General features: G+C 43.2%; 8 protein-coding genes and 4 pseudogenes across 12 annotated transcripts in view; 10 read left to right on the top strand and 2 right to left on the bottom strand.

Moving 5' to 3' along the window:
* waplb (WAPL cohesin release factor b) overlaps positions 1-13465 on the top strand; it is a 13926-nt gene extending 461 nt beyond the window's left edge. The window contains exons 2-20 of the mRNA XM_087783914.1: positions 1054-1546; positions 1692-2397; positions 5420-5763; positions 5835-5959; positions 8199-8294; positions 8368-8511; positions 8574-8710; positions 8782-8893; positions 8999-9238; positions 9571-9682; positions 9755-9852; positions 9957-10033; positions 11201-11337; positions 11408-11523; positions 11595-11768; positions 11891-12107; positions 12167-12255; positions 12332-12427; positions 12501-13465. Of these exons, the coding sequence (XP_087640040.1) occupies positions 1075-1546; positions 1692-2397; positions 5420-5763; positions 5835-5959; positions 8199-8294; positions 8368-8511; positions 8574-8710; positions 8782-8893; positions 8999-9238; positions 9571-9682; positions 9755-9852; positions 9957-10033; positions 11201-11337; positions 11408-11523; positions 11595-11768; positions 11891-12107; positions 12167-12255; positions 12332-12427; positions 12501-12566 (3558 nt within the window). The 5' untranslated portion in view covers positions 1054-1074 and the 3' untranslated portion in view covers positions 12567-13465. The remainder of the gene's footprint in view (positions 1-1053; positions 1547-1691; positions 2398-5419; positions 5764-5834; positions 5960-8198; positions 8295-8367; positions 8512-8573; positions 8711-8781; positions 8894-8998; positions 9239-9570; positions 9683-9754; positions 9853-9956; positions 10034-11200; positions 11338-11407; positions 11524-11594; positions 11769-11890; positions 12108-12166; positions 12256-12331; positions 12428-12500) is intronic.
* Positions 13466-14165: 700 nt separating this feature from the next.
* On the bottom strand, positions 14166-14693 carry atoh1c (atonal bHLH transcription factor 1c). Its single transcript, XM_087782779.1, has one exon. The coding sequence runs from the start codon at positions 14691-14693 to the stop codon at positions 14166-14168; it is 528 nt and encodes a 175-aa protein (XP_087638905.1).
* Positions 14694-25127: 10434 nt separating this feature from the next.
* On the top strand, positions 25128-28274 carry LOC148085830 (stonustoxin subunit beta-like; annotated as a pseudogene). Its single transcript, XR_015710446.1, has 4 exons — positions 25128-25230; positions 25627-25727; positions 25918-27373; positions 27472-28274. The product of XR_015710446.1 is annotated as a stonustoxin subunit beta-like (transcript).
* Positions 28275-30996: 2722 nt separating this feature from the next.
* LOC148085829 (neoverrucotoxin subunit alpha-like) lies at positions 30997-33661 on the top strand. Its single transcript, XM_087782778.1, has 3 exons — positions 30997-31093; positions 31285-32757; positions 32856-33661. Exons 1-3 carry the CDS (start codon positions 30997-30999, stop codon positions 33392-33394), a joined length of 2109 nt encoding a protein of 702 aa, XP_087638904.1. The 3' UTR covers positions 33395-33661.
* A 10137-nt stretch (positions 33662-43798) lies between these two features.
* LOC148085828 (stonustoxin subunit beta-like) lies at positions 43799-46679 on the top strand. Its single transcript, XM_087783911.1, has 4 exons — positions 43799-43858; positions 44207-44307; positions 44498-45970; positions 46069-46679. Exons 1-4 carry the CDS (start codon positions 43851-43853, stop codon positions 46617-46619), a joined length of 2133 nt encoding a protein of 710 aa, XP_087640037.1. The 5' UTR covers positions 43799-43850; the 3' UTR covers positions 46620-46679.
* A 2884-nt stretch (positions 46680-49563) lies between these two features.
* On the top strand, positions 49564-51948 carry LOC148085827 (stonustoxin subunit beta-like). The gene is made up of 3 exons (XM_087783913.1): positions 49564-49690; positions 49827-51299; positions 51398-51948. The coding sequence occupies exons 1-3, from the start codon at positions 49594-49596 to the stop codon at positions 51946-51948; spliced, it is 2121 nt and encodes a 706-aa protein (XP_087640039.1). The 5' UTR covers positions 49564-49593.
* Positions 51949-53694: 1746 nt separating this feature from the next.
* Positions 53695-56374, top strand: LOC148085826 (stonustoxin subunit beta-like). Its single transcript, XM_087783910.1, has 3 exons — positions 53695-53795; positions 53986-55458; positions 55557-56374. Exons 1-3 carry the CDS (start codon positions 53699-53701, stop codon positions 56105-56107), a joined length of 2121 nt encoding a protein of 706 aa, XP_087640036.1. The 5' UTR covers positions 53695-53698; the 3' UTR covers positions 56108-56374.
* A 7511-nt stretch (positions 56375-63885) lies between these two features.
* Positions 63886-67010, top strand: LOC148085825 (neoverrucotoxin subunit alpha-like; annotated as a pseudogene). Its single transcript, XR_015710516.1, has 4 exons — positions 63886-63956; positions 64347-64447; positions 64638-66094; positions 66193-67010. The product of XR_015710516.1 is annotated as a neoverrucotoxin subunit alpha-like (transcript).
* Positions 67011-75743: 8733 nt separating this feature from the next.
* Positions 75744-78794, top strand: LOC148085824 (stonustoxin subunit beta-like; annotated as a pseudogene). Its single transcript, XR_015710445.1, has 4 exons — positions 75744-75781; positions 76172-76272; positions 76463-77935; positions 78034-78794. The product of XR_015710445.1 is annotated as a stonustoxin subunit beta-like (transcript).
* Positions 78795-80413: 1619 nt separating this feature from the next.
* On the bottom strand, positions 80414-81597 carry LOC148085823 (uncharacterized; annotated as a pseudogene).
* An 8502-nt stretch (positions 81598-90099) lies between these two features.
* Positions 90100-92578, top strand: LOC148085822 (stonustoxin subunit beta-like). The gene is made up of 3 exons (XM_087783912.1): positions 90100-90223; positions 90414-91886; positions 91985-92578. Exons 1-3 carry the CDS (start codon positions 90127-90129, stop codon positions 92533-92535), a joined length of 2121 nt encoding a protein of 706 aa, XP_087640038.1. The 5' UTR covers positions 90100-90126; the 3' UTR covers positions 92536-92578.
* Positions 92579-93381: 803 nt separating this feature from the next.
* LOC148085821 (glutamate receptor ionotropic, delta-1-like) lies at positions 93382-128864 on the top strand. Of its 2 annotated transcripts, XM_087783908.1 has the most exons (18): positions 93383-93723; positions 99933-100088; positions 117275-117559; positions 119016-119221; positions 119330-119383; positions 120747-120920; positions 121023-121184; positions 121606-121725; positions 122980-123081; positions 123817-123939; positions 124019-124093; positions 124307-124646; positions 124765-124903; positions 125345-125540; positions 125665-125831; positions 125951-126191; positions 126893-126998; positions 128039-128864. In XM_087783908.1, exons 1-18 carry the CDS (start codon positions 93648-93650, stop codon positions 128455-128457), a joined length of 3141 nt encoding a protein of 1046 aa, XP_087640034.1. In that variant the 5' UTR covers positions 93383-93647; the 3' UTR covers positions 128458-128864. The 2 variants fall into 2 exon arrangements, with proteins under 2 accessions (XP_087640035.1, XP_087640034.1); XM_087783909.1 differs by lacking the exon at positions 126893-126998 and having other exon boundaries at positions 93382-93723.
* Positions 128865-143068: the final 14204 nt, after the last annotated feature.

Raw genomic sequence — 143068 nt, 5'->3', positions numbered from 1 at the left:
TGATGTTTGGAAATTAAAAACATTTCGTATAGCTTCACGTATTGCACTGAACTATCCACTAGATCCTCCTTTACGTTTAGAATTAACGACATAATAACTCGGCAGTGTTGGGTTAGCTAGCTGTTAGCTCTGTTTTGACAATAAAGCTTAAAAAAAACAGATTGCTACAAATATAACTTCATTGTTAATTGTATCACAGTGTTATCTATGTATAGTTGAGCTCCAAAGTCATTCAAATGTCTGAATGAATGCACTTTAGTTTTTTATTCCCTTCGTGACGGTCATATTTCGTGGTAAACGATGTGTAACATCTTATTGTCTTATTACGTGTCATAATAACTCGATCCGCTGAAGCTTTATAAAAATGATGGATTGAATGTTGCTAACATGATCATTGTAAACGATAACAGTTTAAATTGTGAGAACATTAAGGGATGAAACAACTGAACTGATCTTTGTTTCTAACAGTTAAACCTTTCACTATATACCTCATATATCACAACCAAAGCTTAAAAGAAAATATCAAAATAAATAAACGGAAATCTGAAAAGTGTGGCGAATTAGTAATAATAATAAAAGGGCAATGAAAGAAGAATGTGGACTGATTTGTTCATATTATGTAGGAATGATTTTTTTAAAATTTGAATGCCCGTATTCACTGGAATATTAAACTACATCCGTAAAATGAGTTTGTGTTATCAAGGAAAACAAATGTATCATCACCTGTTAAACCACTTTATTCATGTAGATAGCGATGGCTAAAAGCGAACCAGCCAACCTTGGAAGAGGATAAAAGGATTTGGTGACATATATTTAACTTTGTTTTTAACATATATCCTTCTTATTCTTTAAGGTGATTGCATCATACTATGACTCCTTTATTTGCAGATAACTATACTGTGAGTGTGTGGTATAAATGGTGATAGTTATTTTAAGTCCATCGTTTGGCGATGAAAAGTTTAATTGTAGTTTTATGAAGTGTAAATACATAAAAACATTTTGTGGGTCAAGTCTGCTGATTCTGAGTGTCTGACCATGGTCTTCCTGTTCCAGAGAAATGACCCAGAGGCAACAATGACGTCCAGATTCGGTAAAACCTACAGCCGTAAAGGGGGCGAGGGCACATCCAAGTTTGACGAAGTCCTGTCCTCGAAGAGAGGCACCCTTAGCACCAAATGGGGAGCCACCACCTACAAAGCCAAGGTGGGCTCTAAGAGGGCTGGCGCACCCAAAAATGACTCGCTCCTTGAGGTTTGCAAGAGGCCACAGACCAGCGACGATGGAGCCGACGACCCTTTCGGGTTTGACAGTGATGAGGAATCAAAGCCTGTGTCTTCACGCGCCAAGTCCTCCGCTGCCAAGCCGGCAGAGCCTCCGCAGGCTGAGAGGCCGACAATGTGTGTAGATACAGGGAGTAAGTTCAATCAGCAGAGGGGACTTGGCAATTCAGGGTCCAGAGAGGGACCTTCATGGCTAGATGGTAACCACAAGCAGTCTTGGCTTCTGGAAGACACCAGTCGATTCTTCAACAATCCTGCCAAAACAGGTGCTAACCCCAACTTTTGTGTGTTTGTGTGCATGCGTGTTCCCCTAATAGTTAACATTTCCATGTGTCAAATCATGTGTATGCCACTTTTCTTTATAAAAGCTGCTTTAAATGAGTTGAATGTAACTGTTGTGGTCCTGAACAGGTTTGTCTCAGAGTTCCACTGCACTCTCTCAGAACCAACACAGCTACTCCTGGTACCAGAATGCCTCTGAGAGCGACAAAAAGCCATTGGCCCAGACCACCACCCTGAAGACCGGGTCCAAAGCGGAGTCCACCTATGACTCCTGGGATGCCATTATGGCTTTTCGTCCACCCTCTCCTGACCAGGAGCCCCGCAACCCTGCGCCCACGCTCTCCTGGGTTTCAGCTAGTGTTGGATCTAACAGCTGGGACCGGGTAGTAACCCAAACTCCAAAGCCCCCTTCCCCTACACTGCTGCACACCCCTAGTGAGATTAAGGACTTCAACAATGACCTGGACTTCATGGAGACATCTGACTTTTCCCAGATGTCTTCGTCTGCCTCACTTGTAAGGAACTCAAACTGTCGGACTTACCGGAGGCCCAACAAGCAGAGCAAGTCCTCCGACTCTTGCAGCCTCTCCAGTTTAGCAAACAGTGTTGATCCGTTTGTCTCAGGCAGTAATAACACAACAGAAGGCAGAACCAGGGACATTACCGTTCTACATCCGTCATCCATGTCCATGTTCAATGTCACCATTCAAGGAAGAAGTTCAACAGAGTTCAGCAATGAAAGCACTCCCTCCAGTGTCGGAAGCGGGGCAGGTTCTGGTGCTTCGTTGGAACAAGGGTGGCAGCGGAAGAAGGGAGAACAGAACCAGGAACAGAGGTAAGAATTTGATCCAAACTTTTTTTAAAGGATTTTGGGGGGAACCCAGCTACATTATTAACCTAAGATTTCACACAGAACAAACTGTCACTATCAAATTAGTCATTTGGTTCTGGCTGTTCCAATTCACAACCACAATCACCTTGTTGCTAAGTTAAAGTTCCACTGCATATAATTGTTGTTTGTTGACTGATAAATCGTGATGTTTTTCTTATCATTCCACTGGTTGTAACTAGATTCGCGGCTCAGTAGGTTTAACCACAGTGGCGTTCATTCCAAATCATGAGATTATTTTAAGTATCTTTTCGCTCCACTTTTGATAATCTTGGACATCCATGTGCAGTTTAATATATTGTGTAATAATGTTGGCGTTCCAACATTTTCCGCTTCACCAATATGAAAATTGTTCAACTTCAAATCATTGCTGCACGTAGTTTAATATTTTGATCCTACAGAGACTTTATTATAAGTAAGTAAGTAATATTTATTTATATAGCGCTTTTCCATACCAGGGTCACAAAGCGCTTTAACAATCAAAACAATACTCAAAAAAGAATATACTTTAAAGATCAAGATAATACTGAGAACAACACAGGAGTTCCAGAAAATTATAATTGGAATACTATTTTCCCTCCCAGTCAGATACTAATCTCTTGTCTTATAATCTATAAATGATGATATTAACCTTTAGACATTATGACTAAACATGCCACAGAACTGTAACCCCAGACCTGCACCAAAAGTGGTCGTGGTTTGTGGCATATGTGCGCCTAGCGTTGTGGTGACTCGCACCAAAAGCAATTTTCAGTACTGAGTGTGGTAAGTTTGCGCACGTCATTAGTTCACTTCATCAGTTGCCAGTGTTGAAAAACACAACATGAGATTTTGTGGTGGCAGTACAGAGTACAGTAGAACTTTGCATTTATATAGTTTGTGATTTCACTTTAATGCACATACATTTACAACTTTATTGAGGATCACAGAAATTATGTTTAAGTTGGTCCAGCTGTTTGGGAAAATAAACCAATAGGCCACTTTCTCTGTCAAAAGGTTAACTGATCCGGTCCAATAGCTAAATTATTTAATTGGGTCCAGCATGGCTGATATGCCGTTTTTAAGATGTCTGGATTTAATTGATGAAATGTTGTGAAAAAGTGAAGCAAGACTGTCATTGTGGAGGGATGTGTTGGTGCACGCCTGCTATAAAGGGATTTCACCTCTTCAAATAATTCAGACTAATCAATGAATTCTTAGTGAAATGTCAATCCCAGCAAAAGCAATATAATTGAAACTACAAGCACGATTAACAACCTTTTGCAAAGTGAAGGCACAGCACTAACAAGTCTGATAATTATATTGGCTGCTTCAACAGTTGGACTATACTGGAGAGTATATAATTATAGTAGATGAACTATATTGATGTGGTTTATTTATTTGTTTTGTAAGACCGAAAAAAAAATGTAGATTAACATTGTACTATGCAGCCTGAAGTCCCACTGAAACTTGACACAACTTCTGACCTTAAACAAAGCTCCTGGTACAAAGTGAATGTAGAAAATGAAAGATCACTCTGCTTGAGCGAAGAAACTCTGGTTACGCTTTCTATGAAGGCTTCACATATAATGCATTATGCTAGCATTAATGACCCATCATGATACATTTGTGAAACAATCATCAAAACAAATGAATCTTCTCTAAAGCCTTACAATTGCATAAAAAAGTCTTAAACAATGACTGGTTCCATTGAGCTAGTAGTAGGATTATAAGGCAAATGGTGCTTTCTAGTGGCCTTTGAGAATGAAGACACTGTATATCAAACTCTCTTGTTTTATCTCAAACTGACAGGCCAAATAAAATGTAGTTTATTGCCTGCTTGTTATATCCGACTGATGTGGTTAGTACGACTGTAATCGCACCAACATGACACTTGTACAGCTTAAGCCTTTTAGGTGATAAGAGTCACCACTCTTTATGTCGCTACAAGACCGAACATGGTGCTTAATGTTTCAGAGTATTCTCTTATCTCAGCTAAATGAACATTCAGACATCTGCTGCTTGTAATTGGTGTTTAGCTTTTTATCGGAGATTCCAGACGTGAACTTTAGGATATGTAATGGTCTGTGCATTTCTCGCCCCTCATGTTTGGTAACTCCAGTGAGATTATATGATTATAATTATTATTGAGGTCGATGCTATATTTTAATGTTGTAATATGGTTACCCCTGACCAGTAATGTGAGCTTTGCAACAATATTCATTACCTAACTAATAAAATCTAATCATGAAAAACCAACAAGTTGATACTGGACTATATTAAATGGAGATATGGCTTATCCCTCCATCCTTTCACATCATCAGATCAGAGCGTTTTGTGGAAGCACTTGTGTGTGGTTCCTTCCAACTGACTCACAAAAGCATATTATGCTAAAAGTGTGATATTAAACTGATTGAAAATGTAAGGTATGGTTTAATAATTATTTTCTAGCTTGTATAAATTTCTTAACTTTACTTGCTACTTCTGCAATTTTTTTTTTTTTTTTAAGTATACATATCAACTTGTGAATACGGTGGTCTGTTGGTAGATCCTAACCTGGCAACAGTTTTGGACCAAAAAATAGATTACTGTATATTTGCATGAAAGAAAAACACAATCTGTGAAACCAGCACTCGATTTGCTCATATGCATTGCATTCATATAAGCAAGTCGGCACGGCACACACAACTTTATGTTTGAAGCCGAGAATGTAATGCCTCTTCTAGTTTCAAAGCAACAAACTTATGAAAGATGTCTGGTTTAGTCTGAATCGGGTTGCCATGAAAACCTGACTAACCGAGATGGGCCTTCACGCATGTGTTTAGGATTGCACAGGTTTCCTGGATTGTCTCGTGACAGGCTTTGATTCCACATGCCGTCTTATCAGCTGAATCTGGACCATAACATCCTGTTTCTCCTTGAAAGTGTTTGTTATTTTTCTAAAGCAAGGTTTTATATTGACTGAAACTGAATTTTTGTCGTCCACCAGGTCCTGCGAGAGTCAGTCGAAGAAGACCAGTAAACTAGACCTGTTTGGGTTCGACGAGTCCGACACTTTAAGCAACACTGAGGGGAACTCGGACGGGGCCTCCACCTACAAGATCAAGTATTTTGGCTTTGACGACGCAAACGATGAGGCCGCTAAAGCAGGTGAACAGCTGAAGGACGGGCGCTGCAAACAGAGGAGGAAAGACCGGATGGCAGCAGCTGCCATGGAAATGCAGGCTGAAGATGCTGCTCAGCCAGTGGATACTGTCCAGAGGATACAGGACTCTGAACCGCCCAGACTAAAGGAGACCAAGAACTCCGTGGCGAGGGAAGAGACAATAGCAGGTACGAGGCAAATGAAATCATGACATTGCAACATCTTCTCTGCTTCTGCTGATCACTGCTCCCTTCCACAGATGTCCTGGACTTCTCAGAAGAGGGTCTCATGGTTTTGGCTGGATGCACCTCAAGGCCACCACCTAGCAAGCCGCTTGCGAAGAATCCTGACACATTCAGGAGGATCTTTAGCGCCCACAAGAAGGTCAGTAGACGGTCTGTGTTTGTGCTTTACTGTGCATGTGTGACTCATCATTTTAGATTAACTTAGGATTGACCAACGTGCTCCTCAGTCCCTCGTTGGAGCACAAATGTCTCGTCCATTCATCAGCCCATTGATCCGCTAACTGCCCTGCAGCCTTTTGTAGTCCAATCGATGACACAAAGTGGGTGTGATATCTGTGTTTCTTCTCTCTGTAGAATTAGCTGTTCCACTTGTAGCTTGGTTAAAGGAGAGGCTTTAATGGCAATGCAGCGTTTTCTTTCCTACTACAGGCAGTGGAGTGCCACCAGCAGGGGGCAATAGTGCCACACATTTGTTCCACAGTTTGAGGCCCACGTTTGTCATTAGTCCATCCATGTTACCCAAAGTAATTTGAACCTCTGGGATCTCAGCTTTGCCAATACACACTCACACACATACACAGACACACACTCATAACTACGTTTATGTTTCTCAATCTTTGCATAATTGTTTCTCCGCGTTCCATAACAAAACCCTGGGCACTGGTCCAGTTTCAGTTTGTTTGTATCGTGCTCACTGACGGATAATTGCGGTTTTGTCAGCACAATATGCCAATGCATCCGATTTCCTCTCACACAAGCGGTCCTTCCTCGCAGCGGAATAATTTGTCTCTTGCCACCTCGTATCTACTTTTGCCTCCCGCTCGTCTCGTTAATAAACGTGCTGTCTGTGTCGACTCCCCAGCTGTGGGTGGACCCAGTTTATTATAAAAGCAATAACCCCCACCCGCAGTTGTTGAAACAGAAATGCAATTACAGTAAGTGTGCTGGGAGATATCAGACGAGAAGGGACGACTCTGGACCAGATTGTGGACGACAAGTTTCTGAGGAGATTTGGGAACTCATTGGTGTTATCGCCAAGATTAAGATTCAGTCTGACTTGACTCAAAACTTTTGTTTCTTAACTTGAATATTCATGATTATTAGGCGCTTACAAAAAAATATTGTATACAATTAAATATCGCAAAAATGTTTTTTATCCTAGATGCAATTTTGGTACTCAACAGCACTTTATCATTTTTTTTAAGTATGTATTCAAATGTGTATAAAATGAGCTAATTCGATTTTCTATTCACAATTAACATGCAAATATTATTTTCATTTTAGTGTTGCAATTAAACTTTCAGCTGCTGGATGGATTACATCCTACACAGCTAAAGGAACATTACTGGGGACGAGAGTATACCCCCGACTCCAGCAGCATTTCAATAAACTTAAGTAGCTACAGCTACGCTAGAGTCAAGTACTACAAATATTTCCTTGTTTCTACAGTATCGCAATATATCAATGTATATTGTATTGTTATTGTATTGCTAGTTTCTTGCCAATACTCCTCCCACTTGATTAGGTCGTAGTGACTATCTTTTAAGAAGGGCCACTTCCCTTTTTTCCCCCCAACCATCTATACATTCATCCATCTTTTTTTGACTCTGAAAATGCAGCCGAACAAGTTCTGAGCAAAGTATTAATTCCATTTTGCTTTTAGTGGACTTCCCACAATGCCCTGCACAAGCAAAAAGTATGTTTATTGGCTGAGCACCATCGTCTCTCATTTCAATCCGCCCCACACTGCGTAGCTGTTGGGGGACAGAGCTGCTGTCCATCTGTGGTTTTCAATAAACATAAGGGACTTTATATCGGACTCGTCCAAGAAATCTCCTTTTGTTTTTGATGATAAATCCTGCTGTGATTCTCCCCGAACCTTTTTAAGCCCCTACCCCCAGAATCACATCCTCTTTTGTCTCTCATTATTATTGCTGTGGTAACCACCAACCACAGGTTTGGCAAAGCACACAGCAGACAAGTGATGAACCGAGGATGAGCGCGTGTGTGTGTGCATGACCCTAGGAAACCCGAGACCATATTTTTGAATCATAAAGCTGATGAGAATTTGGCAAAAACAACCTTTTGGCTGATTTAGTACCAATGAAACCTTTGATGCTAATTATCCGGAGAGGAGATTGTTGAGGTGTTTGCTGAGCTGGCAGCTACGGTAACCTGCCGTTAGTGGACCTTTTGAAGCAAGTTCACATAGATTTTATAATGTCAACAATGTTAGCAGTGACAGTACTTGACTTGCTTTTCCATCAGTGGTTTGTCAGCAACTGAGATGTAATGAATTGTATGAATAGGTGAGCCATACAACAAGTCATTAGGTGTGTATGTGATGAGCTAAAAGTGATGGTGTGTTTTCTTGACAGTCTCCCACCAAAGCTGTGTACAATGCTAGACACTGGACGCTTGTCGCTGAAGAGGAGACACCAACACCCGTTTCCTCTGGATCTCAGACGGTCCCGGTAAAGACGCACCTTCGTTGTTCCAAGCAAGTCGGCGATGGAGCTGGGTTTTTAAATCCATTTTTCTCCGCAGGAGTTGGCGTCAGCAGGAGGATCTACTGAAGCACCTGCTGAGAAAAACAAGGACGATGGCTTGTTCAAGGCTCCGCCCCCTCCTCCACAGGTCACTAAGGTCGACAATGCCCCCATTCTCAAGTGTCCCAAAAAACGAAAAGAGGTGCGAGTTCATATCCTTTCTTTCCGACACTGAAAACCACTAACCTACGTCTGGTGTCTCAGCTGTACACGGTTGTCCGACAAGTGAAGGACTTCAATGACGTCGTGGAGATCGGAGAGAACCAGGAGTTCACAGACGACTTTGAGTATCTAGCTACGGGTTTGAAGAGTGGACAGCCACTGAACACTCGCTGCTTGAGGTGAGACTCCAAGGCCTGGCTTGATGAGTCTTAATGACTCGGTCCCTAAAAAACATTTTCTTCTTGTCCAGTGTTATCAGTCTGGCCACGCGTTGTGCCATGCCCAGCTTCAGGATGCACCTCCGTGCCCGAGGGAAAGTCGCACAAGTCTTTAAAACGCTTAATGATGCCCCACAACACCAGGTGTGATTTTGAAATCAATCATGAGACGATCAGCACAAGGAAGAAATGCCTCATGTTTATTAATCCGCCTACCATGACGCCTCTATGACGATCTTTCCAACTCAGAACCTGGCCATGTGCACCGCCTCCCTCATGTACATCCTGAGCCGGGACCGGCTGAACATGGACCTGGACCGGGCCTGCTTAGACTTGATGATACGCCTCCTGGAGCTGGACCTGGATCAGAACAGCGCGGCGGTGACGGACTCTCAGCTGAGCGCACGAGAGATCGCCAAGATGAAGGAGAAGATCCGAAAACTCTGCGACACAGTGCACAACAAACACTTGGACCTGCAGAACATCACGGTGAGATAAAACACCAACAAAGCAAATTCCTTTCCTTCAACATCGCTTTTTTATTTTTGGACGTCTCTGTGTAATTGTAGACTTGTATAAGCTTTTGTCCCCTCTTCTTTTCTTTAACACTGGCATCTTTATATATCAACATGAACATGAATCCACTTTGATTTGGGCAAATTGTCCGGCTTGCCCCCCTTGCCTGCAGTTTGACATATGCGGTGAAGGTTCTGGGTCCAGAGGAGTTCACTCTGTTTATGACATTCTGGAAGACAAAATGAAGGGACTGTAATTGTGTGAGGTTAAAAATGTAAAGATGTTGTTTTCCATCCCTCCTTCAGACGGGTCACTTGGCCATGGAGACGTTATTATCCTTGACCTCCAAGCGAGCAGGAGACTGGTTTAAGGAGGAGCTGCGCCTACTGGGAGGCCTTGACCACATCGTGGACAAAGGTCAGACCAGCTTCTTCTTCAGACGACTCAAAATGTTGTGTGAGATTTGACATGGATTGTGTATCTGTTCAGTGAAAGAGTGCGTGGACAGCCTGGAGCGGGCAGGCAGTGAGGAGAAGCTGGTGTCGTCCCTGTGGGGAGCTGAGAGATGCTTGAGGGTTCTGGAGAGCGTAAGTCTGAGGATGATGTTCTCTGTGCTGGATCGTGTTACATGGCAACATGTATATATATTTTTTCTTCCTTGGATGAATAAAGACAATAATATTTTAAACAGGTGACTGTCCACAACCCAGAGAACCAGGGCTATTTGATCGCCTACAAGGACTCTTCCCTTATTGTGTCGTGTGCAAAGTGAGTCAATGCCCTTTCGTGGTTCTTCTCATTTTAAAGCTAAAGTCTCAGGCGGTCCTCATTGTTTATGTGTGCATGTGGTTATTCTCAATATTGAATCTTTTGACTTCCTGCTGTCAGTCACAGCAATGACATTTGACCCCACGCTACAGCTGAACACGGAGAGATAGAGATCATTCTGTCCACCGTGAAAGTGATCCACACTCGTCTCTCTATGTCACTTCAGTGTGGGTCCTTCAGTGTAGATCTCAAGCGGGGCGCTCGGACAGTCGGAGGAAGAAATAATATTCATGTCATTAGGGGAAAAAAATTAAGATTTAACTGGAAAAAAATTTAATTGATTTCCCTCTGAGTGCAGGACTTGGTCGTAGTAAACCTGATTATTAGATTTATTCAGCTCCGGGGCGACCAGACCATCGCCCCGGCAGACGAGGACAGATCAACAAAGAATGGCTGTGTTACAGAGCCACACCAACCTCAGTCTGAACCTCCAGCTGTTCTCTGATAACTGGATTAACCTCTGGAACCAACGGGTTAATTTTGTGTTGTACGGCCACACACACACACACACACACCCACACAAACTTGCTGACAGAATGGGGTCCAAATTAAGGTTTTCACCACCTGTCTTTTACACTTTTCTCTTTTTATACTCGAGAATTGAGACATTTGTTTGAATTGACAAACTTAACATTGATAATGAAATGCCATCCCTCTCTCAGTCACGGTGACCTGAACAGCTCACATAATGCTTTGCCGCCCAGGCATACAATCACCGCTGTCGATCACTTTTGACAAAGCAACATGCATAAAATTTAAAAGCAGTATTGTAGCAACCAAAAAGTATGATGGGAGTTCACTGCTTTGTTGACACCGTCTAGGGTAAAGTGGTGCCTCCCCTTAAGTGCTGTGGTTGTGTTGAAGTTTACCTGCTGTTTGAATAATTCATCTTGTTGAATCAGTGTGAACAATGACAAGGAGCTTTGCAAGTCCTGACTCAGGCTTGCTACAATATATTTAAACCTGCAGTAATGTGACGGTGTATTTTAGGGTTAGAGTTGGTAGATTTGTTTAGAAACAAGCCACAGTGGTCCTCAGTTGACATGTCCGTATAATTGGGAACTGTGACACAATTGTCTTGATCTGACTCCACTACGTCTTCCCCAGAGCCCTGAAGGCGTGTGTGGAGATGATCCAACGTTACAGCACGCAGAGGAACCCAGATCGCGTTGTGGTTGGTCAAGCGTTGGAGAACAGCATGAGGGCCATCATCATGGTCCTGGTCAACCTGACGCATGACAATGGTCAGTGCGGACACACGCCTACAAGCACGTCAGCAAAAGTGAAGACAACTTTGTGTTGACGATTTTTCAGAGTGGGGCAGCACCAAGACGGGAGAGCAGCCGGACATGATCCTGACGGCCCTCCAATGCGTGTTCAGAGTCCCCATGCACTTCCCGGCCGAGAAGAGGTTCGACATCCGCATCCTGGTGAGTGTCCGGTGCGACGGCGCGATCCTCATGTCCTGAGAAGTCTTGACGACGCATTGAATCGTGTCCAGGGTCTCGGTCTGCTGATCAATCTGGTGGAGTACAGCGCCAGGAACAAGTACTTTTTGATGGAGATGGAGATAGAGGAGAGTCAGGGTCCCTGTGACGCCACCATCCTGCCCGGCCCACAGAACCATGACACGGTCGAAACCGGGACACTCACTGCCATTTCAGCACTTGTTCAGGTCTGGTCTTTTGTAACCCTTTTTTGTAGGATGGAAACTAGTTAGTCTTAGTTAGAATTGTTGGTTAAAAAAAAAAGAAAAGATTTGCAGTTTGAGGATAACGTGTACTTGTGTGTCTTCAGTTGTTTCTCCAGCGGGAGCGAGCTGCTATCATCGCGGAGGCACAGACTGATGACCTCATTAAGGAGCCACCCAAACCTGCACTGGATCAGAGCGGTGAGTGGCAGGAGACGGGCGGAGAGATCCAGTGGGTGGCCAAAGACGTCTCTGAAAAACCCCAAGAGGAGCCCAAGAAGCCGGAGAAGGAGGAGGAACACGAGGAGCTGGACCTGAACAAAGGTACGTCATCATGGGCTGGTGTTTGTTTGTCGGCACTCATGACCATGCTTGTATTGCAGCTCTGCAGCACGCAGGGAAGCACATGGAGGACAGCATGGTCGCGTCCTATACGGCACTGCTGCTGGGCAGCCTCGTCCAGGGAAGCCCGGTGAGTCCAGAGATACGAAGGCTTTGCTTCCTTCCGGCCCCCCTCAGCTCTAACTCGCTTGTGTTCTGTCCTGCAGGGGATCGTGAAGATCGTCAGAGACAACCTCCCCAATGGAGATTTCTCCCTCATGACGGAGATGCTGGTGAAGTTCCTCAATTTCATGAACCTGACGGTGAGTTTGGCTTCCCCGGTCCAGGACCAGAACAATATCACCTACTGACCTTTAACCTTTGGTGTTCCCACAGTGCGACATCGGCACAGCCGGACAGAAGTCCATTTCCCGAGTCATTGAATACCTGGAGCACTGCTAAAACACACATACACACACACTCTAATTAGAACATTTGCCTGCAGAATCTAAATGAATTTTCAAAGTGTTTCCTCCTCACGTTGACTCCAGAGGCTCGAGACCGAACTTGCGCGTCTAATCACCTCTTGTAAGAGAGTGATGATGCCCTGCTGTGTCATCGAGTGTCTGGGTGATTCTCAGTTGGAAACATGAAGACACAAACGGAGGGTTTACTGAACAGTGACCCCTGACCTCTACCATCTCTTTTGGGGAAAAAGACACGTGATAGATCCCAGTTTTAACATGACACCATTTGGGAAGTTTTAGCTGACAATTTTTAACATGAAATAAACAGTAGAAACGACAGAACCAGGCTTGCTTAAGATAAAAAAAAGTATTTCAATCTAAAATATATGTTAAAGTTAAAAGTATGCTTTTTCCAAAAAAAATTACAAAAAAACATTTTGAAAATGTATTTATTTTCCTCATTTCAAACGATTAACGTGAACATGCAGATGTTTTCTTTCCTTATTCAGAAGCCAAAATTATGTGGAGGTTTATTGTTGAATATAAAAAATCTGCTTCTTAAAGTTTCTGCAAAACAAACACTCACATACACACACATTGTCAACGTTTACAGCTTTATCCAACGTTTAGCTTGATTGGACGAGTTTTTGTACAGAGTAGTTGTAAATATATTTGAATCTGATTTTTGCGGAGGAGGGGCCGTCGAGTCGGGGGGTCAGTGGAGTCGAGTTGACAGTTAGACAAGTACGCTTTTTCTGAATCTATTTTTCATTTTCTAAGCTGCCCGGAGTTTGTCAGACAGAAACTGGTGATCCTGCAGAGATGCTTTGTACGTTTATGTCTTTGTTACATGTAAATACTTTTAAAATAATAAAAGTTGATACTTTGACTAAATATTTCACTTCCTTTTTTTTATTGGCTCGCCCGTCGCTGGTACAGAATCATTTGTATGTCACAATTCAATTCAATTCAAGTAGAAGAACTCACATTTCTCCGATCCTTAAAACTCTTCACTGGCTTCCAGTTTCTTTCAGGATCAACTTTAAAATTCTGGTTCTTACTTTATGAGCTATTCATGGTCAGGCTCCTCCTTACATCACTGATCTGATCCAGCCTTACACCCCAGCTCGGGCTCTGAGGTCTGTGGATCAGAATCTACTTATGGTTCCTCGCACACGGTTCAGGACCAGAGGAGAGAAATCTTTTCAGGCTGTTACTCCTAAGCTTTGGAACGATCTTCCTCTCTCTCTGTGTTTGATGATATACTGACTCCTTCAAGAAACATCTTAAGACGTTTCTATTTGTTCAGGCTTTTCCTTGATTTTCTGGAACTCCTGTTGTATTATCAGTTTTATCTTGCCCTTTAAAGTATATACTTTATTGAGTATTGTTTTGATTCTTTAAGCGCTTTGTGACCCTGGTCTAGAAAAGCGCTATACAAATAAGAATTACTTACTTACTTACATACAAGAGAGAATAAGTGGCCAAAAGGTTAAAAAGAAAAATAATACCTTTACATGAAAATATTTTTTATTTTAAATAAAACTTCATTTGACAAAGCAGTTAAACGTGGTAAAAGTTCTGGGTAAAGTCATCACTTGATTCCGCTTTTCCTCCGCGCCTCCTGATTGGACCCCCGTTGGTCCTCCGGGTCCTCAGACGCTCCATCCTCTGAGGAGTCAGAGTCTACAGGTGTTTCCAGAATCTCACTCAGCGTGGCGATGTAAATGAGCGCCATCTGTAAGGTCTCTGACTTGGACAGCTTCTTGTCGCTCTCCAGGTTCGGGATGACGCTCCTAAGCCGGTCGAAGGCCACGTTCAGGCCCAGCATCCGCCTCCGCTCCCGGGCGTTCGCCGCGAGTCTCCGCCGCCGCTGCGCCCGATCCAGCGCGCTCTGGTCCGGGCGCAGGAAGTGAAGCTCGTCCTTGGATCCGGGTCCAAGCCGGACTTCCACGATGGCACACGCCGGGTCGCTGCCGCCCAGGGAGGACTCACTCCGGTGCCGGTCCCGCTGCAGCAGAGCGTGGAAGTCCTCGTGGAGAAGCGGCGGGTTGACCCGGTCCAGGACCGAGTCCCGGCCCACTGTGATGAAGGACGTGAAGAGGGTTCTGCGAGGAGACATGTGGTCCTCTGGAGAGAAAGAAAAAAAAATTAAGTTTTCGACCCCGGAGAGGAGGATTTAAGCCCGAGGGTCCTCGAGGGGGCGTGGACTGGGTCGTGTGCGGGACCGAGAGCGGAGCCAGATCCTCCTGCAAGAAGGTCCATTATCCAAGTTCATCAAAAGAGGATTAGACGCGTCTCGGTGATCCCCAGGCGGGAGAGAAAGCAGCCCTCACTGCAGGGGGTCCGTGGTTCGACTCCCGCGACACAAATGAGGATTTGTGAACCGGATCAAAGATTTATAACTGGATCTAATTCTGGATCACTTGAGCCTTGATAATTTACACATCAACCATGGATTAAAAGTGTAGGACAACTTTAGTTTAACTTAATAATAATGTACTGATATTTTAGGTCCATGCTTTACAAAGTGAAGTATTGTTTAAAGATAAAAGAGACTAGTAACTTGTTTGCCCATTAGAGCATTAGGAAAAAAAAAGTGTAAATTGTATTTTTTTAAATACTTTTTTTTTTAAGTCTGTGGTTCTGACTCGCTGACTTCCTGCTGCTCAGTTCATTTGAATTTAATTAAAGTCGATGACAGGAGCTGGAACTGTCACTTCCTGCTGATGTGCCAGAAGTTTGCCGGTCCAGGTTCTTGACAAAAAAAAAACAAACCTCGGCGCGGCCGACAAAGCTTGTCATTTGACCCGCGAGACCCCGAAGACCCTCACCGACGCACTCGGGTCTTGGCTCGTGAGCACGTGGGGAGGTTCGGGCTGGTGGCCCCGCTGCACTTCATTAAACCCAATGAAACGCCTTGTTGGTGCCGGCAGAGCGACACGGGCCGTCGATCAAACCCCAGCGGGGGGATCCCGAGGAGACCCACAATCTGAGCGTCTGTATCTCAACACTGTGGAGGGGGGCCCCTGATGTCGTCACGTGACCCAATGCGCTTTACAAATGCTTCTGAGTAAACGACCGGTGCACCCGATTACCACTCACTGAAAATAAATAAATAAAAAGTTGGGTTTTAAACCTCAATCTAAATTAATAAAAAAAAAATCATCTCATCACACTCAAACTAATTTAATACAATTATTTGCAAAAACGTACCAATATGGAATTAATTAAACACAAATTTTCCAGCTTTAACTTTAGCCCTGACCTGGGCAAAGTGCGTCCCTTTGACTGTATTTATGCGGCCCTCATAAAGTCAAAGTATGATCATGTATAAATGGTTCTAATGCATTAACAAATGTATTTTGTATTTATTATTCATTTACATTTTCACACTTATTTACTCCCCCCCCCCTTTCTTGTGTGTATTTTTTGTGTATATATTAATCCCTCAAAACATTTGTTTTAAGTTAGTTGAAGAAATGTTTTGAAAAAAAAAACCTCGTATATACAAGAATAAAATTGCAGCTTCTTTAGCTTAATAAATGTCACGGCCATAATGACAAATGTCCCTTTTTGAGGGATTTTCTCGTCTTTCTTTTTGCTTGACGGCCCCTAACAACATTCACAGATTGAATGTGGCCCTTGAAGATTTATAATTGTCCACCCCTGCTTTAGACTCTTGACACTCCAAGACGCTCTTCTCATTTGTGTTAAAGTGGAACAAACATTTTTAAACATAATAGATATTTTAAAAAATACATTTTGATGTTTTTATCTGAAGGTTGGTCCGTGAATGTGATGCCGACACAGCTTGTGTACCCCTTTAACTGGGGGGCTTCATTTGGGAACCCCTTTGCAATCGGAAAGTAAAACTTTAAAGATGCTTGAATTTGACATTGTTGTCAAACCTATATGACAACAAGATGTGCTTGCATGTCGACCAACAGACGTAAACGTAAGACACGTTTTTATGGGAAAGGCTACGACAGAAAGTATAAAAATAAATAAATAAAAATTGCCAGCTCAGAATTATGCTTCAAGTTAAACTTCCGAGACAAAATGTCATCTGTGGAACGCTTTAAAAAAAACACAAGTTTTTTTTTATTTTTTTTTAAGGGAAACAAGGGTCGTCACGCTCCCCCTCATTAAACTCAATCAAACGCCTCGTTGTCGAGATCAAACCGTTCGCTCGGGCGGAACCAGCAGACCTCCAGAGTTCTCCTGCGTGATTTATGATGTGTAACATGGTCTCCGGATGTTGTTTCATCAACGTTATGATTTTCCATTACGGTTACAAAACACCCAGCAGGCAGCGCTGAGAGCGTTGACTTCAACCATCCTTCACAGGTGAACATTATTTTCATTGACTCCAATAACCGCTGCTCGGTGACGGTGAGCGTCTTGAGGACCTCAAAAGCATCGATGATGGAATGAAGTCCCACACGGACAAATCACAGTGTAATTGCTCCAGCAGGGGGCATCGACCTCTCACGGGTTGTGTGTTCACTCCTGCGTGCTTTCTCTATTGTTGTGTGTGTTTGTGTCTCTGGATCAAAGTGGGTTGTGAAGCGTCTCTTGAACTTCTGCCGAAACATTGTGTGTTCTCTCTCCATTATATCTCAGCTCTTTGATTGGCTGTTCAAGTGGTCCAGTTGGTCAGCACGTGTTTGCTTCATTAGAACTGAAACCTTCTTCACTTGGACCTCCTCACTTCTGATTCCTTTACATTTCGCTTTTTTTAATCGACCGATGCAGACCTTTGAGGAATCAAATATATTTTTAATTGCAAATATCTCCTCATGTAAATAACACGGGTGACAGATCTGTGCTGCAGTCAACAGTTGTGTGATATGCAGTAGAAAGCAAAAAATATTTTTTTCCAACTAGCCACAGCAATTTTTCATAAAAAATAAATCTAAATTAAAATAAGAACAAGAACAAAGAGAAATAAAGAGAAAGACCAAGATGATACAATCTAAGTCTAAAGATAAAGAAAATAACAAACTAACATTTGTTTTGCATCTGGGAAGGAGCATTCGTGCACTACACCTGCTTCTCTGCTCACTGATGACAGTGTTCAGAGGATGACTGTCATCATCCATGATGGACAGTAGTTTGTTCAATGATCTCCTCTCAGCAACTGTCACCAGTGAGTCCAGCTTCATTCCAACCACAGAACCGGCCTTTCTGATCAATCTGTCCAACCTGTTGACACTCCTCTTGGACACATTCCCACCACAATACACCACAGCATAGAGCAGGACAATACATGCTGCAAATAACATTATTCAAAGGTAACAATATAAAAAGAAAGAAAATGATTTAAATTACTTACTTACTTAATTACTAACATTGTAATTCGTATATCTAAATATACGTTTTATTTAATTACAGATAAGATATTGTAAATTTAACAAAATTGAATATGCAGTTACATTTTTGAGGGGCCAAAGAAGTTCTGAATTAATCTTAAATTATTTCATGTTATATTTATTTTATTTTATTTTTATTTAAAAAATAAAAAAATATATATTTAGAGTTGAACTAATAATATAAAAAAGTTAAAAAGAATGTTTTACTGTCAGAAACATTTCCACAGTTTAATGGTGTCACTATGAACTCGCGGGGGCCACACTTTAATCTAATGAAATATAAAGGTGGACCCAATACAAAAAAACATTTCTTCTGACACGTGTTCACTCCAGTGCTTTTTAAACGTGTGAGTTTTAAGAGTAATTGCGCAACTTTACTTTCATTTGTGAATGCTTATGTGTTATCTATCCGTCTCTGGCTGTTATCGATCGTCGTTGCCTCGTGTGCGCGCGCACGTGCATGCGAGCCGCTGTTAGTTGCAGCTCAGAGATCAATAACATTATTAAACGATGTCCGCCTGCAGGTCATGCTCGCGTCAGTGTAAAAATCTATGATACCGATCCTTGTTACCCTGACAACAGCACTGCCCCAAAACCTGCTCGATCGCAACAGAAACTGGGATTTAGTTGAAAAACACGGGTTGCATTTAATTCATTATTTCATGTTTTCTGAAGTTTCCATGGCAACGTTAACCTGCCTCAAGCTTCACTTTCTTGATGATGCAACGTCGATTCCAGAACCCTTTTTATTCAACCTTTTCTGCGTTAGAAAAAACCTTATTTTAAATTGAAGCTTGTGAATATGTAAGAAGAAATATTTCACTGTCCTTTAATAATCTGGGATTTGTTTAAAATACATGTGACCTAAATTGATATATTGTTCTATACTTATAATAGTATTTTCTATTCCTTACTGCTCTCTAGATATGATTGTATGTTTTTTGTTATAGGACATTTATACTCTGATGTTGTCATCAAGTATATAATGACCATAAATTCACTATGGAGAAAATAGCTTTTACATCAGATTTTCTTTCAAACAAAAAACAAAAAAAACAGTACTTTTTAAAAAAATCTTATTAAATTGATTTTATGACTTGATTTTATACTTTTCGCTCGAATTTTTGCTTGATGGCCCCTTAAATCTGCCACTGTAAAGTGTGTCCCCTGAGGAAATTAAATTGATCGCCTCTGTTTTCCTAGGTTTCATTTATTCAACTAATATTGTTCACTAGGGGGCAGTCTTTCCCTTGAGATCCGGATTCGCGTCGCCAACGTCACCCGTGCAGTTGTTTGAGTGACAGCTGCCTGCGACTTGACCTCTGTATGCGATATTAAATGTTTTTACGACAAGTATAAATCCATATTTTTTTAGTAAACAAACCCCCACCAATCACGAATAAGGGAGTGTTTTGCAACCATATTGAACCTGCCCAATTACTGATACAAAACCCTTCCAGATCAACAAGCAAGGGTCCTTAACATGAAATTAAACCACTTAAAACAAACTGGTTTCAAACATTTTGGTAAGCTCTCCAAAGGCTTCTTTTTTTTGTCTCTCTGCAACATTCTGTGCCGCAAGTCTTTCACCTGCCTCCCCATTTTTTTGTGCGTCCATTGAACAGCTGTGAAAACAGAAGTTGAATTCCCTCTCGTCACACACCAGTTTCTCCGCTCCACTCCGAAGAGATTCTACGTTAAATTATTGATAAAAACATTTCCACTCCCCCGATGCAGAGACACAACTCTCAGAGGGATTTTCTGTTCCGCATCACGGCCGACACAGTCAGCAACACAGACAGAATCTTCAAGGCTCGTTTCTACGCCGGACCATCTTTTTGCTCAACAGCTTCGGTGCCAACTGGACCGCTGACACATCATGGTGTGGACCACTGCCATCATATTAGCACCTCTTGATACATGATTAAGTTGTGGTGCCGGTTATTAGCAAACAAGACAGTGGCGTTTAATTCGGTGTCAGCGTGCCTCCAAACTTCCAAACAGTTTGTGTGCCGACTGCAGGAGCTGTGAGTCCTGCTTGTGGTGCCTGCAGCGCTGTGGGTTCCTGTTCAGCTAATGAGTCCTGAGCAGTGGTGTCAGTGCTGATCAGGTGGAGCAGCAGTAGACGGCCCAGGAGCCGGGACTTTGGAGGGTCAGGTGAGAAAAGTGGTTTAGAACTCATCGATCCAGTCTCCCACACCGAGAGTCACAAACACAATGAAAGAATGAGAATAATCCCCTTCAATCTTCATCAACCACCTACTGTCTGACCTTGACCAGGGGCCAAATGGGCGAGAGACACATGAAGAATGCAATAGGAGTGAGATCTTAGGTCACATGCTTGCCTCAAGTTTCAACTAGACAAGGATGCCATGTTTGTGAATGGTTACTGAGCAACGAAAACACTGTTTATGTTGTGTTTAAACACAACAGCACTTCTACCTACTCTGTAAAAAAAAACACTTAATGTACACCTATGTTGCATCATAAACCAATGAGGATGTAGTTGTTTATCCACACATTAATATCTGTTGGACAGTCTGCCAGTGTTGAGCCACACACATACAAGGTGGAACAGCGCAGAGCTAGACTGAAGGGTTCATGAATTTTTTATCAGCCCTTTTTCCCATTATTGCTCTTTTTAAAAATGAGCATTTTTTTGGTAAAAATCCAACCCTCCCGACTCACTTACATTCGTTTCAAATGTCTAAGTCTTCCTCTCCAAGATGCAGTAAGTCTCTCATCATGACCATGTTCTGAAGTAATTACTTTATAAAGTTCTCCCCCGTTTGAAATCTCAGCGAACGAGAGGTTACGAGAGCGAAGTCCATTATGACGTAATAATGACAGCACTCCTCCTCCAGCCAGCTGTAATTACGCCCTGCTTTGTTTATACAACGAGTCCCTTAGAGGTGGAGATGTACAGGATTAATGACACACGGTGACCTCAATCTTTTGATTGACCAATCACAGCAGAGTGGGTGTGGTTATGATACACACAGTAAGAAGCACATTTTCGAATGTTATTAATGCAATGAAATACAATCGAAAACAACTTCTGAATTTAAGCCTTAGAGTCAGTGACTCTCTGACATCCAAACAAAACATTCTCCAATAGAAAAAAAAACACGTGCAACTTCAATTCAGCTTGTTGTACAAACGGTTGCTGAGGAGACTCGTTGCTAACAACATCTTGCAACAGGGATGATGAAATAACTGCACACAGCTAGAGGGAGTGTGTAACTAAAACTTCACCGCTGAGTGACCGGTCGTGACCAGTACCAGCTGATGGCCAGGAGGTGAGAATACTGACTGCAGCATATTTTGAAGATTTTTTAGGAAAGTGAGACACAGTTATGCAACTTCTTAAGAAAAGAGAAGAGGATCTGCTGCTGAGGTCATTGAGGGAAGTTAATGCTATATATTATGTGTGTGGGGGTGCATTTGTGTGCGTGAGTGTGTAAATGTGTGCAGGTGTTTTTGTGCATATGTATGTGCAGGCAGCATGTGTTTGTGTGTGTTTTTATGTAGATGTGTTTGTTTCTATGCGTTAACTTTACCCAAAATTTGTGGAAAAATAGACTGTACAGTGAGCTATGGCGAGGAAAAACTTCCTTTTAGAAGGCAGAAACCTCAAGCGGAACCAGACTCATTGTTGACGGCCTGCCGCTTTGACCGGCTGGGAGGAAGGATGGGGGGGTAGACAGATGGATAAGGAGAGGAGTGAGGGAAATTATAGTGAGAAAAAAAAGAGGAGAGTGTAGGAGAGTCCATGGAGGTGCTGGAGAGAAATCGGGATCTGATGACGTGGTGAAGATCCTGGATCAGCAGCAGCTCTGGAGGTGGAGCCCTGGGGCTCCGGGAGAGAAATAAAAAGGTGTGGGTTTAAACTGCACAGGTGATGAATGTAATGCAGAAAAGAAGGATATACAGAGCTCGGTGTCTAAAACTCCTCCAGCATTCTCAGCCTATAGCAGCTAAGATAAACAGTTTTGTTAGTTATAGCAGCTAAAGATAAACAGTTAAGTTAGTTATAGGCTTTATCGAAAAGTAAGGTTTTAAGATTGTTTTTAAACATAGAGAGGGTGTCTGCCCTCCGGACTGAAGCCGGTAGTTTGTTCCACAGCAGAGGGGCTTGAAAACTGAAGGCCCTGGCTCCGAATCTACATTTAGAGATTTGTGGTATAACTAATAGATCAGAGTTTAAGGATCGTAAGGTCCTTGAGGGTTGGTAAGTTTGGATTAAATCTTTAATGTATGTTGGTGCTAGACCATGTAAGGCTTTATAGGTTAGGAGAAGGATTTTAAATTGTATTCTACGTAAATTCTACAGGAAGCCAATGTAGGGAAGACAGTACAGGGGAAATGTGTTCGCGCCTCTTAGTCTTAGTCAGGACACGAGCTGCAGAGTTCTGAATGAGCTGAAGAGTTCTGAGAGACTTTTTAGAACATCCTGAGAGAAGAGAGTTACAATAGTCCAGCCTGGAGGTTACAAAAGCATGGATGAGCTTCTCAGCAGCATCTAAAGGAAGGAAGTGCCTGATTTTTGAAATGTTACGAAGGTGGAAGTAAGCAGTCCGTGAGATTTGTTTTATGTGTGAGTTAAATGACAAGTCCTCGTCAAAGCATACACCCAGATTCTTTACAGTGGTGCTAGTAGCAGGAGCAAGTCCATTTTGTAAAGCTAGATCATTAGTTAATGATTGTCTGAGATGTTGCGGACCAACTAGTAAAACCTCAGTCTTTTCCGAGTTCACTAGGAGGAAGTTTTTGGTCATCCAGGACTTGATATCTGTAATACAGGACTGTAGTTGTGTTAGCTGATTTCTTTCATCTGGCTTCATGGACAAGTAAAGTTGGGTGTCATCAGCATAACAGTGAAAGTTTATAGAGTGTCTTCTAATCAAGTCCCCTAGTGGGAGCATATAGATTGTGAATAGTATTGGACCAAGAACAGATCCTTGTGGGACACCATAGCTGACCTTAGTGTGTGTCGATGAGAGGTGGTTGACATGTACATAATGCGTTCTATCCGACAGGTAAGATTTAAACCAGTTAAGAGCAGTTCCACGAATGCCTATATGGTTTTCTAGCCTCTGTAGAAGGATTTGGTGGTCAACAGTGTCAAATGCAGCACTGAGATCTAGAAGAACAAGAACTGAAACATGGCCCTGATCAGAGGCCATCAGTAGGTCGTTACTTACTTTTACCAGGGCGGTCTCTGTGCTGTGGTGTTCCCTAAAACCAGACTGAAACACCTCAAATTGATCATTGTCCTGGAGATAATCACAGAGCTGACTTGTTACCACTTTCTCCAGAAGTTTTGAAATGAAGACAAGATTAGAGATAGGCCTATAGTTAGTGAGGACCTCTGGATCAAGAGTGGGTTTTTTAAGCAGAGGTTTAATTACTGCAACTTTAAAAATCTGAGGCACATAGCCTGATGTCATTGACAAGTTAATAATGTTCAGTATGAAAGTGCTAAGTAAGGGGAACAGTTCTTTAAGTAGCCATGTGGGAATAGGATCGAGAAGACATGTTGTGGACTTTGAGGAGGAAACAACCTGGGACAGCTGTCGAGGACTCACTGGTAGAAAGGAGTCAAAATATGTATCAGTCATAGTGTCTGTGTCCGGTGAGGCTGCACTGGTTGTATTAGAAGAATCTAGGAGGTCTTGAATCTTTCCTCTGATAGTTACAATTTTTTCATTAAAAAAGTTCATGAAGTCACTGCTGCTGAGATGAGGAGGGATGGACTGCTCAATGGACTGATGGCTCCGTGTCAGCCTGGCTACATTGCTGAATAAGAACTTGGGGTTATTCTTATTTGCTTCTATAAGTGATGAGTAGTAGCTGGCTCTGGCTTTCCGAAGAGATGCCTTGTATATTTTTAACTTATCCTGCCAGTCCTGGTAGAATTCATTATGTTTTGATGAACGCCATTTCTTCTCTAGTCATCTAGAATCCTGTTTTAATTTACGTGTTTCCTGAGTATACCAGGGAGCAAGACTACTTCTGTTAACAGTCTTTTGAGTTAGTGGTGCGATTAAGTCAAGCGTATTATGCAACGTGTCTGTAAAACTGCCCACAAAGTTATCAATGTCGGGGTGACTATGGGTAGAGTTTCTTGACACACTGAGGCTAGGCATTTTACTGAGCACTGAGGGAATTGTTTCCATAAACTTGGTAACGGCACTTTCAGACAGACATCTTTTGAGAGTGCTCCTGCTCTGTAGACTTGGGTCTTTTAAAATGAAATCAAAGGTTATTAATTGATGGTCAGAAAGAACAAGCTTTACAATCGGACACACTTTCTTCCGGCGACTTTACAGGTCAATAGTCCCGGGAGAAAAGGTCCTGATCTGTAGAAACATTGCTATATTTAAGGCAAATTTCTGGTCCGGGGGGTCGTCTCTTTCCGCCCAAATGGTTCTTTCAAGTTCCCTGTGTCCGGATCCCCCGTAGAGAAGACATCCTGATTTATTTTCTTGTAATCTTATCATTCAAATGTTCTCGGGTGGGGGTTTCCGTCTTTTAACCCCCTTTTCCGGATGTGTCTTGCTTTGTTCTTTGATCTACGATTTAAGGTATGATTGGCAGATAAACAGATGTTTTAGATAAAGGTAACCGGTGTCGTATCTCTAATTCTGTTTCAAGCTTTTCTTGTAACAGTGTATAAGTCTGGAGTGAAATGTTGATTGTGAATGTGTATTCAAACGTTTAAGCTCTTAGATCAAGCGAGTAATTTATACTTTATATTTTGATTGTCTTTTAGCATTAATTTAAGTATGGCGTATACGTATAGTGTATAATAATTTTAATCTAACAATACTTTAATGGGAACTGCGAGGTGACAATTTATGTTGGGGTATCCTGACCGTAGTGAAGACCTGCCTTAGTATCAATAAGATTTTTTTTTAAAAGGGTAAAGATGTGCTATGTTGGAATCAAAAGTTAATAATTACTTGATGACATTGTGAAAAACTCCATGGATCATTCGTTCAAATACAAGGAAGTTATTCTGTGGTTTAGGGAATGATTTGGAGGGTTACCACAGTAATCATTAAATTCCAGTGTAGCAACATTGCACTTATCTGGAACACTTCACGTTCACGTTTCAGGACTGTTCATCAGTTTATTATCTACTGTAGGTTGGTTGCACCATAAACATAGGGGTGGCCTTTTTCCACTGAACAACACTTTGTGAGGTGAATGGTATAAATAAGCAGCAACTTTCTGAGTTACCACCAGTTTTCTTCAAGATCACCTACACAACATGAACAGGTTTGTGTGTATATGTCATGTCAATCTCCTCCGATTGTCCATTCTTTGTGTTGCTCTTGGTTTACATTTGATATCTTTCAAACATTTTTAAGTGTATGTGAAAGTATCTCTCGGTAACTCTCTTGAATTGTGTTCAATCTGTTTGTTACGTGATTGTTTCTGTGAATTATTTTTTCAAGTTGTTCCTATGTCTGTGTTATCTTAAATCAGATGGTTTGTGTGTGTTTCTGGGGTGTAATGAGTCAGAGTGTATTTTTTATGAATATGTTTATGCCATCCACCTGTGTGTATCATTTTGTGTGTTTTGAATATAATTTTTTTTCAGACTGATTTGTGTGTGCGCATATCTCAGATTTAATTTTATATAAATCTGTTTTTTTCTTCTATTCATGACAGCATCATGGCTTCTTCAGACACTGCAATGAAGGTGGCTGCAATGGGACGACCTTTCACCTTAGGGATGTTGTACGACGCCCGGACTGAACAGGTGGTGCCAGGTGAGAACACAAAAGGAATCACTGAGCAATTAATGAAAGTAAAATAAAGCGTCAGAATAAGCATTGCTGATAAATGAATTACAAGAAATGAAGGCGACAAACATACAAACACATCATGAATCCTGAGATAACAAATGAGTTAATAATGCATCTCTGCACCAAACTCAGTGTGAGCTCATGTCTTCACCAGGTTTGTCACTGTGGGATCCACAAGTCCTGGATACGAACACCGTGGAGACTGGAGAACCCAGCAGCCAGTTCCAAGTCCTGGCTTCAGACTCTCTTGAGTCCAAGACCTCCATGTTGGACGTTAATGCGTCTTTGAAGGCCAGTTTTCTTGGAAGTCTCATTGAAGTCAGTGGCTCTGCCAAATACCTGAATGATTACAAGAAGCTTAAGAATCAATGCAGGGCCACATTCCAGTACCAGGCAGTTGTCCTTGACCTCTTTGGGGCCGCTGGATGAAAACCAGCAGAAAATCATTGATATGAACCTCGCAACACATGTGGTCACTGGCATTGTTTACGGCGCCAACGCCTTCTTTGCCTTTGACAGCGAGAAGTTGGAGTCCAGCTCGGTCCAGAACATCCAAGGTCAGATCAAAGCAGTGATAAAAAAGATCCCTTCATTTGATGTTGAGGGTGAAGTTAAAATTGATCTGACAGAGGAGGAGAAGAATTTGACCAACAAGTTCTCCTGCACCTTCTACGGTGACGTTCTTCTGGAGAGCAACCCTGCCACATTTGAAGAAGCTGTGAAGACCTACGTGAACCTTCCTAAGTTGCTGAGAGCAAGCAAAGATAGCGTCGCTCCATTGAAGGTGTGGATGCTGCCTCTCGTCACCCTGTACCCCAAAGCTCCTGAGGTTCCAAAGAATATCAGCATTCAGTTGGCAAGGAAAGCAGAAGAGGTTATTGAAGATCTGAAGAAGTTCCAGATTAACTGCAATGAGGCTCAGTCGGAGCTTGTCTCCAAGACCTTCCCTGATCTTGGCCGCTTGCTGTTCAGATTCAATAACCTCTGTGGCTACTACGTTAAGTTTCTTCAGCGCTCTCTGTCGACCAAACTCCCCTTGATCCGTGTAGGTTCAGAAGAGGAAAAGGAGTTGATAGATCTCTTCCAGAAAAGAGACACATCACCTTTCAGTCAAGTGAAACTGAGTCAGTGGATGGACAACAAAGTCAGAGAAGTGACAGTGATGCAGTCCATCGCTGATATGATGACTGACACCAACGTGAAGCTTATAGAGAGTCAGTCAGAGTTGGACAAAGAGATTCTTGAGGCTAATGTCCATGACGCCCTCTGCTATGTCTTCACCTCCCTGGAGATTGATGACCCATGTCTGGAAGAAATGGCAAAGTACCTGGATTCAGCTGAGCCTACAGCTCAGAATGATGTGCCGTGGTACTTCTCCCCCACCGTGCTCTCCAGCATGCGGGTAAAAGCCAACAATTTCCGTGACTTAGCTGCAGCTCTGAGGGACAGCAGAGGTGTGAAGTTCTTCATGACTGCCTTGCCAAATAGCAAATACGAGGGCGCCACCATCTACCACTACCAGAGTGGTACTCTGGTGTCTGACGACTTCTCCAGACCTCCACCTCCTGACCACCCAGAGAAGGTCACAAACAAACAGGAGCTGATTTGGTGTGAGTAGTCTCTTTGTGTTTTGGATGACCCTTTTATAAAGGTGGTTTTCATGAGCCTTCACGAAAAACTAACATTATCAACCATTTCTTCTTACCAGACGCTGATGGTGACCTGACCTTCGATCTGAACACAGCCAACAATTCCATAAGTTTGTCCGACGACCATAAGAAAGACACACATGGAGAAGATCAGTCGTACCTGGATCTTCCAGAGCGCTTTGACCCGGCGCAACAGGTGATTTGCTCCAAAGGGATGACTGGTCGCTGCTACTGGGAGGTGGAGTGGCGTGACGGTGTTGAGGATGATATCGCTGTAGGGGTTGCTTACAAGAGGATTGACAGGAAAACTGACCACACTAGCTGGTTGGGAAACAGTCCTTACTCCTGGTGTTTTGGGAAAGTTACTGCTCGTGCTGTGTCATTCACAGGCCACGATAGCTATTGGACTGAAACACAACTTCCATCCACTGGCCTCAACCGATTGGGTGTGTTTCTGGACTGGCCATGTGGTACTCTGAGCTTCTACAAGGCCTCCACCACTCAGCTGACTCACTTGCACACTTTCTCAGGCAGCTTCATATCTCCAGTTTACCCAGGGTGCTACCTGAAAAATAAGCAGAACTTCATTCACTTCTGCCCAATTGAGTGAGTCAGCACCGTTAGCTAGCTACCCTGCTACCTAGCTAAGAGTGCTGTGCTTTTAAGCAAAATATAGAAGTTCTGATCTTTTGCAATAATTATCCGATTAGCTTTCCGTCAGACGTTTGAAGAGTCTGCTGGCTTATTGGCCAATTGATGTTGATCAGTTGATTAAACAACATTGAACATTTAATGAAGTACAATTTATCTCTTTGATTTGTTTGGAACTCCAGTGCAATGCAATAAAAACCATTATAATTCACTTTCTACTGTTTCCCTCTTTCTATACAACACATTCAAACACACATGACCACTCAAGATGTGTTAGTAAAACATATTATTAAAATTAAAAATTAAAATTATTAAAAAAGCAAAGGTGTGCTATGTTGGAATCAAAAGTTAATAATTACTTGATGACATTGTGAAAAACTCCATGGATCATCAGTTCAAATACAAGGAAGTTGTTCTGTGGTTTCGGGAATGATTTGGAGCAGGGGTGCCCACACTTTTTCGGTTTGCGAGCTACTTTTATAATGATCAAGTCCACAAGATCTACCTTCATCAAATTTGCGCAACCTAGCAAAGTAAGAACATACTTTACTCAGATGATTTGCACTGAATGAAGTGAATGGACTAATAATCAGTCATGATGGAAGGATGTGTGGATTTAATTATCTTCATATAAATACTGACTTACATAAATAACTAGATTCAAATAGTGCAGTCCGTGAGGAGCATATTTCCTCATAAGAAGATACTTTTCCTCTGAGAGTAACTTCCAAAAATGTCCACGAGACCCAGTCTTAAGCTCAGTGTCAGCCTGTGTTAAATCTCATCCTCCACAGCAGACAAGTGTAGGACTCATATGTACTAAGAATTGCATTGATTTCCAACTAAAAATGGTAATTCATTCGATCCCAAATGGTGCACAAAACAGTTTATATTTGTTAATTTTAAAAATGTCTGACATGAATCACACTTGTAAATGAGTTCAGATGTTGGTGTAAATGTTTATATTTTACATACACGCTTATTAACAAGAATACTGCATTTACAGAGGCGACCAGTGGATTATTTCAATTTTAAAACATCTTTATATGAAGTTTAACGAGAATAAAACTGTTAATCAGTAACTTCACATCATCATCGCTTTGTCTGATCGTCTCTGACCGTCCTTAGAATTTGTGGCTCACCTGCAAACAACTGTTTAACGTGTTTGGGACATCCAAACAAAACATTCTCCAATAGAAAAAAAAACACGTGCAACTTCAATTCAGCTTGTTGTACAAACGGTTGCTGAGGAGACACGTTTCTAACAACACCTTGCAACAGGTACACCTACGTGTATAGCTTAGATTTCCACAACAAGCGTTTTATTTCATGAAATAACTGCATGCACACAGCTAGAGGGAGTGTGTAACTAAAACTTCACCGCTGAGTGACCGGTCGTGACCAGTACCAGCTGATGGCCAGGAGGTGAGAATACTGACTGCAGCATATTTTAAAGATTCTTTAAAAAGTTAGACACAGTTATGCAACTTCTTAAGAAAAGAGTAGAGGATCTGCTGCTGAGGTCATTGAGGGAAGTTAATGCTATATAATACACACCCAAACCTCACTGACACCCATCACTCCAGCATCTACACCAAACGTCTACACAACTTTTGTAAGTTTCTTATCAGTTTTTTATTCCGTCTGATATTTCTGGTCCGTGTGGTTGTCTTCTAAATTACCCTGTATGTCAGTGCTTTCTTTTTGTCAATGTTTTAGTGTTTGTTTCTGAAGAGCAAAATGTGTGTTTGTGTCTATTTAATTCATGTGCCCGTTTGTCTATCATTGTGAGACTCTCTTTGTGTTCATGAGTGCATTGGTTCTCGTGGGTTTTTCGGCATATGTTTGTGCGGTAGTATGGTTTTATTTTTACACCCAAATATTGTGTGATAAAACGATCAAAGCACGGAGTCGCTTCCGTCGCTCCAACACGACGTCACATCCATCCCAGGTCTTATATTTCGCTTCGTGGAGAGAGATGAACAATCAAGAGTGTGTCACTGGTTGTTTTTTCGCCGCTCCAAGTAAAACAAAATACAAGCTTTACGATCGCGACCGGACACACTTTGTCCCGGCGACTGTACTGGCGATTTTCCCGTCCGGGAGGCCGTCTCTTTCCGGCCAAATGGACCTTTCAAGTTCCATGTGTCCCGATCCCCCATTGAGAGACTTCCTAATTTGTTTTCTTGTAATCTAATCATTCAAATGTTCTCGGGTGGGGGTTTCCGTCTTTTAACCCCCTTTCCTTGTGTGTCTTGCTTCGTTCTTTGTTCTACGATTTAAGGTGTGATTTGCAGATAAACAGATGTTTTAAATTACCGGTGTCGTATCTCTAATTCTGATCCAAGCTTGCCTTGAACTAGTGTGAATCAGTCTGGAGTGAAATGTTGATTGTGAGTGTGTAGTCACGTACCCGCTCTTAGATCAAGCGAGTAATTTATACTTTATATTTTGATTATCTTTTAGCATTCATTTAAGTATGGCGTATTAGTATAGTATATAATAATTTTAATCTAACAGTGAGGTGATTTTAAATGCTCCAACATCATTCTCTACAGTTTCTAAAAATCACAGATTTCCACAAAAGAAAAATCAATAAAACACATCGACAATAATTTATAACTGTATAATTCACTTTGTTTATTTTTCAAGACACAACATTTCTTATAATAGTCTGGTTCTAAATCAATGTCCCTGGGTGTTGGATTAAAATCATGTGTTCCAGAAGTCAAGGAAAATAAATGTTCAGGAAAATGTCACTTGAATTTTCAGCAAAACCTTTTACATCTGAAAGTTTCAGCTGCTCTTGAAACCAATACACAACTCAACAAATAAAGGTGTGTGTTTATATGTGTATACATTATGTGTGAGTGCATGTGTTTGGTGTTTATGTGCATGTTTATCCTGTGTGTAACACTTGTTCTTTCAGCATCATGGCTTCTTCAGACACTGCAATGAAGGTGGCTGCAATGGGACGACCTTTCACCTTAGGGATGTTGTACGACGCCCGGACTGAACAGGTGGTGCCAGGTGAGAACACAAAAAAAAATTACTGAGCAATGGCTGAAAGTAAAATAAGGCGTCAGAAGAAGCATTGCTGATAATTGAATTACAAGAAATGAAGGCGACAAACATACAAACACATCAGGAATCCTGAGATAACAAATGAGTTAATAATGCATCTCTGCACCAAACTCAGTGTGAGCTCATGTCTTCACCAGGTTCGTCACTGTGGGATCCACAAGTCCTGGATACGAACACCGTGGAGACTGGAGAACCCAGCAGCCAGTTCCAAGTCCTGGCTTCAGACTCTCTTGAGTCCAAGACCTCCATGTTGGACGTTAATGCGTCTTTGAAGGCCAGTTTTCTTGGAGGTCTCATTGAAGTCAGTGGCTCTGCCAAATACCTGAGTGATTACAAGAAGCTTAGGAATCAATGCAGGGCCACATTCCAGTACCAGGGCTCCACTGTCTTCAGGCAGTTGTCCTTGACCTCTTTGGGGCCGCTGGATGAAAACCAGCAGAAAATCATTGATATGAACCTCGCTACACATGTTGTCATTGGCATTGTTTACGGCGCCAACGCCTTCTTTGCCTTTGACAGCGAGAAGTTGGAGTCCAGTTCGGTCCAGAACATCCAGGGTCAGATCAATGCAGTGATGAAAAAGATCCCTTTATTTGATGTTGAGGGTGAAGTTAAAATTGATCTGACAGAGGAGGAGAAGAATTTGACCAACAAGTTCTCCTGCACCTTCTACGGTGACGTTCTTCTGGAGAGCAACCCTGCCACATTTGAAGAAGCTGTGAAGACCTACGTGAACCTTCCTAAGTTGCTGAGAGCAAGCAAAGATAGCGTCGCTCCATTGAAGGTGTGGATGCTGCCTCTCGTCACCCTGTACCCCAAAGCTCCTGAGGTTCCAAAGAACATCAGCATTCAGTTAGCAAGGAGAGCAGAAGAGGTTATTGAAGATCTGAAGAAGTTCCAGATTAACTGCAATGAGGCTCAGTCAGAGCTTGTCTCCAAGACCTTCCCTGATCTTGGCCGCTTGCTGTTAAGATTCAATAACCTCTGTGGCTACTACGTTGAGTTTCTTCAGCGCTCTCTTTCGACCAAACTCCCCTTGATCCGTGTAGGTTCAGAAGAGGAAAAGGAGTTGATTGATCTCTTCCAGAAAAGAGAAACATCACCTTTCAGTCAAGTGAAACTGAGTCTGTGGATGGACAACAAAGTCCGAGAAGTAACAGTGATGCAGTCCATCGCTGATATGATGGCTGACACCAACGTGAAGTTTGTACAGAGTCAGTCAGAGTTGGACAAAGAGATTCTTGAGGCTAATGTCCATGACGCCCTCTGCTATGTCTTCACCTCCCTGGAGATTGATGACCCATGTCTGGAAGAAATGGCAAAGTACCTGGATTCAGCTGAGCTTACAGCTCAGAATGATGTGCCGTGGAACTTCTCCCCCACCGTGCTCTCCAGCATGCGGGAGAAAGCCAACAATTTCCGTGACTTAGCTGCAGCTCTAAGGGACAGCAGAGGTGTGAAGTTCCTCATGACTGCCTTGCCAAATAGCAAATACGAGGGCGCCACAATCTACCACTACCAGAGTGGTACTCTGGTGTCTGACGACTTCTCCAGGCCTCCACCTCCTGACCACCCAGAGAAGGTCACAAACAAACAGGAGCTGATTTGGTGTGAGTAGTCTCTTTGTGTTTTGGATGACCCTTTTATAAAGGTGGTTCTCATGAGCCTTCACGAAAAACTAACATTATCAACCATTTCTTCTTACCAGACGCTGATGGTGACCTGACCTTCGATCTGAACACAGCCAACAATTCCATAAGTTTGTCTGACGACCGTAAGAAAGCCACACATGGAGAAGATCAGTCGTACCCGGATCTTCCAGAGCGCTTTGACCTGGTGCCACAAGTGATTTGCTCCAAAGGGATGACTGGTCGCTGCTACTGGGAGGTGGAGTGGAGTGACGGTGTTGAGGATGATATCGCTGTAGGGGTTGCTTACAAGAGGATTGACCGCACTAGCTGGTTAGGAAACAGTCCTTACTCCTGGTGCTTTGGGAAAGTTACTGCTCGTGCTGTGTCATTCACAGGCCACGATAGCTATTGGACTGAAACACAACTTCCATCCACTGGCCTCAACCGATTGGGTGTGTTTCTGGACTGGCCAGGTGGTACTCTGAGCTTCTACAAGGCCTCCACCACTGAGCTGACTCACTTGTACACTTTCTCAGGCAGCTTCATAGCTCCAGTTTACCCAGGGTGCTACCTGAAAAATAAGCGGGGCTTCATTCACTTCTGCCCATGTGAGTGAGTCAGCACCGTTAGCTAGCTACCCTGCTACCTACCTTACAGTGCTGTTCTTTTAAGCAAAATATAGAATTTGTGATCTTTTGCAATAATTATCCGATTAGCTTTCCGTCAGACGTTTGAAGTGTCTGCTGGCTTATTGGCCAATTGATGTTGATTGTGATGTCATTGATCAGTTGATTAAACAACATTGAACATATAATGAAGTAGAATTTATCTCTTTGATTTGTTTGGAACTCAAGTGCAATGCAATAAAAAACATTATAATTCACTTTCTACTCTTTCCTTCTTTCTATACAACACATTCAAACACACATGACCACTGAAGATGTGTTAGTAAAACATATTATTAAAATTAAAAATAAAATTATTAAAAAAGCAAAGGTGTGCTACTTTGGAATCAAAAGTTAATAACTTGATGACATTGTGAAAAAACTCCATGGATCATCAGTGCAAATACAAGGAAGTTGTTCTGTGGTTTCGGGAATGATTTGGAGCAGGGGTGCCCACACTTTTTCGGTTTGCGAGCTACTTTTATAATGATCAAGTCCACAAGATCTACCTTCATCAAATTTGCGCAACGTAGCAAAGTAAGAACATACTTTACTCAGATGATTTGCACTGAATGAAGTGAATGGACTAATAATCAGTCACGATGGAAGGATGTGTGGATTTAATTATCTTCATATAAATACTGACTAACATAAATAACTAGATTCAAATAGTGCAGTCCGTGAGGAGCATATTTCCTCATAAGAAGATACTTTTCCTCTGAGAGTAACTTCCAAAAATGTCCACGAGACCCAGTCTTAAGCTCAGTGTCAGCCTGTGTTAAATCTCATCCTCCACTGCAGACAACTGTAGGACTCATATGTACTAAGAATTGCATTGATTTCCAACTAAAAATGGTAATTCATTCGATCCCAAATGGTGCACAAAACAGTTTATATTTGTTAATTTTAAAAATGTCTGACATGAATCACACTTGTAAATGAGTTCAGATGTTGGTGTAAATGTTTATATTTTACATACACGCTTATTAACAAGAATACTGCATTTACAGAGGCGACCAGTGGATTATTTCAATTTTAAAACATCTTTATATGAAGTTTAACGAGAATAAAACTGTTAATCAGTAACTTCACATCATCATCGCTTTGTCTGATCGTCTCTGAGCGTCCTTAGAATTTGTGGTTCACCTGCAAACTACTGTTTAGCGTGTTTGGGTTTGAGCGTATTCTAATTATATTTGTGAGATAAAGGTAATTTACAAATAGTCATCATGTGATGGTGTATCAATACAAGTGTGTTTTAAGGATGTATCCTCGATCACATGATCATATGAGGAAAACCGGCGTTTGTTGCTTTCATTGGAACCTGCAGCTTCACTTTGATGGAACTGACGTGATGTTTGTGTGACTCTCGTAGAGAAGAACCTGAAGCGATCAAACGCGCATTATTTTGTTCGATATATTATAAAAAAAAAAAAAGCTTATAATTGTATATTGTTTTTCTGAATTGCGTAAAATTACTGTCGGGAAGTCCGCACATTTTGCTCTTTTTTTTCTCGATTCATATGAACTTTGACGTGCGTTCACTGGAAGAGGCGAGAGCTCAGATTGGCTGCTGTATATGTCAATCAAATTTTTAACCAATCGGTGCAATAACCATTCGATTGACATGCACAGCACTAAATCTAAGCTCTGTTCACTATTTTCTTCTATCATGTTTTATTAAATCAGCCGATCTACTAGAGACAGCTTCGCGATCGACGTATTGGAACCCCTGATTTGGAGGGTTACCACAGTAATCATTAAATTCCAGTGTAGCAACATTGCATTTATCTGGAACACATAACTTTAAAACTTCTATTCCGGCGACTTCATTTGTATCCCAACCTTAATTATTATTGTCATCGCTTTCACAATCCTGAATCATGGGCATTGGCATCACCAACTTCACCATCAGCTTGACCGCCAATGGTAAGTAAGCAAGTAAGTAATTTTTATTTGTATGGCGCTTTTCCAGACCAGGGTCACAAAGCCATTAAAGTAGTGAGTTCTTCATAAGATTGGTAAAAGGCGATCCCAGGTTCAGGTTCTGGCGTGGAGAGAGATTCTTATTCTCTATCTGAGTACAAGTAGAACCTTGAGGTACAATACATTGATGACACATCTGTACATCTGAGTCCCATTGTGTGTCTGTGTAAGATTAAGATCAAAGAACAACACAATATTTTTGATAAACAGGCTGTTCTCCTTCATATTGGTGCTCCCCCCAACCGCTTCGCTATTGGTTTACCCTGAGGCACCTCCTCATCTCTCAGAAAGCCTAATGAACTCGCCCCCCTGGGGGAGGGGGACACACACATGTTTTCTGTTTTGTCTGCCTAGGTCCTGATCACGCGATTGCTGATTGTGGGGCCTGCCGTGCGCTTCCCGTGGAGGTCCGACGGAGACGGGAAGCGTACGAGGCCTGTCGACGCACGCAGCGTCCTGGCCCGACTACGATGAGGAGGACGACTGGCGGTGTTATGAGGCTGATCTGAGGCCGTAGATGTCGAAGCGGGCGGGGGAACCGGGCTGATCCCTCGCTACCCGCTTGACGTCCTTCCGCGCATCTTCACTGCCGCCGCAAATCGCATGGAGGTCGAGCTCCCCCCAGCACCTCCACTCGCGGCACCCTGGTTTACATGCGGAGTGAAGGTCGGGCGGAATGAGGCGCGCAGGCCTGCGGTTCCGGGGGATTGTTTGTCTGCCTCTCCCATGTCTGCGGGGCCTCCCGTAGGAGCCTATGGACCCTACTGCCTTGTGGACGGGGTGGACTAGCGGCATGATGCGGATGCGGTATGTGCTGCCCTCGACCCAGGAACTCGGCTCTGGCCAAGCCGCCCTGTAGCTCTGCCTAGACCTGAAGACAGGTTGACGGCTATGTTGTTCAACAGAACCTATATGGGGGGGACGCAGGTGGTCTCCCTCGCAAACAACATGGCTCTCCTGTGCGGTGCGCTCGACAGGCTCACCGTGGACCGAAACGACCTTGGACCTTCTGAGATGGAGGAAGTCAAGAACTCGGTGGCTGCGCTCCTCAGGATGTCGCAGGCGTATGCGATCCTGGGAGGGAGACTCCGCGACACTGGACAGCTGGGCCACCGGCATCTGTGGCTAGACTTGGCCACAGCGCTGCCGGAGAAAGATCGGAGGGTACTCCTGGATGGACCAATAACAGAGGATTCTCTGTTTGGTCCGGATCTCCGGAACATCGTGGCATGCCAGGAGGCAGCGCAGCAGGAGTCGGAGCAGCTCCGGCATCACCTGCATAGGCGTGATGACGAGGCGCGACAGGGATGCAGCGCTCAGAGACGGAGATCCCGTTCGTCGGCCTCATCATCTGGTGCTGGGGTGAAGCGTCACCAGAGCCAGCCACCCCAGCAGCACCAACAACATCGGCAACAGCGGCAGCAGGCGACGAGTGAGCGTCGCTAAGATCCGCAGCAGAGTCGGTGGTCAAGGGACCGGCAGCGGCGACGACGCAGAGATGGCAAGGCATCTTATCGGGGGGAGCCCTCCTCCCCCCTATTCATTCAAGGGCATATATAAGAAATAAAACCATAGAACGTATGACGTTTCTGTGGTTCGTTCTGAGAGAGATGTTAGTAGTGTTTCCGCCTATGAGTGTGATGTATTCACAGGCGTCATTTGAAACTTTCGCCGCTAATGCTAAGCTAACATGCTCCGCCGTTCATAGACGGCGAGCGTTTCCTCTCAGAACACAGTTCGAAGGAGGTTTTTAAACCCCTTCGTCCGGGTCATGCTGAGACTGTAATAACGGAGTCTGTCCACACGAATGAGTGGCAGACTCCAACCACGTGTGTTTTGTTTCCAGACGAGCAAATGTCCGCGGGGCCGGCTTCAGCTGTGTTTACTTCCGCGTCGACAAGCGCTCGTGCCAGACAGAGCTTGACAGCTGATGATGTAAGTGGAACTAGTCCGGACATGTCTATGTTGACCGGAGGTTGTTCCTTCCCCCACAGCGCTGCCAACAAGCACTGGCACCGCGGAGGATGTCATGTATGGCGGTGGAAAAGAGAAAACGCCATGGAACTGACGCAACATGGCGCTTTTACGCGCAAGTTTTCTCGCCGTTCTGAGACCAGGCGAGAGGAGCTATCGCACCTTCTGGTTGATCATCTGGAGAGGTGCGTGGCGGTCGGATCTCACGAGTGATGAGCAGGTCAGGACCGCCAGCTGAGCTTGAGAATGTACTGGACGCGGTGAGTGATGCGGTGCCGACGCGCACGCGACCAATTCTGAGCTCACATCAGCTCTGGTTAAATTCTCCAGCAAATTCCTCCAGATCTCGGACTTTTGTCAGCTCCGGTGACACTAAGGAGTGTTCGGGGAGCTGGGGAGACTTCCGGGGGGGAAAGGGTACATGCAAGACGCATCTGAGGTTTCTCACGCGCACTTGCGCGTTTCTCCCACAGAGCCGGATTTTATGTATGAGAGTGGGGGTTCTAGTGAATTCAGCTCGAGTACATGCTCTGTTGATTCAAGAGATAGAGAAGCGGCTTGTGTGATGCCCTTTCGTCAACGGCCCGCTCTGGGACTTTCGCGGGGGCGGGCCGGAGGACAACCCAACTTTCGTCAGGGCTGCAGTTCTGACACAACATTATTCGGCTTGGAATCGCCTGGTTTTACTTCAGTCCAGATGGCAGAGGGAAGTAATCAGGTGGGGCTATGCGCTCCAATTTGCCCATCAACCCCCGCGTTTTTCAGGGATTCTCTGGACATGCATGGCGGAGCAGGAAAAATTATCCTGTCTAAGAAATGAGGTCTCTACTCTGCTGCAGTAGAGCTGGTTCCTGCAGCAGAGATGATGACAGGGTTTTACTCCCGGTAATTCCTTGTGCCAAAGAAGACTGGGGGTTGGAGGCCCATACTGGACCTCAGCTATTTGAACAAATTGATAGCTACCCGCCCGTTTCGCATGTTGACGGTCAAGAAACTGCTCACAGGTGTTAGTCCAGGAGATTGGATGAAATCTATCGACCTGACTGACGCGTACTTTCACATCGAAAGTACTTGCTTTTTGCCCTCGAATCGTGTGTTTCAATACACTCGACTCCCGTTCGGCTACTCTCTGGCACAAGGGACCTTCACCAAGTGTGTGGAGGCGGCACTGGAGCCATTAAGAGTGAGTGGGGTGAGGATCGTCGCCCGGTCTGGCTCCGGGGCCCTATCCCCTGACTGGTTCTTCTGGCTGCCCCTCTGCCACGGTGCCTGCGCCTGGTGCCTCCCCCTCTCTGCTTCCTCGGTCGTCCTCGCCTGTGCTCGCCCTCTCGCGCCCCCGGTGGTGGTCCGCCTTCTCGCTGGTGTTTGGGGTCGGCTCTGGTGGTTATCTCGCCTGCCGGGCCCTGGTCTCCCTCGGGTTCCTGCCGCGGCTTGGGCCCCTGTGTCTGGATCTGCTGTGCTAGGTATGTGCCCTCTGGCCTGGCTATTTCAACCCCACCCCCCCCTCCCCTCTATATATCTTCACCCGTCACCGGAGTCTGTATACCTGTGTATTGTCTACATTTGCCCCAAACCCACACCTTTTTATTTCTCTCCCGGAGCCCCAGGGATCCACCTCCAGAGCTGCTGCTGATCCAGGGATCCACCTCCAGAGCTGTTGCTGATCCAGGGATCCACCTCCAGAGCTGCTGCTGATCCAGGATCTTCACCACGTCATCAGATCCCGAGTTCTCTCCAGCACCCCCATGGACCCTCCTACACTCTCCTCTTTTCTCTCACTATATCCTCCCTCACTCCTCTCCTTATCCATCTGTCTACCCCCCAATCCTTCCTCCCAGCCAGTCAAAGCGGCAGGCCGTCAACAATGAGTCGGGTTCCGCTCGAGGTTTCTGCCTTCTAAAAGGAAGTTTTTCCTCGCCATTGCTCACTGTACAGCTCACTGTACAGTGTTTTGTTTCTTGCTCTTTGTTGAATTGCTGGGATCTATTTTCCTTAATCAACTGTAGTCTTATTTCAACTGTATAGTGTCTTGAGATAACTTTGTTATGATAAGACACTTTAAATAAAATTGAATTGAATTGAATTGATCTTGACCTATCTGGACGACTGGTTGATCCTTGCCCGGTCAGAGGCAGAAAGGTACACTCACACACAGAAGGTGTTGAACCATATTGCCACCCTGGGATTCACGGTGAACCTCAGCAAGAGCGCTCTGACTCCAGTTAGACAGTTAGTTTACCTGGGGGTACTATTGAACACTGAGGAGGGATACGTGCGCCTCCCGGACGTGCGTATCCAGCCCATTCTCCGACTGACAACACAGTTTCTGTGTTCCCAAGCGGGAACAGGGTCGAAAGTGTGCCTTCCCGCTCGGGTTTTGCAGGACATCCAGTTTTTGGGAATCTGTAGCAAACCTCAGACGGAGAGTTCCATTGGGTTGCGTCCTTCACTCAGGTGTTCACAGACGCTTCTCTGACAGGTTGGGGAGGCACCTCGGGTCAGGCCTACGCCAGCGGGGGAGACCAGTGTACAGTCACATAAACTGGCTAGAGCTAAAGGCAATTTACAACGTCCTGCTTCACCTCTCTGCCCAACTGTCACGGTCCAACGTCCTAGTGCTATCCGACAGCTTCACCGCCGTGGCGTACATAAATCGCCAAGGTGTAGTCAGATCCCCAGCCCTTCTGAGTGTGGAAAAGAAGATTTGGCTGTGGGCAGACCGTCACCTGCTTTCTCTCAGAGCTCAGCATGTACTGGGCGAGCTGAACGCAGTAGCGGACAGACTGTCGGGTGGGGGCCGTCCAGGACGAATGGGGTCTGTCCGAGGCAGTGGAGAGCTGAGATATGGTCTCGGTTCGGTCACCCAGTGGCAGACCTCTTCGCCAGCAAGGAGAACTTCAGATGTCCTCTCTGGTTCTCCCTCAGGGCATCGGATTGCCTTTGGCCCCGTCGACACAAAGGCTTTATGCCTCAAAGTGGGGGATTATCTCCCGCTGGTGTGCAGACAGGTCCTTGGACCCGAGCTCCTGTTTGGTCTCCGGTGTACTGTCTTTCCTGCAACTTTTGCTGGATAGCGGATGGACTGTGGCGACAATGAGAGTGTTCGCATCAGCCATAGCAACGAGGCATGTCGGGTTTGAGGGTGCTTCGGCTCGCGCCCACCCTCTGGTGACGCGTTTTCTTACAGGGTGCCTGCAGGCTTCGACCTCCTGCAAGGCCTTCCAGCCCTCAGTGGGATCTCCAGTTTGTACTGGACTCTCTCACCCGACCTTCGAGCCTCTTGACCAAGTCCCACTGGATATCTTGTCTTTCAAGGTATCGCTCCTTCTGGCACTAACAACCACGAAGAGAGCGAGTGAGCTTTGTGCTCTCTCCACTAGCCCTGAGTGTGTTTTCTTGGCATCGAGGAGTCTTCGGTGTCATTGCGGCGGGTGGCTTTGTTTAGGCGCTCTGATGCCATATTCATCTGCCGCGGTAGATGCCGACAGGGTGAGGCGATCTCCTCCCAGAGGTTTTCTCATTGGGTGAGATCGGCCGTTATCCGGGCCTACCAAGCAGTGGGTGGATCTGCTCCTAGCGGACTGAGGGCACATTCCACCCGTGGTTTGGCAGCCTCAGTGCCTCTTTTGCGGGGTGTGGCAGCAGAGGACATCTGCTCAGCTTCTTCTTGGGCGTCCACGTCAACCTTTGCTAAGGCCTATCTCCTCGACGTGACGGCGGGATCAGTAGCTCACGGTTTTGAGTGCTGCTGTGCCCCCCTCGAGGCCCACGGCTCCAGTAGACTTGGATCCTGGGCCGGCCGGGCCCTAGCGATGCTGCTTCAGGAGCGGCGTCCAGCTGGGGGTACATTTATCCCGTCAGACTTCGCCTTGGGTTTAAACCATTAGCGAAGCGGTTAGGGGGCGGAGCACCAATATGAAGCAGTACCCCATAATCTCAGGTTCTACCAATTGGTGCGAAGCCCTCTAATCTCGTAGCCCAGCGGCCGCCCTTCTCGCTGAGTTTTCAGTTGGAGGAAGTGCGGCGGGTGTTTCCTGCCTTTATAGGAAGTGGACTACCCCCTGCTGGGTGGCGAGTTCATTAAGCTTTCTCAGAGACGAGGCGGTGCCTCGGAGTAAACCAATAACCAAGCGGTTAGAGGGCTTGCTGATACCACTGTTAGTACAAAGACTAAACTGATGCATACTAACTTTTAGTATACTAAGAGTAGTATGCGATTTGAGACACAGCACTGTGCTGAAAATGCACCTGTAAGTATATGCATATATATGCATTTATATATGACGTAACTTCCATTTGAAACGTCACTAAGATGGCGGCTGTTTAGGGTGGTTAGTGTCCATCGAACCATGCTCAGTTTTGTGGGTGTGTTAGTACGCCAATTTAGTGTGCATGGCGCACTAAATTTCGCATACTAAGAATTGAGACGCACTAACGCACTAAAAATACTAACTTTTAGTACGCTAGTATGCGATTTGAGACACAGCACTGGTCTGGTGTTCTCCTGCTCTGCAGCTGCCACTGATTGCTGGAAGCATTCTTATTCTGCTCACTCTCCCTGAGTCTTTGTCGGTTCGTCACACTCGCTGTCCCATGTTGTCTAGTGTTTATTTCACGTTATAGACTCCTGTTTCGAGATTGTTTTGCCTTCCCGGTTTTGACCCTGGTACTTTTCTCGCCTTTCTGCCTGCCTGTGCCCCTGACCTGTTTTTCGGATATCGCTCCTGTTTGCTTTTTTTCCTGGATTGCTTTTGACGATCCCTCTGCCTGCCCCTAAATAAAACTGTCAAGTTTGACAAACAGACACTTACTGCTCCTGGGTTTCCTTCCGCATCATGACACAGGCAGGTTACTCAGTAACATTGTTGCAATGAAAAAAAGAGGACTTCTTGGGAAAGCGTTTCAGGAATGTTCAGTAGTTGAAATTAATCTGGGTTGGGTTGCACTATAAACATAGGAGTGACATTTTTCCACTGAACAACCGTTAGCTAGCTACCCTGCTACCTAGCTAACAGTGCTGTGCTTTTAAGCAAAATATAGAAGTTGTGATCTTTTGCAATAATTATCCGATTATCTTCCGTCAGACGTTTGAAGTGTCTGCTGGCTTATTGGCCAATTGATGTTGATTGTGATGTCATTGATCAGTTGATTAAACAACATTGAACATATAATGAAGTAGAATTGATCTCTTTGATTTGTTTGGAACTCAAGTGCAATGCAATAAAAAACATTATAATCCACTTTCTTCTGTTTCCTTCTTTCTGTACAACACATTTAAACACACATGACCACTTAAGATGTTTTACAAAAACATATTAGGAATCATTAATTCAATCTTTTAACGCTTTGAAAAAGAAAATCAATTGATAAAACTAACACAGCATCCGTGTTTCCTTCTCTCCTACTTTGTCTCTCTGATGTTGTTTTTACCATCATTATCACCATCACCACTGACATTGTTATCTTCATCCTCATCTTCATTACCATCAACAACATGATTTCATTCAGTCATCTCCATCATTGACCAAGGGATCATCCTGATACTCTTCAACATCATCACCAGACTGTTGCATGACTGTGTATATTTGACTTTTAAATTGAAATATTGATACTTTAATGGGAACTGCGAGGTGACAATTTATGTTGGGGTATCCTGACCGAAGTGAAGACCTGCCTTAGTATCAATAAGAACATTTTTAAAAGAGCAAAGATGTGCTACGTTGGAATCATAAGTTAATAATTACTTGATGACATTGTGAAAAACTCCATGGTGATAAATGATATGTTCAAATACAAGGAAGTTGTTCTGTGGTTTCAGGAATGATTTGGAGGGTTACCACAGTAATCATTAAATTCCAGTGTAGCAACATTGCACTTATCTGGAACACTTAACTTTAAAACTTCTATTCCGGCGTCTTCTTTTGTATCCCAACCTTATTTATTCTTGTCATCGCTTTCACAATCCTGAATCATGGGCATTGGCATCACCGACTTCACCATCAGCCTGACCACCAATGGTACCATTAAAGCAGTGAGTTCTTCATAAGATTGGTAAAAGGCGATCTCAGGTTCAGGTTCTGGCGTGGACAGAGATTCTTATTTTAGATCTGAGTCCAAGTACAACCTGAGGTGTAATACATTGATGACACATCTATAAATCGGAGTCCCATTGTGTGTCTGTGTAAGATTAAGATCAAAGAACAACACAATATTCTTGATAAAATGGCAGGTTACTCATTAACGTTGTTGTAATAAAAAAATTAAAAAAGGACTTCTTAGGAAAATGTTTCAGGACTGTTCATCAGTTTATTATCTACTGTAGGTTGGTTGCACCATAAACATAGGGGTGGCATTTTTCCACTGAACAACACTTTGTGAGGCGAGTGGTATAAATAAGCAGCAACTTTCGGAGTTACCACCAGTTTTCTTCAAGATCGCCTACACAACATGAACAGGTTTGTGTGTATATGTCATGTCAATCTCCTTCGATTGTCCATTCTTTGTGTTGCTCTTGGTTTACATTTGATGTCTTTCAAACATTTTTAAGTGTATGCGAAAGTACTGTATCTCTTGGTAACTGTCTTGAATTGTGTTCAATCTGTTTGTCACGTGATTGTGTCTGTGAATTATTTTTTCAAGTTGTTCCTATGTCTGTGTTATCTTTTATGAATATGTTCATGCCATCCACCTGTGTGTATCATTTTGTGCGTTTTGAATATTATTTTTTTTCGGACTGATTTGTGTGTGCGCATATCTCAGATTTTATTTTATATAAATCTGTTTTTTTCTTCTATTCATGACAGCATCATGGCTTCTTCAGACACTGCAATGAAGGTGGCTGCAATGGGACGACCTTTCACCTTAGGGATGTTGTACGACGCCCGGACTGAACAGGTGGTGCCAGGTGAGAACACAAAAAGAATCACTGAACAATGAATGAAAGTAAAATAAGGCGTCAGAATAAGCATTGCTGATAATTGAATTACAAGAAATGAAGGCGACAAACATACAAACACATCGTGAATCCTGAGATAACAAATGAGTTAATAATGCATCTCTGCACCAAACTCAGTGTGAGCTCATGTCTTCACCAGGTTTTTCACTGTGGGGTCCACAAGTCCTGGATAAGAACACCGTGGAGACTGGAGAACCCAGCAGCCAGTTCCAAGTCCTGGCTTCAGACTCTCTTGAGTCCAAGACCTCCATGTTGGACGTTAATGCGTCTTTGAAGGCCAGTTTTCTTGGAGGTCTCATTGAAGTCAGTGGCTCTGCCAAATACCTGAGTGATTACAAGAAGCTTAGGAATCAATGCAGGGCCACATTCCAGTACCAGGGCTCCACTGTCTTCAGGCAGTTGTCCTTGACCTCTTTGGGGCCGCTGGATGAAAACCAGCAGAAAATCATTGATATGAACCTCGCTACACATGTGGTCACTGGCATTGTTTACGGCGCCAACGCCTTCTTTGCCTTTGACAGCGAGAAGTTGGAGTCCAGCTCGGTCCAGAACATCCAAGGTCAGATCAATGCAGTGATGAAAAAGATCCCTTTATTTGATGTTGAGGGTGAAGTTAAAATTGATCTGACAGAGGAGGAGAAGAATTTGACCAACAAGTTCTCCTGCACCTTCTACGGTGACGTTCTTCTGGAGAGCAACCCTGCCACATTTGAAGAAGCTGTGAAGACCTACGTGAACCTTCCTAAGTTGCTGAGAGCAAGCAAAGATAGCGTCGCTCCATTGAGGGTGTGGATGCTGCCTCTCGTCACCCTGTACCCCAAAGCTCCTGAGGTTCCAAAGAATATCAGCATTCAGTTGGCAAGGAAAGCAGAAGAGGTTATTGAAGATCTGAAGAAGTTCCAGATTAACTGCAATGAGGCACAGTCGGAGCTTGTCTCCAAGACCTTCCCTGATCTTGGCCGCTTGCTGTTCAGATTCAATAACCTCTGTGGCTACTACGTTAAGTTTCTTCAGCGCTCTTTGTCGACCAAACTCCCCTTGATCCGTGTAGGTTCAGAAGAGGAAAATGAGTTGATAGATCTCTTTCAGAAAAGAGACACATCACCTTTCAGTCAAGTGAAACTGAGTCAGTGGATGGACAACAAAGTCCGAGAAGTAACAGTGATGCAGTCCATCGCTGATATGATGGCTGACACCAACGTGAAGTTTGTACAGAGTCAGTCAGAGTTGGACAAAGAGATTCTTGAGGCTAATGTCCATGACGCCCTCTGCTATGTCTTCACCTCCCTGGAGATTGATGACCCATGTCTGGAAGAAATGGCAAAGTACCTGGATTCAGCTGAGCCTACAGCTCAGAATGATGTGCCGTGGTACTTCTCCCCCACCGTGCTCTCCAGCATGCGGGTAAAAGCCAACAATTTCCGTGACTTAGCTGCAGCTCTGAGGGACAGCAGAGGTGTGAAGTTCTTCATGACTGCCTTGCCAAATAGCAAATACGAGGGCGCCACTATCTACCACTACCAGAGTGGTACTCTGGTGTCTGACGACTTCTCCAGACCTCCACCTCCTGACCACCCAGAGAAGGTCACAAACAAACAGGACCTGATTTGGTGTGAGTAGTCTCTTTGTGTTTTGGATAACCCTTTTATAAAGGTGGTTTTCATGAGCCTTCACGAAAAACTAACATTATCAACCATTTCTTCTTACCAGACGCTGATGGTGACCTGACCTTCGATCCGAACACAGCCAACAATTCCATAAGTTTGTCTGACGACCGTAAGAAAGCCACACATGGAGAAGATCAGTCGTACCTGGATCTTCCAGAGCGCTTTGACCCGGCGCAACAAGTGATTTGCTCCAAAGGGATGACTGGTCGCTGCTACTGGGAGGTGGAGTGGAGTGACGGTGTTGAGGATGATATCGCTGTTGGGGTTGCTTACAAGAGGATTGACAGGAAAACTGACCACACTAGCTGGTTGGGAAACAGTCCTTACTCCTGGTGTTTTGGGAAAGTTACTGCTCGTGCTGTGTCATTCACAGGCCACGATAGCTATTGGACTAAAACACAACTTCCATCCACTGGCCTCAACCGATTGGGTGTGTTTCTGGACTGGCCAGGTGGTACTCTGAGCTTCTACAAGGCCTCCACCACTCAACTGACTCACTTGCACACTTTCTCAGACAGCTTCATATCTACAGTTTACCCAGGGTGCTACCTGAAAAATAAGCGGAGCTTCATTCACTTCTGCCCAATTGAGTGAGTCAGCACCGTTAGCTAGCTACCCTGCTACCTAGCTAAGAGTGCTGTGCTTTTAAGCAAAATATAGAAGTTCTGATCTTTTGCAATAATTATCCGATTAGCTTTCCGTCAGACGTTTGAAGTGTCTGCTGGCTTATTGGCCAATTGATGTTGATTGTGATGTCATTGATCAGTTGATTAAACAACATTGAACATTTAATGAAGTAGAATTTATCTCTTTGATTTGTTTGGAACTCCAGTGCAATGCAATAAAAAACATTATAATTCACTTTCTACTGTTTCCTTCTTTCTATACAACACATTCAAACACACATGACCACTCAAGATGTGTTAGTAAAACATATTATTAAAATTAAAATTAAAATCATTAAAAAAGCAAAGGTGTGCTATGTTGGAATCAAAAGTTAATAATTACTTGATGACATTGTGAAAAACTCCATGGATCATCAGTTCAAATACAAGGAAGTTGTTCTGTGGTTTCGGGAATGATTTGGAGCAGGGGTGCCCACACTTTTTCGGTTTGCGAGCTACTTTTATAATGATCAAGTCCACAAGATCTACCTTCATCAAATTTGCGCAACGTAGCAAAGTAAGAACATACTTTACTCAGATGATTTGCACTGAATGAAGTGAATGGACTAATAATCAGTCATCATGGAAGGATGTGTGGATTTAATTATCTTCATATAAATACTGACTTACATAAATAACTAGATTCAAATAATGCAGTCCGTGAGGAGCATATTTCCTCATAAGAAGATACTTTTCCTCTGAGAGTAACTTCCAAAAATGTCCACGAGACCCAGTCTTAAGCTCAGTGTCAGCATGTGTTAATCTCATCCTCCACGGCAGACAAGTTCAGACTCATATGTACTAAGAATTGCATTGATTTCCAACTAAAAATGGTAATTCATTCGAACCCAAATGGTGCACAAAACAGTTTATATTTGTTAATTTTAAAAATGTCTGACATGAATCACACTTGTAAATGAGTTCAGATGTTGGTGTAAATGTTTATATTTTACATACACGCTTATTAACAAGAATACTGCATTTACAGAGGCGACCAGTGGATTATTTCAATTTTAAAACATCTTTATATGGAGTTTAACGAGAATAAAACTGTTAATCAGTAACTTGACATCATCATCGCTTTGTCTGATCGTCTCTGACCGTCCTTAAAATTTGTGGCTCACCTGCAAACTACTGTTTAACGTGTTTGGGACATCCAAACAAAACATTCTCCAATAGAAAAAAAACACATGCAACTTCAATTCAGCTTGTTGTACAAACGGTTGCTGAGGAGACTCGTTTCTAACAACACCTTGCAACAGGTACACCTACGTGTATAGCTTAGATTTCCACAACAAGCGTTTTATTTCATGAAATAACTGCATGCACACAGCTAGAGGGAGTGTGTAACTAAAACTTCACCGCTGAGTGACCGGTCGTGACCAGTACCAGCTGATGGCCAGGAGGTGAGAATACTGACTGCAGCATATTTTAAAGATTCTTTAGAAAAGTGAGACACAGTTATGCAACTTCTTAAGAAAAGAGAAGAGGATCTGCTGCTGAGGTCATTGAGGGAAGTTAATGCTATATAATACACACCCAAACCTCACTGACACCCATCACTCCAGCATCTACACCAAACGTCTACACAACTTTTGTAAGTTTCTTATCAGTTTTTTATTCCGTCTGATATTTCTGGTCCGTGTGGTTGTCTTCTAAATTACCCTGTATGTCAGTGCTTTCTTTTTGTCAATGTTTTAGTGTTTGTTTCTGAAGAGCAAAATGTGTGTTTGTGTCTTTTTAATTCATGTGCCCGTCTGTCCAGCATTGTGAGACTCTCTTTGTGTTCATGAGTGGGTTTTTCGGCATGTGTTTGTGCGGTAGTATGGTTTTATTTTTACACCCAAATATTGTGTGATAAAACGATCAAAGCACGGAGTCGCTTCCGTCGCTCCAACACGACATCACATCCATCCCGGGTCTTATACTTCGCTTCGTGGAGAGAGATGAACAATCAAGAGTGTGTCACTGGTTGTTTTTTCGCCGCTCCAAGTAAAACAAAATACAAGCTTTACGATCGCGACCGGACACACTTTGTCCCGGCGACTGTACTGGCGATTTTCCCGTCCGGGAGGCCGTCTCTTTCCGGCCAAATGGTCCTTTCAAGTTCCATGTGTCCCGATCCCCTATTGAGAGACTTCCTAATTTGTTTTCTTATAATCTAATCATTCAAATGTTCTCGGGTGGGGGTTTCCGTCTTTTAACCCCCTTTCCTTGTGTGTCTTGCTTCGTTCTTTGTTCTACGATTTAAGGTGTGATTTGCAGATAAACAGATGTTTTAAATTACCGGTGTCGTATCTCTAATTCTGATCCAAGCTTGCCTTGAACTAGTGTGAATCAGTCTGGAGTGAAATGTTGATTGTGAGTGTGTAGTCACGTACCCGCTCTTAGATCAAGCGAGTAATTTATACTTTATATTTTGATTATCTTTTAGCATTAATTTAAGTATGGCGTATTAGTATAGTATATAATAATTTTAATCTAACAGTGAGGTGATTTTAAATGCTCCAACATCATTCTCTACAGTTTCTAAAAATCACAGATTTCCACAAAAGAAAAATCAATAAAACACATCGACAATAATTTATAACTGTATAATTCACTTTGTTTATTTTTCAAGACACAACATTTCTTATAATAGTCTGGTTCTAAATCAATGTCCCTGGGTGTTGGATTAAAATCATGTGTTCCAGAAGTCAAGGAAAAGAAATGTTCAGGAAAATGTCACTTAAATTTTCAGCAAAACTTTTTACATCTGAAAGTTTCAGCTGCTCCTGAAACCAATACACAACTCAACAAATAAAGGTGTGTGTGTTTATATGTGTATGCATTATGTGTGAGTGCATGTGTTTGGTGTTTATGTGCATGTTTATCCTGTGTGTAACACTTGTTGTTTCAGCATCATGGCTTCTTCAGACACTGCAATGAAAGTGGCTGCAATGGGACGACCTTTCACCTTAGGGATGTTGTACGACGCCCAGACTGAACAGGTGGTGCCAGGTGAGAACACAAAAAAAATCACTGAGCAATGACATGAAGGCGACAAACATACAAACACATCATGAATCCTGAGATAACAAATGAGTTAATAATGCATCTCTGCACCAAACTCAGTGTGAGCTCATGTCTTCACCAGGTTTGTCACTGTGGGATCCACAAGTCCTGGATAAGAACACCGTGGAGACTGGAGAACCCAGCAGCCAGTTCCAAGTCCTGGCTTCAGACTCTCTTGAGTCCAAGACCTCCATGTTGGACGTTAATGCGTCTTTGAAGGCCAGTTTTCTTGGAGGTCTCATTGAAGTCAGTGGCTCTGCCAAATACCTGAGTGATTACAAGAAGCTTAGGAATCAATGCAGGGCCACATTCCAGTACCAGGGCTCCACTGTCTTCAGGCAGTTGTCCTTGACCTCTTTGGGGCCGCTGGATGAAAACCAGCAGAAAATCATTGATATGAACCTCGCTACACATGTTGTCATTGGCATTGTTTACGGCGCCAATGCCTTCTTTGCCTTTGACAGCGAGAAGTTGGAGTCCAGTTCGGTCCAGAACATCCAGGGTCAGATCAATGCAGTGATGAAAAAGATCCCTTTATTTGATGTTGAGGGTGAAGTTAAAATTGATCTGACAGAGGAGGAGAAGAATTTGACCAACAAGTTCTCCTGCACCTTCTACGGTGACGTTCTTCTGGAGAGCAACCCTGCCACATTTGAAGAAGCTGTGAAGACCTACGTGAACCTTCCTAAGTTGCTGAGAGCAAGCAAAGATAGCGTCGCTCCATTGACGGTGTGGATGCTGCCTCTCGTCACCCTGTACCCCAAAGCTCCTGAGGTTCCAAAGAACATCAGCATTCAGTTAGCAAGGAGAGCAGAAGAGGTTATTGAAGATCTGAAGAAGTTCCAGATTAACTGCAATGAGGCTCAGTCGGAGCTTGTCTCCAAGACCTTCCCTGATCTTGGCCGCTTGCTCTTAAGATTCAATAACCTCTGTGGCTACTACGTTGAGTTTCTTCAGCGCTCTCTTTCGACCGAACTCCCCTTGATCCGTGTAGGTTCAGAAGAGGAAAAGGAGTTGATTGATCTCTTCCAGAAAAGAGAAACATCACCTTTCAGTCAAGTGAAACTGAGTCAGTGGATGGACAACAAAGTCCGAGAAGTAACAGTGATGCAGTCCATCGCTGATATGATGGCTGACACCAACGTGAAGTTTGTACAGAGTCAGTCAGAGTTGGACAAAGAGATTCTTGAGGCTAATGTCCATGACGCCCTCTGCTATGTCTTCACCTCCCTGGAGATTGATGACCCATGTCTGGAAGAAATGGCAAAGTACCTGGATTCAGCTGAGCTTACAGCTCAGAATGATGTGCCGTGGTACTTCTCCCCCACCGTGCTCTCCAGCATGCGGGAGAAAGCCAACAATTTCCGTGACTTAGCTGCAGCTCTGAGGGACAGCAGAGGTGTGAAGTTCTTCATGACTGCCTTGCCAAATAGCAAATACGAGGGCGCCACAATCTACCACTACCAGAGTGGTACTCTGGTGTCTGACGACTTCTCCAGGCCTCCACCTCCTGACCACCCAGAGAAGGTCACAAACAAACAGGACCTGATTTGGTGTGAGTAGTCTCTTTGTGTTTTGGATGACCCTTTTATAAAGGTGGTTCTCATGAGCCTTCACGAAAAACTAACATTATCAACCATTTCTTCTTACCAGACGCTGATGGTGACCTGACCTTCGATCCGAACACAGCCAACAATTCCATAAGTTTGTCTGACGACCATAAGAAAGCCACACATGGAGAAGATCAGTCGTACCCGGATCTTCCAGAGCGCTTTGACCCGGCGCAACAAGTGATTTGCTCCAAAGGGATGACTGGTCGCTGCTACTGGGAGGTGGAGTGGAGTGACGGTGTTGAGGATAATATGGCTGTAGGAGTTGCTTACAAGAGGATTTACCGGAAGAACGACACCACTAGCTGGTTAGGAAAAAATCCTTACTCTTGGTGTTTTGGGGAAATTTCTGCTCGTGCTGTGTCAATGAAAGGCCACAATGACCAGTGGACTGAAACACCACTTCCACCCACTGGCCTCACCCGATTGGGTGTGTTTCTGAACTGGCCAGGTGGTACTCTGAGCTTCTACAAGGCCTCCACCACTGAGCTGACTCACTTGTACACTTTCTCAGACAGTTTCATAGCTCCAGTTTACCCAGGGTGCTTCCTGGTAAATAAGCAAAGCTTCATTCACTTCTGCCCAATTGAGTGAGTCAGCACCGTTTGATAGCTACCCTGCTAGCTAGCTAAGAGTGCTGTGCTATTAAGCAAAATATAGAAGTTGTGATCTTTTGCAATAATTATCCGATTAGCTTTCCGTCAGACGTTTGAAATGTCTGCTGGCTTATTGTCCAATTGATGTTGATTGTGATGTCATTGATCAGTTGATTAAACAACATTGAACATTTAATGAAGTAGAATTGATCTCTATGATTTGTTTGGAACTCCAGTGCATTGCAATAAAAAACATTATAATCCACTTTCTACTGTTTCCTTCTTTCTATACAACACATTCAAACAAACCTGACCACTCAAGATGTTTTACAAAAACATATTAGGAATCATTAATTCAATCTTTTAACGTTTTGAGAAAGAAAATCTATTGATAAAACTAACACAGCATCTGTGTTTCCTTCTCTCTTACTTTGTCTCTCTGATGTTGTTTTTAACATCATTATCACCATCACCACTGACATTGTTATCTTCATCCTCATCATCATTACCATCAACAAAATGATTAAATTCAGTCATTATTTGACTTTTAAATTGAAATATTGATACTTTAATGGGAACAGCGAGGTGACAATTTATGTTGGGGTATCCTGACCGAAGTGAAGACTTGCCTTCAAAAATTAATAATTACTTGATGACATTGTGAAAAACTCCATTGATCATTAGTACTAGTACAAGGAAGTTGTTCTGTGGTTTCGGGAACGATTTGGAGGGTTAACACAGTAATCATTAAATTCCAGTGTAGCAACATTGCACTTATCTGGAACACTTAACTTTAAAACTTCTATTCCGGCGTCTTCTTTTGTATCCCAACCTTAATTATTGTTGTCATCGCTTTCACAATCCTGAATCATGGGCATTGGCATCACCAACTTCACCATCAGCTTGACCACCAATGGTAACATTAAAGCAGTGCGTTCTTCATAAGATTGGTAAAAGTCGATCTCAGGTTCAGGTTCTGGCGTGGACAGAGATTCTTATTCTGGATCTGAGTCCAAGAACAACCTGAGGTACAATACATTGATGACACATCTGTAAATATGAGTCCCATTGTGTGTCTGTGTAAGATTAAGATCAAAGAACAACACAATATTCTTGATAAAATGGCAGGTTACTCATTAACGTTGTTGTAATAAAAAAATTAAAAAAGGACTTCTTAGGAAAGCGTTTCAGGACTGTTCATCAGTTTATTATCTACTGTAGGTGGGTTGCACCATAAACATAGGGGTGGCATTTTTCCACTGAACAACACTTTGTGAGGCGAGTGGTATAAATAAGCAGCAACTTTCGGAGTTACCACCAGTTTTCTTCAAGATCGCCTACACAACATGAACAGGTTTGTGTGTATATGTCATGTCAATCTCCTTCGATTGTCCATTCTTTGTGTTGCTCTTGGTTTACATTTGATGTCTTTCAAACATTTTTAAGTGTATGCGAAAGTATCTCTCGGTAACTGTCTTGAATTGTGTTCAATCTGTTTGTCACGTGATTGTGTCCGTGAATTATTATTTTTAAGTTGTTCCTATGTCTGTGTTATCTTAAATCAGATGGTTTGTGTCTGTCTCTCAGATGTAGGGAGTCATAGTGTATTTTTTATGTTTATGCCATCCACCTGTGTGTATCATTTTGTGCGTTTTGAATATTATTTTTTTCAGACTGATTTGTGTGTGCGCATATCTCAGATTTTATTTTATATAAATCTGTTTTTTTCTTCTATTCATGACAGCATCATGGCTTCTTCAGACACTTCAATGAATGAGGCCGCAATGGGACGACCTTTCACCTTAGGGATGTTGTACGACGCCCGGACTGAACAGTTGGTGCCAGGTGAGAACACAAAAGGAATCACTGAGCAATTAATGAAAGTAAAATTAGGCGTCAGAAGAAGCATTGCTGATAATTGAATTACAAGAAATGAAGGCGACAAACATACAAACACATCTTGAATCCTGAGATAACAAATGAGTTAATAATGCATCTCTGCACCAAACTCAGTGTGAGCTCATGTCTTCACCAGGTTTGTCACTGTGGGGTCCACAAGTCCTGGATAAGAACACCGTGGAGACTGGAGAACCCAGCAGCCAGTTCCAAGTCCTGGCTTCAGACTCTCTTGAGTCCAAGACCTCCATGTTGGACGTTAATGCGTCTTTGAAGGCCAGTTTTCTTGGAGGTCTCATTGAAGTCAGTGGCTCTGCCAAATACCTGAGTGATTACAAGAAGCTTAAGAATCAATGCAGGGCCACATTCCAGTACCAGGGCTCCACTGTCTTCAGGCAGCTGTCCTTGACCTCTTTGGGGCCGCTGGATGAAAACCAGCTGAAAATCATTGATATGAACCTCGCTACACATGTGGTCACTGGCATTGTTTACGGCGCCAACGCCTTCTTTGCCTTTGACAGCGAGAAGTTGGAGTCTAGTTCGGTCCAGAACATCCAGGGTCAGATCAAAGCAGTGATGAAAAAGATCCCTTCATTTGATGTTGAGGGTGAAGTTAAAATTGATCTGACAGAGGAGGAGAAGAATTTGACTAACAAGTTCTCCTGCACCTTCTACGGTGACGTTTTTCTGGAGAGCAACCCTGCCACATTTGAAGAAGCTGTGAAGACCTACGTGAACCTTCCTAAGTTGCTGAGAGCAAGCAAAGATAGCGTCGCTCCATTGAAGGTGTGGATGCTGCCTCTCGTCACCCTGTACCCCAAAGCTCCTGAGGTTCCAAAGAATATCAGCATTCAGTTGGCAAGGAAAGCAGAAGAGGTTATTGAAGATCTGAAGAAGTTCCAGATTAACTGCAATGAGGCACAGTCGGAGCTTGTCTCCAAGACCTTCCCTGATCTTGGCCGCTTGCTGCTCAGATTCAATAACCTCTGTGGCTACTACGTTGAGTTTCTTCAGCGCTCTCTGTCGACCAAACTCCCCTTGATCCGTGTAGGTTCAGAAGAGGAAAAGGAGTTGATAGACCTCTTCCAGAAAAGAGACACATCACCTTTCAGTCAAGTGAAACTGAGTCAGTGGATGGACAACAAAGTCCGAGAAGTGACAGTGATGCAGTCCATCGCTGATATGATGGCTGACACCAACGTGAAGCTTGTAGAGAGTCAGTCAGAGTTGGACAAAGAGATTCTTGAGGCCAATGTCCATGACGCCCTCTGCTATGTCTTCACCTCCCTGGAGATTGATGACCCATGTCTGGAAGAAATGGAAAAGTATCTGGATTCAGCTGAGCCTACAGCTCGGAATGATGTGCCGTGGTACTTCTCCCCCACCGTGCTCTCCAGCATGCGGGTGAAAGCCAACAATTTCCGTGACTTAGCTGCAGCTCTGAGGGACAGCAGAGGTGTGAAGTTCTTCATGACTGCCTTGCCAAATAGCAAATACGAGGGCGCCACCATCTACCACTACCAGAGTGGTACTCTGGTGTCTGACGACTTCTCCAGACCTCCACCTCCTGACCACCCAGAGAAGGTCACAAACAAACAGGACCTGATTTGGTGTGAGTAGTCTCTTTGTGTTTTGGATGACCCTTTTATAAAGGTGGTTTTCATGAGCCTTCACGAAAAACTAACATTATCAACCATTTCTTCTTACCAGACGCTGATGGTGACCTGACCTTCGATCCGAACACAGCCAACAATTCCATACGTTTGTCCGACGACCATAAGAAAGCCACACATGGAGAAGATCAGTCGTACCCGGATCTTCCAGAGCGCTTTGACCTGGTGCCACAAGTGATTTGCTCCAAAGGGATGACTGGTCGCTGCTACTGGGAGGTGGAGTGGAGTGACGGTGTTGAGGATGATATCGCTGTAGGGGTTGCTTACAAGAGGATTGACAGGAAGACTGACTACACTAGCTGGTTAGGAAACAGTCCTGACTCCTGGTGTTTTGGGAAAGTTACTGCTCATGCTGTGTCATTCACAGGCCACGATAACTATTGGACTGAAACACAACTTCCATCCACTGGCCTCAACCGATTGGGTGTGTTTCTGGACTGGCCAGGTGGTACTCTGAGCTTCTACAAGGCCTCCACCACTGAGCTGACTCACTTGTACACTTTCTCAGACAGCTTCATATCGCCAGTTTACCCAGGGTGCTACCTGAAAAATAAGCGGAGCTTCATTCACTTCTGCCCAATTGAGTGAGTCAGCACCGTTAGCTAGCTACCCTGCTACCTACCTTACAGTGCTGTTCTTTCAAGCAAAATATAGAATTTGTGATCTTCTGCAATAATTATCCGATTATCTTTCCGTCAGACGTTTGAAGTGTCTGCTGGCTTATTGGCCAATTGATGTTGATTGTGATGTCATTGATCAGTTGATTAAACAACATGGAACATATAATGAAGTAGAATTGATCTCTTTGATTTGTTTGGAACTCCAGTGCAATGCAATAAAAACCATTATAATCCACTTTCTTCTGTTTCCTTCTTTCTATTCAACACATTCAAACACACATGACCACTCAAGATGTGTTAGTAAAATATATTATTAAAATTAAAATGATTAAAAAAGCAAAGGTGTGCTACGTTGGAATCGAAAGTTAATAATTACTTGATGACATTGTGAAAAACTCCATGGATCATTAGTTCAAATACAAGGAAGTTGTTCTGTGGTTTCGGGAATGATTTGGAGCAGGGGTGCCCACACTTTTTCGGTTTGCCAGCTACTTTTATAATGATCAAGTCCACAAGATCTACTTTCATCAAATTTGATCAACGTAAGTAAGAACAGACTTAACTCAAATGGTGCACAAAAAAATATTCAGATGTAAGAATCTGTGCGTGACACGAATTATAGCCCTTTTCTATGTCCATCAAAATCAACAAAGAATTCAGACGGGTTCATCCCTTTCCATGCCTCCATTTCAATATGTCGATCATATTTAAATGAAGCAAAAGACTTAAATTTCTCCTTTCTGTGATGATGAAAAAAACAAAAACAAATGAAAACATGAATTCATACTAACAGTTTATATTTGTTAATTTTAAACATGTCTGACATGAATCACACTTGTAAATGAGTTCAGATGTTGGTGTAAATGTTTAGATTTTACATACACGCTTATTAACGAGAATACTGCATTTACAGAGGCGACCAGTGGATTATTTAAATTTTAAAACATCTTTATATGAAGTTTAACGCGAATAAAACTGTTAATCAGTAACTTCACATCATCATCGCTTTGTCTGATCGTCTCTGACCGTCCTTAGAATTTGTGGTTCACCTGCAAACAACTGTTTAACGTGTTTGAACAGGCAGGTTACTCAATAACATCGTTGTAATGAAAAAAAAGAGGACTTCTTGGGAAAGCGTTTCAGGAATGTTCAGTAGTTGAAATTAATCTAACAACAGATCTGCCGATTCAGACCTCATTTGATTGGCAGATACACTAAAACTGCGTCCAGAAAGGTATGCTGAGATCCATTCTAACACCGACCCAGACAGTCCCACTTCATCCCTCAGTCTTTTCAGCAGGATCTGGTGATCATTTGTGTCAAAGGCTGAGGACAGATCCAAGAGAACCAGAACAGTGAATTTACCCAAGTCAGCCGACATCATGATGTCACTGGACACTTTCAATAAAGCCGTCTCCGTAGAGTGATGTTTACGAAAGCCAGACTGAAACTTCTCATGTATGTCGCTCTGATCCAGGAACAAAGACAGCTGCTCAGACACCACCTTCTCCAAGATCTTGGACAAGAAAGGGAGCTTAGAAATAGGCCTGAAATTACTGAGGTCAGTTGGGTCTAAGCCTGGCTTTTTGAGCAGAGGCTCTACAATGGCATCTTTAAATGCGTTGGGGAAAACCCCCGAGGTTCACCATATTGGTAACCCAGGGGCCAATTACATCAAATACTTTGATAAAAAGTCTACAAGGAAGGACGTCATCTGAGCAAGAGGAGGGTTTCATCTTCACTAGTGCCGAAATATCACCCAAAGATACAGCAGTGAAGGAAGACCAAGAGGAGGAGAGGGGCTCAGAGACAGTAGGGGTTCCAAACAAAGGGGGAGAGATTTTCTCTTTGATCAATTTAATTTTGTCAATGAAAAATCTCAACAATGCATTGCTGTCAGCTTCACAGAAGACAGGCGTGATTTGAGGAGGAGGAGACACGAGAGAATTAATCATGTCAAACAACACTTTGGGGTTTTTCTTATTTGCTGCTACCAGTTTTCTGATGTAACCAGATCTAGCAGTTTCCACCATCTCATTGTAAGAAGACATCAGATCCCTGAGGTGAAGTCTGTGCATCTCAAGTTTAGTGGAGGCGCCGACGAGGACGACTGCCTCTTCCAGTAGCTCCGCAGCAATTTCTATAATTTTCTGTTTTTTATTAATTTTTTACTATAATCTTTTTAAATGGATACTTTTGAACATGGAAAGAATCGTCTTGTTTACTCAAGAGAGGATCTACTGTCGCTGAAGTCAATGGCACGGGCTGGAGATCGCCACAAGATCCCGATCGAACTTCAGCGCCGTTACAGAGGCTGTCGGGCAGGGAGGAGGCTAAAGGCTAAGCTAACGGACAATCGGAGACGTCACAGACCAACGATCCCAACAATCACGATGGGGAACGTCAATTCACTGACGAATAAGATCGACGAGCTGTCTGCCCTCAACAACCAGCGGATCTACAGAGAGAGCAGCTTGTTGATCTTCACGGAGACGTGGCTCACTCAACTGACTCCGGACTCACACGTGGAGCTGCCTGGTTTCAGCACCGTCAGAGCGGACAGAGACGCGCGCGCGTGTGGGAAGCGCAGAGGAGGAGGTCTGATCATGTACGTGAATAAACGCTGGTGTAGCCCGGGACACGTTACTGTAAAGAAAGTCTCTTGTTGTCAAGATTTAGAACTGTTGCCTGTCAGCATGCGTCCATATTATCTACCGCGTGAGTTCAGTCACGTGATCGCGCTGTGTGTCTACATTCCTCCGAGCGCTGCGGCTGCATCTGCCTGTGAGAAGATCCACACAATGACAGCTCGACTTCAGAATCAACATCCTGACGCGTTTATCATCATCTCTGGAGACTTTAATCATGCCAACCTGGACTCTACTCTGCCTACTTTCCATCAGGCCGTGGATTGTCCCACCAGGAATAACAGGACAATTGACCTTCTTTATTCCAACTTGAAGGACGCCTACAGAGCCAAACCTCTTCCTCCACTTGGAAGGTCCGATCACAACCTGGTCCACCTTCAGTCACAGTACATTCCTCTGGTGCAGAGACAGACTGTGACCACTAAGACAATCAGAAAGTGGACACCAGCTGTGGAGGACGCCATCAGAGACTGCTTTGAAACAACAGACTGGGATGTGCTGCTGAGGTCTCATGGTGAGGACATCGAGGGACAGACACACTGTCTAACAGATTATTTAAATTTCTGCTTGGACGTTGTCGCCCCTACTAAGACTGTCCGCTGTTACCCTAATAATAAACCGTGGGTAACAAAGGAGGTCAAGGATGTCCTTAACAGGAAGAAAGTGGCATTCAGGAGCAGAGACAGGGACGCCATGAGGTCAGCTCAGCAGGAGGTGAAGCGATGCTTGAAGGAGGCAAAGGACACCTACAGGAGGAGGTTGGAGGAGAAGCTGAGCCGAGAAGAAATAAGAGAGGTCTGGGATGGTGTTAAAACCATCACTGGACACAAGACCAAGGCCTCTCTGACTGCAGTGGACACGGTGGATGAGGCAAATGGACTGAACAACTTTTTCAACAGGTTTGAGCAGGTCACCTCACCCTCACTGCTGCCCACCTCAGGACCTGCCCCACCTTCTTGTGCCCCCCCCAGCTCCACAGAACCACTTCCTAGCTTCACCTCACTCCAGGTACAGGATGTACTTCGGAGGATTCGTCCAGGGATGGCTGCTGGTCCTGATAAGGTGTCTGCTCGACTGCTAAAGACCTGCGCTGCTGAACTAGCTGAGCCACTCCAGCATGTCTTCAACCTCAGTCTACGGCTGGGGAAAGTACCAACTCTGTGGAAGACTTCCTGTATCGTTCCAGTCCCTAAAAAGATCCGACCGAGTGTGCTGAACGATTACAGACCGGTGGCACTGACTTCGCAGCTGATGAAGACACTGGAGCGGCTGGTCCTCAAACATCTCACGCCACAAGTCCAGCATGCGCAAGACCCCCTGCAGTTTGCCTACCAGCCAGCAGTTGTTGTCGAAGATGCCATCCTTCACCTCCTGCATCGGACCTACTCCCACTTGGATAAAGGAAGCGGTTCAGTGAGAATCCTGTTCCTGGACTTTTCTAGTGCCTTCAACACTATCCAACCCACTCTGCTGCAGGACAAACTGACTAAGATGCATGTGGACCCTGGTCTGGTCTCCTGGATTACGGACTATCTTACTGATCGACCACAGTATGTCAGGCTGAAGGACATCAAGTCTGACACTATGGTGTGCAGTACAGGAGCACCTCAGGGGACAGTACTGGCCCCTCTCCTCTTCACCATCTACACTTCAGACTTCTGCTACAACTCAGAGCTGAGTCTCGTCCAGAAGTATGCTGACGACACTGCCATTGTTGGATGCATCAGGGACAACAGCGAAGACGAGTACAGGAGTCTGATACGTGACTTTGTGGACTGGAGTGAGAGGAACCACTTGCAGCTGAACACCTCAAAAACCAAGGAGCTGGTCTTGGATTTCGGGAGGTCCAGGACAAAGCCACGTCCAGTGTCCATCAGAGGCGACGAGGTGGAGATAGTGGACAACTATAAGTACCTCGGTGTGTGGATGGACAGTAAACTGGACTGGTCCTGCAACACAGACCATGTATATAAGAAGGTTCAGAGTAGACTGTACTTTCTGAGGAGGCTTCGATCATTTAACATCTGCAAGAAGCTCCTCTGCATGTTCTACCAGTCTGTGGTGGCCAGTGTCCTGTTCTATGCTGTGGTGTGTTGGGGTGGAAATGTGTCCAAGAGGAGTGTCAACAGGTTGGACAGGTTGATCAGGAGGGCTGGCTCTGTGGTTGGAATGAAGCTGGACTCACTGGTGACAGTTGCTGAGAGGATATCATTGAACAAACTACTGTCCATCATGGATGATGACAGTCATCCTCTGAACACTGTCATCAGTGAGCAGAGAAGCAGAATGAGTGCACGAATGCTCCTACCCAGGTGCAAAACAAATAGACTCAGGGACTCATTCATCCCTCGGGCTATTAAATTGTACAATTCTGAGTTCGGGGGCAGGAGTGGAGTGAAAGTATCTGGATGTTCTGTTCCATGTTAGTCTCTGTATCTTTGTCTTTGTTGTTTTTCTTTCCTTGACCTATGTCCTTTGTCTTTGTCTTTAGACTTAGATTGTGTCATCTTGTTCTTCCTCTTTATGTTCTTCTTATTTTATTTTTTATGTATTATTTTTTATTGTTTATGAAAAATTGCTGGCTATTGGTAAAAAACAATTTCCCAAAGGAGACCTCCTGAGGGATCAATAAAGTTTTACCTTACCTTACCTTACCTTACTTCCAGAGACGCTCAGTCTTTCGACAAAGTCTCTTCAGACTCAGGAGATCTTCATTTGTCCAAGGGCACCGTTTTTTCTGAATTTTTAAGTTCGATTTAACAGGTGCCACTTGATCCAGTATTTCAACACAATGAGTAGTGAAACAGTGAATCAAACTGTCCACGTTTGGGCAGTCATCAAAGGAAAGAGGGTCAAACATAGCAGAAAAACTGTCTGCAGTATCAGCTGAGATAACACGCCTCTGAGACCTAACTTTCAAAGGCTTAGGTTCAGGGATGAAGTCCAGGTTAAACAAGACAAGAGACTGATCACTCAGATGGACATCATTTACAGATACATTAGAGATGTCCAGGCCAAGAGTAAAAACTAAGTCTAAAATGTGGCCTTTTTGATGAGTTGGTTCAGAAACATGTTGCACAAAATTAAAGGCTTCTGTTAAAGTTAAAAGTTCTTTAGCAGAGCAAGATGTGACGTCATCAACATGAAGATTAAAGTCTCCAAGAATAAGAACAGATCCCATTTGAATAATGGAAGATAAGAAGTCACTGAAGTCTTTCAAGAACACCGCCGCACGACCAGGCGGGCGGTAGATTGATACGCAATAGAAAGGTCTTGTAGAACCAACCAAGATCATCTGAGACTCAAAAGAAGTGAATTCCTGTGTCTGAATCACTTTGCAAGAACAACTCTCCCTATAAACTGTAGCAAGACCTCCCCCACGACCATAGAGGCGAGGCTTCCCCAGGACAACGCTCCCTACTGGACAGAGTTCGTTCAGATGAATAAACTCTTCCTCTCTCTGCCAAGTCTCAGAAAGACATAATAAATCCAAATTAACTCTTGTGAAAAGATAATTAAGAATAAAGAATTTATTAGTAATGGTGCGAACATTCAGAAGTCCTACATTTAGCACCGATGACGTCACTGATGACGCCGTGTCACTGACAGGCGTGCAGAGCGGGATGGGTGACAGCTACAACTCACGTTCAACTCGGTTGTAAAAGCCGAATTAAAGAGAGGAAATTAAAAAATCTTACCTTTCGTTGAGGTCTGGGCAGACGGCAGCGCTGACGTGTCGTCACACTCTTCAGCGAGAGGAACGTCGATCAAACATCGATGACGTCCGATGACGTCAGAGTTCTTCCGAGCGATCGCGACTGCGCGTTTCATCCTGACCTGTACTCCAGACCTACTCGATCGCTTGTGGAAATCGCCCGAGTCCAAGTCCGAGTCGATTAGAAGCGGAACCGGAAACACATTCACGGGACGTTGGTAACGGTCGTGAGTGAAGTCCTCCATCGACTCTCTGATGTTGAAAAGAGCATATGAGACATATCTTTAGTGATATGAGCATAATATCCGGACAAGTAGTCGTTAAAACGACTGTGTTTGGCAATTATTGCAAGAGCTCACGTTCTAGCAGCCGATCAAAGGCTTACCGGAAGCGGAAGAGTAGGTCAGTAATTGTCCTTCGAGTTTTTTTAAAAAGGGTAAAAACAGCTTTCTATAGGTGAACGTAGTTTTCTGGTCAATTATCTTAGTAACTTCTATTGGGTTAAGAGGCGTTTTTGCTTTTGATTTTCAGATCATAAGTTTTTAAATAAAGTTAGGGATTATAATATAGGTATTCAAGCATAACAGGTCTCTTATAGAGAGGGAGACGAACAGTTGGTTTAAAAAATAAAAAAATAAAAAATAAATAAGGGAAAAAATAAAATAAGAAATGGATTTATCTGTACTACGGGTAAAATGGCAGTCTCGTGGAATAGGATCATCATGTGGTGCTGTATTATTTCGCTCTGTAAGTTTATATGTGGAAAGAATGAGTCTGTTGGATCGGAAAAATGTTGTGAAAAACTGGTATGAATGGGCTAAAAAGCAGAGAAATAGTTTTAAGGGTTACCAAAGTAATCATTGAATTCCAGTGTAGCAACATTGCACTTATCTGGAACCCTTAACTTTAAAACTTCTATTCTGGCGACTTCATTGGTATCCCAACCTTAATTATTGTTGTCATCGCTTTCACAATCCTGAATCATGGGCATTGGCATCACCAACTCCACCATCAGCTTGACCGCCAATGGTACCATTAAAGCAGTGAGTTCTTCATAAGATTGGTAAAAGGTGATCTCAGGTTCAGGTTCTGGCGTGGACAGAGATTCTTATTCTGGATCTGAGTTCAAGTAGGACCTGAGGTGCAATACATTGATGACACAACTGTACATCTGAGTCCCATTGTGTGTCTGTGTAAGATTAAGATCAAAGAACAACACAATATTCTTGATAAACAGGCAGGTTACTCAATAACATCATTGTAATGAAAAAAAGGACTTCTTAGGAAAGCGTTTCAGGAATGTTCAGCAGTTGAAATTTATCTGGGTTGGCCCATAAACATAGGGGTGGCATTTTTCCACTGAACAACACTTTGTGAGGCGAGTGGTATAAATAAGCAGCAACTTTCGGAGTTACCACCAGTTTTCTTCAAGATCGCCTACACAACATGAACAGGTTTGTGTGTATATGTCATGTCAATCTCCTCCGATTGTCCATTCTTTGTGTTGCTCTTAGTTTACATTTGATGTCTTTCAAACATTTTTAAGTGTATGCGAAAGTATCTCTCGGTAACTGTCTTGAATTGTGTTCAATCTGTTTGTCACGTGATTGTGTCTGTGAATTATTTTTTCAAGTTGTTCCTATGTCTGTGTTATCTTAAATCAGATGGTTTGTGTGTGTTTATGGGATGTAGGGAGTGTATTTTTTATGAATATGTTTATGCCATCCACCTGTGTGTATCATTTTGTGCGTTTTGAATATTATTTTTTTTCGGACTGATTTGTGTGTGCGCATATCTCAGATTTTATTTTATATAAATCTGTTTTTTTCTTCTATTCATGACAGCATCATGGCTTCTTCAGACACTGCAATGAAAGTGGCTGCAATGGGACGACCTTTCACCTTAGGGATGTTGTACGACGCCCGGACTGAACAGTTGGTGCCAGGTGAGAACACAAAAAAAATCACTCAGCAATGACTGAAAGTAAAATAAGGCGTCAGAAGAAGCATTGCTGATAATTGAATTACAAGAAATGAAGGCGACAAACATACAAACACATCATGAATCCTGAGATAACAAATGACTTAATAATGCATCTCTGCACCAAACTCAGTGTGAGCTCATGTCTTCACCAGGTTTGTCACTGTGGGGTCCACAAGTCCTGGATAAGAACACCGTGGAGACTGGAGAACCCAGCAGCCAGTTCCAAGTCCTGGCTTCAGACTCTCTTGAGTCCAAGACCTCCATGTTGGACGTTAATGCGTCTTTGAAGGCCAGTTTTCTTGGAGGTCTCATTGAAGTCAGTGGCTCTGCCAAATACCTGAGTGATTACAAGAAGCTTAAGAATCAATGCAGGGCCACATTCCAGTACCAGGGCTCCACTGTCTTCAGGCAGCTGTCCTTGACCTCTTTGGGGCCGCTGGATGAAAACCAGCAGAAAATCATTGATATGAACCTCGCTACACATGTAGTCACTGGCATTGTTTCTTTGCCTTTGACAGCGAGAAGTTGGAGTCCAGTTCGGTCCAGAACATCCAAGGTCAGATCAAAGCAGTGATGAAAAAGATCCCTTCATTTGATGTTGAGGGTGAAGTTAAAATTGATCTGACAGAGGAGGAGAAGATTTTGACCAAAAAGTTCTCCTGCACCTTCTACGGTGACGTTCTTCTGGAGAGCAACCCTGCCACATTTGAAGAAGCTGTGAAGACCTACGTGAACCTTCCTAAGTTGCTGAGAGCAAGCAAAGATAGCGTCGCTCCATTGAAGGTGTGGATGCTGCCTCTCGTCACCCTGTACCCCAAAGCTCCTGAGGTTCCAAAGAATATCAGCATTCAGTTGGCAAGGAAAGCAGAAGAGGTTATTGAAGATCTGAAGAAGTTCCAGATTAACTGCAATGAGGCACAGTCGGAGCTTGTCTCCAAGACCTTCCCTGATCTTGGCCGCTTGCTGCTCAGATTCAATAACCTCTGTGGCTACTACGTTGAGTTTCTTCAGCGCTCTCTGTCGACCAAACTCCCCTTGATCCGTGTAGGTTCAGAAGAGGAAAAGGAGTTGATAGACCTCTTCCAGAAAAGAGACACATCACCTTTCAGTCAAGTGAAACTGAGTCAGTGGATGGACAACAAAGTCCGAGAAGTGACAGTGATGCAGTCCATCGCTGATATGATGGCTGACACCAACGTGAAGATTATAGAGAGTCAGTCAGAGTTGGACAAAGAGATTCTTGAGGCCAATGTCCATGACGCCCTCTGCTATGTCTTCACCTCCCTGGAGATTGATGACCCATGTCTGGAAGAAATGGAAAAGTATCTGGATTCAGCTGAGCCTACAGCTCGGAATGATGTGCCGTGGTACTTCTCCCCCACCGTGCTCTCCAGCATGCGGGTGAAAGCCAACAATTTCCGTGACTTAGCTGCAGCTCTGAGGGACAGCAGAGGTGTGAAGTTCTTCATGACTGCCTTGCCAAATAGCAAATATGAGGGCGCCACCATCTACCACTACCAGAGTGGTACTCTGGTGTCTGACGACTTCTCCAGACCTCCACCTCCTGACCACCCAGAGAAGGTCACAAACAAACAGGACCTGATTTGGTGTGAGTAGTCTCTTTGTGTTTTGGATGACCCTTTTATAAAGGTGGTTTTCATGAGCCTTCACGAAAAACTAACATTATCAACCATTTCTTCTTACCAGACGCTGATGGTGACCTGACCTTCGATCCGAACACAGCCAACAATTCCATACGTTTGTCCGACGACCATAAGAAAGCCACACATGGAGAAGATCAGTCGTACCCGGATCTTCCAGAGCGCTTTGACCTGGTGCCACAAGTGATTTGCTCCAAAGGGATGACTGGTCGCTGCTACTGGGAGGTGGAGTGGAGTGACGGTGTTGAGGATGATATCGCTGTAGGGGTTGCTTACAAGAGGATTGACAGGAAGACTGACTACACTAGCTGGTTAGGAAACAGTCCTGACTCCTGGTGTTTTGGGAAAGTTACTGCTCATGCTGTGTCATTCACAGGCCACGATAACTATTGGACTGAAACACAACTTCCATCCACTGGCCTCAACCGATTGGGTGTGTTTCTGGACTGGCCAGGTGGTACTCTGAGCTTCTACAAGGCCTCCACCACTGAGCTGACTCACTTGTACACTTTCTCAGACAGCTTCATATCGCCAGTTTACCCAGGGTGCTACCTGAAAAATAAGCGGAGCTTCATTCACTTCTGCCCAATTGAGTGAGTCAGCACCGTTAGCTAGCTACCCTGCTACCTACCTTACAGTGCTGTTCTTTCAAGCAAAATATAGAATTTGTGATCTTCTGCAATAATTATCCGATTATCTTTCCGTCAGACGTTTGAAGTGTCTGCTGGCTTATTGGCCAATTGATGTTGATTGTGATGTCATTGATCAGTTGATTAAACAACATGGAACATATAATGAAGTAGAATTGATCTCTTTGATTTGTTTGGAACTCCAGTGCAATGCAATAAAAACCATTATAATCCACTTTCTTCTGTTTCCTTCTTTCTATTCAACACATTCAAACACACATGACCACTCAAGATGTGTTAGTAAAATATATTATTAAAATTAAAATGATTAAAAAAGCAAAGGTGTGCTACGTTGGAATCGAAAGTTAATAATTACTTGATGACATTGTGAAAAACTCCATGGATCATTAGTTCAAATACAAGGAAGTTGTTCTGTGGTTTCGGGAATGATTTGGAGCAGGGGTGCCCACACTTTTTCGGTTTGCCAGCTACTTTTATAATGATCAAGTCCACAAGATCTACTTTCATCAAATTTGATCAACGTAAGTAAGAACAGACTTAACTCAAATGGTGCACAAAAAAATATTCAGATGTAAGAATCTGTGCGTGACACGAATTATAGCCCTTTTCTATGTCCATCAAAATCAACAAAGAATTCAGACGGGTTCATCCCTTTCCATGCCTCCATTTCAATATGTCGATCATATTTAAATGAAGCAAAAGACTTAAATTTCTCCTTTCTGTGATGATGAAAAAAACAAAAACAAATGAAAACATGAATTCATACTAACAGTTTATATTTGTTAATTTTAAACATGTCTGACATGAATCACACTTGTAAATGAGTTCAGATGTTGGTGTAAATGTTTAGATTTTACATACACGCTTATTAACGAGAATACTGCATTTACAGAGGCGACCAGTGGATTATTTAAATTTTAAAACATCTTTATATGAAGTTTAACGCGAATAAAACTGTTAATCAGTAACTTCACATCATCATCGCTTTGTCTGATCGTCTCTGACCGTCCTTAGAATTTGTGGTTCACCTGCAAACAACTGTTTAACGTGTTTGAACAGGCAGGTTACTCAATAACATCGTTGTAATGAAAAAAAGGAGGACTTCTTGGGAAAGCGTTTCAGGAATGTTCAGTAGTTGAAATTAATCTGGGTTGGGTTGCACTATAAACATAGGAGTGACATTTTTCCACTGAACAACCGTTAGCTAGCTACCCTGCTACCTAGCTAACAGTGCTGTGCTTTTAAGCAAAATATAGAATTTGTGATCTTCTGCAATAATTATCCGATTATCTTTCCGTCAGACGTTTGAAGTGTCTGCTGGCTTATTGGCCAATTGATGTTGATTGTGATGTCATTGATCAGTTGATTAAACAACATTGAACATTTAATGAAGTAGAATTTATCTCTTTGATTTGTTTGGAACTCCAGTGCAATGCAATAAAAACCATTATAATCCACTTTCTTCTGTTTCCTTCTTTCTATTCAACACATTCAAACACACATGACCACTCAAGATGTGTTAGTAAAACATTATTAAAATTAAAATGATTAAAAAAGCAAAGGTGTGCTACGTTGGAATCGAAAGTTAATAATTACTTGATTACATTGTGAAAAACTCCATGGATCATTAGTTCAAATACAAGGAAGTTGTTCTGTGGTTTCGGGAATGATTTAGAGCAGGGGTGCCCACACTTTTTCGGTTTGCCAGCTACTTTTATAATGATCAAGTCCACAAGATCTACTTTCATCAAATTTGATCAACGTAAGTAAGAACAGACTTAACTCAAATGGTGCACAAAAAAATATTCAGATGTAAGAATCTGTGCGTGACACGAATTATAGCCCTTTTCTATGTCCATCAAAATCAACAAAGAATTCAGACGGGTTCATCCCTTTCCATGCCTCCATTTCAATATGTCGATCATATTTAAATGAAGCAAAAGACTTAAATTTCTCCTTTCTGTGATGATGAAAAAAACAAAAACAAATGAAAACATGAATTCATACTAACAGTTTATATTTGTTAATTTTAAACATGTCTGACATGAATCACACTTGTAAATGAGTTCAGATGTAGGTGTAAATGTTTAGATTTTACATACACGCTTATTAACGAGAATACTGCATTTACAGAGGCGACCAGTGGATTATTTAAATTTTAAAACATCTTTATATGAAGTTTAACGCGAATAAAACTGTTAATCAGTAACTTCACATCATCATCGCTTTGTCTGATCGTCTCTGACCGTCCTTAGAATTTGTGGTTCACCTGCAAACAACTGTTTAACGTGTTTGAACAGGCAGGTTACTCAATAACATCGTTGTAATGAAAAAAAAGAGGACTTCTTGGGAAAGCGTTTCAGGAATGTTCAGTAGTTGAAATTAATCTAACAACAGATCTGCCGATTCAGACCTCATTTGATTGGCAGATACACTAAAACTGCGTCCAGAAAGGTATGCTGAGATCCATTCTAACACCGACCCAGACAGTCCCACTTCATCCCTCAGTCTTTTCAGCAGGATCTGGTGATCATTTGTGTCAAAGGCTGAGGACAGATCCAAGAGAACCAGAACAGTGAATTTACCCAAGTCAGCCGACATCATGATGTCACTGGACACTTTCAATAAAGCCGTCTCCGTAGAGTGATGTTTACGAAAGCCAGACTGAAACTTCTCATGTATGTCGCTCTGATCCAGGAACAAAGACAGCTGCTCAGACACCACCTTCTCCAAGATCTTGGACAAGAAAGGGAGCTTAGAAATAGGCCTGAAATTACTGAGGTCAGTTGGGTCTAAGCCTGGCTTTTTGAGCAGAGGCTCTACAATGGCATCTTTAAATGCGTTGGGGAAAACCCCCGAGGTTCACCATATTGGTAACCCAGGGGCCAATTACATCAAATACTTTGATAAAAAGTCTACAAGGAAGGACGTCATCTGAGCAAGAGGAGGGTTTCATCTTCACTAGTGCCGAAATATCACCCAAAGATACAGCAGTGAAGGAAGACCAAGAGGAGGAGAGGGGCTCAGAGACAGTAGGGGTTCCAAACAAAGGGGGAGAGATTTTCTCTTTGATCAATTTAATTTTGTCAATGAAAAATCTCAACAATGCATTGCTGTCAGCTTCACAGAAGACAGGCGTGATTTGAGGAGGAGGAGACACGAGAGAATTAATCGTGTCAAACAACACTTTGGGGTTTTTCTTATTTGCTGCTACCAGTTTTCTGATGTAACCAGATCTAGCAGTTTCCACCATCTCATTGTAAGAAGACATCAGATCCCTGAGGTGAAGTCTGTGCATCTCAAGTTTAGTGGAGGCACCGACGAGGACGACTGCCTCTTCCAGTAGCTCCGCAGCAATTTCTATAATTTTCTGTTTTTTATTAATTTTTTACTATAATCTTTTTAAATGGATACTTTTGAACATGGAAAGAATCGTCTTGTTTACTCAAGAGAGGATCTACTGTCGCTGAAGTCAATGGCACGGGCTGGAGATCGCCACAAGATCCCGATCGAACTTCAGCGCCGTTACAGAGGCTGTCGGGCAGGGAGGAGGCTAAAGGCTAAGCTAACGGACAATCGGAGACGTCACAGACCAACTGACGAATAAGATCGACGAGCTGTCTGCCCTCAACAACCAGCGGATCTACAGAGAGAGCAGCTTGTTGATCTTCACGGAGACGTGGCTCACTCAACTGACTCCGGACTCACACGTGGAGCTGCCTGGTTTCAGCACCGTCAGAGCGGACAGAGACGCGCGCGCGTGTGGGAAGCGCAGAGGAGGAAGTCTGATCATGTACGTGAATAAACGCTGGTGTAGCCCGGGACACGTTACTGTAAAGAAAGTCTCTTGTTGTCAAGATTTAGAACTGTTGGCTGTAAGCATGCGTCCATATTATCTACCGCGTGAGTTCAGTCACGTGATCGCGCTGTGTGTCTACATTCCTCCGAGGCTGCGGCTGCATCTGCCTGTGAGAAGATCCACACAATGACAGCTCGACTTCAGAATCAACATCCTTACGCGTTTATCATCATCTCTGGAGACTTTAATCATGCCAACCTGGACTCTACTCTGCCTACTTTCCATCAGGCCGTGGATTGTCCCACCAGGAATAACAGGACAATTGACCTTCTTTATTCCAACTTGAAGGACGCCTACAGAGCCAAACCTCTTCCTCCACTTGGAAGGTCCGATCACAACCTGGTCCACCTTCAGTCACAGTACATTCCTCTGGTGCAGAGACAGACTGTGACCACTAAGACAATCAGAAAGTGGACACCAGCTGTGGAGGACGCCATCAGAGACTGCTTTGAAACAACAGACTGGGATGTGCTGCTGAGGTCTCATGGTGAGGACATCGAGGGACAGACACACTGTCTAACAGATTATTTAAATTTCTGCTTGGACGTTGTCGCCCCTACTAAGACTGTCCGCTGTTACCCTAATAATAAACCATGGGTAACAAAGGAGGTCAAGGATGTCCTTAACAGGAAGAAAGTGGCATTCAGGAGCAGAGACAGGGACGCCATGAGGTCAGATCAGCAGGAGGTGAAGCGATGCTTGAAGGAGGCAAAGGACACCTACAGGAGGAGGTTGGAGGAGAAGCTGAGCCGAGAAGAAATAAGAGAGGTCTGGGATGGTGTTAAAACCATCACTGGACACAAGACCAAGGCCTCTCTGACTGCAGTGGACACGGTGGATGAGGCAAATGGACTGAACAACTTTTTCAACAGGTTTGAGCAGGTCACCTCACCCTCACTGCTGCCCGCCTCAGGACCTGCCCCACCTTCTTGTGCCCCCCCCCAGCTCCACAGAACCACTTCCCAGCTTCACCTCACTCCAGGTACAGGATGTACTTCGGAGGATTCGTCCAGGGAAGGCTGCTGGTCCTGATAAGGTGTCTGCTCGACTGCTAAAGACCTGCGCTGCTGAACTAGCTGAGCCACTCCAGCATGTCTTCAACCTCAGTCTACGGCTGGGGAAAGTACCAACTCTGTGGAAGACTTCCTGTATCGTTCCAGTCCCTAAAAAGATCCGACCGAGTGTGCTGAACGATTACAGACCGGTGGCACTGACTTCGCAGCTGATGAAGACACTGGAGCGGCTGGTCCTCAAACATCTCACGCCACAAGTCCAGCACGCGCAAGACCCCCTGCAGTTTGCCTACCAGCCAGCAGTTGGTGTGGAAGATGCCATCCTTCACCTCCTGCATCGGACCTACTCCCACTTGGATAAAGGAAGCGGTTCAGTGAGAATCCTGTTCCTGGACTTTTCTAGTGCCTTCAACACTATCCAACCCACTCTGCTGCAGGACAAACTGACTAAGATGCATGTGGACCCTGGTCTGGTCTCCTGGATTACGGACTATCTTACTGATCGACCACAGTATGTCAGGCTGAAGGACATCAAGTCTGACACTATGGTGTGCAGTACAGGAGCACCTCAGGGGACAGTACTGGCCCCTCTCCTCTTCACCATCTACACTTCAGACTTCTGCTACAACTCAGAGCTGAGTCTCGTCCAGAAGTATGCTGACGACACTGCCTTTGTTGGATGCATCAGGGACAACAGCGAAGACGAGTACAGGAGTCTGATACGTGACTTTGTGGACTGGAGTGAGAGGAACCACTTGCAGCTGAACACCTCAAAAACCAAGGAGCTGGTCTTGGATTTCGGGAGGTCCAGGACAAAGCCACGTCCAGTGTCCATCAGAGGCGACGAGGTGGAGATAGTGGACAACTATAAGTACCTCGGTGTGTGGATGGACAGTAAACTGGACTGGTCCTGCAACACAGACCATGTATATAAGAAGGTTCAGAGTAGACTGTACTTTCTGAGGAGGCTTCGATCATTTAACATCTGCAAGAAGCTCCTCTGCGTGTTCTACCAGTCTGTGGTGGCCAGTGTCCTGTTCTATGCTGTGGTGTGTTGGGGTGGAAATGTGTCCAAGAGGAGTGTCAACAGGTTGGACAGGTTGATCAGGAGGGCTGGTTCTGTGGTTGGAATGAAGCTGGACTCACTGGTGACAGTTGCTGAGAGGATATCATTGAACAAACTACTGTCCATCATGGATGATGACAGTCATCCTCTGAACACTGTCATCAGTGAGCAGCAGAATGAGTGCACGAATGCTCCTACCCAGGTGCAAAACAAATAGACTCAGGGACTCATTCATCCCTCGGGCTATTAAATTGTACAATTCTGAGTTCGGGGGCAGGAGTGGAGTGAAAGTATCTGGATGTTCTGTTCCATGTTAGTCTCTGTATCTTTGTCTTTGTTGTTTTTCTTTCCTTGACCTATGTCCTTTGTCTTTGTCTTTAGACTTAGATTGTGTCATCTTGTTCTTCCTCTTTATGTTCTTCTTATTTTATTTTTTATGTATTATTTTTTATTGTTTATGAAAAATTGCTGGCTATTGGTAAAAAACAATTTCCCAAAGGAGACCTCCTGAGGGATCAATAAAGTTGTACCTTACTTTACCTTACCTTACTTCCAGAGACGCTCAGTCTTTCGACAAAGTCTCTTCAGACTCAGGAGATCTTCATTTGTCCAAGGGCACCGTTTTTTCTGAATTTTTAAGTTCGATTTAACAGGTGCCACTTGATCCAGTATTTCAACACAATGAGTAGTGAAACAGTGAATCAAACTGTCCACGTTTGGGCAGTCATCAAAGGAAAGAGGGTCAAACATAGCAGAAAAACTGTCTGCAGTATCAGCTGAGATAACACGCCTCTGAGACCTAACTTTCAAAGGCTTAGGTTCAGGGATGAAGTCCAGGTTAAACAAGACAAGAGACTGATCACTCAGATGGACATCATGTACAGATACATTAGAGATGTCCAGGCCAAGAGTAAAAACTAAGTCTAAAATGTGGCCTTTTTGATGAGTTGGTTCAGAAACATGTTGCACAAAATTAAAGGCTTCTGTTAAAGTTAAAAGTTCTTTAGCAGAGCAAGATGTGACGTCATCAACATGAAGATTAAAGTCTCCAAGAATAAGAACAGATCCCATTTGAATAATGGAAGATAAGAAGTCACTGAAGTCTTTCAAGAACACCGCCGCACGACCAGGCGGGCGGTAGATTGATACGCAATAGAAAGGTCTTGTAGAACCAACCAAGATCATCTGTGACTCAAAAGAAGTGAATTCCTGTGTCTGAATCACTTTGCAAGAACAACTCTCCCTATAAACTGTAGAAAGACCTCCCCCACGACCATAGAGGCAAGGCTTCCCCAGGACAACGCTCCCTACTGGACAGAGTTCGTTCAGATGAATAAACTCTTCCTCTCTCTGCCAAGTCTCAAAAAGACATAATAAATCCAAATTAACTCTTGTGAAAAGATAATTAAGAATAAAGAATTTATTAGTAATGGTGCGAACATTCAGAAGTCCTGACAGGCGTGCAGAGCGGGATCTTTTGAAGAGAACAGCAGCGGTCACATGGGTGACAGCTACAACTCACGTTCAACTCGGTTGTAAAAGCCGAATTAAAGAGAGGAAATTAAAAAATCATACCTTTCGTTGAGGTCTGGGCAGACGGCAGCGCTGACGTGTCGTCACACTCTTCAGCGAGAGGAACGTCGATCAAACATCGATGACGTCCGATGACGTCAGAGTTCTTCCGAGCGATCGCGACTGCGCGTTTCATCCTGACCTGTACTCCAGACCTACTCGATCGCTTGTGGAAATCGCCCGAGTCCGAGTCCGAGTCGATTAGAAGCGGAACCGGAAACACATTCACGGGACGTTGGTAACGGTCGTGAGTGAAGTCCTCCATCGACTCTTTGATGTTGAAAAGAGCATATGAGACATATCTTTAGTGATATGAGCATAATATCCGGACAAGTAGTCGTTAAAACGACTGTGTTTGGCAATTATTGCAAGAGCTCACGTTCTAGCAGCCGATCAAAGGCTTACCGGAAGCGGAAGAGTAGGTCAGTAATTGTCCTTCGAGTTTTTTTAAAAAGGGTAAAAACAGCTTTCTATAGGTGAACGTAGTTTTCTGGTCAATTATCTTAGTAACTTCTATTGGGTTAAGAGGCGTTTTTGCTTTTGATTTTCAGATCATAAGTTTTTAAATAAAGTTAGGGATTATAATATAGGTATTCAAGCATAACAGGTCTCTTATAGAGAGGGAGACGAACAGTTGGTTTAAAAAATAAAAAAAATAAAAAAAAATAAGGGAAAAAATAAAATAAGAAATGGATTTATCTGTACTACGGGTAAAATGGCAGTCTCGTGGAATAGGATCATCATGTGGTGCTGTATTATTTCGCTCTGTAAGTTTATATGTGGAAAGAATGAGTCTGTTGGATCGGAAAAATGTTGTGAAAAACTGGTATGAATGGACTAAAAAGCAGAGAAATAGTTTTAAGGGTTACCAAAGTAATCATTAAATTCCAGTGTAGCAACATTGCACTTATCTGGAACCCTTAACTTTAAAACTTCTATTCTGGCGACTTCATTGGTATCCCAACCTTAATTATTGTTGTCATCGCTTTCACAATCCTGAATCATGGGCATTGGCATCACCAACTCCACCATCAACTTGACCGCCAATGGTACCATTAAAGCAGTGAGTTCTTCATAAGATTGGTAAAAGGTGATCTCAGGTTCAGGTTCTGGCGTGGACAGAGATTCTTATTCTGGATCTGAGTTCAAGTAGGACCTGAGGTGCAATACATTGATGACACAACTGTACATCTGAGTCCCATTGTGTGTCTGTGTAAGATTAAGATCAAAGAACAACACAATATTCTTGATAAACAGGCAGGTTACTCAATAACATCATTGTAATGAAAAAAAAGGACTTCTTAGGAAAGCGTTTCAGGAATAATCAGGATTTGAAATTTATCTGGGTTGGCCCATAAACATAGGGGTGGCATTTTTCCACTGAACAACACTTTGTGAGGCGAGTGGTATAAATAAGCAGCAACTTTCTGAGTTACCACCAGTTTTCTTCAAGATCGCCTACACAACATGAACAGGTTTGTGTGTATATGTCATGTCAATCTCCTCCGATTGTCCATTCTTTGTGTTGCTCTTAGTTTACATTTGATGTCTTTCAAACATTTTTAAGTGTATGCGAAAGTATCTCTCGGTAACTGTCTTGAATTGTGTTCAATCTGTTTGTCACGTGATTGTGTCTGTGAATTATTTTTTCAAGTTGTTCCTATGTCTGTGTTATCTAAAATCAGATGGTTTGTGTGTGTTTATGGGATGTAGGGAGTGTATTTTTTATGAATATGTTTATGCCATCCACCTGTGTGTATCATTTTGTGCGTTTTGAATATTATTTTTTTTCGGACTGATTTGTGTGTGCGCATATCTCAGAATTTATTTTATATAAATCTGTTTTTTTCTTCTATTCATGACAGCATCATGGCTTCTTCAGACACTGCAATGAAAGTGGCTGCAATGGGACGACCTTTCACCTTAGGGATGTTGTACGACGCCCGGACTGAACAGTTGGTGCCAGGTGAGAACACAAAAAAAATCACTGAGCAATGACTGAAAGTAAAATAAGGCGTCAGAAGAAGCATTGCTGATAATTGAATTACAAGAAATGAAGGCGACAAACATACAAACACATCATGAATCCTGAGATAACAAATGAGTTAATAATGCATCTCTGCACCAAACTAAGTGTGAGCTCATGTCTTCACCAGGTTTGTCACTGTGGGATCCACAAGTCCTGGATAAGAACACCGTGGAGACTGGAGAACCCAGCAGCCAGTTCCAAGTCCTGGCTTCAGACTCTCTTGAGTCCAAGACCTCCATGTTGGACGTTAATGCGTCTTTGAAGGCCAGTTTTCTTGGAGGTCTCATTGAAGTCAGTGGCTCTGCCAAATACCTGAGTGATTACAAGAAGCTTAAGAATCAATGCAGGGCCACATTCCAGTACCAGGGCTCCACTGTCTTCACGCAGTTGTCCTTGACCTCTTTGGGGCCGCTGGATGAAAACCAGCAGAAAATCATTGATATGAACCTCGCTACACATGTTGTCATTGGCATTGTTTACGGCGCCAATGCCTTCTTTGCCTTTGACAGCGAGAAGTTGGAGTCCAGTTCGGTCCAGAACATCCAGGGTCAGATCAATGCAGTGATGAAAAAGATCCCTTTATTTGATGTTGAGGGTGAAGTTAAAATTGATCTGACAGAGGAGGAGAAGAATTTGACCAACAAGTTCTCCTGCACCTTCTACGGTGACGTTCTTCTGGAGAGCAACCCTGCCACATTTGAAGAAGCTGTGAAGACCTACGTGAACCTTCCTAAGTTGCTGAGAGCAAGCAAAGATAGTCTCGCTCCATTGACGGTGTGGATGCTGCCTCTCGTCACCCTGTACCCCAAAGCTCCTGAGGTTCCAAAGAACATCAGCATTCAGTTAGCAAGGAGAGCAGAAGAGGTTATTGAAGATCTGAAGAAGTTCCAGATTAACTGCAATGAGGCTCAGTCGGAGCTTGTCTCCAAGACCTTCCCTGATCTTGGCCGCTTGCTGTTAAGATTCAATAACCTCTGTGGCTACTACGTTGAGTTTCTTCAGCGCTCTCTTTCGACCAAACTCCCCTTGATCCGTGTAGGTTCAGAAGAGGAAAAGGAGTTGATTGATCTCCTCCAGAAAAGAGAAACATCACCTTTCAGTCAAGTGAAACTGAGTCTGTGGATGGACAACAAAGTCCGAGAAGTAACAGTGATGCAGTCCATCGGTGATATGATGGCTGACACCAATGTGAAGTTTGTACAGAGTCAGTCAGAGTTGGACAAAGAGATTCTTGAGGCTAATGTCCATGACGCCCTCTGCTATGTCTTCACCTCCCTGGAGATTGATGACCCATGTCTGGAAGAAATGGCAAAGTACCTGGATTCAGCTGAGCTTACAGCTCAGAATGATGTGCCGTGGAACTTCTCCCCCACCGTGCTCTCCAGCATGCGGGAGAAAGCCAACAATTTCCGTGACTTAGCTGCAGCTCTGAGGGACAGCAGAGGTGTGAAGTTCCTCATGACTGCCTTGCCAAATAGCAAATATGAGGGCGCCACCATCTACCACTACCAGAGTGGTACTCTGGTGTCTGACGACTTCTCCAGACCTCCACCTCCTGACCACCCAGAGAAGGTCACAAACAAACAGGAGCTGATTTGGTGTGAGTAGTCTCTTTGTGTTTTGGATGACCCTTTTATAAAGGTGGTTCTCATGAGCCTTCACGAAAAACTAACATTATCAACCATTTCTTCTTACCAGACGCTGATGGTGACCTGACCTTCGATCTGAACACGGCCAACAATTCAATAAGTTTGTCCGACGACCATAAGAAAGCCACACATGGAGAAGATCAGTCGTACCCGGATCTTCCAGAGCGCTTTGACCTGGTGCCACAAGTGATTTGCTCCAAAGGGATGACTGGTTGCTGCTACTGGGAGGTGGAGTGGAGTGACGGTGTTGAGGATGATATCGCTGTAGGGGTTGCTTACAAGAGGATTGACAGGAAAGCTAAGCACACTACCTGGTTAGGAAACAGTCCTTACTCCTGGTGTTTTGGGAAAGTTACTGCTCGTGCTAGGCCACGATAGCTATTGGACTGAAACACAACTTCCATCCACTGGCCTCCACCGATTGGGTGTGTTTCTGGACTGGCCAGGTGGTACTCTGAGCTTCTACAAGGCCTCCATCACTCAGCTTACTCACTTGCACACTTTCTCAGGCAGCTTCATAGCTCCAGTTTACCCAGGGTGCTACCTGAAAAATAAGCGGAGCTTCATTCACTTCTGCCCAATTGAGTGAGTCAGCACCATTAGCTAGCTACCCTGCTACCTAGCTAACAGTGCTGTGCTATTAAGCAAAATATAGAAGTTGTGATCTTTTGCAATAAATATCCGATTATCTTTCCGTCAGACGTTTGAAGTGACTGCTGGCTTATTGGCCAATTGATGTTGATTGTGATGTCATTGATCAGTTGATTAAACAACATTGAACATATAATGAAGTAGAATTTATCTCTTTGATTTGTTTGGAACTCAAGTGCAATGCAATAAAAACCATTGTAATCCACTTTCTTCTGTTTCCTTCTTTCTATACAACACATTTAAACACACATGACCACTCAAGATGTTTTACAAAAACATATTAGGAATCATTAATTCAATCTTTTAACGCTTTGAAAAAGAAAATCAATTGATAAAACTAACACAGCATCCGTGTTTCCTTCTCTCCTACTTTGTCTCTCTGATGTTGTTTTTACCATCATTATCACCATCAACACTGACATTGTTATCTTCATCCTCATCATCATTGCCATCAACAACATGATTAAATTCAGTCATTATTTGACTTTTAAATTGAAATATTCAGTCATCTCCATCATTGACCACGGGATCATCCTGATACTCTTCAACATCATCACCAGACCACAGTAATCATTAATTTCCAGTGTAGCAACATTGCACTTAACTTTCAAAACTTCTATTCTGGCGACTTCATTGGTATACCTTAATCATTGTTGTCATCGCTTTTGTTATAGACCGACTTAATGTTGCACTCATTGCACCCCGGAACCTTTGTGCCTTTATCTGTGTTCTCTACGGGCGGGTTCTTGTGTAGTGATGGGCACGGCAGTTCTTTTGAGTGTACTGAATCACTAGAATCAGTTCATTAAAATGATTCGTTCAAAAGATTTGTTCAGTTCGTTCATTCACCAAATCAATAACTCTGTGCTTATGGAGCCCTGACTGTAATTTCTTCTACTTCCTGAACGCAGCCAACAATCCGTTACTAGTTTTAATGATTCAGACCTGAGGTTCACATTCACTGCACTTCAGAGAAAATGCAACAAAAAAAAAGACGCCCAGTGTGTTCACGGACAAGGACGAGTGACATTTGCGAGGAATTAGCAAATAGAGAAGATCTTGAGGTGTGTTCACAGCCCAACTTGAATCCTCGTTCACTGACCGAATCCCTGATGCGCAAATCAACGGAAGAGAATCCTTTACACTGAACGAATCTCTTATGAGAATCCCCGGATGAGACCTCGTTCACTCACTGACCGACTCTTTTTGAGAATCCCCGGATGAGGAGAATCATCGTCACTGAATCCCTGTCGCGCGAATCTCTGGATGAGAATCCTCGTTCAGTAGCAGCCTAACGTGACAGACTCTTGTGTGTAGATGTTCACAAACAAACATTGCAGATGTAGTAAAGGTTCTATTACTTTTAAAAACACTGTGTGTGTTTCCAGCCTGTCTAATAAACAAATAAAGTGTGACTAAATCGCTTGGTTGTGAAATATTTTATTGCACCGAAATCAATTTAAAATTAAAATAAAAAATGTAAATATCAACTTAAATATGCAAACAAAAAGAAAATAAATAGCTTAAATAAAACAAAACAAATATTAAATGAAGAGCCAGAAATGGCAACATTAAATCAACAATTTCTGTGCCCTACATTTAAAAAGAAAATGGAAATATCAACTTAAATATGCAATCAAACAAAAAATAAATATCTTAAATACAAAAATAAATATGAAAATCAAGAAACTAAACACACACACACACACACACACCAAAAGTGTCAAACAAAGGAAAGATTGTCCTTGCATATTTGTTCTCTCTTTTCATCCAAAGATCTACTCCAGATTTGCATTTAAAAATACCAGCTGGCTAACTTTGGATGGGCTGAGCCGATTTCGTCTCTCTGATATTATTTGCCCCATCTTGCTAAAAATTCTCTCCGATGGAACAGATGTGGCCACAATACAGAGTCTTCTATTCATTATTTCGGACAGTCTTGGATAGACCGCGCCTCTATTTTGCCACCATGTGAGAGGGTTTGAAAGTCTATGTATAAGAGGCTCCTGCACAAAAGCACGGACCTCCAGTACTGCATCCGACACTGGATTTCGGCTGTTGGTCACAAGCCCAGAGACCTGCTTATCAAAGTCCTGCCAAATTAAACCGACTGGAACTTGGTCGTTGTGCTGCTGCGTCCTCTTCTGCAGCCTGCTGGTTGGGGAGGTTCACCTTTGCAGCAGCATTGCTGAGATGATGATAGGCCCTATCTGCATCCTCATCCCTGCCAAAGGCCTTCCTTTTGAACCTGGGGTCCAGTGCTGCTGCTTCAGATAGCAAAACATGTACCTCAATTTTGTGGAACCTGTGAGCCATCTGGGAACAAATGGTGTCCACCATTAGTTTCACAGGATCCATCAGGTTCACATCCTTTTGCATGTTTTTGGCTATCAAAAACAAAAACAACAGCAACAACAATGATAATAATGTATAATGTTAGTGTAAACATATTTAATAATATTATTACTAATAGTAATAATACTTGTGCAATTAACAACCCTTTGCTCGAAAACTTAATGGCTAAAATTAGTTCTAGTTAACCTTTTTTATTTTTGATTTAAGTGACACTGATCTCACACCCTTACTGAGTGTTGAAGCCAGTGAACAAAAGCCTTGATTGAAGCACCTCTACAGTCAAGTTTCCATGGCAATGACCTAGGTCAAGCCAGACAAGGAGGAGCCTAAAGCTTGATTGACAGTTTTATGACTTTGTTTTGATGCAACTGTGCTAGTTAAAAAAGAAGCCCTTAAATTCACAGTACTATCAGAACACTGCAATAATAAAATCATATACATACCCCTCTCCACTTATCTCAACGGTGACCTCCTCAAAGGGTTTTAACACCTCACAGGCCTGCTTGAGTTCCTCCCACTCCTCCTGTGTTAGGGTGGGTAGTCTTGGGTTTGTAAGGGCCAGAGTTGTGATTACTGCATCCTTATTTTTAAGGATACTCTGGGCCATGTAGAATGTAGAGTTCCATCTTGTAGGGCAGTCTTGCTTCAGACGAGCTTCTGGCAAGCCTAGCTGTTTTTGGGTGGCCCGTAGTTTTTCTGTGGAAACGGTGCTCCTGTGCAGATGTTCCACAATAGCCTTCACTTTGTCAAGAGTTTTTTTTATCGGAGTCATGCCACCGCTTACAATTAAGTTGAGGGTGTGGGCAAAGCAGAACAGGTGAGGCCAACCTGTGTTCTGAATTGCTTTCACCACATTTGAAGCATTGTCAGACACACAGGCAGCCACCTTGTTTGTGATGTCCCACTCCCTTGCAACTCGAATAAGCTGCTCTGATAGGTTGTCTGCTGTGTGCCTCTCACTCATTTCGAAGCAGTCCAGCAGGACAGAGACCATCTTATATTGATCTATAAAATGGCATGTCACCGACATAAATGACGTTGTTGTTCGTGATGTCCAGCAGTCTGTGGTCAGACAGACAGCTTTGGCTTTTATAACCTTTTCTTTGATTTTTTCCCGAGTTGTTTTATATAGATCGGGTATGATGGTATTGGAAAGAGTTTTCCTGCTCGGTAAGATGTAGTTTGAATTGAGTTCCTTTGTGAACTGGCGGAATCCAGTGTCTTCCACAATGGAATATGGCTGTAAGTCCAGTGAAATCATTTTGGCCAGCATCTCATCCAAGGCCTTTTGTCTAAGTGGGTCAATTGGTTTTGACACAAAATGTGTTAGTCTCGATTGACTTCCTCGACCACTAGGCCTACAAATTGCTACAGTTGTGGCAACAGCAACTGGGCCTGGACCGGTGCTACTGGCCGCAGCAGTGCTGGTGGTTGCGCTGACTTGGACACTTGTGCTGGCTGGAGCAGTTCTGGTGCTGGTGTCTGTAGAAGCAGGGACTCTCACCTCTTGCAGCTGAACAGTTGGGTGTTTGGTTCTTAAATGCCGGAAAAGGTTTGCTGTGGACCCACCTTTAGTACAGAGCTTTGCTTTGCAAATGTTGCAACATGCCGCCGTATTGGAAATGAAACCAAATTGTGTCCAGATAGCACTTTTTCTTCTTAATTCACTCATCTTGTCGCTGTGTCACTGTCAATCTCTTTCTAACAACACAAACTTTGGGGGACTGGTAGTGAATACAAGGTGATGGGGGGAATAAACCATTTAACAGTAGGGTAAGGGTGAAGGGTGACTCGGGGGATGGTAGTGTGCTGTGTGTGTGTATGTATTGGGTTGTGGGCCCCCCCCCCGATAATGGTTGAGTCCTATGCAAGACAGGTAACAAGTCTGGTCTAGTCTTAAATGAAAAATTAATTCAAAACAAACAAGTTTTCATATAAAAGTACAGTTTAATTGCAAATCAGCATTATGATATTGATGATAGCTACTAAACAACAACAACAATAATAAATAAATAATAAATAAAAAATTAATTAACAATTTCTCCCTCCTGAGGGATCAATAAAGTTTTACCTTACCTTAATAGCACCAGTAATAAAAATCTTATATATGAACTTTGAATAATATGAATCAGAATTGGTCCTCAAGGAGAAATTTATTTTTGTTACAATAACTGTGTAAATAATATGTATTTGTTAACATTAGTTAACAGAGTGTAGCCTACACTTTACTTTTTAATCCTTGTTCACTGAACGAATCTTTCTAGAATCCCCAGATGAGACACCTCCTTCACTCACACTGAATCTTTTGGATACCCGGATGAGACCTCGTTTACTCACTGACCGACTATTTGAGAATCCCCGGATGAGAATCACCGGAATAGAATCACCGGATGAGAATCCTCGTTCAGTCAAAATAAAACAAAAATAATAATAATAATAAAATGTAATATAAACTTAAATGCAATCATCAATAAATTAAAAAGGCCTCGTTTAAGTAAAAACATTTATTAAAATAAGAAATCCTAAACTAAATGTTCTGTAGCGGAGTCCCTCTCTCCCTCCTCAGTCCCTCCCCCCGCACCCACGAGTAGCTGCGCCGTTCGCTGACGCCGAGGATTCAGCGAGTCATAGAATCATAGAATCATATCATGATAATCATCATCATAGAATCCCTCCCACCGGCACGATCGCGGCAGAGTGAGTTCAACTGAACTGAGAAAGGAACAAATCACTTCATGAAGTGATTCGGTTCAGTACGTTCACTCAAAAGATTCGTTCTTTCGAATGAATCGTTCGCGAACGACACAACACTATTTTTGTGTTGCACCGCCTACGGAATGTATGGAATGCTGGGCTGTTGTACGGAGATCTCTTTCCAGTAAAGTACCCTAACTGACCTAAGTGTGCGTGCATCATTACCCTCGGGTTACCACACTTTTGGCGACAAGGATTAAAACATATACGAGGGAGTGTCATGAAGTTAGGGTCGGAGAAGAAGTTCCGTGTAGCATTTAGCTTGTAGCATGGCTACGGTCGGCACGCTCAGTGAGTTCGTCGAGCTGGATGGTGACTGGATTGAATATGTCGAGAGACTGGAGCACTTTTTCCTGGCGAATTTCATTGAGAAGGAGGAACGGCAAAGATCGATTCTCCTCAGTGTGTGCGGTGCCAAGACGTACAAGTTGATACGCAACTTAGCAACCCCACGGAAGCCAGGTGACTTGTCATTCAAGGAATTGGTGACGCTGGTGCAGGAGCATCACAACTCCGAACCGTCAGTGATTGTTCAGCGCAGGTTGGTCTGTGGTATCAATAATGACAGCATTCAACGCCTATTGCTAGGTGAATGTACACTAACTTTCAAGAAGGCATTGGAGATCGCTCATGCGATGGAAACGGCAGCTAACAACTCAAAAGACATTCAAGCAGCTAATGCCGGGGTGCCACAGAGCACTGCTCACCGTCTATATAAAGAGGGGAGAGGAAACCCGAGTCATGCGAGTGTTACCGGTGTGGGGGAGCGCATCTTGCTAATTTTAGATTGGAAATTATTATACACTATACGTATACGCCATAAGTTAAATTAATGCTATAAAGATAATAAAAATATAGAGTATAAATTACTAGCCTCATCTAAGAGCTTAAACGTTTGAATACACATTCACAACCAACATTTCACTTCATACTGATATACACTGTCTCAAGGCTAGCTGGGAACAGACATAGAGATTAATCAGCGACTTAATGAAGCATCTGTCTGTCTGCTCAGTTCATACCTGTGGGCGTGAAACAAAAGACCAAAACGGAACACACCCAAAAAAGGGGGGCTGGAAGACAAAGGAACTTGCCCACACAACAGGCAAGGAAGGAAGTTACTCTCCAGGTGACCCGAGACAGGAACTAACATGAAAGAACCACTGCCCTGGAAGAGATGACCCTCTGGACAGGAAACTTTCCCTTAAATAGATAGAAGCCCCATAACCCGAGACCGTCTTTCCCGGAGCTATTGACCTGTAGAGCTGCCGGTAAAGATCGAGTCCTTTCGATCATAAAGTTGTATCTTTGTTTGACTTGTAGCGGCGAATAAACGACCCGTACACTCTGCATTTTGACCTTTTCTCTCCATAAAGCAAAGTATTAAGACACGGACGTGACGTCGCGTTGGAGCGACAGAACTAGACTAGTTTTAATCGTTTTACTAATGACTGTGGTTTTAGAGATGCTGTTTGCCATAACTGCCAGAAAAAGGGGCACATAGCCAAGAAGTGCAGAGGTGCTAAAAAGCAATGGAAAAAGGAGTGGGAAGAGTCAAAACCCAAAATGAAAACGCATCATTTGCAAAGAGAAGGACCTGAGGAGCAGTGTTCATTCAACATGTTCAGTATGGACCTCAGGGAACCCCGGGCAGCCCCGATCTGCGCAACGCTGCAAATAAATGGAAAAGAGATGACAATGGAGGTGGACACGGGGGCCTCAGTTTCAGTGATAAGTCATACCACCTACTGCAGGTTGCGGGGCTCTGGAAAGGCGCCCGCTTTAAGAAAGACGAACATCAAACTGAGACAATACACTGGTGAGTGCATTCCTCTACTTGGAGCTATAGAAGTAGACGTTATGTATGAAGGCCAGTCAGCTAAAGGGGAGCTGATAGTGGTAGACGGGGAGGGGCCGAGTCTGCTTGGGCGGGACCTCCTAAAGAGAATCCGCTTCAATTGGGGGGAAATCAAGCACATGAGGGTGGTTGGGGACATCCTATCAAAGTATGCAGATGTTTTTAATGATTAGCTTGGCACCCTCCGGAGCACAACAGTGAAGTTGACTGTGGACCCCAACGCAAAGCCACGTTTTTGTAAACCACGCACAGTGCCATACGCTATGAAGGCTAAGGTGGAAGCGGAGCTGGACAGGCTGCAGCGGTCAGGTGTCATTGAACCTGTGGCGTTCTCTGACTGGGCAGCCCCAATTGTGCCTGTGCTGAAAGAAGATGGTGAGGTGCGGGTATGTGGTGATTATAAAATGACAATCAACCAAGCCTCACAACTGGACACTTATCCCCTGCCACGAGTGGAGGATTTGTTCGCCACACTGGCAGGAGGACAAACATTTACCAAACTGGACATGAGTCACGCATATCAACAACTGCTGCTGGACGAGGACTCTAAACAATATGTGACCATCAACACCCACAAGGGTCTGTTCAAGTACAATCGCTTGGTGTTCGGCGTCGCGTCCAGCCCAGCCATTTTTCAGCGCACCATGGACAACCTCCTGCAGAACATTCCCCATGTTGCTGTCTACCTAGACGACATCTTGGTGACGGGTAAGACCGAAGGGGAGCATCTGAAAAACCTCGACCAGGTGCTGCAGAGAATGAAGGAGGCCGGGCTGCGGTTGAAGCGCAGTAAATGCGTTTCCCAGGCTCCGAGTGTCACCTACCTGGGTCATATGATTTCAGCTCAGGGGCTTTCCCCCATGACAGAGAAGGTGAGGGCGATAAAGGAGGCTCCTAGCCCAAAGAATGTGGCAGAACTCAGGTCGTTCTTGGGCTTAGTGAACTATTATGGGAAGTTTTTGCCTGAACTCTCCACTGTGCTTGCCCCACTCTATCAGCTCCTGCACAAAGACTGTTCCTGGACTTGGCAGCAGGATAAAGAGACAGCGTTCCAGCAGGTAAAAGAACTATTGCACTCTGCAACGCTGCTCGTGCACTTTGACCCAGACAAGTCATACCACCTACTGCAGGTTGCGGGGCTCTGGAAAGGCGCCCGCTTTAAGAAAGACGAACATCAAACTGAGACAATACACTGGTGAGTGCATTCCTCTACTTGGAGCTATAGAAGTAGACATTATGTATGAAGGCCAGTCAGCTAAAGGGGAGCTGATAGTGGTAGACGGGGAGGGGCCGAGTCTCCTCCTAAAGAGAATCCGCTTCAATTGGGGGGAAATCATGCACATGAGGGTGGTTGGGGACACCACCTGCACCACCTGCTCGTGCACTTTGACCCAGACAAGGAAGTTGTGTTGTCCTGTGATGCATCACCCTACGGCGTGGGGGCAGTCCTTTCGCATCGTATGGAGGACGGAGGGGAGAAGCCTATTGGGTACGTGTCTCGTACCCTCACATCAGCAGAACGGGGTTACTCGCAGCTAGAGAAGGAGGGGCTAGCTGTAGTTTTTGCTTTGAAACGTTTCCACCAGTACCTTTATGGTCGCCCATTTACCATTTTCACAGACCACAAGCCCTTGCTGGGCCTGTTTGGTGAGACTCAAGGTATTTCACCCATGGCGTCAGCAAGAGTGCAGCGCTGGGCATTAACTTTGTCAGCGTACCAGTATCGCATTGTGTATAAAGCAGGAAGTGAAAATGCAAATGCAGACGCGTTCAGCCGTCTTCCCCTCCCAGAGTCACCGAGCCAAGCTAACCTCCTTCCAGAGACTGTGTTTTTGTTAGACAGGCTGTCTGACTCTCCGGTGTCCGCAAAGCAGATCAAACAGTGGACAGAAAGAGACCCGGCGCTGTCACAAGTAAAGCAATGGCTGCTGCAGGGCTGGCCGGTAACAGTTGAGCAGGAGGAGCTCAAGCCCTATGTCCAGCGGCAGCTGGAGCTCAGTGTGCTGGATGGCTGTATCCTCTGGGGCTCCAGGGTGATTATTCCACCTGCAGGACGTGCTCAGGTAATGGAAGTGCTGCATGAAGCTCACCCCGGGGTGTCAAGGATGAAGAGCCTCGCCAGGTCATTTGTGTGGTGGCCAGGGATGGACGGTGCGTTGGAGAAAAAGGTCAAGGCATGTTCACAGTGTCAAAGTAACCAGAAGATGCCCGCACCTGCGCCTCTCCACCCCTGGGAGTGGCCGGCCCGTCCGTGGTCCAGGCTCCACCTGGATTTTGCTGGTCCGTTTATGGGTCACATGTTCCTTGTGCTAGTGGACGCTCATTCAAAGTGGATGGAAGCACACATCATGTCAAAGATCATAGCCCCAGTTACCACTGACACGCTCAGAAGCATCTTTGCCACCCACGGGCTACCGGATACAGTGGTCAGTGACAACGGGCCCACTTTCACCAGTGAGGTGTTCAAAGAGTTTGTGGAGAAGAATGGAATCCGACATATCCGGTCTGCGCCGTACCACCCTGCTTCCAACGGCTTAGCAGAACGGGCTGTGGAGACGCTGAAAGATGGACTGAGGAAATTGTCTTTGAACACGCTGGAGACTAAGCTTGCACGTTTCTTGTTCCAGTATCGGATTACTCCACACACAACCACTGGCTTGTCTCCAGCTGAGATGTTGCTGGGGAGGAAGCCCAAATCTCATCTGGATCTCCTTCGCCCGGATGTGGCGGCAAAAGTTGCCCGATCGCAGGAGAACCAAAAAGTGAGACGGGACCAACATGCAAGAGAGAGGCTGTTGCAGCAGGGGGACTGTGTGTATGTGAAGAACTTTGCCGGTGGCTCACCATGGCTGCCAGGTGTTATTCACCTCAAGTCTGGTCCAGTTTCCTTTGTGGTGGACCTGTTGGATGGCAGGCAGGTTCGCAGGCACCAGGATCACGTGCGGGCCCGCACTGACGTAGAGGAGGAGGGGTCTCGGAGTGTTGCTCACAAGGATAGTGTGAGCGGCTCTCTGGACTGTGGAGCACCGGTGTGTATTGATGGACGGTTGCTGCCTCCTGAGGAATTGTCTGAGCAGACTGCCTCACCTGCCCCTGCCCAAATTCCTCCCAGTGGAGCACCGTCTGTTGCCCAGGCTGTGGACTCTAATGTGTCACTAAGACGGTCAAAGAGGCAACACAAGCCTCCAGAGAGACTGAACTGTTAAACTAAAAAAAAGAGTGTGATATGCCATATCGGTTGTTGTTGCCTGTTGTGATAAAGAGAAATGTTGTGCAATACCGGATGTTGTTGATGGCTTGTTGAGAAATGTGAATTGAAGTGCAATAGTATTTCTGTATTGGTTACAAGGGTACATAAATGCAAAGTTTGTTTATTTGTTTAACCGTATTCTAAGTGTTTACTTAAAGGGGGAGAAGTGTTATAGACCGACTTAATGTTGCACTCATTGCACCCCGGAACCTTTGTGCCTTTATCTGTATTCTCTACGGGCGGGTTTTTGTGTTGCACCGCCTACGGAATGTATGGTCAATGCTGGGCTGTTGTACGGTGATCTCTTTCCAGTAAAGTACCCTAACTGAGCTCCAAGTGTGCGTGCATCATTACCCTAATGTTACCACAGCTTTCACAATCCTGAATCATGGGCATTGGCATCACTAACTTCACCATCAGCTTGACCACCAATGGTACCATTAGAGCAGTGAGTTCTTCATAAGATTGGTAAAAGGCGATCTCAGGTTCAGGTTCTGGCGTGGACAGAGATTCTTATTCTGGATCTGAGTCCAAGTACAGCCTGAGGTATAATACATTGATGACACACACTGTACATCTGAGTCCCATTGTGTGTCTGTGTAAGATTAAGATCAAAGAACACAATATTCTTGATAAAATGGCAGGTTACTCAATAACATCGTTGTAATAAAAAAAGAAGAAAAAAAGGAATTCTTAGGAAAGCGTTCGGGACTTTTCATCAGTTTATTACTTACTGTAGGTGAGTTGCACCTTAAACATAGGGGTGGCATTTTTCCACTGAACAACACTTGGAGAGGCGAGTGGTATAAATAAGCAGCAACTTTCTGAGTTACCACCAGTTTTCTTCAAGATCACCTTCACAACATGAACAGGTTTTGTGTATATGTCATGTCAATCTCCTTCAATTGTCCATTCTTTGTGTTGCTCTTAGTTTACATTTGATGTCTTTCAAACATTTTTAAGTGTATGCGAAAGTACTGTATCTCTTGGTAACCGTCTTGAATTGTGTTCAATCTGTTTGTGTCTGATTGTGTCCGTGAATTATTTTTTCAAGTTGTTCCTATGTCTGTGTTATCTTAAATCAGATGGTTTGTGTGTGTTTATGGGATGTAGGGAGTCAGAGTGTATTTTTTATGAATATGTTTATGCCATCCACCTGTGTGTATCATTTTGTGTGTTTTGAATATTATTTTTTTCAGACTGATTTGTGTGTGCGCATATCTCAGATTTAATTTTATATAAATCTGTTTTTTTCTTCTATTCATGACAGCATCATGGCTTCTTCAGACACTTCAATGAAGGTGGCTGCAATGGGACGACCTTTCACCTTAGGGATGTTGTACGACGCTCGGACTGAACAGTTGGTGCCAGGTGAGAACACAAAAAGAATCACTGAGCAATGAATGAAAGTAAAATAAGGCGTCAGAAGAAGCATTGCTGATGATTGAATTACAAGAAATGAAGGCGACAAACATACAAACACATCAGGAATCCTGAGATAACAAAGGACTTAATAATGCATCTCTGCACCAAACTCAGTGTGAGCTCATGTCTTCACCAGGTTTGTCACTGTGGGGTCCACAAGTCCTGGATAAGAACACTGTGGAGACTGGAGAACCCAGCAGCCAGTTCCAAGTCCTGGCTTCAGACTCTCTTGAGTCCAAGACCTCCATGTTGGACGTTAATGCGTCTTTGAAGGCCAGTTTTCTTGGAGGTCTCATTGAAGTCAGTGGCTCTGCCAAATACCTGAGTGATTACAAGAAGCTTAAGAATCAATGCAGGGCCACATTCCAGTACCAGGGCTCCACTGTCTTCAGGCAGTTGTCCTTGACCTCTTTGGGGCCGCTGGATGAAAATCAGCAGAAAATCATTGATATGAACCTCGCTACACATGTAGTCACTGGCATTGTTTACGGCGCCAACGCCTTCTTTGCCTTTGACAGCGAGAAGTTGGAGTCCAGCTCGGTCCAGAACATCCAAGGTCAGATCAATGCAGTGATGAAAAAGATCCCTTCATTTGAAGTTGAGGGTGAAGTTAAAATTGATCTGACAGAGGAGGAGAAGAATTTGACCAACAAGTTCTCCTGCACCTTCTACGGTGACGTTCTTCTGGAGAGCAACCCTGCCACATTTGAAGAAGCTGTGAAGACCTACGTGAACCTTCCTAAGTTGATGAGAGCAAGCAAAGATAGCGTCGCTCCATTGAAGGTGTGGATGCTGCCTCTCGTCACCCTGTACCCCAAAGCTCCTGAGGTTCCAAAGAATATCAGCATTCAGTTGGCAAGGAAAGCAGAAGAGGTTATTGAAGATCTGAAGAAGTTCCAGATTAACTGCAATGAGGCTCAGTCGGAGCTTGTCTCCAAGACCTTCACTGATCTTGGCCGCTTGCTGTTCAGATTCAATAATCTCTGTGGCTACTACGTTGAGTTTCTTCAGCGCTCTATGTCGACCAAACTCCCCTTGATCCGTGTAGGTTCAGAAGAGGAAAAGGAGTTGATAGATCTCTTCCAGAAAAGAGAAACATCACCTTTCAGTCAAGTAAAACTGAGTCAGTGGATGGACAACAAAGTCCGAGAAGTGACAGTGATGCAGTCCATCGCTGATATGATGGCTGACACCAACGTGAAGCTTGTAGAGAGTCAGTCAGAGTTGGACAAAGAGATTCTTGAGGCCAATGTCCATGACGCCCTCTGCTATGTCTTCACCTCCCTGGATATTGATGACCCATGTCTGGAAGAAATGGAAAAGTATCTGGATTCAGCTGAGCTTACAGCTCAGAATGATGTGCCGTGGAACTTCTCCCCCACCGTGCTCTCCAGCATGCGGGAGAAAGCCAACAATTTCCGTGACTTAGCTGCAGCTCTGAGGGACAGCAGAGGTGTGAAGTTCTTCATGACTGCCTTGCCAAATAGAAAACACGAGGGCGCCACCATCTACCACTACCAGAGCTGTACTCTGGTGTCTGATGACTTCTCCAGACCTCCGCCTCCTGACCACCCAGAGAAGGTCACAAACAAACAGGACCTGATTTGGTGTGAGTAGTCTCTTTGTGTTTTGGATGACCCTTTTATAAAGGTCGTTCTCATGAACCTTCACGAAAAACTAACATTATCAACCATTTCTTCTTACCAGACGCTGATGGTGACCTGACCTTCGATCTGAACACGGCCAACAATTCCATAAGTTTGTCCGACGACCATAAGAAAGCCACACATGGAGAAGATCAGTCGTACCCGGATCTTCCAGAGCGCTTTGACCTGGTGCCACAAGTGATTTCCTCCAAAGGGATGACTGGTCGCTGCTACTGGGAGGTGGAGTGGAGTGACGGTGTTGAGGATGATATCGCTGTAGGGGTTGCTTACAAGAGGATTGACAGGAAAGCTAAGCACACTACCTGGTTAGGAAACAGTCCTTACTCCTGGTGTTTTGGGAAAGTTACTGCTCGTGCTGTGTCATTCATAGGCCACAATAGCTATTGGACTGAAAAACACCTTCCATCCACTGGCCTCAACCGATTGGGTGTGTTTCTGGACTGGCCAGGTGGTACTCTGAGCTTCTACAAGGCCTCCACCACTCAGCTGACTCACTTGCACACTTTCTCAGGCAGCTTCATAGCTCCAGTTTACCCAGGGTGCTACCTGAAAAATAAGCGGAGCTTCATTCACTTCTGCCCAATTGAGTGAGTCAGCACCATTAGCTAGCTACCCTGCTACCCAGCTAACAGTGCTGAGATGTTTAGAAATAAACGCTAAATGTAATCATGATACAATTTTTCTCTCTTTGAGTCGTTTGAAGTGAGTGCTGTCTTATGATTGGTTAGTTGATGTTAACTTTGATCAGTTGATTAAACACAATTAAGCATTAAATGTAATCAAATAAAAATTAAATATGGGAAATCTTATTTCCTTCTTCTGTATTTCTTTTTCTTTTAGTTCATTGACTTCAACAAATCTAACCATACCTGTGTTATCCAGAGTGGTCGCTGAGTAAAAAACAAGTTCATATTAGGGCTGTTATCTGATTTTTAATTCAAGGGCCGGGTGAAAAAATGTATTAAAATTATATATTTTTGGGAAACAATAAGGGCAGAAACAGAATGGAGTGACGCCGCCCCATGCTTGCCTGACGTTTTATTAAAGTGCTGGTTTGTCAATGTTGATGTGACATGTAATCAGAGTTTGTTTGGCTTGTGTAAATCTATCTTGCACGATATCAAATATCTGTAATCCAATAAAAAACCTCACAATCATAAGCCGTGTCCACCCTTTTATGTAAACTGACTCTGAAAAGAGATGATTGAGATGATGTTTTTGAATAGGTGACATCAATACAGGCTGATCAATAGTTGTTATCTTCCTATCTTTATCAAATGTCTCAGTGGGAGCAGATGTGTTTACAGAGACTTCACAGGTGTCATCTGGTCCAGAATGGTGGCTGGATGGACGGAGAGAGTGAGAGAGAGAGAGAGAAAGAGAGCGACTGGAGGAGAGAAAGAGAGAGGGGGACGAGAGCTCTTCCTCCTCCGCAGTTCGGATCTTGCGTCTCAGACTCCGAGGTTGCGAGTCAGAACGACCCACACACACACACACACGCACGCACGCACGCCGGCTCTGTAAGATTCTATTTGCGGCTCTTTTGTCTGGTTCTGTCCAGAAGCCGCACTCTTCTTTCTGCTCTTGTGTGGACGCCGATTTTTTCTTTGGAAATATTGAAGGGAATTCGGACCCCCCTCCAGGTCTTCAGCAACCACCGGCGTGGTGGATCCGTGGACGCGCCCGCGTGGACCGACCTGGACATGGAAGTGCTGATGCTGGTCTTCCTGTGGGTTTTGCGATGCAACACTGTGGCCGCGGACTCCATCATCCACATTGGTGAGTGAGGGGGGTCTCAGGGAGGGAGGGGGGATCTGGTCCGTGCGCGCGGTGTGACCAGGTGTGTGTTTCGGGTGATGATCGTGCACAAACGTCACCGGTGGCTCCGAGTGAGTCGAGGTTCGAGAACGATCCATTAAAAAAAATAAATAAAAAGGTTAAAAAAAATAAACGTGTCATGTGTGCGCGCGCGCGTGTGTCGGGGTCGCAATCTGCCACCTGATTATCATTCTGGTCCTCACCAGAGGGGGTGCAGCAGCAACACCCCCCCCCCCCTCCTCCCCTGTACGTTGAATTACATTGCAGTAGAACCGAACCTGTCGGCAGAAGCCGTGGGTGTTTGGGTTTGACCGTCATCTCGGTACCGTCCCCTCCCCCCACCCATCAGGCTGAACTTTGAGTGGGACGTGAGTGAAATGTGAATCCACAGCAGGGATACAGCTGAAGACAAACCAGGCTGGTTCTGATGGGGTTTCATAAAAAACCTAACGCGGACCCAAGAAGAGGGTCACGTGACACGCTGACAAACATCAAGGTGGAAGTTTCTGACTCCAAAGTTTTTCCTTCTTTTTTCATGGAGAGATTCAATGTCAAAGTCACTTTTCGTGTGTTATCGGATGAATGTATTTGATGGGAGTGTTTGTGGAGGGAGAATTAAGATATATCAAGCCTGGATGAAAAGACAACCTGACTCATACTTCCCATTAAAGCCTGTTAGAATAATATACATTCTTTTTTTGGCCCTTCTCGTTCCCGCGGTTGAAATATTTTGGCACCTTGTGTGATTGAGTGTGACAGCCCTGGTCTGGACGAGAGAGTCCGGGGACATTAATGAAGGACCTGATGAAACATCAATTCTTGTTATTTTTAAATGATTTCGGTCAAACCTCAACAGGTGAATTAGATATACAGACATAAAAGGTCAATAATAGGTCAAGAATCCACCTTATTCAACTGTTGTGAACATGACATTATGACGCAATTCAAGTGTCATATCATAACAAAGTTATCTTAAGTCACTTTACAGGTCGAGTAAGACTTTATTGTTAAAAAGGAAAAACAGATCCCAGAGAATCAACAATGAGTAAATCCCAGCGTGGCGGTGGAGACGACAAAAACTTCCTTTTAGAAGGCAGAAACCTGGAGCAGAACCAGACTCAGCGTTGACGGGCTCCTGCTGCGACCGACTTGGAGGGTAGATGAGGAGGGGGGGTTGACAAACGTATGGAGAAAAGAGTGAGGGAGGATACGGTGAGAGAAAAGAGTAAAGTATAGAGTGGCAGAGTCCAGGGAGGGTCATAGAGGGACACCTGGGTCCGTTGACAACACATAAACATGTCCTCGGTTTACATAATCATATGCTAGTGTCAAACGGTGTTGGGTCGGCAGACTGGTCAGCTCCAGGCTCCAGGACCACAATTCTTCTGGGGCGAAGCGTCACCAGAGCCAAATGAGATTATGCTGCTTGTTTGTAGAAGAGATTCCGGATGGGAATGTCGAATGTTTGTTCAGCTGCTGCACGGGTCAAGCCTTTAGTTGTTGTCGTAAAATATCCAGAACTCGAACCCAATCGACCGAACAATTAAAAGCTAATTTCCACTTCTGGTCCACGTTTTAGATGTTGTCTCAAACATCAGAACACACTGAGCGCAACACCAGGATGACGTGGAGTCAACTATTGGATATTTGGTTCTGAGACCTCACCGGACCCCGTTCAGGGCGGCCAACTGAGAAAGAGAGACTACCACGTCCCACGAGCCAGGTAGCAGCCTGTGATTTATGACGCCGTCCTCACCACTAAGAGGTGGAGAACTCTGCCAATTGATCACCGAGCCAGAACCACAGGATCCAATCTGAGAGGGAACCAGCAGCTGCGGCATTTTCCTGCTTAAAGAAGATAAACTGGCTAGTTAAAGGGAAAACACACAAACACAGAGGCAACACACAAGTTCAGATGGTGGGAACACTGGAGATTTGAGACACAGGATGAAACGTAGAGTTGAGCCAGGTGTCACACAAAAGACCAACACCTAAAAGTTAAACACAATTTTCGTTTAAGAGTATATGTATCGTGAGTCACTCATTTTAACTGATTTTAAACTTTAAATAGAATTGGAAGTAAATTAAGTAAAGTTGTCGCAGATCTGAGAGTCTGCATTTCTAATATTGTAATTTAAAGAGTCCAGCTGGCTCTGATAACATCACATCACGAGAGTAAGGCATCCGAGCCAGGCAGCTGAAGTTTCTTCTTACCCCCCGGCTCCTGGCACACTGGGAAAAACATATCAAATGTGTCCGAGAAAACCGTACCTAAGCAATATCTCTGTCTCGGGTGGAAGGTGGTTGTGCAAAAGTGTAGATTTTATATTTTATAAGTGCAGCAGAGACATCAACACAGCACAGACTGCACGATAAAATCTGCAGATGTATATTTATTATCAGCTCCAATATCGTGTTTCATTCTACTCTTTCCTCCTTGATATAGTGTTTCTCGACAAACTGGTACAGTATATTTTTTTATTTGCAGTGTCTTCGTGTTTAAGAAAACTAGGCAGGGCAATGTAAGTAAGTAAATAAGTAATAGTCATTTGTAAAGCGCCTTTCTAGAAAATACCTTTCACCAGCCGCCACTGCAGACAACCATTCACACTCATACATATGGACAATTTCCTCAAGTTGCCATTCATCCTCTGTATGTTCTTGCACTGTCGGAGGAAACCGACTCCATCAGAATACAAAAAAGGTTGAGTTTGACATTTCAAATTTGCACATACAGAGGTTGATTGGGAAGTTGGGGAAATTATCCGTAGGTATGAGTGTGTGTGTGAATGGTTCTATGTCTTTGTGCGTCCTGGGGCCGACTTGCATGCTTTCCAGGGTGTCCCTCACCTCTCGTATGATGAAACTTGGATAGACCCCCCCCCGCCCCCTCATAAGGGAATAAGTGACACAGTAATGAATGAAAGAATAACAAAAGAAATGTATTCGTTCAATTATTCAATAAAAACAAATTATTCAATTAAATTGGTCAACAAATAATTTAATGCTATGTAAATAATTTAAAAAGTGCTCTGTGATTTACTACATAAGCTCTGACCCATGTTTTTTAATGGAAAAGAGCCTGGTTCAGGGTGCACTTAAAGCATGAATATCGGGGGGTGGAAGGTTTTCCATGGCCTCTCCCTACACTGAAACTGAAATCTTAGTCAATAAGGATTATAATTACTATTGAATATTGATGTCAACAGATGTTTCAGCGAGATAATGACTGGAACATGTGACGTGAAAGGATCAATGTATTTATGTTAGCGGCACCTTGTACTGAACATGAATATTTATTGGACGTGAGAAATGAAGGTACTGGTCGAGCAAGAGCTGTCAATTTGTAGTAGGACATATGAGGGGAGGTCGACTTGCAGTATAACTATCATACGCTTACAACAAATGAACACATACACACGTCCTCAAAAGCACATATAACCTGAACCCCCACACACACACAGAAGACACACAGAGGGAGCTCTGTAAACTGACAACAACAACAACACTGATGTTGATTTTCTCCTGCTGATGAACGTCGATTGATGCTAAACATGGTTTACTTTTGTTCTCACATCAAACAGATGTTCCTGCTGTCAAATATGTCACATACTTAATTGATCATGCTCTTGATTTGTCGTTAATTTTAGATACATGTGTTTATGCAAAACGCAACAAGCTCCGGACATCGAGGTAAAATGTTCCTCCCCCTCATGTGACTAAGAGGCAGGTTTTATGGTTGAGGTATTGAATATTTGATGTCCTGGTTTCTCCTGGTAAATGCTGTGTTTCAGCAACAATAAGATCACAATCCGTCAACATGTTTTATTCACGGGGCTTTTAAACGCAGCTCACATTCAGGTCTTCGTCTCAGGGCGAGGAACGAGCGAAGCGGTGCTCAGAACACCAGGTCCATACACAGACCGGAGATCAGTCAAACCACAACGAGAACACGTCTCAGACTGAGGAGGTGGAGATCCCGGGTTGAAGGTCTGATTGTCCGGCAGACAAACTGCGCGAGGGATGATCAAGATGTTGCGGCGAAAAACAAACATGACCTTTCAGCTTGTGCTGTAGCTTCTCAGCCTGAGGAACTACACCAACACAGCGAAACATCATGACTTTGGCAAATGTTCATGGTTGTTCATTAGAGCAGAAGGGCGGTCTCATCGCGTTCAACTTTGTGTTGTGATGTTTGTTTTCACTGAAGAGAAAGTGTGACGTGGATACTAACAGGGCTCTAAACCCCCTGGTGTCAAGTTCTTGCAGGGAGAGTAAAAAATGCCATAAATCTGATGAACTAGGCTGCCCTCGAAAAACAATCAAACAACTACTTTTACTTTGAGTACACACTTTTGAATACACAATGTTTTCCATGTGATTCAGATTTCTTGGGAGCTGCCTGGTGACTTTCAGACACTAAATCTTACATGTAATCTCGTAAATCATTCATCCGACTGAGGTCGGGAATGTTTCCCCGGCCAAGATAGAATTAAAAAGTATAAATCAATTATCCTGATTTGTTGTTTTCTTCAACTTGAAACCCTTTTAACCCATGTGTTTACCTCAGGGTCAAGGTGACCCGAGGGCCAGAAAGCCAATGAGGGATTGCTTACAAATCACTACATGATCAACGAACATAGTCTATGGAGACTTCTGATCAGGACTGTGGTGTATAAAAATATTTACAGGAATTGCACACTCTAACTAAATGAAATTTTTTATTGACTTAAGAGTCTCTGAGGGCTCGATTGGGAATTACTGTCAATCACAGTTTTTATCAGATTTCTATGTTTTAGTATCATCAAGAACGAATTCTGGCCGTGGGTGTTTGAAACATCAGCGCTGCTTTCCTTGACAGGATGCTAGCTGTGATGACACCAGGCAATAAATTTGCTAGAATGCCCTTGAAGGCTATTAAATCCAGAGATGTAAACAACACTGAAAAGGGATGCTCACAAAAAAGTGTCAGGTATAATAAATATTTTTCTAATTGACTATTATTTTCTTGCCTGAACTCAATCAATCCATCAATCAACTGCATGCTAGAAAATCAAACCATGTATGATTGAAGGTATAATTACTGAGGAGGAAATACAATTTAAATCAGATGTTGCTCTAAAACAAAAGTCAATATTTAAGACAAGAATTAATTAATTTTGTCCTTGACTGAAAATAAAAGCACATTAATCAGACCAGCCTTTCAGGTTCAAACCTGAGAGCTTTAATGTTTGTGACTACAGGACAGGAAGATAATCGTGTAACAGATTCAAATTCATAAAGAATCTGTCGTCGACTTTTAGCCCAGAGTGACTCAAAAGAAAGTGTTGCAGAAATGATGAGAAAGGCACTAAAACTGACAGCTGATGTCAACTAATGGAGAAAAATGTCCACAAATGTCATTAGTGTCTTTGGATTTCCCCACAAACGTAAGCAGACTGCAAATTCCTCTAATGACCAAAGCAAATGACGATTTGACTCTGATTATTGGTGCCACAATTATTTTGATTGATTATGAGAAACGTGTCAATGTGCCTAAAGTGAGGCAAATCTGGTTGGATTTCCACTTGACTTCAGATTGAAGGCGTTTTTGTGCGTGGAAAAGTGGAAAAGCATGACACGTCACATCTTTGACTGGATCACACAAACAAAAAGAGTTCTATGTTAAGTCATATCCATGGGGACGACTCAAATTCAGGCCAAAATCTGATGAAAAATTCAGGGGAACCATCTGTTTTGACTCGTGTCAGCAGCTCCTTCACTCCTGCTTCCACACTTAAGACGAGCTCCGTGTTGTCATTTGGATCTTTGTTGTTGTTGATGTTCTGAATCAGCCCATTTACCGAAGAAGAACTTTGTCACTACCAGGGGTTGTAGAAACAGGTGTGTCCTCAATAAGCCTTTTTTCGGAAGCATTGATAGAAAAAAATGTGATATTAAGCCAGAGAACTGGATCACCATGGCAACCAACTATGGTGACAAATACAAAAACCATGATGAAAGCACGTAATAATTGAGTTAAATGGAAGTAGGATACTTTCACTGGATCTTTTGAAGATGTTGTTTTTCTTCTTCTCCCGATCGGCCTTCAGAGAAATTGTATGAAATGTCCAGTCATTAATCCAAGTTTTCCAGCCTGTTCCATGACCTTTTCTCGTGCACCTCTGCAGGGGCCATTTTTGAAGAGAATGCAGCGCGGGACGATGAAGTGTTCCAGCTGGCAGTGTCGGACCTCAGCCTCAGTGACGACGTCCTGCAGAGCGAGAAGATCACCCACTCCATCAAACTCATTGAGCCCAACAATCCATTCCAGGCAGTTCAGGAAGGTATGTGGCCAGTTCTGATGATGATGACGAAGATGATGATAATGATGGTGATGATGATGATGAAGTAAATGATGTGGTGAAGATGAAGATTTTCAAAAAGAAGAAGAAGATGATGACGATGATGATGATAATAGAAGTAAATGATGTGGTGGAGATGAAGATGTTCAAGAAGAAGATGATGATGATGAAAATAATAATGATAATAGAAGTAAATGTTATGGTGGAGATGAAGATGTTCAAGAAGAAGAAGAAGAAAAAGAAGATGATGATGATTATGATAGAAGTTAATGATGTGGTGGAGATTAAGATGTACAAGAAGAAGATGAGGATGAGGATGAGGATAAGGATGATGATGATGATGATGATGATGATGATGATGATGATGACGAAGATGATGATAATGATGATGATGATGAAGTAAATGATGTGGTGAAGATGAAGATTTTCAAAAAGAAGAAGAAGATGATGACGATGATGATGATAATAGAAGTAAATGATGTGGTGGAGATGAAGATGTTCAAGAAGAAGAAGAAGAAAAAGAAGATGATGATGATTATGATAGAAGTTAATGATGTGGTGGAGATTAAGATGTACAAGAAGAAGATGAGGATGAGGATGAGGATAAGGATGATGATGATGATGATGATGATGATGATGATGATGATGATGATGATAGAAGAAGATGATGTGGCGGAGATGAGGATGATGATGATAGAAGTAAATGATGTGGTGGAGATGAAGATGTTTAAGAAGAAGAAGATGATGATGATAGAAGTAAATGATGTGGTGGAGATGAAGATGTTTAAGGAGGAGGAAGATGATGATGATGATGACGAAGATGATGATGACGACGAAGTAAATGATGTGGTGGAGATGAAGATGTTCAAGAAGAAAAAGAAGATGATGATGATGATGATGATGATGACGAAGATGATGATGACGACGAAGTAGATGATGTGGTGAAGATGAAGATGTTCAAAAAGATGAAGAAGATGATGACGATGATGATGATAATAGAAGTAAATGATGTGGTGGAGATGAAGATGTTCAAGAAGAAGAAGTAGTAAAAGATGATGATGATGATGATGTGGCGGAGATGAAGATGTACAAGAAGAAAAAGATGATGATGATGATGTGGTGTTGATGAAGATGTTCAAGAAGAAGAAGATGATGATGATGATGATGATAATAGAAGTAGATGATGTGGTGAAGATGTTCAAGAAGAAGAAGAAGATGATGATGATGTTGATGATGAAAATGATGTGGTGGAGATGAAGATGTTCAAGAAGAAGAAGAAGATGAGGATGAGGATAAGGATGATGATGATGATGATGATGTTGATGATGAAAATGATGTGGTGGAGATGAAGATGTTCAAGAAGAAGAAGAAGATGAGGATAAGGATGATGATGATGATGATGATGATAGAAGTAGATGATGTGGCGGAGATGAGGATGTTTAAGAAGAAGAAGATGATGATGATGATAGAAGTAAATGATGTGGCGGAGATGAAGATGTTTAAGAAGAAGAAGATGATTATGATGATGATAGAATTAAATGATGTGGTGAAGATGCAGATGTTCAAGAAGAAGAAGAAGATAATGATGATGTTGATGATGATAATGATGATGATGAGATGATGATAATGATGATGAGATGATGATGATAGAAGTAAATTATGTTGTGGAGATGAAGATGTTCAAGAAGAAGAAGAAGATGATGATGATAACAATGATGATGATAATAGAAGTAAATGATGTGGTGGAGATGAAGATGTTCAAGAATAAGAAGAAGATGATGATGACGATGATGATGATTATGATGATGATAATAAAAGAAGATGATGATGATGATGATGATAGGATTAAATGATGTTGTGGAGATGAAGATGTTCAAGAAGAAGAAGAAGATGATAACAATGATGATGATAATAGAAGTAGATGATGTGGTGGAGATGAAGATGTTCAAGAAGAAGTTGATGATGATGTGGTGATGAAGATAATGATGCTGCCTTGAGGAAGAAGATGATGATGGTAGTAGAAGTAAATGATGAGGTGGAGATGAAGATGTTCAAGAAGAAGTTGATGATGATGATGTGGTGATGAAGATGATGATGCTGCCTTGAGGAAGATGATGATAAACATAACGATGAACATGGTGAAGATAATGAAGATTTATTCACTTCTGTTTGTGTGTCTTAAACTAGCATTGTTAGTTGTTGTGCGGCAAACGTCCAAATGTCCCCCCCCCCCTACCATCACCCCCCACCCCTCCTAATAGCTTCATAAATCCTCCCCCCGTCAATAACATCAGCAGTAATCTTGTGTTCTGGTCGGCCTGACCTGCTCACATCTGGACCATAAACATTAAGTGGGTGTTGTGGAGCGTTGATGGTCCGTAATTCTTCAGTCCGTCAGCGGTGCTGTGACTCTAGTGGCAGTTACTGGGCGCTGCAGAAGTTCATCGCGGTTCTGGAGGTCACAGAGTTTTCTGCACCAACATTTTAAAGTCCACGCGCCATTTCCAAAACTATGTCTGATCCACAAGATTGAGGAGTGATGGGTGGTTTTATTTTCATTTTCCTCTAGAAATTCGTGGTCATGTTCTGGTCCATTTGGACCAAGACGACCCAATCCAGAACCTCACTGCGCTACTGTTGTGTCTTATCTTTCTGCTTGACTAACCATGAGTTCATAAATCAGAAGGAGGCGAGGGTGCGTCTCTTGTCTCCACCCTCTCACCGGGGGTGACACTATCTCACCCGTAATTGCTCAGTTGAACCATCAGGGCAGGTTCTGGATAATTGAGGCAGCTAAATGGGCCGAGGTGATTTTGCTGATGTTCCGCTTTAATCGCTTCAATCTGATGTTCTGACAGCAGCCCGGTGCTGAAGCGGCGCTGTCTGCTTGCTGAGGCAGATAAGGCTGCAGTCTATCTTTCTGTAAACCGAGACCTGCAGGCAGGATCTGGTCCGGGTCGTCACGACCCTGGAACCCTCAACCGAGACCCCGTCACGACGGCTCCATCATGTGAATTAGAACTTTTTTTCACCAGATGTTTTGCTGACAATATACTTTGAAACATACTTGTGTAATTGCAGACACACAATCTTTATGATCTTGAACAAACAGGGTAGCAAAGGAAAGATCACTGTCCAAAAGAAGATCTCTCGAAGCTGGATCTGATCCAGATGGATGCTGGGGAGGAAGAGGAAATAATGCTTAAGTCTTGTGACCTTCAACTCGTTCCAGAGAATCTGCTCTTTAAATGAAGGTCCAACAACGGACACAAGCCGACACTCAGAACAGGGTGTTTGTCTGTGTATATATATATATGTGTGTGTGTGTGTGTAAGCGTGTGGGTTCAAGTGTGTGTGTGTCCGTGTGTCATTGTCGGTGACTGTCTGCAGGCATCAACGTGTTTCTGACATCGAACATTGAGCAGTCATGCATTTTGTGACAAAAAAATGGTGTGTGTGTGTGGGTGTGTGTGTGTATGTGCGGAATGAAAGTGACACAAGTATAGACTTGCATCATCAGACACAGAAGAAGGAATCTCATCCGTGTGTGTTCACAGCGACAGAGCTCCTTCAGAACAGCTTTGAACGAGCTCTTCTCATGCCAGCACATTAATGTTGATGGATGCAAAGATCCGCCCCCACAACATACCTTCAATCCAATCCAAAGCCGGGGCGTCAGCGGGGTGGGTTCATCGTACGGGTTCTACAATTGTAAGCTGTTCTGCTAGCAGAATCTTGGTCCAGGATGGAACCTTCATCGAGATTCATGCAGGACTCCGAGCCGATGAAAACACTTGTGATGAAGAATTCAAGTCGTCGTGAGCTGCAGGGTTTTTTTCAGACACAACATCCCTCATGTTTTCAAGTAAACCCATTTGATAGAAGAGCATTAGATTCTGATCGAGGTCCTGTGTGAATGATTAAACATTCTTATGGGTGGTTTGTTTACAAATGTGGTTCTTGCATTCACTGTGATCTTACGAAAATACAAGCAGAGACATCGCTGGAAAGACTTAACCGCTCTTTGAACGGAAAACAAATGTTAGAGAAGACGGTAAAGCCTGGTCTTGGTCTGTAGCTTAACTCTGCGTCCTCCAGGTGTTACATGTGGACTTTGATGTGCAGAGATGAAGATATTTGACATTATCGCTGATAAATCGTTGAAGAAGGGATTTGTTTTTGCAGTCTTTTGTTTGTTTCACGAGGAAGACAATCTCGGATCAATCTTTGCGGGTTGTTTTTCTGAGTGTCGGAGACTTCTCTCACTCTAACTGACCCTCTGGTTTCATCGATCTCCTTTGAAGAAGAAACAACTCTGCTGTTTGTTTGGGGGGGAGAGCTCTGATCCGACAACAGCTTTGATTTTTTTTTTTAAAAGATGAAACTGGTTTTGTTTGTTTTATTCACGGTGCCTCAGAACATCAGTCAAACAAGGCTGAGAAGGCTCAACAGGGGGCGCTATTTTATATTCGTTGCTTCTTCTGATGGAAGAGTGTTGATCTAAAAGCTACTAAAAGTCAAAGATGCTCGCCAATAGAAGGCGCTCTAAAAGAAAGATGTCAGTTGTTGGAGGTTTTAAGAGAAACGTTTTTTGATCCATGTTGCACACACATGCCAACAAACACACACACACAGAGGCACGCACGCACACACACACACACACACACACACACACTGTTCCTCAGACTCATCCATGCGTGGGAACAAAGAATCATCTCATTCTAAAAACACTCATCCTTTCATCCTGCATTACACACACACACACACAAACACACACACATTTACAATTTCAGACCCACAGACATGAGCATGAATACATAAATCGACTCACACACCCACAAAGATGAACACTCAAAGACCCACAGAAAGTGTGAGTGTTCTGTCACTATACGCTCGTCATCCATGTGACAGAAGATCATCGGAGCAGGAAACTCTCTTGACCAGAAACAGGCATCAACCACAGCGATCCATGGTGAGGATGAGGAGGATGAGGAGGAAGATTTGTTATGTTCACCTGCCGCGTTCTGGGCTCTAATGCGTCGTTAGACCTCCAGGTCCCAGTTACTAATCCTCTATCACCAGGTTAGAACGACTAAAGTGTGATAAATATTCAGCTAATGATGCTGAGCTGCTGCTCGGCCTGTTGCCATGGTGATGTTTCCATCTACGCTGGCTGAAAGAGAGAGTCCGCTGGGAAAAGTCAAGAGGATCCAGAAACAATCGTCAGAAACTCTTTAACCACAGAGCAGGAGCCGGTGGAAACAATCTTATCGACTGACCGTGAATTTAAATATAAACGACCGAGGAGGTCGCTGTGGTTTATTATTTTTAATAATCTGGAAAATATATTCCATTGTTAAAGTCGAAGAAGTCAAGAACTTCATTTCTTGATGCCACTTAAAAAGGGGAAAAACCATTTGATGTTTTCCACGGCCGTTATAACCAGCCAGCAGGGGGCGGTGTAAGTGAAGATCACTCGTCTTTGCTACTGAAAGTTGCAAATCATCCTCCAGTAGAAGTCCGAGTGCTGTGACGTCACGATGTACGGCTGCTCTTAAAAGGAAAATAATGTGTGTAAGAGTGAAAAAAAAGTGTGATCATAAAGAAAAATTGTAGGGTTAAACTAATACTAAAACAACATTGAAAAATAGTTCAAAAGAGTAGATTTTTTGTTGTCAGAAAAAAAAACTTGCACTGACGTCCAGTGTCGGTAAACATAATTCTCAAGAACAAACCATTTACACGTTTACTCTCACATTGACCTAGGATCATGCACACACACACACACACACACACACCTACACACACACAGGCCTCTTATCCAATCACACTTAAGTGCGATGAAGTCTTCCATTAGTGATGACCAGCTCTGCTGATGCTAGCGGAAGAAATTGGACACACACATACACACACGAGCGTCCATGTACACACTCGCCCTCATACACACACACTTTCCAACCTCTGTGCCCTTGAGGGAAAATGAATTTTTGTACGCAGGAGGGGGAAAAAAGATTGTCTCGATCATGATGTATTGTGTGCATGTTTGAGTAAGTGTTTGTCAGAATATTGTGCGTTTGCATGTCTCCAATGGTGAGGTGACTCAAGGCTGGTGGTGTGATAGAAGTGTTACCGCGGCGACACTCATGCAGATGAACACACTCCGACATGGACACATGTCATGAGGTCTCACGGAGCTTTGAGCATCATCGTCAGTATTTTTAGTCTGTTTTTTTTTTTTAACTCCATCACTCTGTTCTTTAGATGATGAAGATACTCTCTTTATTCTTCTCCCATTACAGACATGAATAATTAACATGTTATTTTCTAGACCTAAACATGACATTCGTATTCAGGTGGTTCATGTTCCGCACTGATCAATACTCATCACATGTGGCGAACAGAGGACAGGATGATGGATGCTCAATATCCTTAATGACCGGACCAGTGTGGGTGTCTATGCTGAGTCGTGTCCACCTCTGAAAGTGCCAACAAATGGCGAGAAGAAAAGCTTCCTTTAGATCAGACCAGTCACGCTCCTCCTGTCGGTGCTTCACGCATGATTTAAGCGAGAGTCACACAGCACATTGACTCGCGGAGTGACTGCCAGTTGGAACATCCTTGATCTCTCAAGGATACATAGTTTCTTGAGAACTGAAGAGGATCACGTCTGTGTTTGTAGTCAGAGTGAACACCAGCGTCAGTTACTGGAGCAACGATTCTCTGAAAAAATAGTTTGAAATTCCTGCATCTCATACAAAGAGACACTATTGTTTTCTCGGATATACTAAAATGATTTGTTGTCTGCCTGTTTGCAGAATTACTCAATGTGTAGTGACGGTATTAAGTCAAGAAAATTGATAATAAAAACAGAAGAGGCGACTCAATAGTAGTGTCGTTTACTGCCAGCGGAAATTTGATGAAAAGCTGTTCAGCCTCAGATCTGCTCGATGCTCGCCCGGTGGACGGCTGCAAGCAGTGGGATGGATTTTCCTGAATGGAGGTGTTTCTCATTATTCCGTTGAGAAACACCTCCATTCAGGAAATCCATCCATGCGGTCAGCTAGCAAAGCAGCTGGCAGGGCAATCCCTAGTGGGGTCATTTCAATGGACAACGGTAAAGACACATATGGACCGGAGCTCCGCAGGTTACATCATACATTTTTAATCAGTCAATTGCAGTGGCATTGGAACTCAATACTACCTTCTTCTGTTACCATCAATCATCTGCTTCGACTGGCCATTGCACTTCAGTTCTCCAACTTAGTCCATGAGGCATTTGTGCAGGAAAGAATAAAGCTATTCTTTCTGTTGATTGACAAATACAGTCTGCGTTTCAAGTGTTTTATCTTACAAAATAGAATTTAATAATCGAAGTATATCAAGTAGATCAGGATATTGAATAGTTGTATGTAATTTCAAATTTTGACACTTAGACTGAATTCAATAATTTGTGTATTGAAAGTTTGAATTTGTTTCTCTTTCATTTTATACATTTTTACGCATAGTGTTTGATATTCTAATTCCACTAATTCAAAAATACATTTCCTTAATTCATTATTTTTTTTATTGATAGCCTTTTAAATTCAATATGAAAATCTCCAATAATAGTGCAATCATCATCACGGCGTCAATTCAACGTTATTTTTGAATTATTGAAATGAGAATGTCAAATTTTATGTATAGAAAAAGCATTATCCTGAAAATATTACATTTTTCTCAACTATTATTTAAAATAAATGCTTTAAAAGACAGCAAATATTAAATTCAACCATTCAATATTTTTGATCCACTTCCATTCATGTTCCCCTCTTGACATGTCAGGAAACTTGTCTATCTACTCAAAAAATTATCTATAAACTAGCATTATTTGTAAACACAAGATGGCAGCATCTCAAGTCCTGCGCTCCCGCTGACTCCGCGTTATGGTAAGATGTATTTTGTGATGCATTTCAAATGAGTTCTTATGCCAGTTGTGTTATTTTTGCTGCATTTATCTGCCGCCCCTTAGAGGCCAGGCCATGAAAACTAATAGCTACATTAAAGTGGTCTGTGGTGCGAAATAGGTTGGGGTCCCCTGCTGTAAGTCTCCACAGTCCAGGTCGCCTCCTGCTCGCCACCGTGACACTCCTCATAGTATTAACGCCTCTCCCCTGCCGCGCTGCTAAACCAATTAGCTTTTGATAAATGTAGGTCTAGTTTGTTATTAATTATTCTTCCGCTTTGTGTTTGTGTCACCTTCAGGGTAAATTTGAGTGCACAATATTTAGTCCAAAACTTAATGTTTTCCAGAAGCTGTAAGTTCAAAATGCCATGATCACTTATTTCAAGCTGAATTGTTAAATTAACGCTCAAATGTAATCAAGATATTTATTTGATGAAGGTCGATCAGCGGACGCTGATGTAGTTATTTATAGTTAATGAATTCCTGTGTTATGCATTCAGTTGTTATCGACGGAAAACTGCTGTTTGGACTTTTACTCTCTTCTATCTTCAGTATCCTCTCCATTCTTTCTTCGCCTCATCAGGACTTCTGCTCCTCAGACAGGAAATGACCCCCCCCACACTGTCACAATACAGTGCCTTTGTCTCCCGGAATAATGTCAAGCAACAAAGAGACTTAACCATGAAGAATGTTTGTTTATTTTTTGGACATTTCTTCACAAATCAAACCGCTGAATCTGCTGCCTCACACCGTGGACTGTCTGCTAGAACATTGTGTGTGCGTGTCACCACACATAAACGCGACAGTTAGAGTATAGCAGCATTTTTTTTCCTTTTCCCTGTATTTCCTAAACTGTCCCTCAAATCTCGATTGCTGCCAAATAATAAAATGTTCTAGCTCAGAAATGAAAAATTTGATCAGCTGTGGAACATATAGTTCTGCAGAAACACTGTCCTGTCATGTTAAATGACTGTATACATCTGTATAAAATGATTGGATGATAATATGTCAATCAAACTCAACTGCTATTTGTGCTGAGGCGTAGTTTTGGGGGACACATTCTGAAGGGATGAGTTAGGACTTTTTTTGGTTTAAATGTTGTGGTTTTGGTAAGCATTTAAAACATTTTAAAAATCGAATATTGTCTAAATGAATACACCTATTTAGACATGTAGTTTTATATTTTAATTCCAATAATTAAAACATAAAAGGTTATTTATGTTTAGCCTTTTTAATTCAATATTAAATTATTAATAATGTTGGTGTTATGATTGGCTCCCATGAAAGGCTGAAGGTTCGAAAGTTGTGTACATTTATATGATGTCGGTTGTAAAAATGATAATTAATTATAAATATCACCTTTATAAAAGTACAGCACAGGGACTGTCAATTTTAGGAGCCTGGTTCAAATCCAGTCTACTCAGACCCGGTCCAGATAGATGCTGATTCACAGGGATCTTTACTGCGTGTTCTTAAATGAAGTTGTTTGATCATAAATATGTAGAAAATCGAAGGTCAGCAGTGGAGGGGCCGCGGTCCAATCCCTGATCAGCACTTAAACAGAACCGGCAGTAAAGCTCTGGTGTGTTATTCATGAGTGCTGCTGCCGACCCGAATAAAAGTCTGCACTCACAATTAAAATTAAAAATTAATAATTTTTTTTACTTGTCTTGATGAATGATGCACGTCGGAGTCCGAGTGGAGTCGTGGCCGCACGACAGCGGTGCTTTGATTCCTCTGGTATTTTACCAAAAACCGAACTGCACGGCGCCTCCTAGTGGAAGAGACGCGGCTCGGGCCGTCTAGACCTGGCCGGTGGAATGATGTCCGGCTCCTCTCTGGCTGCATTATTAAAGATAACAGGGATTCGCTTCCTCATCTCTGCCACCTCCTGGTCCATTATTAAACACTCGGAGTCACTCTTCCTGTGCCACGGTTCTGGATGCTGAGCGCAGTCAGGATTTATCCAAGTTTACAAAAACACAGAGGCAGTGACTTTTTGTAAACACCATTTGTAACCGTGGCGGACTCAACTCAGAGTGTCACTGCAAATCTGGGTCACCATTACGACCACCTGGAAAGAGCTAACAGCAGTTTGAACCTTCTTTTAAGGGGTCGAGTCTCCGTTTCTTTTTTTCTCAAACTTATTTTCCTGGAGATTCTAAATATTTCTCCTCAGGATAAGGTCATGTGTTTGCGCGAGCAGGCCAACACATGCGACGGTAAAAGGATTAAGTCGCATTTCATCTAGTTAGAGGCTTAGACTCCTGGATCCGATTAAATCCCCCTTCACGAGTCTCGCCCCCTGTGTGCGTGTCTGCTTTTTATTATCAAGCGTCAATCACCCGCGCATCACGCAGATGAAAAAGAAAGTGGAGCAAGAGTGAATAAATGGAAGTGTGAGCGATGAGATTAGCCGCACGCATGGACACAGACACACACACACACACACACAGGGCCGATGTGTGCGTTCAACGGTTCATTGTGATGATCCGCTGTCCACTTCAGTGGAATTTACAAGCAAACGCGACAGACTGCTGATAATGCCTCAGATAAAAACCACTGACACAGCAGTGTGTGTGTGTGTGTGATAGTGAGCACACACAGATGTTTATCAGATCATGTCAGGCTCTCTGATCACACTCTAGAGAGCGCTCACAACGTGAGTGCTTTTTATTCCGCTCTGGTCATCCTGTGATCCGTCCACAGGTTCAATCCGCTCCTGATTGGCTGCTCTGATTTCTTTTTCTTAAAATTGTTTTTATTGCTGAATTAACTGTTTAATATTTATATTTCAAAATAAAATAATGACTTAGATGTTCAGTATTTTATATCCATCATCATCCAGGCCACGTTTCTCCGGTGCAGCTGGTTGTGAAGTTGCATTATGGATGGATCGGCAACAGTTGCCGTTGACGTCTGAACAGCCTCCCTGGGTCGCCTGTTATCTTCCAACTGCAGGTTGTTTGTGGAGCCTGCTTAATACAACATCTCACCTCTGCACGCTCTCCAGTCTTTCTTCTGAACTGACGGGGGTTTTCTTCTTTCTTGTCGTTCCCTCTTCCTCACCTTCCGGTGTGCGGTCTCTGTCGTTTTTCCTCCCCTCTCCGTGTGAGCCGTGTTGGCGAGAGGTTGTTCGTGCAGGGTTACCCACGTGTATGCCTGGATCTCCTCCAGATCCCTGTGGCCATGTTTGACCGCTCAGCACGTCCCACACCTGTTGACCAATCACAGCTTTAACTGGACCAAGACATGGAAGGTCCAAAAAGCAAGATAATGTCCGTAGAATAAAGTGAACTATAGTTAAGTTAAGATTTTCATCGCGGATTCTCATTATACGTTTATTATTCAGCTCCCCTCAATCTGAGATCATAGTCCCCAGGCTAACCCTTGTGTTATATCAGGGTCAAAGTGACCCGAAGGCCTGAAAGCAAATGTGCTTGTGGTATTCCTTGTGTTGTCTCTTGGTCAAGCTGAACCACCTCCTTGGCCTATATATATACATATGCAGTGGTGGAGGTCGTTCACCTTGACCCAGACAGAACACAAGGGTGAAGCAGAGATCTAGATGGAGGACTTCCAGTATAGTGGGATCTTGGGGTGATGGAGGTGAGGTGAAATATTTAGGTTTAGGTGGTTTAGGCAACCCCTGGACGACTTCCTCTGGAGGCTTTATGGGAAAGACCCCAGGGCAGACCCAGGACACGTTGTTCATGGAATACCTTGGTATTCTACAAGAAAAGCTGAAGATGCTTCTCTGGAGATGAAAGATCAGGCCTCTTTGATGCATCCTAGCTTGGAAAGAGAGTAAAAAAGGATGGTTGGAAGAAGCTCTGAAATATGAGTAGCAACTCTGTGTTGAGATTTTAATATTTAAAGTGAGAAGTTTCCAAAGTCAACTCTGTGTACGCTCCCTTGATGTAACTACTCTGTGGTGTCTGACTGGGCTCCTGAATAGAGAAAGGGAACTTTAAAAAGTGTGGATGTCAGCAAATTCGACTTAAATTCGTAGTAAGTCTTGGTTCCCCTTTTCCAGACGTGACCTCGTGACTCTTTGGGTCAGTCAAGGTCACTGCAGGCATCCTGGGTTGACATTGCTGTTGCTGCAGTATGGAAGGGGAGGGTGGAGGGGGGGGGGGAGTGGTACCTGAGTCATCGCGGGACGCTGCAGTGATGGATCTGTGCAGGTCGACTGCCAACTCAGCAGAACCGCAAGATAGAAAACATAAACAGTCGACAGCGTTCATGTCTCGATTTCCCGCCTTTTCTGTCTGACCTTCAGTCCATGAGTTTGACTTCAACGGTCACGGCGAGTCAGTAAACTGAGGTCATCATATTCAAAGAGTCAGGGGTCACTAAAGGAGTAAATCCTAGGACCTGCCAAAAACATATTTTTCATACAATAAAAATCGTTCATGTGGTTAGTGTTTTAGAGGAATATCATTCATCATCTATAATATTAATAAGTTATTTTCAGAAGTGTGTACCACCCTGGTTTAGAGAATGTTAAAATACTTCTTTACTCATTTGCATCACTTCCTGTTGTTGGTTGCTCGTGTTGAGCTTCATTGTGTAAATATAAATGTTTCCAAACTGGTCTGAGAGCACTATGTTGTTTTTGAGAATAGACCCTCCAACACTCCCCCGGGTCTTGGTTCTGACCCATGGTCCAAGGGGGCGCATCACAAAGCATTGTTTTTGATGGATGGTTACCCAAAATCCTCTAGTGTTAAGATCAGCATTTAAAGCAAAGCCAGCCGGGGGTCCCGAGCACTGACTCCCTCAAGACCCCCTTATAGGGTAGATTGAGTTTGAGTAAGATTGACAGGACCCAACTGACACGCTCTCTGGAATAGTTTGTCTGATTCTGCTTCTAGTCTGGTAACAAGTCCTTTTTCGTAAGGTCTTTCTCTAGTCCCCATCAAGTGTAGTGTAGTGAAGTCCTTTGTGTTTGATTTTGCTCCCTCCCACCCCCCATCAATCTCTTGGCATCCAAAGGTCCGCCATTCTCCACACATGGCCGGAGAACCAGAATGACCACAGAGAACCAGAACCACCAGATGACTTTCAGAGTATTAAATGTCATTTTCTTGTTCAATAAAATATTTTCAGGTAAAGTAAGTAAGTAAGTAAGTAAGTAATATTTTTTTATATAGCGCTTTTCGAGACCAGGGTCACAAAGCGCTTAGACAATCAAAACAATACTCTAAAAAAAAAAAAAAGTACATACTTTAAAGAGAGCTTCCTTCTTGGAGGCCACTGTTGATACGCTCGGGTTTTATTTACTCACTCCAATCAGAGAAGCATATGGTCATGTGACATCTATGGTACCAAATTTGTTAGCATCGTAGAAATAGTCAGTTATTTCTACCGGATACAATCTTACCGGGAAAGATGGCAATTTATCTGTTTTTTGGTTTTGACATGCTCTCTCTCTGAGTGATCTGATGCTCTGGTGCTGACCCACTGAAGTTCTGGATTTGACTAGCTATTCTCCCAGATCTGCTGCTCTGGGCTCCTGACCTGGTGCTTTTTATTCATTTGAAATTCATCGTGCAGACGACGCACCCCCACAGTCCTCTGAGCTCCAACTTTCTGGTGAGATATCTGAGAAACTTTCTCTGTCGACCAGTTTTAACGTTTAGCTTGACGAACGTCAGAAGTGTCCCTGCGAGAATAGTTGGAAAACGCAGACATCTCGGGAGAATTATGGATGAAGACTTTTTGTCTTAAGGCGCTCACGGAACTTTTTAAGCTCAAACTAGGCACAAAAACCAAGTTTCTTCTTGCTTGAGGCGGAAATTCATCTCCACGTGAAGTTGATTCATCCACCTGTCGGACTGCAGAGAAGCTCGTCACACACACACTCACCTACACACACACACACCCTCCTCAGCGGCAGTGAAGGTCAGGAGATTGTATCGGTGTTCGACACAAACGCTAACTGCTAGTGACAGAAGCTGCGAGGTGTCGGGGACCCCCAGGATCGCTGACCTGACGTTTACCACTGAAACCCCCACGACGCTCCTCCCTCCTGGGGCCAAACTCACTTTTCCTAAAATGTCAACAAAGTTGAGAAAAGTTTGAAGTGAAATCAAGAGTCGCTTTACTCTCCGAGTGTCATCATCATGTGTGTGTTTGTGCCTGGAGCCTGTTATATTAGACGACAGAGATACTTTCACACACTGATGAATGACACACACACACCCCTCTCACCAGTCAAGTCGTCCTCTCGTCACTTACTAAGGTTGATTGACAGCTGTGAAGAGCTTCAATTACCTCTTTAGCTGCGTGCGAGTCTGACCCACAACACTTGAAGACCTCTTCAGTTGCAGCATAAAACTGTGAGTCATGTGATAATGAGAAGGTCCCAGAGGTGACAGAGTTTTCAAACCTCCCATTCGTCCTTCTATGATGGAGAGACGTATTCCTCAGCCAGAGTGGGTCGTTGTCCTTGATTAGAACACACACTTTGCAGTCCAGCGAGCCTTCATGTCTTCACGGGGAAGTTCTGATCCCTTGTGGGCTGCTCGCCTGCACCAGTCGCCAAACACTTACACTTGTCCCTCCAAGGATTTTTCTCTCCCTGGACTCCCCACCGGTTCTTCTTCTCTCACACGCTTCCTAGTCTCAGGGGAAGCCTGCCGGGCCAGTGGAGCAGCTTCAATGTTTCTGCCCCGGCCTCCAGCTGCAACACATAAACATCCATCTCTGCTGATCCATCACCGCCCCGGCGAGCCCCCGTGTTCCAAGCTGTTGACCAGAATTGACTGGGAATGGGTACGTGGTCAGGCGGTACACTTCCATCAAGACAGGGGACACAATGTGGCTCTCACAGGTGGCGAGTCATTGTGATTTTTGCTAATGACAGTTTGAATGTCACTGGTAATGATGTTGAGTCATAATGTCTCTCCGCTCGGCTCCAAAGTTAACGATGAATCTGTGGCAAGTGACATCATTGTTGTTGTTGGAATTATTCATTGTTGACATTGTTTGTGTTGGGAATCTGTTCCGGGGGCTCATGTGATAATTAGGGGTGTGCATTGGCATTTGATTTATATCACAATACACGCTGTTGCAGAATTTACAGACCACAAGACTCTTGACGAAGTCATAACTGCTTTCATTTGTTTTGAAAGCAAAATATGTCCAAACATCAGCTTTAAAAGCTGCCTGAGTTGACTGTATTCCCTTGTCCTCAGTCGTCGCCAAGATTTAATCGTTGTAATTGTTGCGGAGGATGGAAATACTCCTCCCATCTAGTGGACGAAAGCGAAATTGCAACACAAAAATGAACAAACTGCTAGTATTTGCTGAAATTGTACATTAAAATAAATGTAATTGTTGCATTTATACAAATAAACTATATATATATATATATTTATTCTTTTTTAACTAAAAGACAATCAATAAATATTGAATATTGATATAATATCGTGAAAACAACATTATTATCAATATTTTCTACAGCACTTGTAATTACAAGTGAACACTAGGCTGCAAATGATTCTGATACAAATCATCTTCTTGCGCTTGCGCAGAGTGTGTTGTGCAAGATATCTACTGTCTTCTGCTTTCCTATTGAGTTTATTGCTCGCAGAAATATTTCCAATAAAACTATCAAATTACGTGGATAAAATAAATGTTGATTAAAAAAAGAAATAACAATTTGGGTGCAAATGCGTGGCTTTCGACTAGTTTTCTAGTGAAATAAATACTCAAGGTAAACGAATACTCATCAAACAAATAGCTGAAGGTCGATTATTTATTATTAGTTAAATAATGTAACTTGTTTCATCTATTTTTTCACTTCTTTCAGTTTAATCACTCGATTATGTCCATTACTAAATGAGTCAATAGCTGCTCTTTATTTTCTAGTAATTCTGAGTGACGTGTGGTTGTTACCGACGGCAATGATTGTTAGTTGTGTGACATTTGATAGTGTCAACAGGGTGATTGTTGCCTCTGGTGCTGTGGTCACTAGAAGTTGTGATTGTAATTGGTTTCATTATTGCAGTGAACATCTACTGTTACGTCCGCAACTCTTTGCTCAAGAAAAAAAGAGACATTATTTTTGATGACCTTTATCCATGGAAGCTGTTTTTGGGACAATGATGTTTGTCGGTCACTCGCTGTCCTCTAAATGATTGACAGCTGTACGCATTACATCATCAGTGTTGATGTCCTGGAGGCCTGAACGTGATGAGACAGGAGGACAAACAAAAGTCATTATCACTGGTTTCCACACTGTTGCTGAACCTCTTCCTCATCTCTCTGTTCTGTAACCAGAAGTTCTATACATGGATACGTCTCTCTCTCAAATAAAAAAAATAGGTTTATTTCCATGGCATCATCATTAGGGAGGGACTGGTTCGCACACATGCACGCACACGGATAGGCAGATTTCAGTAGGAATCATCCTGATGAGAAATTATATAAAAAATTGAATACGACATCCGGAGAAGCAAAAGTTGGAAAAGTCGACAGAAGTTATTCCAGTCACATGATCAGATGACGTCACGTGACATTTAAAAATCACTTTGGATTATTTCTGATCTCTGGGCGTCGTCTCTTAACGTCTCCTCACATCCGAATCAGCGGGGACGAGCCCATTTCTCTTCTTGCCTCGCTGCCTCCATTTTAATTTCACATCGAGTTGTACTCTTGAGCACAGGAACGCATCAGTGGAATTTAACCTGCGACTCTGTGATGGCTCTCCCACCTCTCCAACCGCGCCGACCTCGTCGCGGCGTCGACTTGTTCGTTGTTGTTCCTCGGCGAGTAATTCAGACTTGTGTGACCTGAACTCTTGTGTCTGAGGCGGCGGAATAAGACAATCTGCAGACACACACGCTTCATCCACTCATTAACGGGGGAGGCAGTTGGGGGGGAGGAGAGTCTGGGGAGGAGGGTGCAGTGGGTTATGGGTAATGGGGCTTCAGCTCCACGGAGATAGATAGTTTAATTAAGCATGAGAGGAATTAAGACCTTGTCGACCCGCTGAGAAAAATTATCTCTCAAGGTTCAGAGTGTGCACGAGTGTGTGCAAGCAAGTGTGTGTGTCGTGGCTAAAATAACTTTCTTGTTCAATGTGCAGTGACAGTCAGACCTAGTTCTAATAAAGTTGGTCCACTGATGAGGCATCCGGGTAATAACGCTGGTTTTATCTCTGCAGGAAGCAGCTTGTGTTCAGATGTTTCTTACAATCTCTCTGCGTGTCTTGCAGCCTGTGAACTGATGAATCAGGGTATTCTGGCATTGGTCACATCCACTGGCTGCGCCTCCGCCAGCGCGCTGCAGTCCCTGACGGACGCCATGCACATCCCCCACCTGTACATCCAGAGGAACGGCGAGCGCTCACCGAGAACGGCCTGCCACTTCAACCCCAGTCCGGGAGGACAACGCTACACTCTGGCCGCTCGCCCACCCGTGAGGCTCAACGACGTCATGCTCACTCTGGTGGAGGAACTCAGCTGGCAGAAGTTCATCGTTTTCTACGACAGCGAGTACGGTGAGGGGGGCTCTTCTTTAAAAGTGTTTCTTTCCTGGCCTGTCATATCCGTCACTCAGCAACGTGTCACTTCAAATGTGATCAGCGTGACCCGTGAGAGAGAGAGACAGCAGGTGAGAAGTGAACCTGTCACTCCGATCAACCGTGTGATGCTTTGCACTCTGTTGTGATTTATGACGGTTAGATGTGTTCCTTTATAAGTCATAAATGTTGCAAACAGTTGCTTTAATCCAAAATAATACTTTAAATCCTCAACATGGAAAACCCAACCTTGATGCTTGACCAATCACAGCAGGGTGGGCGTGGTTATGGTAAACAAGATTTCATCTTCAGAAAAATAAGTGTTTATAATCGGGAAATGTTGAGTACAATAGAGGTCTAAGATCTATTTAAGACACACTTAAATCAACACATTAGTTGAACTTTAATAAACTATAAAATAATTATCTATCAGAAGAAGTTGCTTCAATCAGAAAATAGTTTCAATCATGATTAAGATGAATGTTATGATGATGATGAAGATAACTTTAAGAAAATACATTATTTTCAATTGAAAAAAACTGCTTTAATTAAACATTATTGTCAATCAAAATAAAAAATTAAAATAGGATTCAATAAGAATAAATAAATGAAAATGCTTCAATTAAAAATATATATTTTTTCAATAAAGAAAACTCACATTAATCAAACAAAAATTTGCTTCACCTCGAAGAACAATTTCAATTTTAAAAATAAATAAATTTTAAATCAAAAAAATGTCTTCAATCTAAAAAAAAAATATTTTACATTTTTTTCTTTATTGCAGAGAATGAGGTTTGAAGTCTTTTTTTTATTTGAAGCAACTTTCTGAATTGAATTATAAACAAACAGATCTACCTTCATGATTATTATGAACTTTTGGATCTCTGAGTTTGCTCAATTCCTTATTCTAGTCAATGCAGATGTTTGAATGATTATTCCCTCCCAGCGTTGTGTAGCTCAGCTTCTGTGTGTGCATATCATCAGGTTCACGGGTAGAGAGGAGCGTCCCCCTGACAACTGAACTCAAGTGTGGTGGTCACTGAAGCGGGTCGACCTGTCTGCGCACAACTCCATTTCCTGCCTGAGCTAGCCAGCAGGGCGGATGATTGACACTTCTAATGGGCTGATATGGATGTTCTCACCTGGCTGGGAAGCAAAAAACTGAAGTTGATGGAACACAGAAGAATATCAGTCATGTGTGACACCAATTTAAACAATGATAATCAATAACACACGCAGGTGCCCACAAAAATGAAAGTAGGAAAGATGACAAGAAGTGAGAATCCATGACGCACATGCTGAACGACACACACTGAATTGTCATAACTGATCACAAATGTAAAACCTACACACACAGGATTGTATGATGGACACAACAATAGAACTGTATTCATCTGGATTTGTCACATAAGAATCCTCCTCCCTCCTCCTGCAGACATCCGGGGCCTGCAGGGCTTCCTGGACCAGACGTCCCGGCTGGGAGTGGACGTGGCCCTGCAGCAGGTGGACCGCAACATCAGCCAGGTCTTCAACAACCTCTTCACCACCATGAGAACCGAGGAACTGAACCGCTACAGAGACACACTGCGCCGAGCCGTGCTGCTGCTGAGTCCACATGCAGCGCAGTCCTTTGTCCAGCAGGTGATGTTTTTAGTCCAGTGTTTTTTAATGAGAAGACAAGTGTTTCGTTAAAAGCTTTATTTTGAAACAACGAAGTCAACTTATTGTCAACCACCTTGTTGTGTGCAGGCTGTTGAAACTAACCTGGCCTCCAAGGACAGTCACTGGGTGTTTGTCAACGAGGTACAACCTCCTCTCCATCATCATCATCATCATCATCATCATCATCATCATCATCATCATCATCATCATCATCATCATCATCATCCTCATCATCCCCATCATCATCATCATCATCACCGTCATCGTCATCGTCATCGTCATCATCATCATCATCATCATCATCATCATCATCATCATCATCATCATCATCCTTATCATCATCATCATCATCATCATCATCATCATCAACATCATCATCATCATCTTCGTCATCGTCATCATCATCATCATCATCATCATCCTCATCCTTATCATCATCATCTTCATCATAAACATCATCATCATCATCTTCGTCATCATCATCATCTTCGTCATCGTCATCATCATCATCATCATCCTCATCCTTATCATCATCATCTTCATCATAAACATCATCATCATCATCTTCGTCATCGTCATCATCATCGTCATCGTCATCGTCATAGTCATAGTCATAGTCATAGTCATAGTCATAGTCATAGTCATAGTCATCATCATCATCATCATCATCATCCTCATCCTTATCATCATCATCATCATCATCATCACCATCACCATCATCAACATAATCCTCATCATCATCTTCATCATCATCATCATCCTCATCCTCATCCTCATCATCACCACCATCATCATCATCATCATCATCACCATCATCACCATCATCACTATCATCATCATCATCATCATCTTCATCTTCATCTTCATCATCATCATCATCATCATCATCATCATCATCATCATCATCATCATCATCACCATCACCATCATCATCATCATAATATCAACAATTATTCTCATCATCAGCAACAGCATCGTTTTCAATTGTTATCTTCATCATCTTCAGTATCATCATCTTTATCATCATCTTCATCTGCACAATAACATTTGTCATCACCATTTTCATCAGCAGGGTCTTGTTCTTTATCAGGAGCATCCACATCTTCATCCCATTCATCAGGAGCATCATCATCAGGAGCATCTTCATCGGAAAAAATCTTCATCAGCGCCATATACGTCATTGGGGACATCCTCATCAACACCTTCTTCATCATCTTCATGATCTTCATCAGGGTCATCAGCATAATTCTATTTATGAAGGTCATTATTTTCATCAGCTTCACCTTCATCATCATCGCTTCTATCCATCTAATCAGCTCTGTCACTTTCATAATCATCATAATCAACACACTTTGCCAACTCCTTCTTTATCCTAATCTTTCTCTGTATTCTCACCATCACAGCCTCACTCTCACCATCTTCATTATCAACTACAGCATCATCAGCTTCATTGTCTATATTCTTACCCCTGTGTCTCAAGTCCCCATCTTCTTCTTCTCAACAGGAGATTACTGACTCAGAGATTTTGGAACTTACCCACAGTGCACTTGGGAGGATGACAGTGATCCGGCAGCTGTTTCCTCTGTGGCGGGACGGCACTGGGCGCTGTTTGAGGCAGAACCACAGGGTCTCCTCTCTGCTTTGTGACCCACAGGAAGGCTACTTGCAGAACCTGGAGGTGAGACAAGACTCCCTAACGAGCGAGGATAGAAAAACAAGTTTAAATCCGACTTGAAGTTCACATGAAACATGCTCGTGCTTTGTCTCTATTTCCTGTCAGGTATCCAACCTGTACCTGTACGACAGCGTGCTGATGATGGCCAACGCCTTCTACAGGAAGCTTGAGGACAGGAAGTGGCACAGCATGGCCAGCCTCAATTGCATCAGGAAGTCCACCAAACCCTGGAACGGTGGCTGGTCCATGTTGGAGACCATCCAGAAGGTTTCCTTCTCTCTGAACTTCCTCTACTCTGACAAAGTCTACCAGCCGTGTGTGAAGGTCAAAGGTTGCGGACAGAATGGTCCCAAAATTAAAAGCTTTGTCAGCACACTAATTTCTCCCTCCATTAGTCCTGAGACCATTGAGCAATTTCGTGCTCGTTACTTCTGTCACATTAACGTTCAAGGTTTTCAGAGCAAGTTTAATGAAGTTCAGGCCTGTTGAGGTCGTTTAAGGGTCCACCGTGTGACTATCAGACATAGAAAGAAAGTTTTCTAAATATATAGAAATGATAACAGGAAAAGCTTAATAAGTTAATGCCTGGCTGGTGTTTGAAAGACTGGAGAAGGGTTGAAACCTTACAGTGACTTAAGGTTCGCTGCTCTTGTTTCCGTTGACCCTTGAGTCTTCTTCTCTCCCTTAGGGGAACATCACTGGTCTGACAGGGAACATGGACTTCAAGGACAACGGCTCAAACCCACACGTCCTCTTTGAGATCCTCGGGTCCAGTTTCAGTGAAACCTTTGGCAAAGATGTCAAGAGGGTGAGACAAGACAAACATACAGAGTCCAAACTGTTTTTGTTCAGATAATGATGATGACGTTGTGAGAAGAAGGACGAAGAAGATAATGATGATAATGGTTTTGATAATGATAATGGCTTCACCATTACAATTTTCATCATGTTGATAGTGATGATGAAGATGATGAAGAGGACGATGGTGTTAAGAACAGTGATGACGATCATGCAATTGTGAGAAGGAGGAATGTGATGATTATTTTGGTAAGAATGATAATGATGCTGACAATGGAATGTTAAAAGTGATGTGGATGATATAAATGGAATTGAAGGAAGGATGATGACGATGAGAAAATGAATGTTGGAATAGCGAAGATGATGATGATGTATAGGTGAAGATGATGTTGATGATGATGATGATGATGATGATGATGATGATGATGATGAATAATTATAAAGATGACGATGATGATGGGGATTAATATGATTGAATGGTGAAGATGATGATGATGATGATGTACAGGTGAAGATGATATTGATGATATTAATGGCTTTGAAGGAATGATGACGATGATGATGATGATGTTAATGAATAATTATAGAGATGACGATGATGATGACGATGATGATGATGATGATGATGACGATGACGATGGGGATGAATATGATTGAATGGTGAAGATGATGAGGATATTTATGTAAATAATGATTAAAACGGTCTGTTATGGTAATGATGATGATGATGTTAACTGTAATGATGGTTGTCATGGTCATGCATATTTTCTTTTAATGAATGTCTCCTGATGTTTCACTAATGACTTTTCTTTCTCTAACGACTTTTTGCGTTGTTGATTTTTGTTCAGAGAATCTTCTTACCTTGTTTGTTTTATACGTCTTTAGATGCACAACAACACACACACAGTTCCTTAATTCTCTCTTGCTGTCTCCCTTCCTTGGACGTATGTCTTCCTGAGCTTGTTTCCATGGAAACCTTGAAGCTCGACCATGAATGAACTCACTGTCCTTTTATAAAAACACTAAATTAAAAAACCCCAGTAGAACGAATCCTAGGCATGTATTGTTTTTATAATGAAAAACATTTTGGGAACATCTGCAGTCACGAGTAGTCTCACTCTAGATCTCAAGATCTTAATGCCTCAGCACTTCTGAGTTTTGTTTTCACAATGAAAGAACAGCAGGTATTTCTCGTGGGAGGTCATTGATGTTGAGTAAACGCTTCTCCTCTCACTGACTTCTAATTTAACATCCCATTTCGTAGTTGGCAACATGGGACTCGGTGCATGGACTCAACGGCAGCCTGAAGGAGAGTCGGATCGAGAACGGAATGCAGGGAGTGACGTTGAAAGTGGTGACACTTTTGGTGAGTTGTGGCAGTGTTTCATTGTGTCGGTGAATTAAAAATCATCAACATTAATTTATCTGCCACCACTTTGCAAATAAAAGCGTTTTTTTTTTCTCAACAAACTGTGTTCAATACTTGCTTTAGTTGAACTTTCTTATGGTGACGTGAAGACAGCCAAAGAATCAGGAGAAACTTTCACCTAAGTCTTCTCAGACCGCCTCACCTGAGCAAACATCGATCCGCCTTCCGCTGTTATCAGCCGACTCTCAGACGCAGACTTAGCCAAGCACAACTAAACCTGCTGCAGCTCCACACTGGTAGCATCTGAGCGCCTAAATCGACTTTTCAGTTGGGAAGCAAAAGTGCTCAGATCGAGCTAAAGATAGCCACATCGGAGACTCTTTCATTTTATTGCGTATATGTGGATCATGGGAGCGAACCAACTAGTTTTTATGAGGCATTTGCAGGTGACAGGGGAGAGTATTAAACAAAGTTCTTGTTTTTGGCCGTTGACTGTGTCTTCTCGGGATGTCCACACGTTTTTGAGAAGGTTTTTGGGTGAACAGACGGTAGACCATGTGGTTGTCAACAAATGGCTGATGATGGATGAATACATTTTGTGAAAAATTGAACAGATTCATGATAGCGTGAGCAAACCACTAAAAGTCCAAAACATTAACTACAATCTGGATATGGGTCCGGATCTCTGATTTAAGGTGTTCTCAGCAAGGATTTATCCTCTTGTGTCTGCAGGAAGATCCATTCGTCATGGTCGCTGAAAATATTCTGGGACAACCAAAAAGGTACAAAGGCTTCTCTATCGACGTGCTGGACGCGCTGGCCAAAGTTCTGGGCTTCAAATACGAAATCTACCAGGTGGGTCCAGATCGGCCGGATTAGTTTAGAATCCACATTTGAGTGGCTGCCCAGTGAACAGTGGAGATTCTCCTCACAGGTCACAGACAGCAAATATGGATCCAAGCTTTCTAACGGCTCATGGAACGGCATGATCGGAGACCTCATCAATAAGGTGAAAACGTTGGTCGTAGTGCCTTTTAGCAAATGTTTAAAAGAGCTTTTGTTGTACCGGTATAAATGGTTGTGAAAACTTCAACATTAAATCAAGCAGATTGTATAAAGGAATTACTTTTTAGATTAGTGATTAAGAAACAAGGTTAACTATTTTAAGATCAACTCACACCTCTAATATCTCCATTTGTCATCCTGGACTTTCCTGTTGCAGAGAGCCGACTTGGCAGTATCTGCAATAACAATTACACCCGAACGTGAAAACGTTGTGGACTTCAGCAAGCGCTACATGGACTACAGTGTCGGGATCTTGCTGAGGAAACCCGAGGAGAAGATCAACATCTTCTCTCTCTTCGTTCCCTTTGATCTCGCCGTCTGGGCCTGCATCGCAGCCGCCATCCCCGTCGTTGCCGTCCTCATCTTTCTGCTAAACCGGCTGCAGGTGCTGCGCAACTCGGCTCCAAACACGCCACCAGGTCAGAACAACAAAGGTGTGGGCGAGGGGTCGCTTCACAGCGCCATCTGGATTGTTTACGGAGCGTTTGTGCAGCAAGGTAAGGACTTGCTCGGGATTATATATTGTTTTCCGTGTGCATCCTCAAGGGCATTTGTTACTCTGTCAACTTCACCACCCGAACAACACAAACCGGTCCTAATGATTTGTGTGTTCAGGTGCAGAAGGTGTAGTCGGGTCAGTGGCTCTGAGAATCGTCATGGGAACCTGGTGGCTCTTCACACTCATCGTATGCTCGTCATACACTGCTAACCTCGCAGCATACCTTACAGTGTCGCGCATGGACCACGCCATTCGGTAAATGACCTACAAGTGAACAAAGGAACATGTGGCACCTGAATGAGTCTTCCCTGTTTAGCTTTTGGTAGCTTTGACAGGCCTGAGCCCTGAGGAGAATGCCAAAAATAAGATCCAGATGTCTCACACTTCAATCGTAAAATTATAATTATTAACTCTGTTCAGTACACTCCTTAAAGCTACGGCCTTTTAAGTGCATTCAATTTCTTTCCAATGTTTACATATTTATTTCTTTAAATAATTTACTTCCATTCCATTTAAAGTTTGGTTATTAAATATTTCAGTCTGGTGTTTTGTATTTTAAATAATTAAGGCCTTTAATTAATAACTTAGCAGTGTAGTGATGTCAGCAGCTTTGTTGATGGCGATGATGAAACAGAAGGTCCATCTCGTTTCCCTCTGAGGAAATAAAGCTCTTGTGTTCTGGATTGACTCCTCCAGGTCCTTCCAGGACTTGTCAAGGCAGATGGATGTAGACTATGGCACAGTCCGAGACTCTGCTGTGTACGACTACTTCCGGAACAAAGGGACAAACCCTCTGGAGCAGGATGGGACCTACGCTGAGCTGTGGAGGACCATCAGTCGGAACGAGGGTCAAGACTTCTGCGTGTCCAGTCCCTCTGAAGGCATCCGCAAGGTGAGTCTACCTCCAGGGTGGAGGTTAAAATCAATGTGAACCGGTGGAGATATACTGTGACATCGTGAAGATGGTAACAAAATGGTGCTGGATGTGTCTTAGAAGGGTTTGGTTCTCCCTACAGGCAAAGAAGAGCGCCTACGCCTTTCTGTGGGACGTAGCAGTCCTGGAGTATGCTGCACTGACGGACGATGACTGCACAGTTACTGTGTCGTCCAACGGCATGAGTAGCAAAGGTTATGGTATTGCGCTGCAACATGGTAGTCCATACCGAGACCTATTCTCCCAGAAGTGAGTGTGCTAGCTGTTGCCATTGACAAAACAAACCTAGATAATGACTTAGTACACCCTTGCCCTTTTTACTGCATTCACTTCCACCAGTCTGACAATCCTGGCTGTGCTCTCTTCAGAATCCTGGAGCTTCGGGAGAAGGGTGACCTGGACGTCATGAAGCAGAAGTGGTGGCCACGTTCCGGCCGCTGTGACCTCAGTGGTCACTCAGGGGGTCTTCCGGACGGCCGCTCGCTAAAGCTGCAGAGTTTCGCTGGTGTCTTCTGTATCCTGGCGGCTGGGCTGCTTCTGGCTTGCATGGTGGCCGGACTGGAGGCCTGGTGGAGTGGACGGCAGTGCGGGCGGGAGCGACCCAAAGAGGTGACCGAGCTTGGGGCCCGGAGGCCGGGCTGGCGGGGGGACGACACTGCCACACTCTACTTTAAGGATCCGGCCCTTGAGGCGAGCCCCGACTTAGTGGAGATCCAGTTCACGCAGCTGTAGCTGGTAGCTAGCAGGTAGCTAGCGTTAGCAGCGGTGAGACAGCATAAAACCCAAGCTTCTTTGATCATTGCGGTCCAGTCCACACATAGATAAGGACTTTCACACTAGATCACCCTGTTACACCCTTTCATTCGGATTTAATCCAAATGAGTACCACCGGACTATCATATTCAACCACCCAGGTCCAGTCTACATGAAGACCTGGACCATCATACATCATCTAACTTGCACAGGTGAGGGTGGACTGGACCCTCACTGTCCACTAAACCATCAAGACTAACACACAACATCAATGACTTACAGAACTTATATCCTCATAATGTACTAAAGACTTGGTCATGTGACAGTAATAACTATCGCGCTTAGAGCGAAAAAGTTGGGCCCGTAAATTAAAGTGTGAGCAGGAGTCTGGTCAGTGACTGTGTCCACCATCCATGTCACCTACTTCTTCCTTTGCTTCACCTCACTGTCCCTCCGTCTTGCTCCTCCTTCTCTCCCGCCTCTTCTGTCAACTCTTTCTCCTCTTCTCCATCCATCTGTCTCCTCCTCTATCTCATTGACACTTGTATCTCATGCAGGTCTCTCTGGACCGTCTGGTCAAAGTTTCAGCTCCTTTGACTTTTACTGACTTGACCAGAACCTCGGGCGACATTTGGACTGACCGGGGCTGGGATCCCTCTGAAGGTCAGAACATGAGAGAAACCCGACACCTGAAACCAGGTATCTGGTTTGTGTCGTGAGTTGGTAACCAGTATATGATGCTCGAAGATCTGAAACAAAACTCACATCTACACTGGACGTAGTACTTATTCCTTTCATATATTTAAGGTATTACCATCAAATACTATTTATACTTGTTAAGATGACAGACGTAATATGTACGATATATTATATCTGAATTTCTTATTAACAGTTAGAGAACTTTAATTGGGACAATGATATACGACACTAGTGTTAACCGCTCCTGGCAGACGACGAATTCCATGATCACTCCTCAGTTATACTCACTCTTTGCAGACGACTACCCAGTTTACACTCTTCATAGATGACCTGATCAAGTGACTAGAACTTGACTGCAAGCATCAGAGACCCATCTCATCATCGACGTCTCTCGTCATTAGACACTCGCAGCTTTTTCTGTTTCATTTATTTTTGTTCAACTTACTCACATGGACCTCACTATCGCCTCGTATGGCCACTGCCAGTTGCCTTGTGAGCTAGATGTAAAAAAAAACAAAAACAGAAAACAGGCAACAACAGACAGGTTGGAAATAATGTCATTTCTCATCGTGTGAAAAAACTACACTTCTTCTAATCCAAAACGTTTCATGGGTCAATCAGTCGTTTGTGTTTTTGTACGTGATGTTTGTGTCGTAACTGACGTCAGAAGACAAACTGGCTGTTTATGCAAAAAATAAAAAATACAAATGCAAAATTTCTTAAACTCCTCTTCGCAGTATTGATACTCTGTACTCAGATCTTTTTGGGTACCAGACCTGACTTGGGACTTTTCCAGTCGAAACCTTAATTTTTGAAATTGTGTGTCAATCAGTAAGTACCTTATATGAGTCACATATTTATTAAATACATGGTCTAGTTTGTCTTCATGTTCTGTGATATGAAAATTACAATTCCAAGATTAAATGTCAACTGCCTTCATCAATCTCAGATTCTCTGCCCCCCCACCCCCCCTGTTCCCATGACCCCTGACCCCACTTATGCAGGACAAAGAGGTCAACCTGGAGCATCATCGTATCAACAGTCTTTTGGACGAGGACTTGGCCCACAAACAGATCCCAGGACCCTCTATCGAGATCTCTTCACTGGACATAGGCAACATGAGAACCAGTCAGGGGGGGCTGGTCCCGGGACAGGACTACCCGGGCCCGGGACTCACTGTGACCACCTACCTACCCGGGGAGGGAGTACAACATCAGCCTCTACCCCATCCTCACCATGGGACCCTCGGGCGGACACTGCCCCCTCAGCAGGTTCCTGGCGGCGGCACGTTGCCCCCCCATCATCCTCTGCAGTGCAAACACCGAGCACCCAACGGGGGGCTATTCCGGCAGAGCCCTGGCAAGACCCCCATGCCAATGTCCTACCAGGGAGTCTCCACAGGACCCAGGCCAGAGGTCCTTGACCCTTCCCACAGTACATCCATCTAGTGAGGCCCCCGGACTTCCTGAAGCCTCTATCAAACAAGAAAAAAAATATTTTCTACATCACCGCAGGAAAACGTTGTACATATTGAGTCAGAAATGTATTTTCAATATTGACTTTTTTGACAAAAACAAAAGCTGATAAAAAGCCGGGCCAGCTGGACTCGGACATTTGAGTTTGTACATTTTGTTGAATACGGAATCATCGTGATTGTTTTTCTTAAGTGCCCGAAACCCACCAAGCCTCATGTAAAGGACGACCCACGATGCACCGAGCGACCACTCTCACCTGCTGTTAGCGCACCTCTTTACCCAAAACTATAACTTCACTTTTCATGTTTTCATTTGTACTGAATATAAAAAAATATACTAAGTTTTTCAATCACAAGTCTGATGTGTTTCCTCGAGAGTTCGTCGGCACAAAAACTTTGGATGTCAACCCCTGAACCCCACTGAAGGGTCTCTGGCTACAACTGATTTAAATGGCCGGGTGGTGAACTCAGGAAAGGGGTCACATATCAGAGGTGAAGAGGACCAACCACTCTCAGATCCATTTAACACTTGACCTCGAGAGTCCTCTGACTTTCAAGTACACTTTGTTTCCTCCATCTGGTCCATTATCTGCCTCTCACCTGAGACCGGGGTCGCCATGGTTACAATGTCGTCCTATTGTCACACTGAAGGAGTTTAATTTCAAAACTTGTGAACGTGACTGCCAGAAGAAGTCGGGTAGGTCAGAATCACGATCCGCAGCAGTCACATGTTTTCGGACTACGTGCTCCAACAGATTTTTGCTCTTACTAATTATTAACTGGATTTCTTTTTTACTGTAATGATGACACAGAAGATGTTGTGTTTCATGAACACTTTTGATGTTGCCCGAGTCTTGGTCCCACTGTGGGAAGTGATGTAGTTTTAATATTCAGTTTTTTACTGTTGCTGGAGAGACAGATGTTTGTTTGAGTCTTGTCTTTTTGACAATTTAAGATTGTGTTGTGTAACATCTAAACGATCAGAGATCATGAACCCACTGCCTGTAGTTTAACACAGGGGTCCCAAGGCTTTCATGTGCCACAGGGGTTCGTTAAAGGGTATGTCTTTAAATTGCTTTCTCGGACTACAACTTGAGATGTGGCAGATAGAAACGACAAAAATAAAACAAAACAACTTTCATTAAAAAAATACAATGTTAAATGCATGTGAAATACAACTCACCATAATTCTGCATCAGGGGGCCCTTGGGGTCCACGATTAGATAGGTAGACAGACTTTATTAATCCCTCTGGAGATCTCCTTCGGAAAATTAGGTTCCAGTTCACAGCATTTTTTATTAAAACGGAACAAGAACAAAGTGCAAACAGAATAACTAAGAGTAAGTATAAAGAACATAGACTTTACTAATCAATACAACAGAAAATTATATTGAGTGTTTTTTTTTCTGTACCAACTGGTGGTTGGAGCCACTTGATTAATATGTTTGAACAGAGGGGCCAAGCTTTACGTAGGTGCCCACTAAACATCTGGATGGAAGGACAAACTGCCACTGGCGTTAAATATACTATAGGTGTAAATAATCAATGTGAGAAACAAAAGTACGGCAATAAAGATCGGTCTAAGGTAAGAAAGTGATTATACAGAATCAGAACATCTGGATCTCTGAGAGCAGCAACAAATCAGAATTCTGACTCACCCGAGGCGTGTACTCTCCAAACATCTGGAGGATACAAGAGTCTTTAAATCCTGCTCCTCCTCCATATCTTTCAACTCCCCAATTATACGGATTAGTGTCAATAAATTCAGACTAATTAAATGTTATCCTCGTCTTCCTGATCCTAGGATGAAGACACACTCCAGCACACACACACACCCACACAAACTTGAGAAGGAGAGGAGCATGGATTTGATGTCCTCAGTGTCGGGTGTCATGTTGGATCATGTTCCTTTCGTACACGCGACGAACCGGCCCAGAATGTTCAGCTTGTGGACATGAAGTCGACGCAGCAGGAAGGTTCCAGAACTGAAGTGCTCTGCAGAGACACGGGGGACATATGAAATGACAAGAACACAAATGAGTTTCAGAGGAAAATAAAGATTGTTGCTGAGAAACAATAAAAGGGACTTCTGTGTCGTTTTCATCTGACTCTGGTCCGAACAGGTTCTGGTTCTGTTTCATATCCGTCGATGAGGCTTTGAACCGGGTCCGGAGTTCAAACAGAACAAGACCCGAATGATCCAGATGCACACACAGTCTAAAGCCTCGACCTCTTGATATACAGTCTCCATGACTACGTTTCAACCCAATTCACTTTCCATTAACCCTCTCATTTCCTCGCCTTCTTACATGATTCTCTCCACGTATCCTTTTCTTTCCTTCCTCAACATCACCGTCTTTGTCTTGTGTATTTCTATCCTTCTCATCATCCTCCTCTTCATTCTTCTCTTTCATGTTTACGTCATTAAACAGGTAACACCTTGTTTTCTCATTTCACACCCTTCTTTTATTTTGCTTACTCTTCCTCCTTTACACAACTTCCTATTATCCTCTCATCTAGCCCACCTTGCCATGTATTTCTTGCATCAATTTTCCTCTCCTCCTCCTCTGCCACCACCATCATATCATCTCCTCAATTCTGACTTTCCACCTCATTTTCTGTCTCCTTCTTCCCTCCTCAGCTTCCACATTTACCTACTCCTATCATTTCCCCTGACTTTTACTCTCTCCTTTTTCCTTCATCTTTTTAACTCCTTGTGTCATGTCTTTACCTCTAACATGCTGTTCATCTCCCATTTTAACCCACAGTTATGTCTTTTCACCATCTGTTCCTACCACTCGTCATCTCACTAACGGATTTTTTTTATCTACTTCCTCATCTTCCTCTTTTTACTTTCTTCATGTCCTCTTTTACTTTCACTTCCTACCCTTTTTAATTAACTCAATTTTATCTTCCTATTTTAAAGCTCACCCTCACCTTGACCCTCAATTTTAGCCCCTCTTTTCCCCTCATTACTTTCCTCGTTTGCTTCTGCTCCCTCTTCATCATGGTGGGATTAATCATCGACCTTTTCACATTACCTCAGTAAGGCACTTTAATCCAGACACTCCACAACCACCTAATCCTGGACTAACTAAGAGATAATTACCGTGACCGACCACGGTGAGATGACTGTTGTCACTGCTTTTATTTAACCTGTTATTGACTGGTGATGTCATCAGAGGTGTCACTCGCCTCCAATCCTACTGGTCTTTGCTAACACTAACCAGCGAGAAGTATTGTGATGTAAGTAAGTGTGTTAGTAAGTAATGGTTATTTGTGAAGCTCCTTTCTAGACCAGGGTCTTCGAAGCGTTTTAACAATCAAAATCAATACACAGTTAAAATATATACTTTAAAAGATCAAGACACATAAGACAAACACAGGAGTCCCAGAAAATCAAAGAAAAGCCTGCACGAATAAAAATGTCTTAAGGTGTTTTTTTGAAGGAATCAGTAGATCCATCAAACACAGAGAGAGAGATGTAACATCCACAACACAATCATAAAATAACACAATCAGCAATTCCGTATTCACACATAGTTCAAGCTCAACTTAGTGCGTCGCCATCTTCTAAAGTCCAACCCATCTTTCCAACTCTACTAGAGTGTGTCGCTCCAAACACAATTGACCTGAAATAATCTTTTTTATCTGATGCTGTTTTTGTTATATTCTGTTGTTGTTATTCTTTTCCTTTAAAACCCACTGGAACCAAACCCCTGCTGACTGGAAAAAATCCTTTGCTAAACATTCCATGCTAAATAATGTACTTATTTAAGTGTGTGTGTAGGTGTTGTGCCTATGTGTGCGTGTTGTGCATGTGTTTGTGTGTGAGGTTGTTCAAGTAGTGTTGGATATCATCAACAGAAAGTGGCCCAATGAATTTCATGAATATATCTACATTTATCCGCTGGCTGAGATTCAAAGACGCCAGTACACACACACACACACACACACACTCAAACACACACACACCTACAGACTCATTCGCATGCACAGAGTGATGGAGGATGATTCCACCGTGCATTTACAGCTGCAGGCGGGCAAATGCTTTCGGGGGGCTGTGTGATATGAACACTAGCATCCACACAAACACACATCGAGATACTGTAATTCCAGTAAAATAAAACACATACATGGAGATTCTTTTGAACTAGCACTCAATGCAGCAGAGGATTCTGGCGTCGCATGTGTGAGTGTGTCTGAAGTAAGTGAACATAAGGACCGAGAAATGGGAAGTTGTATCTTTTGTATAATTAATATGTTGCATATTTTATCTCTCATGCTGTAGGGGGTGACACACAAACACAGACGCACACTCACCATATATTCATGAGTCAACACTCGTCCGTGATCCAATGATGAAACGGCATATTGTGGTCGACGAGGGTTAGCCGCGAGTCTAATCTGGTTAACAGAGAAGCCCCGCCCACTTTCCATTTGACAATCAGAACAGGTTAATTTTGCGGTTAAACTTTGACCTTCTGTTGACAACATTAACATGTTCTCAGCCTTTAAAAAGTCTCCTTCATCACCATCATTTCTGAGTGACCTCCTCTGACCCAAACACAGGCGACCCCATCCCGCCTCCTCACCCCCTTTAAATGCACCGCACTAACTTCGCTCTAGGCCTTCTGTCTCTTACGATAAGACACAGAGCAGAAAAAAAAACAAAAAACAATTTCTGTGTGTTTTGTCTTCGCATGTCCGTTATATAAGCGCTGATATCTGAAAAATCTTCACCTGAGACAGAAATAACCTGCTGCCGCTGCGGTCGGACGATCAAGGGAAGTTAAAAACGGAAAAGTAGGTCGCCAAGATTCTTTAGTCACTTCAAGGAAGTAAAGTGCTAATTTAGATGAAGAGGAGGCATCAGACGTCGAGAGGAAAGATTCTCTCAAGCGCGCTTACTTGTCGTACGAAGACGTCAGGTTCTGTTTCAGACTATAATTAGACCGTCATCTGAGAAAGAAGTAGAATGAGGTGAGGAGTTGAAGTTCTGGTGAAGATTCACTCCACACATCTTGGAGGCTCGGTACCTCAAACAAAGTATGGATTTGCTACAGCAAGAGATGCTAACGGAGCTACATTTGTATGTCAACTCCAAAACCACGGCACATGTCCAATACATGACAAGAACTTATCGATTTGTTAGACACTTCCTCATCTTTCTCAATTTGTCAATGTCCTCTATTATTCTACATCATTGCATTTCCTTCTCTCTTCCTCCTCGCTCCTGCAAGGTCAACAGATTCTTGACGAGGCGTCATAAATCATATTTCATGTGAGTTCCTAACTTGGCTCCGTCATTATATCTTCCTCTTGGCTCTTAAAAAATCTCTCTGCAGAGATGTCTGCGGTTCTGTTCGACTCCTGGACAATCACCCGGATCTTTCTGTCAGGATGTGGTTATTTTTAGAAACATGAAGGTTTAATTAGCTCCTGTTGTTCCGACCGCAGACGACTCAGACGCACATGTGATATTTAGAGTCTGTCTGTAGAACCGGTTCTGCTCGCGTGTCAAGTTCAGATAAGAACACTACTTTCTGAATAATTAGGATGCAGAAGTAAACTTATTGCATTGATAAAGATGGTATTAAAAGATACAATTATATAAAAAAACAATATCAAAAATTCTTATTTAATGTGTGATTTCATGAGTTTTATTGTTTCAATGCATGTTTCTGCTGAGGATGAATATAAACACAACATTGTCATCGTTGTAGCTTAATTGTGTGTGAATTAAGCACCCAGTGAGTTTGTTAGACTTTTGATGGACAATGTGAAAGAGAGACTATTTTGATGTTGTATTTCAATGTTTAGATTATTAGGTTCGCTGTGAATATGAACACGTGACTAAGAACACTTGTTGTCATTTGTGATAGTTGTGGCTTTTAATATAATAAATAAAATAAATAAAATTATCGTTCACATGTTTCATTACAAAAGAATGGAGAGACATTTAGATGTAGGGAAAGATAATGTTCAAAACTGATTCCTCCTCGAACCAAAATGTGATTTTTGTCTACGTGATAGCACATATTTTAACCATTTTATATTTAAATAACGTTATTGCTGTTTTTTGCGAGTGCACGAGTCCTCCTGAAAATCATTTGAGTTTTGATTGAGCTCATCCTGGATCAGACCTTTTCACCACTTCTCCTCTTCTCTCTCCCCTCCTCCTATTGTTGTGCTTTTTTCTCAACCAACCAAACTTCCTCTATTTTGCTTTGTTCTTTCTTATCCCATTCCTTCCTTCCCTAATTGACTGATTTTGTTGTTCCTCCCTCTCTCATCTTCCTCCATTTCTCCTTCTTTTAGGTGCTCTTCCTTCTCAACCCCATCCCCCTCACACTTCTGCTGTTCTCCTTTTCCTCCACCTCTTCTGCTTCCTTTACGCCACCAGCCTACTCATCCTACTGTTCTTTCAACACCCTTCTTTACTTCCTTTGTCTACTCCTCATTATTATCTCAATCGTTTCTGCGATTGTGCTTTATTTTACCCCCCACCTTTTACCCATCCTCCACCTTTCTCTCTTTCATTACATCCTCATCTCCCTTCATACTAATCCTTTTGTTTGTCTTATACTTTCCATCACAGCCTCTTTTCCCTTCTTGTCGTCCTTCTCCTCTTCTCTTCCTCATCACTCAGCCTGCTCGTTTTACCCTCCAAGACATTCATTCATTATGTAGAGTACACACACACACACACACACACACACACACACACACACAAACCCACACACAAAAAACACACACAAGCTCACTCTCTGTCACTCACACACAGTCTGAACGACTTGTTAGGGTCAAACTTATGTCCAATAAATATTTAAGGACCAGAGATCAAGTGCCTCATGTTAACATGACTCTACAGATGTGTCGGGGTCATAGATAAGTTCAGTCAAGGTTATGCTGCAGGAATAACCGAGTCAGCTCTAATCACTGACTTCTGGGACCACAGAGACCAATCCTCTACAATGACAGCGAGACTCAGTTGGACCTTCAGGTTCTACGTTGAGTCAGCAATTGACATGCCTCGCTGCAGAAGCAGAAGTTGAGCTTTGACCAGTCAGAAGCAGCACAGCATGGACAGAACAAGGGCGAAAACATTGAAGCTCTTTTCTGTTAGACGGAGGGATGAGAGTCAAGCTGGTGAAGAAAGGGAGGGGTAAGGATGTTGAGGTGAAGGTGATAAAAGGGAGGAGGGGCCTGTACGGATAAAGTGTTGATTGTGATTTGGAGGTGATAGAGAGATGAAGACTGGAAGAAGTGAAGAAGACAAGCTAACGAAAGATTGTATGAAGAAGAGGAGATGAAAGAATGTGGTTTGAATTTGAGATGGGAGTCACAATGCTTGTGCTGCAAGACAGAACAAGATTTCTGTCACTACGGCTCACATCATCGAGCAGTTTTGATTGCATGTTCATGTCTTGAATCGAGGGTTTTTGACAAAACCCAGGAGCTCTTTGTCCATTCAGTCACAAGTTTCAAGGTGTGATCAGACGTTTCACCCAACAGTCTGAGGTCACGATCATGAATCCAAAGGTTACAACTGAAATGCTCAAGCCAAACGTCTACATTGTCAGGTTCATCACAATGCAGTAACTTATCATGACCATGTTTTGAAGTTATTACTTTAGAAAGTTCTCCCCCATTTGAAATCTCGGGAAACGAGAGGTCACAAGAGCAGAGTCCATTATGATGTAATAATGGTCTTTACTCCTCCTCCAGCCAGCAATCACGCCCGCTTTGTTTATACAACGAGTCCATTGGAGGTGGAGACTTCCGTCTGTGGTGTGTGATGACAAACCTCAATGCTTGACCAATGCTTGATTATGATAAACAAGTGTTTTCAGTGGGCGGGGCTTAAGCACATTTTCTGATGTAAATATAAAAGTGAAAAGAGAGTTTTGTACAAACAGACACATACTGATGATACAATAGAGGTCCAACATCTATTTAAAACACTCAAATCAACACATTATTTGGCCTTTAAATCAAAATGGCAAAAGTCTTCAAAAATGTGAACACAATATAAAACTTTTTTTTATCTTAGTGTGAAATTTCTAAATATTTGGTAAAATGTATTTACTTACTTACTTGAAAAAAATAATTTACAGACTAAGCATCACCATCACATAACAAACAAAACGGTTCTTGAAATAGAGGAGATTGCACAGTTCATGTAGTGAGAGTCAAGGCAGTCGCACACGCAAAAAGCAAAATTCTAACCATCAGAATCCAGCTCCATCTTTACGATTGGCAGTATACCTTTGGTTAATCCCCCTAATTTTGGAAGGTTTTGTTTTTTTAAAATGTAGTTTTTCACTGATGTTGTCCATGGTTTTAATCTCATGTTTCAAAGTCAGTAAATTAAATGACGAGTCAGCCCTATCGACTCACAAGTCAGGGTCTCAGTCACAAGTGTCCCTTTGAGTCACTTGACTCATCTCCGCCGTTCAGGCAGACTTTCCAGGATGAGAGCAGGTCCTCCACTGACCCCTTCTGCTGCCGTTCAAATGTTGATCTGCTCAGAAGAGTCAGCTCCGTGAACGGCTTCATTGCTGAGCAGACGTCCAGCGGTGCAGAAAACACCCTGCGTCCTACCGACCCCCCCCCCCTTGGAGGAGATGGACTCGCTTCATTTAGTTTCTCACTTTAACGCTCCGGTGGCTTCATCTGAGATTCTTCTCCCACTTGGGGAAAGTTCGTCAAGACGATGCCGTCGTTGTGCCAGATCTCGTTCTGAACCCGTGGGTCCGGAGTCATCGCGGAGGAGGATCATCTTTACTTAGAGTTCGCACTCTCTGATCCACATGTTGCAGGGTTAGTCCCGCCGGAGCATAGCTAAGCAGCCAGTGAACACAGAGTATGAGGAGCAGTTGCAGTTCTGGACCGGCTGGATGATGGAGAGGCGTCCTCTCTTACAATAGCGCAGCCATTAATAAATCACAATTTAACTGTAGATGGATGTTGACTGAAGAGATAGGGTGTGACCTTGATAAAGGTTAAGGTTTATGAGACTGGATGAGAGAAATCATCTTTGAATTCCAGGAGATGAAAGTTACCATAGCTGTTTAAAAAGAGGAAGAAACCTTCTCTAAACTAACCAGAAAACTGTCCTGGGCATCTGTGCTTGCAACAGGACACACACACACACACACACACACATGTCAGCAAAATCACACACATGTGCAATTAATTGTCTCCTTTGAAAGAAGAACGTCAGCAGCTAAGGTCGTCCATCGTCGTGTCACAAATGAAGAGGAATGACTTCGACCATGTCACCTGTGATTACACCTGTGTGTGTGTGTGTGTTCAGGGTGCATGATAATAACACAAGCATTTTACTCACAAGGTCACCCATGATCTCATCCCATGAATTTCATCCCAGTTGTCTGATCTCCTTTATCTGATCCCACTTGATTCCCAGTTGTTTAATAGTGATCGTCTTTTTGTAAATCATCTGATCCCCGACGATGAAATGTCTTTCCCAACTCATCTGTCGTGACCATCACTCGGTCCTCGTCATGTGACCACCTTCAAGTGGTCTCCGTTGTCTGAAACCAGTGGTCTCAATCTAATGAGGCGCTTTTTATCCAGGTCTAATCTCTGTCTCCTGATTTCATTCTAGTAATCTAGGAGCTCCAATGCCAGCGATTTTATCGCTTCAAGGTAATCCTAATTGCTAATCCCATTTCTCAAATCTCAAGTGTTCTTGCTCCCTTTATCCAAGTGGAGTAATCCACTCTCCCTCATCGTCCGGCCTCAAGAATCCTGGTTTGTGAAAAATCATGTGGAGTCTTTAATCCCAGTGAAACAATCACGTTATAGAATATATGGAGTGAAGACGAAAGGGAAGAGGAAGATTTGAGGTACACATGAAGGACGGAGAGAAAACAAAGGAGATTTGGATAAAGGAGAGAAGGGAGTAAGGAACCAGTAATGTGGTAAAAAAAAAACAAAGAGATCACAGCTGCTGAGGTTTGTGGGTAATTTCATCAGTGTTTCCCAACGAGCCATTCATCTACTTAGAATAAACGATAATACCATCAGTGAAGGATGATGTCATCACCCCTGGACAGGAAGATTAATGAGGTGCTCATTAGCAAGCGAGCCTTGTTAGCCCAACTCTCTTTGCTGTTTACATTCAGCCCACGGTGCTGTTTAAACAGGTCGAGGAAGTAGTAGTAGTAGTAGTAGTAGTAGTAGCAGCAGCAGACGTGGCGGTAGTCGATGTGGGAATGTTCTGGATCTAACATCGACAAGTGTTCTGTCAGTCAGAGTCAGCCTTGGATCCCTCGGTGCTCCGTCTCTCTCCTGTTTCTTGATCGTTGATAATCTCCGAGATTAGTCTTCCGAGCGAGTCTGTTTGACGGGCAAGCAACATCGCTGGAAAAACGCACAGTCTTGGATCCTCCGTGGAAATTCACGGGTAATCCTGGAACAAAGAGACGCGGATTAAGAACTTTGGGTTGGACTGGCAGTAGTCGCTCACTCGCACCACAGGGAGGCGTCCACCTGGTGCTGCTCACACAAGGACCACCGGGGTACTCGTACACACACCAGACCTCGATGCAAAACCTTCCACGGTGGGGATGAGAACACCAGGTCAAATAAGACCTAAAGGCCAACTGATGCATTTATTTCAGTATAAGCTTGAATTGCTCCACTGAAAACCTTATCATATTTCTGGAGATGAGATTTACAATAACCTGGAGCCGCGGTCCAGGTTGGCGGCGCAGTTTTGTGGCGCTGACCAACTTTGCACAAAACAACTCTAAAACGTAACTTTTTGAACACTACGACCACTTTGAACATGTCTAAAGCCGACTCAGTTAAAGACTGACATTTTCATGGGAAAACGCGTTCTCCAAAAGCCGAAAACAAGTGCTTCGACAGGTGGGCAGGGCGAGGAGGCTAGTAGCAATGGCGGGGCTATTGGCTGAGTTTCGGAGGATTTGGAGCAAAGCTGGACAATATTGATGAACGTTCAGGACAGATGGCCTGCTCAGTGACTGCGTTGGAAAGCAGTGTGTCGGAGATAAAAAGAAATGTTGCGGAAAATTCAGAACGGGTGGAAGAAGCTGAAAAGCGGATCGTCTCAAATGAAGAAGCAATGGAAAAACATATGACCGAAACTCTCTAATTCAATGAAACTTATTGCAAATTTGGAATCCAAAACAAACGACCTAGAGAACCGAAGCCGGCAGAATGTTCTTCGTCTATTTGGTCTCCGTGAGGGTGCAAGAGGACCCGCTCTATGCTGGAGTATATACGGGAGATGCTACCGGATTGGCTGCACCTGGACGCGGACGCGGACCGGTCATTCACCCTGGGAAGGGCCCACTGGACCCCGGGACCACCTTGACCGAACCAACAACCCCTGCAGAATGAGAGTCCTTCCTGGACTGTAAACACGCTCTACAAATATAAATTACTTACTTAATTACTTGCTTACAACGACAAAATACACCTGATGACGTCACTGAAAGCTGCAGAGGACTTCAACCATGAAATCAGACGCTCTAACCAATCATAAGTGTGTGGTGAGAATATGTTCAAAAACAACTGTTACTTCATCTGTTACTTTTAAAATTATGAATACTATATATATGCACTTCTGTTCCGAAAAATATTAAACAATCAATGTGAAGCTACTTCTTGTGTTATATTTTAATATTTCTTCTTTTTGTCTCGATGTTGACTCTAAAACACAAGTGTTATTTAGTTCTGTATTTGACTGTTTATAGATTCGCTTTTTTTTGGCATGTTCAATATTTCAGTTTCATAGGTTAAAACTAGAATTAATTTTTTGTGAGCGGAGTTGTCAGGCACCAGCGCTGACTTTTTTGGGATTAAGGTTACCACAGTTCTAGCTGCTCCTCCGAAAGGTGGATCAGCATCAGCCTCAGAGTACATTTTGAATAAAAGAGTGCGGAGTGGGTGTTAGTTCCATGTTTGTTATGTGTGTTTTTCGTGTTTTTGGTTGTGTTTTTTAATTTTATTTCTCGTTACTCCACAAGAGCAGAATGTGTATAAGATGTGCCCTTTGTTTGTTCCACATGTAGCATTTGATATATGGCAAAACTAAACATGTTAGTCCAAAAAATATAAAGATAACTAGCTGGAATGTTAGAGGATTAAGGCAACAAAACCCTGATAAAAAAAACAATACTCATGTCACTCTATTGGCTCCAAATCTCGCTCTCAAATTGATTATGCATTTGTATCTCAAGAGCTTTTTCAAAAATTAGAGATTCATTGTATGATATAATAGCAATTAGTGATCATGCTCCTATTACAATAAATATGCACGTAGATAAACTTCTTCACATCCCACCAAATTGCACCTGGCTTCAAAATCCAGAGTTTGTTAAACATATAGGGGGGAAAATTGCTGACTACTTTATATTAAACACAGATGAAACCGATGCCAGCATAAGATGGGATGCTTACAAAGCATATATCAGAAGACAAAGGATTAGTTACACCAGCTACAAATCAAAACAAAAACGATTAGAATTGGATACCTTAGCAAATCAAATAGTTGGAAATGCATATTAGTAGAGAATATAGTCAAGAAAAAGAAAGAGACCTGCTCCTATTAAGAACCAAATGCAATAAAATATCTGCTGAAAAAGTAGCAAAAATACTCATTACTTCCAAAGGAAACTTAACTTTTGTCCAATCAGAAATAAATGGGAGCTTTTGAGAATATTATCAATATTAGAAGAAAAAAACAAGTTTCTTGATAAGTATCATTTCCAAACATTAACAGCAGATGCAAAAAAAGAATTAGAGAGCGATATAACTATTGAAGAAATTTCAAATACTATTCAAAGTATGAAAAGTGGAAAAGCAACAGGACCCATCAGAATTTTACAAAAAAGTTCTGAGAAAAATTGATTACCCCATTGTTCAATATGTTTAATGAATCTTTTCAAAATGAAAGACTTCCAGACTCACTAAGAATGGCTGTAATAACCTTCATTTTAATACCAGAAAAGCCAGTTACCGAACGTTCGTCTTCCAAACCCATAAGTTTGATAGGATGTGATACAAAAGAATGGTGTAAGCTGCTTGCCCAAAGATTAGATTGCTATGTCCCTTTCTTGGTACATAACGATCAAAATGGTTTCGTTCAAAAACGCCAAGGTTTTCACGACATAAAACAAGTCCTAAATATAATAGACGAAAATTGTGATGCAAAGGATACAGTTGTACTATCACTGGATGCTAAACAAGCCTTTGATAGAACAGGAAGGTCTTATCTTTTCATTCTGTTACCTAGGTATGGATTTGGTACCAACTTTCTTAAATGGGTTAAAATCCTGTACAATAACCCAATGGCAAGTATTCTTACTTATAATCTTGTTTCAAAGCCAATAGCCTTGGAGCGATCAACTCGACAGGGTTGTCCCCTATCTCCTATGTTGTTTATACTTGCCATAGAGCCATTGGCAAGGCCAGTTAGGATTCAAACCCATATAAATGGAATAGAACTTGGTGGTCAGGAATAAAAAATATCATTGTATGCCGATGATGTGATTTTTTTTCTTACAAAACTAGGCAATAGTATCCCAATATTGATGAATTGTATAAGATTATTTGGACAATTTTCTGTTTTTTATTTTTAATTGTTGAAGAAAGGTCAAACCCAAGTATAATAATCCCATTTGTTAATGCTAAAGAGGGATTTACATATCTTGTTGTCAAGATTACCCCTTTAATTAAATCCATTATTCCTTTAAACTACGACCCTCTGATTGAAAATGTAAAAGAACTTGATCACTGAATGACTTAGCCTTTATCTATAATTGGACGTATAAATACAATAAAAATGAATATATTGCCACAATTCTTATATCTTTTCCAAAAAATACCTCTGCCCTTATCAAATGCTTTCCTATAGTGCAATCAACAGAACTTTTTGAAATTTCATTTGGAATAAAAAATAACCCAGACTGAGACTCCTATATCTCCCCTATGAAAGAGGTGAACAACAACTTCCAAATCTAAGTATTGTTAGATTAAAATTATTATACACTATATGTATACGCCATACTTAAATGAATGCTAAAAGATAATAAAAATATAAATTATAAATTACTCGCTTGATCTAAGAGCTTAAACATTTGACTACATATTCACAATCAACATTTCACTCCAGACTGATTCACACTGGTTCGAGGCAAGCTTGGATCAGAATTAGAGATACGACACCGGTAATTTAAAACATCTGTTTATCTGCAAATCACACCTTAAATCATAGATCAAAGAACGAAGCAAGACACACCCGGGAAAGGGGGGCTAAAAGACGGAAACCCCCACCGAGAACATTTGAATGATTAGACTACAAGAAAACAAATTAGGATGTCTCTCAATGGGGGATCGGGACACAGGGAACTTGAAAGGACCATTTGGCCAGAAAGGAAAGAAATTTGCCTTAAATATAACAATGTTTTTACAGATACGGGGCCTTTTCTCCCGGGACTATTGACCTGTACAGTCGCTGGGAGAAAGTGTGTCCGGTTGCGATCGTGAAGCTTGTATTTTG

The sequence above is a fragment of the Callionymus lyra genome, chromosome 2, assembly GCF_982586985.1.
Source record: "Callionymus lyra chromosome 2, fCalLyr1.hap1.1, whole genome shotgun sequence".
Classification (NCBI taxonomy): domain Eukaryota; kingdom Metazoa; phylum Chordata; class Actinopteri; order Syngnathiformes; family Callionymidae; genus Callionymus; species Callionymus lyra.
This window is presented reverse-complemented; position numbering and strand designations above follow the sequence as displayed.

Bases quoted from the DNA above. Each gene is read 5' to 3' on its own strand.
- LOC148085821 (XM_087783908.1), top strand. From the start codon at position 93,648: ATGGAAGTGCTGATGCTGGTCTTCCTGTGGGTTTTGCGATGCAACACT. The intron at 119,222-119,329 runs GTGATGTTTTTA...TGTTGTGTGCAG, and splicing joins CGCAGTCCTTTGTCCAGCAG to GCTGTTGAAACTAACCTGGC. The intron at 123,082-123,816 runs GTGAGTTGTGGC...TTGTGTCTGCAG, and splicing joins TGAAAGTGGTGACACTTTTG to GAAGATCCATTCGTCATGGT.
- LOC148085822 (XM_087783912.1), top strand. From the start codon at position 90,127: ATGGCTTCTTCAGACACTTCAATGAAGGTGGCTGCAATGGGACGACCT. The intron at 90,224-90,413 runs GTGAGAACACAA...TGTCTTCACCAG, and splicing joins GACTGAACAGTTGGTGCCAG to GTTTGTCACTGTGGGGTCCA. The intron at 91,887-91,984 runs GTGAGTAGTCTC...TCTTCTTACCAG, and splicing joins CAAACAGGACCTGATTTGGT to ACGCTGATGGTGACCTGACC.
- LOC148085826 (XM_087783910.1), top strand. From the start codon at position 53,699: ATGGCTTCTTCAGACACTTCAATGAATGAGGCCGCAATGGGACGACCT. The intron at 53,796-53,985 runs GTGAGAACACAA...TGTCTTCACCAG, and splicing joins GACTGAACAGTTGGTGCCAG to GTTTGTCACTGTGGGGTCCA. The intron at 55,459-55,556 runs GTGAGTAGTCTC...TCTTCTTACCAG, and splicing joins CAAACAGGACCTGATTTGGT to ACGCTGATGGTGACCTGACC.
- LOC148085827 (XM_087783913.1), top strand. From the start codon at position 49,594: ATGGCTTCTTCAGACACTGCAATGAAAGTGGCTGCAATGGGACGACCT. The intron at 49,691-49,826 runs GTGAGAACACAA...TGTCTTCACCAG, and splicing joins GACTGAACAGGTGGTGCCAG to GTTTGTCACTGTGGGATCCA. The intron at 51,300-51,397 runs GTGAGTAGTCTC...TCTTCTTACCAG, and splicing joins CAAACAGGACCTGATTTGGT to ACGCTGATGGTGACCTGACC.
- LOC148085829 (XM_087782778.1), top strand. From the start codon at position 30,997: ATGGCTTCTTCAGACACTGCAATGAAGGTGGCTGCAATGGGACGACCT. The intron at 31,094-31,284 runs GTGAGAACACAA...TGTCTTCACCAG, and splicing joins GACTGAACAGGTGGTGCCAG to GTTCGTCACTGTGGGATCCA. The intron at 32,758-32,855 runs GTGAGTAGTCTC...TCTTCTTACCAG, and splicing joins CAAACAGGAGCTGATTTGGT to ACGCTGATGGTGACCTGACC.
- atoh1c (XM_087782779.1), bottom strand. From the start codon at position 14,693: ATGTCTCCTCGCAGAACCCTCTTCACGTCCTTCATCACAGTGGGCCGG.
- LOC148085828 (XM_087783911.1), top strand. The intron at 44,308-44,497 runs GTGAGAACACAA...TGTCTTCACCAG, and splicing joins GACTGAACAGGTGGTGCCAG to GTTTTTCACTGTGGGGTCCA. The intron at 45,971-46,068 runs GTGAGTAGTCTC...TCTTCTTACCAG, and splicing joins CAAACAGGACCTGATTTGGT to ACGCTGATGGTGACCTGACC.